This window comes from Sylvia atricapilla, chromosome 10, assembly GCF_009819655.1.
Source record: "Sylvia atricapilla isolate bSylAtr1 chromosome 10, bSylAtr1.pri, whole genome shotgun sequence".
Lineage (NCBI taxonomy): Eukaryota > Metazoa > Chordata > Aves > Passeriformes > Sylviidae > Sylvia > Sylvia atricapilla.
This window is the reverse complement of record NC_089149.1, coordinates 2,535,826-2,680,004: the sequence shown is the minus strand read 5'-3', so window position 1 is coordinate 2,680,004 and position 144,179 is coordinate 2,535,826. Positions and strand designations below refer to the sequence as shown.

At 42.2% G+C, this 144,179-nt stretch overlaps 2 protein-coding genes across 4 annotated transcripts in view; both read left to right on the top strand.

Moving 5' to 3' along the window:
- SLITRK3 (SLIT and NTRK like family member 3) overlaps positions 1-3,725 on the top strand; it is a 5,286-nt gene extending 1,561 nt beyond the window's left edge. Inside the window, exons 1-2 of one of the 3 annotated variants that reach the window (XM_066325693.1) lie at positions 1-174; positions 795-3,725. The exon at positions 1-174 is cut by the window's left edge and continues 1,561 nt beyond it. In XM_066325693.1, coding sequence (XP_066181790.1) covers positions 813-3,635 — 2,823 coding nt within the window. In that variant the 5' untranslated portion in view covers positions 1-174; positions 795-812 and the 3' untranslated portion in view covers positions 3,636-3,725. The other 2 variants (XM_066325692.1, XM_066325694.1) reach the window with 2 other exon arrangements.
- Positions 3,726-42,043: 38,318 nt separating this feature from the next.
- SI (sucrase-isomaltase) lies at positions 42,044-85,396 on the top strand. The gene is made up of 47 exons (XM_066326432.1): positions 42,044-42,164; positions 43,394-43,467; positions 47,801-47,921; positions 48,572-48,681; positions 49,352-49,503; positions 50,783-50,954; positions 52,287-52,386; positions 53,029-53,141; positions 54,131-54,256; positions 54,719-54,850; positions 55,075-55,191; positions 55,780-55,893; positions 56,130-56,214; positions 56,806-56,923; positions 57,300-57,471; positions 58,065-58,181; positions 58,676-58,830; positions 59,121-59,205; positions 59,957-60,013; positions 60,379-60,503; positions 60,869-60,957; positions 62,147-62,196; positions 63,548-63,718; positions 64,189-64,338; positions 65,513-65,719; positions 66,495-66,649; positions 67,660-67,828; positions 68,689-68,785; positions 69,183-69,295; positions 69,384-69,509; positions 70,221-70,349; positions 70,454-70,561; positions 70,659-70,721; positions 70,981-71,115; positions 71,742-71,826; positions 72,724-72,862; positions 76,514-76,647; positions 77,481-77,515; positions 77,607-77,723; positions 78,936-79,084; positions 79,655-79,739; positions 79,835-79,891; positions 80,528-80,652; positions 81,037-81,125; positions 82,363-82,412; positions 83,982-84,152; positions 85,274-85,396. The coding sequence occupies exons 1-47, from the start codon at positions 42,044-42,046 to the stop codon at positions 85,334-85,336; spliced, it is 5,427 nt and encodes a 1,808-aa protein (XP_066182529.1). The 3' UTR covers positions 85,337-85,396.
- The last annotated feature ends 58,783 nt before the right edge of the window (positions 85,397-144,179 follow it).

Below are 144,179 nucleotides of genomic sequence, written 5' to 3'. Positions count from 1 at the left end.
GCATGTGCTTTAGAAAAGATTAATCATCTCTAAATGCTTTAATCAGCTAAAATGACTAATATATGTGGCGTGTATTTATCTGATAATATAATACGTACCAGTTGCATTAATTCACCGGCGCATTTGCGAGGGGAAGATTTCCTTCCCCGTCAGGGTCGTTAACCGTTTGCTCCGGTAAAAGACACTGTGGGGATTTCTGAGGGGAGCCGTTCTGCCAGGGACACCTCGCACATTCCGTGGAACTCGCGTGTGGAATACACGGAGCCGGGAAGGGAGGGAGGGAGAGAGGCTGGAGGGTGGAGGTTCAATAACTTTGGGAGTTTGCATGGATGAAGGATGATGTGGTGCGACACCGGAGGAATCTGCCCACACTTGGTGTGGTTCCCCCTCTCCCGGAGTCGAGGAGGGCTGTGATGGCTCCCGGGCTAAAATTGCACCCGGGGATGAGATCCGGGCAGCTCCAGCCACCTGGGAAACGTGGAGAGACGCAACACGTTCGGTGTGCTCGTGGTGCCGTGTGGGGCTGCATGTGCTGTCCTCTTTATAGGTGGCATTTACCACGGGGAGGGGAGCGAAGGCAGGCTGCTATCGCGTGATGGAGCCGTCTAACATCTCTCAAGTATAAATCAGGGCAAGGCTCACGCAAGCCGACACCCCTGGAGTTGGTTGGGAACGTCTGCCCAACAATTGCTGAACTTTCCAGGAGCCCGCCATGAGTCCAGCAGGTAGGGGCTTAGGAGAAGGAGAGGGGCAGGGCAGAAATACTGAAATCTGTGTTTCTCTTCCCGTTGCAGTTTTGTAAACATCAACACATGATGAAACCTTCCACGGCAGAGACGCTTCATAAAGGAAGGATGTTGTGGATAATTCTTCTAAGCACAATTGCTCTAGCATGGACTACACCTATTCCCTTGATAGAGGACTCGGAGGAACTGGATGAGCCCTGCTTTGATCCATGTTACTGTGAAGTGAAGGAGAGCCTTTTCCATATACATTGTGACAACAAGGGATTTATAAATATTAGTCAGATAACAGAGTCGTGGTCGAGACCTTTTAAACTTTATCTGCAGAGGAATTCCATGAGGAAATTGTACACCAACAGTTTTCTTCACTTGAACAATGCTGTATCTATTAACCTTGGGAACAATGCACTGCAGGACATTCAGACGGGGGCTTTTAATGGGCTCCGAGTTTTGAAGAGGTTGTATTTGCACGAAAATAAATTGGACATTTTCAGGAATGACACTTTCCTGGGTTTGGAAAGTCTGGAATATCTGCAGGCAGATTACAATGTCATTAAACGGATTGAAAGCGGGGCATTTCGAAACCTAAGCAAATTGAGGGTCCTTATCCTAAATGACAATCTTATCCCCATGCTTCCCACCAATTTATTTAAGTCCGTGTCCTTAACCCACTTGGACTTGCGGGGGAACCGCCTCAAAGTCCTTTCGTACCGCGGGATGTTGGACCACATTGGCAGGAGCCTGATGGAGATCCAGCTGGAGGAGAACCCGTGGAACTGTACGTGCGAGATCGTGCAGCTCAAGAGCTGGCTGGAGCGCATCCCCTACACTGCTCTGGTGGGGGACATCACCTGCGAGACACCCTTCCACTTCCACGGGAAGGACCTGAGGGAAATCAAAAGAAGCAAGCTCTGCCCCATGCTGTCCGACTCCGAGGTGGAAGCCAGCCTGGGCATCCCTCAGCTGTCCTCCAGCAAGGAGAACGCGTGGCCTACGAAGCCTTCCTCCATGCTGTCCTCCTTCCATTTCACCGCTTCCTCCGTTGAGTACAAAACGTCCAACAAGCAGCCCAAGCCCACCAAGCAGCCCCGGGCGCCCCGGCCTCCCCCGACCCCCCGTGGCCTGTACCCCGGGCCCAACCAACCGCCCGTGGCTGCCTACCAGACCCGGCCCCCCATCCCCATCATCTGCCCCACCGGCTGCTCTTGCAGTTTGCACATCAACGACCTGGGCCTGACGGTCAACTGCAAGGAGCGGGGGTTCCACAACATCTCCGAGCTCCTGCCCAGGCCCTTGAACGCCAAGAAGCTGTACCTGAGCGGGAATTTGATCCAGAAAATCTACCGCTCCGATTTCTGGAATTTTTCCTCCTTGGATCTCTTACACCTGGGGAACAACCGGATCTCCTACGTGCAGGACGGGGCGTTCATCAACCTGCCGAACCTCAAGAGCCTGTACCTGAACGGGAACGACATCGAGCGGCTCACCCCGGGCATGTTCCGGGGCCTGCAGAGTTTGCATTACCTGTACTTCGAGTACAACCTGATCAGGGAAATCCAGCCGGCGGCCTTCAGCCTCATGCCCAACCTGAAGCTCCTCTTCCTCAACGACAACCTGCTCCGCACGCTGCCCACCGACGCCTTCGCCGGCACCTCCCTGGCGCGCCTCAACCTGCGCAACAACCACTTCCTGGCGCTGCCGGTGGCCGGGGTGCTGGAGCACCTGCACGCCATCGTGCAGATCGACCTGAAGTCCAACCCCTGGGACTGCACCTGCGAGCTGGTGCCGCTCAAGCAGTGGCTGGAGGCGCTCAGCTCCGTCAGCGTGGTGGGCGAGGTGCTGTGCTCCAGCCCCGAGCCGCTGGCCGACCGCGACCTGCGCTCGCTGGAGCTGGCCGCGCTGTGCCCCGCCGCCCTGCGCCCCGCCGCCGCCGCCTCGCCCCCCGCCGCCGCCCCGCCGCCTCCCGCCGCCACCGGCGCGGCCGCCTACGAGCTGCCCCCGGCCGCCGCGGCCGCGGCCGTGCCGCTCTCCGTGCTCATCCTCAGCCTCCTCGTCCTCTTCTTCTCCGCCGTGCTGGTGGCCGCCGGGCTCTTCGCCTTCGTGCTGCGCCGCCGCCGGAGGAAGCTGCCGTTCCGCGGCCCGCGGGCCGAGGCGGCGGACCTGGGCGCGGTGCCGCTGCGCTGCCCGCGGCTCTTCCCCGAGGGCGGCGGCGGCGGCGGCGGCGGGGGCGGCGGGGGTGGCCCCGGGGAGCGGTCCCCGGAGAAGGCGCCCCCGGCGGGCCACGTCTACGACTACATCCCGCACCCGGTGACCCAGATGTGCAACAACCCCATCTACAAGCCGCGGGAGGAGGAGGAGGCGGCTGGCGGCGGCGGCGAGGCGGCCGAGCTGCTGCGGGGCGGCGGCGAGCGAAGCTTCGCCCACCCGGCCGCCCCCTCCGCCGCGCCGGAGCCGGGCAGCAGCTACCGCACCTTGCTGGAGAAGGAGCAGGAGTGGAGCCTGGCCGTGTCCAGCTCGCAGCTCAACACCATCGTGGCCGTGCACCCCCAGCACCCCGCGGGCGGAGGGCTGGCGGCGGGCGCGCTCGGGGCGGCGGCGGCGGCGGGGGGAACCCCGCGGGACCGCGACCGCCCGCCGCCCTGCGCCGTGGGCTTCGTGGACTGCCTGTACGGCACCGTGCCCAAGCTGAAGGAACTGCACGTCCACCCCCCCGGCATGCAATACCCGGACCTGCAGCAGGACGCCAGGCTGAAGGAGACCCTGCTCTTCGCGGCCGGCAAGGGCTTCCCGGACCACCAAACCCCTACAAGCGAATACCTCGAGTTAAGGGCCAAACTCCAAACCAAGCCGGATTACCTCGAAGTCCTGGAGAAGACCACGTACCGGTTCTGACCGCCGCCCCGCCGCCCGCCCGGCCCCGCCGCCCGCGAGCAGAGGATACAGCTGTGCGCTCTGCCCCGCCAGATGTGCGCGCTGCGGGGCAGGGCCCTTCTCAGATCAGTAATCGACGAAGTGCCTTCGCAGACTTTTGCCAGCAGATGTTAATCAGTCATTATTTTTTATACTGAAACTGAGACTTTGACTGTGCCATGTCTAAAGGTATATTATTATTATTATTATATTATTATTATTATCATCGGGGATCTTTGTATTGATCCTGATTAAGTAAATTCTATGTGTGTCTCTCTCTTTTTTCTTTTCCCTTTTATTTTCTTTATTCTTGTTGTTTGTTTTGTTCGTTGGCTCTTTTTTTTTCTTTCTTTTCTTTTTTCTTTTTTTTTTTTTTTTTCCTTTGGCAGTAAACTTCCTCGATATTTTCCCTTGGAGGGGAGGGGGAGGGAAGATGGCATTTTCTGGCCTGCTTTCTTCTTGCCCATCATGGCACAGATTCTGTACATTTATTTAAAAGAGAGAAAAAAAAATTAATAATAATGCAAAGAAAGCAAACGAGCGCAGTTTGCTGCATGCCTGGAAAACTGCAAGAGGGAAGGGAGGGGAGGGTCTTGCTCGAATGTCTCACTCTTGTCTCTCTCCCTCTCTCGCACGCACACTCCTCACCCTCCGCGCACCCCTCGCCAGCCCAGCCCCTCCGGGGGTCCGCGGGGGGAATCCCGGGGGCAATCCCTGGGGCAATCCCGGGGACAATCCCGGGGGCAATCCCGGGGGCTGGGGGAAACCACCCGGAGCCGAGCAGCCCGAAGGATTGTCACCACGTGGCGCACTCACCTAGGGGATGCTCAGTGACACTTCATCATGACGCCATGGTTTTTTGGAGGACATCCGCGCACTTTCCTAATAAAAAGCGACATGCAAATATACAGAGGAAAAAGAAAAAAAAAAGGAAAAAAAAAAAAAAAAGCTAATGGGCACCTCTCACTAACAGCTTTGTAGGAAGCACTTTTAATGTTTTCTCTCATGCACCCATACACGCACACACGCACACACACACAAAGGTACAACAATGTGCATATATTTATTCTGTAATTTCAAGTGAATATAAATTGTAAAGGTAATGTTTAATCATTGTACAGTGATGCGTCTGGTATAGCTTTCCTAATAAAACGTTTTGAAACAAAATGCATATATATATATATATATACACACCCCCAAATATATATATATATATAGGAATACGAAGCTTGAACCTGAAACTTCAGCTTCCCTCACAGAGATTTCCTTCCCCCCCGTAACCTTGAAAGCTATTTTATTAATAACAGTTCGATGCACTGTGATGTTAACAGAGAAAAAAAAAATAAGACAAAAAGAAAAAAACCCTGTACAGCGTCTCTTGCCAAGATACCACCCGAGACTGTCACAAATCCGATTTGCAAACTGTATCCCTGCCGCACTGTCCTGACAGTTAAAAATATCGGGGAAACGGGGAGCGCATCCCTCCGGAGCGCTGCCTCCCGGCCTGCTGGAGGCACCGGGAGGCATCGCAGGGAGGATGCTGCCAGTGCTGGCAGTGGGGAGAGAGCTCCCACCCCTCCGGAGCGGGGATTTAACCCGCATTTTTACTTAGAGAACGGGGGTGATGCGATCTGGAAAAGCAAAGCATCCCACTCTGGCTGCAGCCAGAGCGAGACCAAAGACCGTGGGATTTCCCTGTCCGGGCGGGTCCCGGTTGGTATCTTGTCCGCGTTGGTGTCTTGTGGCGGGCGGTGTCCCGGTGTCCCCGGCGGTGTCCCCGGCGGTGTCCCCGGCGCTGTCCCGGTGTCCTCGGCGCTGTGCGGTGTCCCCGGCGCTGTCCCGTGTCCCCGGCGCTGTCCCCGCGGGTCCCGGGCCGGGCTCGGAGCGCGGCTCGGTGCGGCCGCCAGGTGGCGCCCCAGCCCCAGCGCTGAGTCGGCGGCCGGACCCGATCCCGGACCCGATCCCGGACCCGATCCCGGGATTAATCCTGCGATTGATCCTGAGATTGATCCCGGAACCGATCCCGGCCTGGAGCCGCTCCCCACGCCGCTCCCTGCCCCCGTCCGCCCCGCCGAATGTGCCCGCGGGCGCCTTACACCGGGCCTCCACAGGGCAGCCCTGGGGTGCTGCAGAGAGTGGGGTTTATCCACAAATAGCCGACGTGTCCATCGGTATCGTTCGTCTGAACAGGGTCGGGGTGGTTTATCCAGGTGAATTGAGGTTATTCCCCCAGCGAATGGAGCTTTGGAGCTCTAAAGGTGTTGCTCTGAGCGCTCCATCCGCTGTCCCCAGGGGACCGGGTTCTGTCACCTCCTGGCAAAGGATGACATGGCCAAGGTCACCCTTCCCACCACCCGCCCTTTTCCCTTGGGGAACAGCTCGGTTTCGCCCCTCACAGTGTGTTTTAACAGAGACAAACCCATCAATACTTGTCGTCCCCACAATGTCGCTATTTGCAGCTCCTGCCGGGATGCTCATGGTGAGCTTTGTGCTCTTGGAGGGTCACGTCCCCAAGCTTTGGTAGCAGCCGTGGGTGTCTGGAGGTGGAGGGACATCTCCAAAGGTCTGTAACTCCGGCATCGCCCTCCGTGCCATTAGTAAAAAATATTACACATTGGAATTCCCTCTGTTGAGTTGAGATTGTGTTTTCCTCACTGCTGCCTTCAGCTCTGACCCGTTGGGGTTTGCTCATTTGTTTGTTTTGCTGGGTTTTTAATAGATAGTGGAAGAGCATGCACGTGCTAAGAGTATTAAACATGCAAGTGCAAAGGCTAGATCCTTCTAATCATAATTGTAATAATTACATTGATAAGCCTACATGCAAGTGATGCGTGGAGCTGTATAAATCGGGTTAAAGTACAACCCCCAGTGAGAGTGGTGCTGTATACATTTGGCAATGTCCTCAAAGCCCCAAGTGTTCATACTTGTATCCAAATAGAGTAAAGCCGGTTGCAAATAATGTTTATATTTTAATTAAACTGCAGAAAGGCAAGAGAATTTCATCCTTACTATAGGCAGTAATCTTGCCCGTGGACAGTGAGCAGATCTATTTATTCGGTGGAAATAAATTTGTTCTATGAGAATGGAATTTTGTATTAAAAGAGATAATTTTTGGCTTAAGTTGAGTTCTTTTTCTTTCCTTGCGTAGGAAACTTCCTTTCCCTTGTGTGCTGAGATGATTTGGGGGTGATTTACTCTGGAAGTGTTGACAGTGTCTAAATGTGATGTCTAAAGGGTGTTTTGATGACTTTTATTTTGCTTTTTCACTGTGTTGAGCTGAGGCTGAGTGGGTAGCAGCATTCCTTTCCACTGCAGGAAATGAAAGTGGATCCATCATCTCTGACCTGCAGTGGGTGACCCTTTGCATGCTCCAGCCCAGATTCCTCCTAATTACTAGGGAGTATTAATGATAATTCTGTCTTTATCAGCAGTAGCATTGGTAGCATTAATGCACTGGGAAGGAATCAAAGTCAAACGATCTGCAATTGCATTAGAGCTGTTTGATGGGATGGTGTGTGAAATAAATATTTTTTTAGCTGCTTTCATGGTTGTACAAGTACCTGGTGTCAGCTTGAGCAGCTCAGCCTGTAGTAGTAAAGCCTTCAGCAAGTGTTTGGTTTGCTCCCTCACTGACCACTGAAATTCTCCCTACAGGTGGAAAAGGGCAGCAAGGCCAGGTAAGCCCCAGTCCCAGCCCACAGCTGCACACAGGGAAATGGGAAGGATGATCCTGGTGCTCAATTATTGGTGCTTTTTATATTTTTTTGGATGTTGTCATTGATGTCACCATCACATTGTACCCTAGGTTAAAAAATCTGTTTGGAAAAGGCTTCATGGATCTCTTGAGTGTATCAACAGCGATAGAAAGATGTCAAATGTTATGGTATGAGTAATAATCTGAATTTTAGAAAGCCGGTTGCCTACTGCTCTGGTTAGAGTGTTATTGGAGAGTGAGAATCTCATTTCTTAGGAGGTTCAGTGAACATGAGTTAAGCTGTGGCAGCTCCAGATTTTGTCAGAGACCTTTCCACACAAAACCACCTTTGAGTGTGGCAGCACAGCAGATTCCCTTTGAAACTAGAAACATGTGGGTTTGTCCAACTTGTGTTCTCTCTGAGACAAAGGTCTCTCCAAAATGTGAGGCTGTTCTTCCCCAAGTGCCAGCAGCACTTGATGAGCTCTGCTGCGGCTTCCACTCTCTTCAAGTGCCCACTTGAGAGGATGAAGCTGTGATGGTTGGGGTTTAGGCTTAAGACAAGTGTTCACGTGAAGAGCAGTGTGTAGAATTTGGCCTTAAGTGTGGGAGTTCATTGCTCAGGGCGTTACTCAACCGCGGGTGTGACTCCTGGCAGCGCTCCAGTGACCCCGGGGTGAACTTGTCCCAGGATTGCCCTTCTTCCAAAGGCACTCACTTTTACAACGTGCATTTATGGACTCTCGGGATTCAGGCTGCTGTGTGCTGCTTATTCCTGTTTTCTGAGTTTTGCCAAGGCTTGGCTTGCAATCTGGAGCTGAGTTTCTCAGTGAATTTATGTATGTGTGTATTTATGTGGACACCAGTACGTATTTCTGTTGTACACAGTACAACACAGTTTTTCTCTGTGGAAGAAATGCAGATTGACCCAGGATGTAGCTCACAACAGATCTTTGTACAAAAAATCCTATTTTTAAATTCTGGTGTGAGTGGAAATACATTTTTTTTCCAGTTCTTGAAATATTTCTGGTTTGATTGGGCAGTGGAAGGATTGGAATGTGCTTGGAACAAACCCTTGAGTGGGAATGGAGGCCTAGTTCTGCTCCCATGGAAGCCAATGTTGAAACACCACGTTATGCTCAGTTTTAGTCAACAGACTTGAATGAAGAGCAAAATCTGATCTCAGAAAATTACAGCATGGATTAAGTGGGTTCAAGTATTTTGAGACAAGTGCTCCATGGGACTGTTTCAGAATAAAATTAGTAATGGTGCAGAGAAAATGGGTTTGCCATCAATTCAGTAATTCTTTGATTGACCTCACTCACAAATTAACCAAACTGTCTTTAAGCTTTTGATTCTAAAGACATCATCAAGCTTTTGATTCTAAAGACAAATTAGTTTAGCTCTAATGTCATTGGTGACCAACTAGCCAAGAAGATCATTAATGTAACAATTGCAAATTATTTGGAAATACTTTATTAGTAATGTCTTTTTCTTTGAGAGCAAGAATATGAAGGTCCTGTCCAACCCAGGGCATTCTGTGTTTCTATGATTGACAAGGATTGACAACTGTGTTTCCTACAACTTCTTGAAGATGTCTTTTCCTTGATCCTAATGGTTTCCCAGTTGTAAAATTCTGTCATTATCTCGTTTTTGTTCAGGTTTTTGGGGCAGTTTGGGGATTTCTATGAAAGCATTGACTCTGCTGCACATGGAGTTCCTCAGGAGGTGACACGTAGCTGGGGTGACACTTGTAGGATATTTTGGATCCCTGTAGAAGCATTTGGAAACACTTTACTGTGCTGGCATTTTCTCTGCTAAATTGGTCAATATTTTGGTGTTTTTCAGGATGGTGTCAGATTGATAGTTGTTATGGAAAAATGGGAGGAAAAGGCTCAAAGACCAGAGCTGTAGGAATGCTCTGTCCCACATTCTTTCTGGGTGGTCTCTGTAGGGTGGATGGTGCATCAATCCTGATGTTTTTGAGTGTTAAGGATGTTGATCTTAGGTGTGGGGCTATTTTTAGGCATTATTTAGAGGTGTGGATATGCAACACTCAGCTGTTGGGTGCCTTAAAAAGAGCAGATACTAACAGAGGGCAGAGCAAATATAAAATATTCCTGACCAAGTCCTATGTCCTATCCTGAATCTTTAATGTCCGTTTACTTTTCCTAGCGTCTTTATTTTTCCACTAGAATTTCCTAAATCTCTCAAGAATATCTTATACATTCTCTGAATGCTGAAGAGATATTTCAGCCCTTCTCTCTGCACTTGAGAATTCCAACAAATGCCAGTGCCTGTGGAGGAATATCCTGCCCATGGCATGTGGCACAGCAATTTGGCTTGTCCTTGGAGCACGGTGCCAGGGAGGGAGGTTCTCTGCACTCATCACATTTTGCAGTAGGACTTGAATGATTCCAGGCAGGAATTCTTGAATTGCGATAAATCACTTTTGGGATGGGAAAGATTTCATTTGTGCTGCTGCTTCTGGTGGCACTGCCATCCCTGCTGCTGCTGGTGGTGGTGGCACCTGGCACCGTGCCTGAGGAGGGGCCCCTGTAACTGTTACTCTAAAAACTAATGGAAAAAAAAAAAAAAAAAAAAAAAAAAAAAAAAAGCTGTAGAAAAGTTTGGGACTTTTTATCCTACAGGGACCTTACCTGAAAATAGTGACATTCCCCAAATGTTACAGTGGTATAAATATACTGCTTATGGGCGGTTTATGCATTTTTTCTTGCTTTTCTTTCCGTTTCCAGAGACAGCAGTTGGTTTACACCCTAAAGGAATGTAGGAATATACATTATAGGAATGTATTTGTTGGTTATTTTTTCAGGCTGTACTTGTTTAAAACCAAGTCAGTGTCAACAGCAACTGTCCTAAACTGAGTTTTATGGAAAGCCACATAAACCTTTGGTTTTGTACTTGGTCTCTAAATTATTTTATGTGTTTGAATATATACATAAAATATCCGTTATCTGAATAACCCTTGAACCAAAGTCTGTTTTTGAACTTTGGAGACTCTGGCTTTGCAAATCGAAGTTAAATAATGGTTTGGGATTTTTTTTTGTTGTTCTGTGATTGTTCAGTTTGATTTTATCACTGGTTTACCACAGAGAGGGAAACATTGCAGCGTGAAAATTCTTGTAATAAGACTTTAATTCTTGTGCTTCTTTTCTTTGGAGAGTTAAGGAGCTCTGCTCTAAAGAGAGAGGAATTGCCACTCAGAGATGAAATATCTTCGCTCTGCTGTGTCCTGAGAGTGCCCAGCACAGACTGACTGAAAGGGAGATGTTAGAAATCCCCATTAGTGAGATTTCAGGGCTGGATGGGACCAGCTAAGCTGCTCCCAGAGAAATCCAGTCCTTGGGGTCCTGCACCACTGGAGGTACCAGCTCTGCTGCGTTGGGAGCACTGAAAATCTCATATTGTGGTGCTTTGGTGAAAAATGAGCTGTACAGAAATTGATGATGGATGCTGGTCAGTTAAGTTTGTCTTTTTAGGGAGCATATCCAGGTTTCTCTGGTGCTGTTAAACTGCCATGCAAGGGCAGGACTGATCAGTTGTCCCCAAAGTACTGCTGGAATAAAATCTGTAGCTAATTGCATTCTTCTTAATCAGAGAGACATTTCCTGTGGCATCACTTCTGTTATGTTTTCTTGCAGTGACCCAAAAACCTGGCTGCTTTGGAAAGTGGATAGTATTGGCAAGCAAAGAAATATGGCAAGTAAAAGTCTTTTTTAGATCCAGTTGATGTCAGTGTTCTCTTAAAAAAAAAAAAAAAAAAAAAAAAAAAAAAAAAAAACAAACACCAAAAAAGGCAGGTCACTGAGGGGTCCTGAGGAGGAGTGAAGGCACTGATTAAGGCAGAGAGTAATTGTTCAGTCCTTGCTTAATTCTCCCCTTCATCTTTAAACCAATAAAGGATTGTGGCTGGATCTAATTTATGTGGATAAATACATATCTTTATTCCTCCTGGTGGCAGTGGGGGGCTGTGCCCCTGCAGCCAGGGAGGCTGATGGAAGGAATGGCAATGGCTCAGCTCTGACGAGTGGGAACATTGCCAAGGCTGACAGTGAGAGCGGCACCTGAAAGTCAAGTGCCTCTCTCTGGCTTAGAGACAGCCAATAACTACATGAAATTCTTGCTGCAAACAAGAGTTTTAGAGTGTTGGCTGCTCTTGTTTTAGAGCGGCTAACAAACAGCTCCCAGACCCTATTTTCCCTGCCTTTGGCCCAAGCTGCCACCAGCTTTGGCACTCACCAGCCTGCAGGTCGCTGGCGTTCCCAGAATTGCTTTTACCTGTCTGCATGCACAGATCCTCCTTGGGCTGAGGACACAGCCTGAGCCCTCTGTTTGTGCCTGGAGTGGAGACCAGCTGAAAACACGGTTCTCTCTGTTGGGTTTTTCTGTAGAGTGGTGTATTGCACCTCGAGACTTCCCTCTGCCCCGCCGGGAGTGCCCTCAGCTTGCTGGCAGCCTCGGTGGCCGTGGCACACACAGGTCTTTGCCAGCCCCTCCGAGCCAACCAGAGCCTGGCCAAGCCTCCAGAGCACAAAAGCCCTGATAAGAAGGATCTCTAACAGGTATGCAACAGGGAGAAGGAGGAGATGTTCCTAAAATTAGCTGCTGTCAGCTCCAAACAGGAGCGAGTGCCTCGTGTCATGGAAACGCTGAGATTGTGCTGTGTATGCTGTGTGTATATCAAAGTATGTACCTGTGATTACACTATTGGAGTGTAAAATTCGATCTTTGGAAACTTCTGGGAGATTCAGGAATGTGGCTTGCTTTGGACTGTAATTAAAAGATGGGCATTTTGGTTAAAAATAGCTCCTTTCTGACCTACATTCCTGATGTAGGTCAGTGGAGGCACTTCTCAGACGTATTAGCATTTTGGACACTTAATCTTAGCAGCATATTGCATCTCCTAGAATAGGTTAGGAGAGGCAAGGCAGGAGGAATTGCTGCATCTCGAGTCACCCAGAGAGGTTGCCAAGTTTCTCAGGCACCAGAGAGGCAGAATAATGAGGATTATATTTAATTCGGGCTGGAGAGGCAACCGTGGGGTGTTGAGCAGAGGCAGCTGGGATCATCTTGGCTCTGTGGGGGAGGGAGAATTTATAACTCTAGCTGGCTCCAAAGCAAGCTGTGTGTGCATTTGTGTGTGTATATATATTTATATATATGTAGATACAAATCTGGAGATGTGTATATAACACCTTGTGTATATATGTATGTATGTATATGCCTACAGTGTACAAAATGTGTATCTATAGAAATGTATACATTTATATGAATTTCTATTTCTCTATATAAATAGTCATGCAACTAGGGGAAATCACATTTCCACGGCGTGTCCTTTTCTGTAACACCTCCCCCCAAAAAGAAGCTGCTTCCATTGATGTCACGTTGGCACAAATGTCTTAAATTTTCTTTCCTGTTTAAAAAGGAGTGGTGCTTAGTGGCTGAGCACAAGCCTGGAAGGTTTGTACTCTTCCAGAGGACTTCCAGTAAATCATGAGTTGCTCCAGAGCTGTTCCACATTTGTGAAATAAAGTGGTGGCCAAAATGACTCAGGGCTGGTTTTATAGGCAAAGGAAAGGGGTTGTTGACTGTGCTTTGGAAAATTCTGCTATGCTCTCAGAGTTCTGATGGTGAAATATCTGCACTGATAATTACTCTGGGTGCTGTTAATTTCCCAGCTATTGGCTTGAACAGGGGAAAAATGAATTTCCTGCTCTAAAGAAAGTTATCTGAAGTCTGATTATGTTGCCTCAGTGATGTATGGATTTCCATTTAGGGTCAGGATGTTGGGCTGTAAATCAAGAATCTGAGCTCAGTGAACATCTAGTTTGGGATGTATCTTTTATGTTCTAATTGATCTTAAATAATTTCAATTCATCATCAGAACAAGCTATACCTTAATTCATGATAAGCTCAAAGAATTTCTCATACATATCAGGGTGAATTTTGCACTTGACTTCGGTGGGGTTGAACGGGGTCAGAGCGTTCCATTCAGCACTGGCATAAAAACAATCTTGTAGTTGTGCAACTATTAATTCAAATTGTAATTTTGTAATAAAAGCAGCCTAAAAATGACTTGCTAGTTATGTGTTCTATGGTTGGAGCACCTTTCTGTGGATGTGTTGGAGCTGGTGTTGGTTTTGATTTTGTGCTGCTGATCCTTACTCTGAGTTTGGCCCCGAGCGGAGCCAGAAGTGGCTCAGCCCCTGGAATACCAACCCTAATATTCAAATACTACATTTGAAAGGAAAAGCTGCAAAGTGCTGATCCCTCAGCATTCCTTGAGCTGTGTGCCCGAAGCGCTGGCTGATTGCTGAATTGCCACATGCATTGTGCAAATATTCCAAGAGATGTGGGTCATGGGATTTTTGGCTCTCTGTGGCAGAGCCCTTGTCTGGTCCTGTGAAAAAACTCCTTGTGCCTCCACCCTGAGCATTCTCTGGTCCTTGGAGCAGGATGGGAATGTCTTGCTGCCCTTCTCCCATCGTTTGGAAGCTCAGATGTGATTAGGAGAGAAAAAATGAGAATTGGTTATTCCTTCCTAAGCCCTTCACCTCCTTCAGGGGAGAAGACAGACCAACAAACATGAAATCATCATGGAAATCAAAACACCCAGACCACATGACATTGAGTGAAATGTTTCTCCTGATTCTTCTGGATTGGGCTTTGCCTTATTATTTCATCTGGGGAAATCAGCACTTTATGGGAAAGTGCTTCCCAATCTCTTTTGCATAAACGTTACAGTGAAACTTGTGTGATGTATAGCTGCCTGTTCAAGAAAATGGGTCATTTCCATACAAATCTCATATTTCTATGCAGAAAATCTGCTGAATTCATACCCTATCTCCTAGTTAAAGCAATCCCTTTGCTGGTTTTGTGATTTCAGCATATTTGCCTGACTGGAGAGAACCAGAAGAGGAGAAGAAAAAAATTATTATTTTTGAATTAACTCATGCAGGCCTAATGCCAGACTAAGCACTCGAGAGCAGTGTCTCTGGGGCACGCACAGGAATATCCTCTGATGGCTAATTTTTCTTTAGAGCAGAATGAACCACAAAGCTCATAGAGCTGCTGCTTTGCTCAGAGTCTGGAGACTTGGGGAAAGAAGATTTTTTTCTGATGTCACTGTTAAAGAAGATGCCTGGATGTCCATGTCCTCAGGGGTGCGGATGTTCACACAGGAACCCACAGGTTGGGGACTGATGAGCTTTCAGCAATCTCCTCCTCACAGGATGAATTTCATCTTAAATGAACTTGAGCTGCTGGAAAGAAACAACAAACCCACCTTACCTCTGGAACGTTGAATTTTCTTTTTATTTGAGAAAGGTGGATTTTAGGATGGGAGTTACAAACCGAGTGTGTGCTGGAGATGGACAACCTGCCCCAAAGCCTGTAGGTGCCTGGTGTAAATCCTGGGAGCTGCTCTGCTCCCAGCACAGCTTCCAGCTGGCCCCGTGCTGCTGAGGTGGCACCAGAGGTTTGCTACCTGCTGCTGGAGCTTTCTCAACAGCCATTAGAATTTCTTGAAATCATTCAGATGAATCTGCCCAGCTTCTCAGCTCGTGTGAGTTGCCTTCAGGCAGTGAAGTTCTTGGGCTACTTCACTCTGTCAGAGGCATTTTTCTGCCTTCCACCCACGGGAGTGTAAAGAAGTCATTGCTGTGGGGTGGCCCTTGGTGACAGAAGTGTCCCCAGGCCCTGGACAGGCTGTTAATTCACAAGGGGTTTTCAGGCTCCTGTTCAACCTCTGCACGAGTTTCTGCACCCACCTGAAGCTGCTCCCATCCTCGTGTGCTGGCGAAAAGAATCTCGAAGGAGATCTCCCTTTACCAAATCCTGCTTAAACCAAATTAAGCTATTTCCCAGTAATAATAAGGTTAAAGCTCTATATAACACCTTTAATTAATAAATAAGTAGGTATTGACCACCAAGGTCTTGTCTGGAGTGTAAGACACAATTCCCAATTTTGCCTCTGACAAAATATTTTCCTCCTCTTCCCTCTGTGAATCTTTTTGGTACAGATTCATCCAACTTTGATGAGATTGAATTTGTTCCCAAATGGGAAAGGAAAGGGATTGGAAGATGTTTGTGTCCCCAGGACAGCAAAACATGCCCAGGGAAAGGCCTCTTCCACCCACTAATCCTACCTGGAGCTTTGGGGAATTGTGTTCTATCTAAACACTGAGATATTTGAAATTAATTAGAGTTTGACTGGAATTAAACTTCTGTTCCCAACTTCCTGTCTCCATGGGGAAGACAGTGAAAATTTCTTTTCTCATAAAAATATTGTGAGTATAATGTGTGTTACTAAATATCCAGATCATCTATTTAATGGAACTTTGCATATATACAAAAAAAAGGAGGAAGTTTGTTACTGGTATTTCTTTCTATAGGAAGCGATTTTAGGAAATAAGTTAAAATTAAACAAAGAAGAAATTACATTATTAATATCAAAATAATTATTACTATATCAAAATACTGCTCTATGCTAATAAATCACTGACAGATCAGGATAAAGATGCGTTAGGATGAAGTTCAAAACACTTAAGGCCATGATTGAGTTGCTGAAGATTTTTCATCGTCAAAAATTCTCCATTGAAAAATGTCTGCTTTTAATCAGAAAACAAAATCCTTAAGCTGATTTTTTTTATGATTATTTGGTAGCTGAAAAAATTGTGACTCCTTGACTGTAACTTCAAGCAAAAACCTTTTCAAATGTTGTTTTCGTCTTAAGGAAAACCCACATTTTTAATCTGGAGGAAACTCCCTTGTGAAGCATGGAGAAGCTTCCTGAAAATAATGCTAGTTTAGAAGAAAGTATTTTTTTAACAAAACCTTTCTATTCATAGAAAGAGCTTTTTTTTTTTTTTTTTTTTTAATTACCAAACTTTTATGTGCTTTGGTTTGTGTCAGTTTTGTCTGCAGGGAAACGATGGTACTGTGGAAAAAAACCCTCTCAGGCACACAAAGGTTTTGGTTTTGGGCTCAAAAATGTTTTTCTAAAACATATTACACATCTTAAATTTCAGCAATTGATTGCTTTAAGGGATAAATAAATGTTGTATCCCTGGAAATGTCCAAGGCCAGGCTGGACAGGGCTTAGAGCACCCTGGGATAGTGGAAGATGTCCCTTGCCTATGGCAGGGTGGCACTGGATGAGCTTTAAGTTCCCTTCCAACCCAAACCATCCTGGGATTCTCTGATATTAAGGATAAACAAAGGAATAAAGTATTGAAGGGAAGAATAATTAAAGTATTGGTGGCAAAGGGCTTAAAATTAAAAAAAAACCACCTGGGTTTCCACCGCCAGAAATGTGGGTGTAATCAACAGGGGCTTGGGAATGCCTAATCCTTTGGAATTAATATGCAATAATTTTCTCACTTCTGGTATTACATTAATCCAAACGCAAACTCTGACTGAGTTCATGGCCTTTGTTGCTGCCACCTTGTCGTTACTAGAAGGAATATTTGTAGCAGATGAATAACTGAGACTAGGAGAACCCAGAGGAAAATTGCAATTGCTTATTTTCAGTGGCAGGCAACACCACACCCAAAAGCTGTTCTATGTATAATCAAATTAATGAAGCAACTGTAAAATTGAATTATTAATTATGGAGAGAATGGGAAAGAGATCAAATGTTTGTCTTTAGCTGGCACTGTAGCATTCAGCTGTGTATGGGCAGGTCCTTGACTGGTTAACACCAGAAATAAGATGTTTTTCTGAAGTTTGACCCTTTTAAATGTCCTAATTTTTTTTTCCACGGAAAACTGTCACTGCGATATGAGGAGAATGGTCTCAATGGCCTAATTTATATTTATTTTCGCTTTTGTGCCACAGCTCTTCTCCTGAATAACCCAATGGTCCTTGAAGGAGGGCAAACAAACAGGTTTTCATCTGTTTATTTGTGCGTGAAACAAACAAACAAAAAAAAAATGTGCAGAGAGGCTGAAACTGTGAGTGTGCCTAGGACAAGGCTGGCAGCACGATGTTCATGGATAAAGGAATTCTCCCTGGCAATGTCAGAATGCTCAATTAGCCCCCGGGAAGACAAAGGCTGTGCTGTACACACCTGCAGCTGTGGGTAAACGAGAGAACAATGGCCATTGTTCAGTTGTTAATGCACTGAATTTCTGTCTTACCTTCATTGTTGGCTGACTTTCAGACCCTGTAATTAATGTGCCTGGAGTGGGTGGATGTCTTTACATTCGCCTGTTTCTTTTCACAGCTTAATCAGAGCAGGAGAAAAAAAAAACCTTAAAATTAGGATTCTCTGTGTTTTCCAAGCTTCCAAGCCTTGGTGAGCTGGTTGAGACAGAGCCCAAACAAGGAGATGAACTTCTGGAGGTGAATTGATGTTTGATCCTGAAACTTTCCAGTGGCTTGTGTTTTGGGCTGGTTTCCAATTCCTAACTTTGCAGCCCCTTGTAAGGAGGAAAGAAAACTCCAATATTCAGGAAGTCCCAAACTGTGGAGCCATGCAGCTGAGAGCCAGTACATTTCCTAGGAAACTGCCAGAGCCTCACCACCCTCTGAATAAAGGATTTCTTCCTAATATCAGAAAGTGCAAGATCAGCCCTTGAGTTTCTATAGGTTCAGGTGAGTGTAATTTAAGGCAGAATCTGCCTACAATGGTTTCCTGAAATTTAAAAGCAGCACTTCAGCTCTGCTCTAAGAGTGAAAATTGATCACAGTCAGCAATACAAGAAGGGAAATAAGAAAAGCTGTTCCTACAGTGGTTTCTTCAGTTCAGACACCCACAGTGGCTGGGACCCCACAGAATTCCATCCACAAGAGCACCCTAACAAAAAAAAAAAAAAAAAAAAAAAAAACAACCCCACAAAAACCCAGGCTGTTTTTCAGTGCTGTAAGTGGACAGGGAGGATGCTGAAACCAGTCTCAGAATCTGGTGAAAAATTCCCATGGATGGGGACACTGAGTTGATATTTAGCAGTGCATGAGAAACATCTTCATTCCATTGGATCAATTCCCTTGGATCACCTGGAGCTGCCTTAATGGACTGAAGAGCAGATATCCTTTTATCCAGACAAAGCTCTTAGAATTTGTTCTAACAGAAGTATCAAAGCACATTTCTCTTAGTGTTTTACCCCAGCAACAAGAAGGGAGGAGTCTGCAAAGGACCTGTGGGCCCTGTCCTTGATGCAGCTCCCTCCCTTCCTTTCCAGCGATCTCAGCCTCCTCAGCAGAACCAACCTTAGCCACTGTCATGTTTATTACAGCTCTACATATTTCACATTAAGTGTTATTTACTGTAACTCTGCCCATAAAGGACTAACAGCATTATTGGGAGCTGTCCTGTGCATGCCTGATGTCAGCTGCAGCTGCAGATCACATTTACAACTCCAAACACATGCAAGGGAGAGTCATAAATTATACAGGAAACAACACGGAGTAATGAGAGACGTGTCAGCTCGAGTTCCTCACTGCGGAGGCAGAGCTGTGGCAGGCAAGATTTATTTACTATTCCAGCCACTGGCTTTTTTTTTTTTGCAGTCAATAGCTCGTCACTTTTAGTCTGCAAATAGGAATAAAGATGTTCTGCAAGAAAGGAGACAAAAGACAGCAGAGCTGCTTGGCCTCTGGGGGTGAGTTACTGGACTTTCAGAGCTCCAGGTCTCACTCTGCACTCAGCCAGTTGGGAAAACTCTGTAGTTTTTGCACATCTCTCTCTCCTTATCTATTAGCACAGTTAATGTATGGAAAGCATAAAGTGAAAGCTGGGAATTAGTTCCATTTTCTCTAAAGGGGACACAGTGGTCCCCAAGAGGCAGATCCAGGAATCCCGTGGTCCTGAGTGCTGCCAAAGAGCAGGAACAGCAGTGGGGAACAGAGAGGGAGGAACCTGAGCAGGGACTGGTGACACCAGGGCTGTGGTGGCTCTGCAGAAATGCTGGGAAATGTCCCCAGAAAAGGTGGTGAGAAAGCGGCTGAGGGTTTCTATTCACACCAGCTTGGCTGGGAAATAAACAGGGAACAGTGTTCTGGATCTAATTTTTACCTGTGTTTAGGGGTTGGGTGCAATGGACATGAAAAATCCCTGTTTTCCAGCCTAAAATTAAATCAAGGTGAAAATATTTCCTTCCACCTCAGGTGCAGGTTTTATTCAGGCCAATAAAATATTTCTGCATCAGCTTTCTCACCTTTTCCCATCCTATGGGATTGATCTGTGCAGCAGCTGGCTGGTTTTCAGTTGGTAAAGAGAAGGGCTGGGCCAGCACAGGCACCTGCAGAGCAAAGGCAGAGACAAGGATGGACATTGGGATGTCCCCAAGGTGTGGGGACAAGGGTGGACATAAGGATGTGCCCCACAGCTTGGGGACAAGGATGGACACAGGGATGTGCCCCAGGTTTGGGGACAAGGATGGACACAGGATTGTGTCCTAGGTTTGGGGACAAGGCTGGACAAGGGAATGTGCCCCAGGTTTGGGGACAAGGATGGACATGGGAATGTGCCCCAGGTTTGGGACAAGGATGGACAAGGGAATGTGCCCCAGGTTTGGGACAAGGATGGACAAGGGAATGTGCCCCAGGTTTGGGGACAAGGCTGGACACAGGGATGTGCCCCAGGTTTGGGGACAAGGCTGGACAAGGGAATGTGCCCCAGGGTTTGGGGACAAGGCTGGACACAGGGATGTGCCCCAGGTTTGGGGACAAGGATGGACAAGGGAATGTGCCCCAGGTTTGGGGACAAGGATGGACAAGGGAATGTGCCCCAGGTTTGGGGACAAGGCTGGAGATGGGAATATGCCCCACGGTTTGGGGACAAGGATGGACACAGGGATGTGCCCCATGGCCTGGGGGTGCTGCCACGGAGGATGTGCTTTGCTCCAGCGTGGTGGAAGCTGCTGCTCATCCAGGAGGGAGCAGATTCCACCCCTGTGAGTCAGGGCAGATCCGTGTCTGCAGGGAACACTGCTCAGGCTGAGTGCAACATGCATGTTTGCAGGCTAAACTTAGTCCTCAGTTACTGGCAATGTCAGCTCGCATCATCAGTAAACTCGGAATGGAATTAGGCCAGAAGGGATTATGGATAATGTGTTTTATTTTGAATATTTTATCCAGGCAAATCTGAACTGAAAAATCGCAAGAATAGCCTTTAACAAGAGGAAACAAAACCATAATGCATTGCCTCTTTTTTGTGTTCATTTGGGGAAAAAAAAATAACCACCTAAGATGGGGAAAGAATTCTTCTGATTGCTTTTCCAGGGCCTGGTTCCTCCCAGGACTTTATGTGGGCACATCCCTGTGGACACACAGAGCCCAGCAGAGCAAGCTGGCTGCTGCAGAGAAATTCATGGAAACACAAAGATCCCTTCAATGAAAGAAGTTTCTTTCCAGCCACTAAAGCAGTTTGCAATGCTCAGAAAAAGCACTGAAATGATTTCCTGGAGGACTCCCTCACCATTTTATCATGTTGTGACAAATTGTGCATGTTGCTGATGAAAAGCAAAAAAAAGCTCCCAGAAGTTATGCAGGCAAAAATTCCTCTGAATTCCCCACTGTCTTTTAAAGGCTAGAAGTCAAAAAAAAGTCGGGTGTCAGTTGGGTTTGTCTCTTTTGTAAGAGTATTTAGTATTATTCAATAGACTTTCCCATCTGGTAGACTGGAAAATCTCAGTAGAGGAGATGGATTTGGGTGTGATCAGAAATTCCAATGAGCGTAACAACAATCAGAGGAAGGGCTGATGCTGCATCCATCATGTAGGTTTTATTTTAGCAGCTAGAATAGAAAATATGTTGTGATTCGAGGCATGTATTCGACAGGAAAAAATATATAAACGTGTACAAAATAGGGAAGAAAAATCAAATTTTAATTCATGCAAAATCCCCACCTTTGTTAATATTTTTATCAGAGTTCAAACAATAAAATGAGACAACTTGATTGACTGAGCTTGACTTGAAAATCCAGAATATTAAAGCTTCCAAGAAAGTAGTATCAACTGTAAAATCTGTGGAGTCCTTTGGAGCATTTGGATGCTCTAACTGTGTACAAGTTGTTAGATGTCACGAGTTTGTGCATTATTAATAAAAGTTGGAGCTTTGCATCTTCCCAGTTATAATTACTTCTCTAAATATCTCCAGGAAACAGAAGCATAAACCAGCAAGCATTTAAAAACCCTGGGTAAGCATCTTTTGGAGAAAGTGCCTATAAAATGACTCATGCTTCTGTTTACAGTTGGAAATTGGTTTTCAAATCATAAAGTAAGTGCAAGGTTCCAAAAATGGCCAAATCAAGACTGTGACTGGAAGGTCAAAAGTCTGAGCTGGGAGGATCTTGCTGACCTAAGGATGAGAATCTCCTCCAGGATTGATTGATAACTCGTGGTTATTAGTGAAGCTCAACAAAAAAAAATATGGAAGGATCACCTATTTCAGGAAAAGAAACCACATGAAATCCAGACCATACCAGCAGCAGTTTTTAAACAAATAAAAAGTCACCTCTTCAAAGTCACTGATTTTTACACCTGAACCACGTACAAAACCCCCAGTAATTTCATTTATATACACATGACTAGCATTAGGTGTAAAACACACACATTGCAATCACTTGTGAGATGTCCTCAGGACTTCCAGAGATCTGCGGGTCTCGAACTCCTCTCCAGAATGATCAAAATCTGTTAAAAATATCGTCTGGCTCATGGTAACCACAGAGACACAAATTCTGCTTGTTGGCCTCTGATGAGATTTGTCGTTGTTTCATGAACTCCCTGACTGAGGATTTTGTCTCCCTAAATAAAATCCAGTCTAGGGCTGATCATGTCCTGTTTTATTGCCTTCAGAACCCTGCTGTGCACTCTGTGTTTTCTTTAAAGGAAAATACTTACGGTGGTTTTACTCTTTCTTAAATATCACAATAGGAGAGTTAAACCAACCTAGTTTCTTTTTGAAATAAATTTATTTTTTATTCTTTCAGCAATTCTTTCCATTGGGTTGCATCCTGTACTAGAATGGTGATACAGTCAATATAAAATTGATAAGAGTAATTCCGTTTTAATTTACGGAGACGTGTCAGACTTTGCTGAGCCACCACCCTAACGAGCTGAGTTACTTTGATGTTCATTTTCAGGAGATGTGGCTTTGATGTAGAGCTCTGAACTGTCAGGAGAACATCCCCAATGTGCAGGTCTGGGTTATAAACCAGAAGTTGTTCCATCAGACGCTCACTCCGTTTACAACCTCGTATTGTTGTTTAACATTTTTCCTGGGAAATAAACAGATGTTCAGCTGTGGTTGGCCAGAAATAGAAAGGACTTAGGAGGAAATCTGATCCCCTACTTGAAAATTATACCGAGGAACACCCCCAAAAGCTCCACCTTTTATGGAAGATAAGCATGCCTAGAACATACCAGAAAAACAAAACCACCCAGATTTTTAATTAAAAATTGGTTTTAACAAAGACTTAAAACATGGCAGGGATTTAGCCTTGAATTTGGGCACATGGATTTCGGTGCACTTGGTGCAGATATCTTTGGTTTAATTATATGTTTAAAAAGCATATTCTGTATTTAAGTACCAACAGTCATTTGCTTGAGAACTCTCTGAATTTTGTGTAAGTGCCACACAAGCACAAAAATGAATGTAAATGAGGTTCTAAAACACAAGGATCAGATATTCCATTCAATAAAATGCTTCAGGGGTGCAGAATTGGTGCAAGCAGAGATGGATTGAGATTGGGATCTGTGTGGGGTTTTCCAGCTGCAATGGTGACTTTTGGGGGACCCCAAAACCACCCAAAAGCTAAGCATAAAAGATTTCTGCAGTTTCCAGTTCCAAACTGAAGATGTGGTTGTGGACAGGGAACTGTCAAATGTCAGGACAGACAGGGCAATTCTCCTAAAGTTCAATCTCAGTCAGGGTTGGCTGTGAGTGGGGAGTGCTCCTGACATGGAACAACGACTGACTGATACTTCCACATTGCAAACACTCCTTCTCCTTCCTTTTTCATCAGCAGGTGGAATAAATCAGTTTTTTAAAGAGACATCAAGAACTTAATCCTTTCTGAAATGACAATACTTTCTTTTTACGAACATAAGACCCAACTATTTGCATCTTTCTCAATTATTTTATTGGTTCTGGCAGGGGCAAACATCCCAGGAGTTATGGAATTTACAGAGTAATCCCCAGCAATGTTCCCAGCCAAACTGCAGGTGATTTTCTGAACATTAAACTGTGCCCACATGAAAAGGAGCTGACCAAGCAGCCACTTATTAAATCAACAGAAATCATTCTCCCACCCCGGGCTACAGACTGTGCTCCTCTGTGTCCTGACAAGTGAAAGAATTATAAAGGAAAGGCCTCATAAAATCAGGCCTGCTCTGCTAAATTGCCAAAGTTAGCCTGGCATGTCTAAGTAAGAAGTTCCCATGCAAAAACAGTCTTGGTATGAAATCTCGTTAGCAGAACAACCTGTTCCTGAGTTAAAACCAAATGTACCTGCAATAACAAGGGGTTTGTGCCATGACAATCAGTAAAGAAAATATGTCAACAATCCAAGGATAGATAGATTTAATAGACAAGTAGAATACCTTTTACTAACCAATAGAGTAATTGGCAAGAAAGCAATTAGCCAATTAAAGCTGCACACGAGGTCTGTACAAATTGTATAAAATAAATGATGAAAATACAAAATTGGCTTTTCTCCTATGAAAATAATGGAGTTCGGCTGACTTATTACAACACTCCGTTGGCATCTGCTGTTTTCCCTTTTTTTCCAAATGCCTCAACTGGCAGCTGAGGAGCAGATTTGATCCTGCTCCAAGCCGCCAAGAAAGACTTGGTTCCTCCTTGTGCTCTGAGCAGTGATTCCTGCGGGTGAAGAGCCACAATCCTGTCACAAACCCCACACACCAGGAAAAAACCCACCTTTCCTTCCTTCCTTCTTTCCTTCCTTCCCTCCTTCCTTCCTTCCTTCTCTCCATCCTTCCTTCCATCCTTCCTTCCTTCCTTCCCTTTTTCTGTCCATCCATCCATCCATCCATCCCTCCATCCCTCCATCCTTCCTTCCTCCCTCCCTCCTGTAAGACCTGCTGCCATCAGAGCTGGGTGAGGCAGGACAGGCAGTGCTGGGTGTTTAATTTAACAGTTTAACAATTGAAGAGTATGGGGTTGGCAGATCTCAAAGAGAAATATCCCATCCCACCCTGGGTGGATGACAGTGGCTGCTTAAGTCAGGTGATGGAAACTTCCAGAGCAAGGGGAAGGAAGGATTTCATTCAATTCAACTTTCTATCATGGACAAGGACAATTTCCACTGTCCCAGGCTGCTCCAAGCCCTGTCCAGCCTGGCCTTGGGCACTGCCAGGAATCCAGGGTGCCACAACTTCTCTGAGCACTCTGTGCCAGGGCCTCCCCACCCTCACAGGGAGAAATTCCTTCCCAAAAGGATGAGCTGGCCCAAGGGAAACATCAATCAAAGAAAAGCAGCTAAGATGGAAACATCAATCAAAGAAAAGCAGCTAAGATGGGTGGTGGTGAGGAAAAGTTTCATTGCTGTGTCCTGGATGTCACATGAGAAAAGCAGGAGGTTTTTTTCCCATCTTCCCAATGATTCTCCACCCCAGCTCTTGGCACATGGAGGGAAAATGAAATTAATTAGAATTAATCAGGCACTCTTCCTCTCCTCTCTGACAGTGCATCTAACCAGCTTCGACTTTCACTCTCGGGGTAGAATTTATTTTAGAGAACCAGAAAAAAAAAAGTGTCTGTGTTATACTTCAGACAGGAGAAATTACATGTTGAGAACCAACAGTTCATTGTCTAAAAATAATTTGCAAATTATTTGTTCTTTCAGAGCAAGACTCACCTTAATTAGGCTTGTTAGCAGGTTTTTATTTTTAGTTTAAATTTAGGATTGGTCAGAATTTGTCCTGGTTCTTTGTGTGATTTGAAGAGGTGGCCTGGATCAAATTCCTTTTGTCCCAGTGCATGGAATATTATTATCACTTGGAGGTGACTGAGGCCTCTGGGGAGGGATTGCCCAGGCTGGAGACGGAAACAACACCAGAACTTTCCCTACATTTCCAAACCATCCTCCCCAAGGCAGGGCTCAGGCACGTGGTCCCTCTGCTGTGCTTTCTGACACACATAGATTTATTTGTCTAATTTAAGGTGGTTTGGAACAAATTACTGAATATTCCAATTTGGGACAGATTACTGAATATTCCAATGTTTTAAAATGTTTGTAATTCCCCTTGGAGCTGATGAGGTTGTGCAGCTCCCCCAGCAGCAGAGTTCAGGGAGGATGTCAGAACAGGCTACGAGTCCTTTTAGTCCCGCACACAGTGTGGGGTTTGAGCTGAGCAAACCACCAGGAAATTCCATCTGCTGATTCCCCCTCGCCCTGAGGAAGCCAATTTTTCACTTGCTCCCTTCACAGTGGACGGAAGGAAGGGAAAGCAAAGCAGCAACTCCGGTAAAAGAAGAAATCCATCAATGTCACCGTGGCAGGGCCAGGTCACTGCACTCGGAGTGTGACACCACCAACTGGGGCTGCTCCCTGGGCAGTGAAAAGCAGCTTTTGAGAGCTGTCAGACACCTGGGAGCTCCAACACCCAGAGATAAAGAGGGAGAAATATCTGAATCCTCACCTGCAGCAAATAGGAAATGTGAGGACAAGGCTCAGCCTCCTGTGTGTGAGAGGCAGGGATGGGGACAGGCAGGAGGTTGGTGACATCTCTCATTTAGCCTGGGGCACAGCAGGAGGCTTCTGACACTGGGTTGTGTCTGCAGAGACTCAGCAGCACAAAGGCCACAGAAAGCTGTGACAGAAGCCCTGGAAATGAAGAAATCAAGAATCCACGGAGCAAGTGGCAGCACAGGTGACAGGAACTGCTTTACTTCTCGTCTTCCCAGGAGCAGGGGGGAGACAAGAACAGGAGCCCAAGAAATAATCTCGTTTGTGATGAGATTTCCAGCCCAGGGGGCTGCAGCTCCTGCTTGCTGCCTTCAATGGAGTATTTTAAACTCACAATTGGTTTGTTCCACCATCAGCTCAGTAAGTAGCCAAGTGAAATATTAAATATTAAATATTTCATTTTCCTTCTCCTTTCTCCTGTTTCCTGGATCAGTTTGGGTTGGAAAAGACCTTTAAAACTTATCTTTTTCTGCCCCCCAACACTTTCCCAGGTTTCTCCAAGCCCCATCCAACCTGGCCTTGGACACTTCCAGGAATACAGGGACAGCCACAGCTTCTCTGGGCACAGGTATTCCCACGCTTCCTTAACTAAAAAGATCCAATTTCTCTGTATTTAACTCTGTTTTATGAGGTTAAATGCCCTTAACCACAAGCTAAATGCAGTGGTAGCTGCCAGTGTGTATTGATCTGGCTGCTGAGATTAGTTTTAATTAGTTTTAATTAGTTTTAATCAGTTTGATTGCTGATGCACTGTTCAGTGTTGCTGGGTCTGGCTTGTTTGAGCCAGCACAGCCCCCTTGGCACAGCACTCCTTGCTCCATTCTGCCTCACTTAAAAAAACCCCCAGGAATTTGGGAAAACCATGAGGTTTTACAGCAGTTTAAGGCCGGAATCCATCTAAATGTGCTCCCATATTTCACTTGGGATTTCAGCAGCCACCAGTGGAGCTCGTTCCACTGCTGCTCTCACTGAGCTGCACCTCTGGTGACAGCCCAGGGCATGTGCACAGGGTCTGTTCTGCCACTGGACAAATCAGAAATTTACCCTGTGACCTCTGTCTCACTTTTTTCACGTGTCCTGAGCATGTCAGAGAGCTCCTTAGAGGTTGTGGCAAATTCATTTTTAGCAAATCAACAACCCCAGTTGGACATTACTCCTAAAAGAAGAAAAAAAATTGCAAAAACAAGCCCACAACATTGTTTTGTTTCTTTTTCTTTTCAGGAATTTCAGTAACCTGTAAGAAACTCCCTAGTTCATCTCAGGAGAAAATTGTTCTCTGTGTGTAAAGTGCTTTGCAAGGAATAAAACCCATTTCTCAGTGCTTGCCCACTGGTGTAATAATGCTGTAATCTGTGCTGGGTGAATTGTCCTGAATTGGAGATTTATTTCACTGAGTCCTTAAAAGAGTGTTTGATTTAAACCCTGACATTAGAGGGGACACGATTTAAAACCTGAATTATTTATAAGTGTTGATAATTTAGTAAATTACTGATTTATTAATAAATTAGTCATTTATTGAGCTTTTAAAGTTGTAACTCCTATTTTCATTTGCCAGTGGGGTTTCTCTGGGTCTGGATGGAGGAGGGGGATTTAGAGAGCTGGAGTTCCCCCTGATCCTCCCTTCTGCCTGGTGACAGTCACAGGACGTGTCCTCACTGGATTTTAGCATTGGGACACCCGTGATCAAGGATCAGGAGACGTGGGAGCAGAGAAAACTGTGTGGGAAAACCTCAATTTCCATGAAAGGCTGTATTGGTTCCTCAGAAAGCACTGCCTTCCAGGGATGGGATGCAGAGCACCTGCTTTCCTTCCAGTCCCATTTTCTGTAATTCCATTCACACACAGGGACTGCAGCAAAAAGCTTGGAGGTGAAAATGGCAGAAAAAATAAAAAAAATATTGCTTTACAAAGCAAACACCTCGGTGTTTTAGTAAAACTGCCCATCCAGACTAATATCTGTGTATATTTTTTTTTCCTATTTCTGTCAGGAGCAAGAGTTTCCCTGAGCAAAAAGAACAAGTGCAGATGATGCAAAGAGGCAAATCTGGGGGTGTGTGTCCATCTCAGCCCAGGGCACATCTCTGCACGTCACAGTCCCAGACAAAAACTGTTCCTAAATACATAAAGTAGCTTCCACTGTAAAATATTACATGGATTTATCCATTGAATTATTTTACCACTTTTAGGGTCTAAAAATGAATAAATAAAACTAAACCCACCAACCCACAGCTGTCCAAGGGCCCTGAGAGAGAGGAAGGTGCTCATTAAATCAGCCAGGAATGATTACCTGCCACAGGGCTGGGCCACTTGGATTAGCAAGGCTTCGAGTTTAATTAATTAAGGCTTGCTTTTTTGCTCTTATTAGTATTGTTTTCTTGCTTGGAATCCTGTGTAATGATTGATTTGCAATTATGGAGGGCACAGAAGATGGACTTGGCAGTCAGCAGTGCCTGACTGATTAAACAGGTCCAGGGAGGGGCATGAGACACCTGTGGGGCCACAGTGAAACAATTGTCTGGAATATTGTCTAAATTTCCTTAGGCTTTTGTTTAATTTCATCAAAGTATATTGTGGTCTCCAGAGAAAAAATTACAATGGTGCACCAAACCTCTTCATTATCGAGGTAATTAGAAAATCTTCCATCATTATTTGTCACACATGAGCCCCCAAAAGAGACTCAGGGTAATTCTCTGTGTGTTTATTTATTTAAGGAGCTCTTTAGGCATAAAAATTTTAGTGGTGATGAGATGATGGTATGATTAATATTTCTATAATGAACAAATAATCGCATGTTATATAATTATATATTAATAACTATCTGCAGTTACAGCACCTGAAGTGATAAAGACCCTGAAAATTAATGTCCGTGTAAAGTGGAGAAAAAATTGTGCTGCTCTCCCTGTGTGAGTACCACATCTGTTAAATGCCACAAATATCACACAAAAATATGGGAAAAAAAATTTAAAAAAGAGTTTTTACTTAAAACTCTACTGAGCGAGTGGATGAAATGCTATTCCTTCGAAACTGTGTGTGGTGCTCACCCACACCGAGGTACTTTGGCATCCCCAAGTAAGCAATTTTCCCTGCTCTCAGGGCAAGGCTGCATTCCTGCAGATCCCTGTAAGCTCTGGCTTTAATGAAGCTGAAAATAACCTTCAAATCTGAGGATCAGCCTCATTGCAGTTGCTCCCTGCTTTAAATCTGCTTTAACTCACAATTGCATCCTATTTAGGATTGTTTCATTTTCAAAGGGATGGCTTGATGGAAACTTGAGCCACTTCTGAGGCTGATGCATTTGCTTGCTAAGCAGAAATATTCAAAATCTGAGAGGAAAACGAACATTGTTAACCACAAAAGGAAGGAAATGTAACGTTTTGGTTGGTTCCGTGAGTTGTGGGATACCCTTTCCCAGGATATAATTCCTCTGGAAAATGGATATTCCTGGCTCTGCTGGTGGACTCTCCACAGGATCTGAGCCCTCCTGGCTCTTGTCTGGATCCAGCTGGAGTCAGGAAAATTGTGGTTCTAAATTAGCCCCGTGTGTGTGACTGCACTGAGCACACACATCCCACACACCCCACTGCTGCTCCTCGTGCCTCCTTCTACCTGCTCCGTGTTTTATTTTTTATTTTCTTTGCAAATGTGATGGCTGTGGAGGAATTTAACTGGAGACACTAATTATGCACTGTCAGGATATAATTACTAAAGGAGGCAATGCAGAGCAAGATTTGGCCCAGTGAAACATCATGAAGTTAATTTGGTTTTCAGGACTAAAATCTGAATTAGCTCACATTTTTCCCATGATAAACAAGGTCTGTTATAGAAATAATCACATTTATTTCCTGCCTTTACTCGTTATTCCCCCTATAAACTTCCTCATCTTAACAATTAGTACACTGAGGTTTGGAGACTTTTAAAATTCAAAGTGTGTGCACAGAGCTTTACTTTGAAGCATTTCTTTTCCCAGTTCCAGGGCCAGCATCATTATCTGTTGCAGACAGGTAGAGAAATTACAAAAGAAAGGCCTTACACAATAAGGTTTGAGCCCTGCTACTCCAGCTAACTAAAAGTAAGCCCACACAAAGAAAATTATGAGAATAAACACAACAACCTATTTGTAGAGAGAAAAATAAGTTTGTGCCTGTATAAGGAATGAATCTATCCCATGAGGATCAGTGAAGAAAATATGTGAACATATCTAGAGAGAGAAAACTTGATAAATATATAAACAGGTACAATAACCCTTACCAACCAATGAACTGAGTTTCACAGTATTGCTGACCAGTTAAATTTAACACAGTGCCTTCTGATATTTCCTATAAATATGAACTTTGTGAATAAAGAATTGGGCTTTTCTGCATGAGAAAACTGAGCCCTGTCCGCTTTTTTATCACAACAATTTTCTGTCCCTCTGAATTGTCCCCAGCCTGCTCCAGATAAAGCCTGATCTGATGATAACAGAGCTGGGCTCTGTCATTTACCATTCAGGCGGGGAGCAAGGCACAGATTTTCTGTACACATCTTAACCTTAAAGCCCTTGGTAACTTTGATATGACCATAAAGGGAGAAGATATCAGGGCTGTTTGGATTTGGGAGAGGATGCTCCGTTGGCAGCGTGCCAGTGCAGCCCTGCCAGTCAAGGCAGGGATGGAATTGCTGACAGGACAAGAGGGAATTGTGTATTGTGTCCAGCTCTGGGATCTCAGTTTAAGATGGACACTGAGTGCTGTGTCCAGCTCTGGGATCTCAGTTTAGGAAGGACACTGAGTGCTGTGTCCAGCTCTGGGATCTCAGTTTAGGAAGAACATTAAGTGCTGTGTCCAGCTCTGGGATCTCAGTTTAGGATGGACACTGAGTGCTGTGTCCAGCTCTGGGATCTCAGTTTAGGATGGACACTGAGTGCTGTGTCCAGCTCTGGGATCTCAGTTTAGGATGGACACTGAGTGCTGTGTCCAGCTCTGGGATCTCAGTTTAGGATGGACACTGAGTGCTGTGTCCAGCTCTGGGATCTCAGTTTAGAGGGACACTGAGTGCTGTGTCCAGCTCTGGGATCTCAGTTTGGGATGGACACTGAGTGCTGTGCCCAGCTCTGGGATCTCAGTTTAGGATGGACATTGGGACCCTTGAGCACATCCAGAGGAGGCCACGAGGCTGGTGAGGGGCTTGGAACACAAACCCTGTGAGGAACGGCTGAGGGAGCTGGGGCTGTTTATCCTGGAGAAAAGGAGACTCAGAGGTGACCTTGTCACTCTCCACAAGCCCCTGAGAGGTGGCTGTGCTCAGGTGGGGCTGGGCTCTTTCTCCAGGCAGCACTGACACAACCAGAGGACACAGCCTCAGGCTGCACCAAGGGAAATACAGGTTGGATATTAGGAAGAAGTTTTTCATGGAAAGAGTGATGAGATAAATGGAATGGTCTGCCCGGGGAGGTGGTGGAGTCCCCATCCCTGGGTGTGTTTAAGGAAAGACTGGATGTGGCACTGGGGCCATGGTTTAATTGAGGTGTTGGGGCTGGGCTGGACTCCATGATCTTGAAGGTCTCTTCAACCTGCACATTCTGTGATTCTGTGAAAGTCTGACCCCTGTGCTGTCAGCCCTGTCTGACGGGATTTGGGCATCACAAAATGAGAAATAACAACACTAAGAGCAATATTACCATCTTTGCTTTGTGTGTTATGTGTGAAGTGAAATGCAGTGAAAAACCTCCTCCTGTTTGCAGAGCTACCCTAACAAAAATCACTGTGATAAACTACACAGCTTGTGCAGATATCCTTGCACTTAAATTTTCTAGAAAAATGTGAGGTTTAAAAAAAAAAAAAAAAGTCTATTCATCAGCTCCCAAGTTATTCTTTGCTGCCAACTGAAGAAGCACTTGTGCAAACGGAGACATGTTGTAATAATAATTTATTCTGGTAGTAAACCTTCCAAGCAGGAAGACCTTTGCATGCAAAACACATAAAACCCTGTAACTGAAAAGTGAGCATCAATATTTTATGGCACCTGGTGTCACTTCACTCCTCCATCCATTAGCCACAGAAACTTTTGGGACATTGCCTTGGTGCTGTTCTTTTGTAATGAGGGGTTTGCATAGCCAGAACTCCGAATACAGGAACCATTTGGAGGTAAATTCAAGCTTTTTAATGTGAATAATTTCTTTGAATGGATATTTTGGTTCAGTCCTAGAGCAGAGAGCTGCCACCTCAACAGCAAAACACTTGAGCTGTGCTCATCCCTGAGCAGTTTTCACTTTTGACATTCTGGAAGCTGCCACTTCCAAGCATTATTGACACAGGGAAAGCAAGCAGAGAATTAAAGCATTGGACAATATGTTACAAAGGAATAAAGGATCCAGGAAAAGTTACTGTTTGTCTTGGAGGAAATAATTGTGGCGCATTAGTCTGGTTTAATTGCAATGGTAATTTAAGTGACTCGTGCGTCTTTGCTGTAATTATGGTGCCACCAAAGCTGCAAATCCTATGGAAAAATAAGCAAATAGTGCCTTATTGAAGCAGCAGTTTGGGCAAATATGGAGCTGTTGTTGCAGAGCAGTGGGAGTTAATTAGGGCAAGTTTCTGGCATGTCCTGTGTTTGGTTTTTGCTGTAGAGATTCAGGGTGCAGAGGGATTGTTCCAAGGAAGTGGAGCAGAATTGCATCCACACCAGTCAGAGAAAGGTGTTTGTGTCCCTGGCTGAGCTACTAGGCGGAATAAACTCCCAAGGATTGAGTGATATATTTAATAATCTGAGGAATGGAGTTAATTGTTGAATGTGCATTTTCTACGTGACCATCAGCACACCAAAGGGAGGGAAAGTGTAAGGAATTATTATTCCTTCTAGATGTGAGGGAGTTCAGTCTCTCTGGAATATCTGATAAGCTTATGAGTTATAACCTTCCACGAATTTACCTTGATTCTGTAGATGATTTTATTCCAATCAGGTAATTTTTAAACTTTCAGGCAGGAGTTGATATCTGTGGCTTCTTCAAAGATTTCAAAGATGAGCTGTGTCTTCCCTGGATGTTTTTTACCCATATTCTAAGAATCACAACCGGACAGGAACAAAGGTGAGTCCCAGTTATGGTTTTATGCCCACAGAGGGGCTGCTCTGGGGTTTGGGCCCTTGAAGGAAGCACGTTCCAGCTTTGCTTTCACTGAATCAAACTCTGCATATTTTCCCCTCTGTGCCGTTTGCATTTCAAGGAGCTACAGCAGGGCTAAAATGGAGATTTGGTGGCAAACACACTTCAAGAAACAGAACTGACCCCGGTGCTCTCAGCCCTAATTGCCCATAATTATACAACAAATGAGAAAATGGGGCAGTGTAATAAGAGGCTGGAGTGAGACTCAGGAATTCCTGTGCTTTGCACGTTTGTCACCATCAGATATTGTATTTCTGCTAAAAGGAAAGGGAAATAATTGCCTAAATGGAGGCTAAGGACTGGAGTGGAGAAAGCTGTAAAACAAGATAACTGGCATAATAAAAAAAAGAGGGAAACAGCACTTCTGTTGCAGGGAAAGCTTCAGGTCTAGCAGAGTGGAGCTATTTAGATGGCAAATATCTAATGGATTAAAGTCTCCTTTTCAAAGGCAGCTGCTTTATCTCGCAGCACACACCTTCCACAGGCCTGTGAAAGCCTCCAAAATGCAGCTTCAGGGTTATCGTGGTGCTGGCAGTCTTGCCCAGTTTGCCAAGGTATTGTTCCATCCATTTAATAAAGACCTGAGGCTCTCCTGCCAGCAGCCCTTGGTGCCTCGGAGTGGCTGCGAGTGTGGGAGCAGAGGGCTGAGGGCTGATGTACCCTGGGACTGTCACACCTTGGGGACACTTTGCATTCAACGTTTTTGCTGTGTTCATCTGTGTTTTTATCAGCTTTTTCCCTTTTTAGTTCCCTTCTTATTGTTTTTAATGTTGCTCGCTCCATGATGGAAGAATAAATAACTAGAGGCATTCAAATAATTCGTTGAAGCGACATTTTGGTTTGTCTCAGTTCTAAATCTCTGCATGGATTTCCATCTTCTGTGGTTCAAGCCTAACCAGGACATCTCCGTGATCAAGAACTCCTAAAAGCAGTGGAAATAAATGTATATAAGTGTGTTTATACAGGAAAACCTGTGTAAATATTGAGGAGGTGTTGCTCCAATGGAGAATCTTCCAGTTAGGAATTGCTGAGGTGTGATGGGCACCCACAGCCTTGCTGGCCCAAAGGCTTTGTTCAAAGCCTGGCACTGTTTGATGCCTTCATTCCCTCTCCCACCCTAACTACAAGAGACTGTAAAAATATAATTTAAAACCCTCAAACAAATACATCTTCCAGCTGTTGTGTTGGGAGAGAAAAGCGTGGAACCAGTGTGCTCAGAGCCTGTGAGGATTTGTGTACAACAGAGGCATCTCATGGCAGGTTTAACAATTTTTTCCATGCAGGATTGGAATCCTTCGCCCCAGTGATACAAAAATGACCCCTGGGTGCAAGTTCACAGGTCACTAAAAGTTGAAATTCCATGGGGGTGACAATGGGAATGGAGGTCAGAGCTGTGAACTTTGAGTTTTCCCATATCTTGGACGGTGCCAGGATGAGCTGCTGGATTTTGCCTCAGGAGTGTCCCTTGCCCAGACCAGCCCCCCTGGGCTGTGCTCCCTGAATCACCACACAAAAACAGGTGTAAGGAGATCACTTTCTTGGCACTGGTGTTGTTTGCATCTCTCAGTTGTTATTACAAATATCTGAATATTAAACATGCACCCGAAGCTCCTAAGCCTTTAATCCTTTTGTTTTCCTACAATAGCCATCTATAATTTTGTTGGGTTGTTTGTTATTTTTTTACTGGTAAGAAATGCAAAGCTGAATAATATCCAGCAGTATCATGTCTAAATAAGCAAAGAGCTGGCGAGGAATCAAGAGATAATAACAGTGGCTTTGCTTTGTTTCCTGCTCAGGAGCAGCAAGGACCACAGGAATTGGCTGTTGGACCATCTGCAGCAAGGACAGGGAAAGTCACGGGAGCAGCAGAAAAGCTCTGACAAAAAACTCAGCAGAGAGTCAAAGCCCTGATTTCATTAAGCAGCTCCTTTCAGAATTATCTTTTCCTGCCTTCAAAAGCTGGGGCATGATCTGTCATTTCAGCTTTTGTTCAGAAAAAAATGTGAAAAAACTCATTGGAATAGGGTAGGAATGGTGGATAATGAACTTAGGGCTTAATAAGGTGCATTTTGAGTGTTATTTACTAACTGGAGGGTTTTATTCCTTTTAGGTTTTTGTCATTATTGCAGATCCATCATTTCACCTTAAAATGCTTTCTTTTAATTATTATTATTACTATTATTATTGTAATTATAAACCTAGCTATTAACCCTCATGTAAAAATAATAACTAAAGTTCCTAGTTGTAAAAAATATGCATATTTGCAAGCCAAGAAAGTAAAGAGTCCCCAGTTTATTGGGGTGTATTTTCTTTCCTTAACTAGCATTAATTACCAAATCCATCCAAGGCTGTTTTGGACTTGCCCTGATGTATGACTCAAGGATCTTTGGAGCTGGCAGAGTCCTGGGTGTCCTGGTGCTCTGTGCATATGTGTCTCCAAACTGGCATGAAGAGGTGTTTTGCATAAAATAATATTTATTTTATCTTAATAAAATATTTCTTCTATCAGCCTAAATACAGAGGGGTGATTTGGGCTCTTAAATCCAACACTCTCATTTGTCCATATTTGAATTATTGAAGGAGTATCTGCTTTTACTTAAGCACCTCACAGTTGAATTTATCCTTTTTTAGAAAATTAATGACGTGCCTTGGGAGGTTTAAGAATTTTCCCTGGTTTTAAGGAGTCAAAAGAGAAGGAAGGACAGTTTTTAAAGGGATTTAAAACATGAAAAATCTTTTTTTGTAACTTCTTCAACTTTTCAGTGACTAGGTTTCATGGGAAGCAATGCCTATTTTTTTTTAATTCAAAACTTTATTCAAATTTAACTTGAATATTAACCTTGATATGTCCCCATTCAGAAAACCTCTCTGATGTCTCTAGGTCTGCCAGCAGGAGTGAAAATGCTTTTCTGCTGGTACATTCCAGGTAGGAAGGAGCATGGGGAAAAATATCACATAAAGCTGAAGAAGTTGAGAAATGGAAAATTTGAGAGTAAAACCTGACAGTTGTTCCCAGCAAAAGGACCCCAAAACCAGCACCCACAGCAGGTTTGGTCTGAAAAATCCACAAATTTTGAATTCAGATACTTGAGGAGGAAGGATAATTACTGAAGAATTAAACTTCTCTCAGCTTGATTGGGATTTTTTCAGCTTTTCTGTGGTTGGTGTTTTCATCCAGCTGCAAATGAAGAATTCCTTTCTCTCCATTTTGCCCAGAGCTGAGCTGAGGGGGATGCAGCTGAGAGTCACTGTCAACTTGGTGCATTGTCTAGACCAGCAATTAGCTGGAAGCAAATATTAATTGTCCTTTGCCCCTTCAATTACAGGCAGGGAACTCTATCCTGGAGTGAACATTGTCAGCTACAAAAGCCAGGTTCAAATCTCTTGCTTGTAGGATAGTTCCATTTTGGAATATCCCTGATGTTCTCTTATTACAGCTTAAAAAAATCCTAAAAAAAAATCAAAGAGCAGATGATAGATTTGGATCAAGTAATAATGCCAGGCACATTTTGATATTTCCACATATTTATGCATGAATGGCCAAAGGAAAAATATTCTCTTTTCTCGTGCAATCTTGTAATTTCTTTGTCAGTTGAGAAGGCAGATAATAAATATTGGCAATACATAAGACTTGGCTCTACTAAGAGCTCCCCTTTGCTATCTTGAGCAGCAGCAGTTATTAATTTTCAGACATAATCAAGTGATTTATATTCATGATTATGGTTCAAACCATCCTGACACTTGTTCCTTCCACATCAGACGCCTTCTCGCTTGGTGCTCTTTGTGTTCAGCAGTGATTAAAATAAGAATGAGAGGGTTTGGGGTTTTTTAGGAGTATTGTTATAACATTTCTCCTCTGATTTCAGGTCTCACCCACTGAGTCATCACCTGAGCAGTGTGTTCTGCGCTGACTTCCAGTAATTATTTTTTGTATGTGTTTTAGAGACTCCCGGCAAGTCATTTCCTCATTTGCAGAATGAGAACTGCAGAATTTATTCCTCTTTCTCTACACCACAGATCCACTGGAATTCTTACCTTTGTCATCATTATCATGATCACTGACCTCTAATTATCACTGGTCTCTAATTTGACCTAATAAAAATTCATAATAAAACCCACTGGCATTAAATTTTAATGTTCATCACCTCTGCCAGACTTTGTTTGATCAAAAGTGGTATTAGAATGAGGATAAAGATTTATTGTTTAGGTGTAAAGAAATACATTTATCCAGAAAAATAGTTTCTATACAATGTCTATTTGCACTTCTTTGAGAAGAACTTCGAAAATGAACTTCAAATATCTTCTGCTTTTCCACTGCAACAAAATGACTCAGTTGATATCATTCCTCTGTCTGTTTGGTAAACAAAATCAAAATATTTTGGTTGTCAATTACTATAAAATGAAAACTGCTTTTGTCTCAGGCAGAGCTCGCAGCATCTGATCTTGAATTGTGATGTGCTTTGGGAAAATGACACAACATGGGAAGAATCCAAATTCATTCTCTCTAGAGTCTCTTTGGGGGGAAAAAAAATCTCTTTTCAATGCGTTGGTGAGGCTTCACAACTCCTTGCCTTGCTCAGTCTGGAGGAGACTCCAGGTCTCCAAAACCAGCTCAGCCTCTTTCCTTGCTGGGATGTGGCCAGAGCGACCCTGGAGAGCTCCCAGTCTGGGGATCCGGGGTGGGTCCAGCCATGCAGAGGAGGAATGTGGGGATCACAGGAGGGTATTCCTGTGGGCCTGGTATTTCTGGGTCTGAGAGATTTCAGCCTGCTGGCAGCTGCTGACTTTTTCCCAAGGAAAAATTTCTCAAGAAAACTTCCTCTCAAAACAATCTTGGCCAACAACTCTCCTTCCTCCAAACAATCTTTGTCCAGGTGGTGTTTTGCTGTTTCTCTGGTTTAAACCAGTGGATTAGAGAGGTGTCATTCCTATTCACCAACCAGGTTAAGTCTGTACAGAAACACCTTATGAAAGGTAGCAAAAACTAAATAATAAAGGGTTTTTTCTATGCTTTTTTGCCTTCTGAAAGTCTCTCCTCTTTCTTTCATGTCCTACAATGACAGTGTGTTCCTGCTGGATCTGTGCCAACCCTCCTTCCATAATAGCAATTACATTCCTGGCTGGACTGGAAACGTGCCAACAGATTCTTACAGAAATTAAGGGCTGTAACTCTTGACTTCTATTAAATATTTGACACCGAAACAGTGAAATAACAAATCTGATAAACTGTAGACAAAGCATAAGCCATTTCTGTTTGCTAGCATGGTCCTGTGTCTGAAACCCCAATTTTTAGCCCAACTGACTGAAGGAATGCCAGGGAGCTCACTCTGCCCAGCTAATGAGCTTTGCAGGTTGTGTGTGATTTAATTAAAAATGGACCTGTTCAAAGCAAAGCGATCAATGTCTCTTTTTAAATTACTGCAGTTTTAACAGTATCTCATTTCCTAGATTGCTTTCCTGTGCCATTCTCCTGGCCTGTACCCCTGGGTTTCTAACAATCCTTCTTCCCAGCTTTTTTGTCAGGAAGGAATCAGCTCTGAATTCCTAGAAACCAAAGCTTGAGCCAGCTGAGACCGCGCTGCTCCAGCTCCTCACTTAATGGACTTCTTAATGTTTTTATGGTCTCTCAGTGTCCCTGGCTGAGGAGCCTTCCCTGTTCCTCCTCCCTGGAGTTTGATCCCACACCTTGCCCTGGAAGTCCTGGTCTCCTCTGTGGAGTGATGAGAGCACACTCAGCTGGGAAACCTGCTGGGAAAGCCTCCCTGGAGAGCTTTGTGTTCCCAGGTTTGTGCTCTGGAGCAGCAGGGAAAGCGTTCCCTGGGTGATGGATAACAGGGGATTGTGGCACTGCCAGCTCAGGGAAGCACTTAAGCAAATGGTTTTATTGATGGCAGGGAGGTTGTTAAATGGAACCCATCGGCCACGCTGCGCTGGGCCCAGTCCTTTCCTGGAACAGGCAAATGAAATAAACAAACTTTGGAAAACAAATATCCATCTGACAAACCCCTCAGGCTCCCCCAACCATTATCATCTTCATAACCCACACTAAATCATTTGGGTTTTTTAATAGACACTCATAAAGCAGAGTATTTAGCAATTTTTATCAATGGTTTCAGAGTTTTCTTGGGCACAAGGGTGTGTCCATGGAAAAGAGGAGTGAGGTTTGTTTGGAAATTCTGCCTGAGTCAAATGAAATAAACTTTGGAAAACAAATATCCATCCAACAAATCCCTCAGGCTTCCCCCAACTATTATCATCCTCATGACCCACACTAAACCATTTGGGTTTTTTAATAGACACGCATAAAGCAGAGTATTCAGCAATTTTTAGCAACGGTTTTGGGTGTTAATCCCATGGGAAGGAGGGGTGAAGTGTTTGGAAATTCTGCCTGTTGTTCACCTGAGCCCCTGGGAGTGGTGGCATTGATCTGAGGGGAGATGGAGGGATGGAGGGATGGAGGGATGGAGGGATGGAGGGATGGATGGAGGGATGGAGGGATGGAGGGATGGATGGAAAAAGGGAAGGAAGGAAGGAAAGAAGGAATGAAGGCCCAGTGCTCTGTGTGTGCCATTGATTTTCTTTCCTTTAAGTGCTGACTGAGGAAAAGGGGCCCATCCCTTCTGTGACTCATCAAGAAATATTCCAGATTTCTCATTTCTGGGGCTCCCAGGCAGAGCTGAGGGATGGAGGAATTTGAGGAAATTCGTCAGTGGTACAAAAATCACAAGTGGTACTCACAGCCATTTCTTTATTTTTGGAAAATAATAAAATTTAATTATTTTTTCCTTTTTATTGAAAAATCACTTGTAAATGCTTTAATAATATGAATTGAAAACTTTCCTTTGGAAAATACAGATTTAATGTTAGAATCTCACCTATCGTTTGTGAGAAAAAGACAAAAACCAGTTAGGTGTGAAGGATCCAAATTAAGATTATGATTGAAGCCTCTTTGCTATAAAATTTTGACATTTCTATGTTAACCTTTCATCTGTTTCATCTGCTTTTGACATTTATTAGTAGCATCCCCTGAAATCTGTTTTTATTGATTTAAGATTCATATTTTATAGTTAATTCCAATAAAAAATTTTAATGGTCATAAATTTGATTCTCCCCTGCAATGTGTTCAACAGCTCGTTTGGGAATGTTTAACGACTTCTTGTGTTGATTAAGCAGAAATAATACACGAGGAGCATGAGGGGTTCCATAAAGGTTAAAGTAACAAAGATATGCAAGAAGAACAGATTAAAAAAATCACAGTCATGCAACTGGATGAGCTGATTGGCATTACCTAGCTGCTTTCCTCTCCTTTGCAGAACCCAGTGCTTCTCAATGAAGCAAAATATTATTAATTAACAAGCAATCCCTGGACTGCAATAATCCCAGTGTTTGGTCCAAAGAGTGTCTGTAATCTGCCTGTAATTCTGGCTGTGCCTGCCATTGGCCCAGGGCTCTGCAAACACAGCTGAGCACTGATAACAGCAGCTCATAAAGCTCCAGGTTTGATGCTGAACTTCACGGCCAGGAGCAGCAGATGCTCCTGAGGAACCACTGAAACTTTAAGGTAAGGCTTTCATTTTATTCCTCCCAAGGTTCCGGAGAGATTTGCCACGCTGGTGAGTGCTCATCACACAACAGAACTTAGGTTTATAAATTATAAGGTTTTATTCCCAATGTTTTAGGGTTTGCAGGGAGATGAGGAGAAGAAAGAACTGCCATTTGATGAGATAGGAGGCTTCGGTGACAAGAACTTGAATAAAATCTTACTTTGCAGGAAAATGAACATTAGGTTTTTGAAGTTTTAGGATGAAATCATCTGGGGCCACAGAGCAAAAGGGGGTTTTAGGTTGTGATGGGTTAAAAATGGCAGCAGGAGTACAATTTAGACTGTTATTTCACACACAAAATAGTTCATTCTAAAGTATTTTTCACTTCTGTGGGTCATCACTAAAACATGTAAAATTGTTCTGATGTGCCAGTGCAATGCACTTCTGCTCCCACACTTCCTTAACTTAAAAGAACCAATTTCTCTGTATTTAACTGTTTTTTGAGGTTAAATGCTCTTAACCACAAGCTAAATGCAGTGGTAGCTGCCAGTGTGTATTGATCTGGCTGCTGAGGTTAATTTTAATTAGTTTTAATTAGTTTTAATCTGTTTGATTGCTGCTGCACAGTTCAGTGTTGTTCTTTGAGCCAGCACAGCCCCCTTGGCTCAGAATGCCTTTCTCACCAAAAATATTAAAAAAAGGAACTTGGGAAAACTTCATGTTTTTCACAGCTTTTTAAGGCACTGACTCCACTGAGTTATTTCCCATATTCCAGTTGTGATTCCAGCAGCAGCTCCTGTGCCAGGAGCTTGTACACAATCTGTTCTGCCACTGAACAAATAAGCAATTTACCCCTGTCTTGCCTTCCCCACGTGTCCTGGACACGTCCTCAGAGTTTATCGCAGCTTTTCTCAGGTGTATTTTTAACAAATCAAGCTCCTCGTTTTAAAATTAATAGCCTTGTGCTTGCTCTGAAAGAGAAAAGAAAGTTTAGAAAAGGAAAAATAAAAGGGAAGATGATTTTATTTGTTTTCTGCTTCAGCAATTTTAGTAACCTGTGGGAAACTCCATGGTCCGTCTCAGGAGTAAATTTTTCTGTGTTAAATGATTTGCAGGAAGAAAAATACATTCCCTCAGTGTACTAATTTTATAAACTGCATGGGGTGAATGATCCTGAGATGGAGACTGATTGCACATATTCTTTAAGGAGAGTTTTATTTAAGCCACAGGATTAAAACTGAAATAACTTACAAAATGTCGCTAATTAAATAAATTGGAGATGTACTTTATAGCCGTTCCTTGTGTTTCCCTTTGACTGATGGAGTTTCTCTGGGTTTTCAGATGGGCAGGAAGTTCAGTGGGTTGGAGATTTCCCTGATTGTGCTGTTTACTGTGGTGACCATCATTGCCTGTGTCCTCGTTGGGCTGCTGGCCACGGGAGAACCCGGAGTGAAATATCCAGGTGAGTGCTGCAGGAGCAAAACCCTGAGTGGGATCTGCTCAGCTCTGCCTCAGAACTCCTGCTCTTATCATTATCTCAAGGTGAATCATGGCCAGTCCTTCCTGTGGATGGCACAACCAAAGTTACCAGTTATCAATGCAATAAATGCTGTGAGTTGGGGTTTATTGTCGTGGAAAATCTTTTATCTCCCCCTCCGCTGATTGGACTTGCTTTAGGAACACAGAGATCAGATAAGCTCAAATTTTCGAGTATAAAAAAAGATAAGGCTGAAAAAAAATCTCCCTGATCACCTGTGTGGGAGGGGCCAACATTGTGTGGAACGTTATTATAATCCTAAAATCCCACAGTGTTTCTTGATAATGCACTGATAAATCAGGGAACTCTTGTGTTCCAGAGCACCTGCTTTATTTCCAGTCCCATTCTCTGTAATTCCATTCACACACAGGGACTGAAGCAAAAAGCTTGGAGGTGAAAAGGGCAGAAAAATATAAATTATTGCTTATACAAGGCAAACACCTCGGTGTTTTAGTGAAACTACCCATCCAGACTAATATCTGTGTATTTTTTTCCTGTTTCTGTCATGAGTAGGAGTTTTCTTGAGCAAAAAGCACAAGTGCAGATGATGCAAAGAGACAAATCTGGGGGTGTGTGTCCATCTCAGCCTGGGGCACATCACAGTCCTTGTTCCAGGCATAAACAATGTTCCCAAATACGTAAAATAACCTTCAGTGTTCCCTTTAATCAGCTAAAGCTGCCTACCTTCAATTCAGTCCCACAAACCTGAAATCTAAAGGAGAATTTTAATGAAGCTTTAAGGTGCTTTTCCCTGATGCTCCAACTGCAGCTCCTGTAGGAAAACTCTGGTTCAGGGGAAGGATCACCCTGACAGCCCAGTTTGAGAAGAGAAAAGTTCTTCCAATTTTTAATTTTGCAAGTATTTTCAATGAAGTGGAACACACTGACCTGCAGGAGTCACTGAAAAGCAGACTAATGAAATAAAATTATCAAAATGTTCCCAATGTTCCCCTGTATGTTCCCAAACTTACAGTGACGTTTTCATATCTGAAATAATTGTGTGCCATTTTCCAAAGGCAAAAATAAATCCCAGAAGGAATGGTTGCTGGTGATTTGAATCTCTGCTGTTGTTAGAGAAGCTGACTTCAGAGGGAATAACTATTCCTGCAGTTTAGAGATCCTGGTACTAACCCATTCCTTTATTTCCCTGACAGACTTTTACCCGCAATGTCTGGACACACCAGTAGCACAGAGGATTGACTGCATCCCTGATCAATTAGCAACAAAGGTCTGGTAACTTTCTGGGAAAAAAAAAAAAAATTAGACAAATAGATGTCATCCCATAAAACCTCCTGCTTGTTTGGAAAAATGCAATTTGTCTCTACTAGGTCAGGTATTTCCTTAACCTGTTGAATTCTGTGATGGCCCAAATCCTGCACAGGCATTTCAGGCCGCTGACAGAAGTTCTGATTTCTCTGGTTTGGGGAGAGGTGGCAAAAATATTGGGCAGACATGAAGCAGTTCAAAGAGTCACTCTTGGTTTTTAACGACCTTTTCTGCAGGGTTTCATTGGGGGTGATGGTCAGAAACTGGTGTTTGTAATGATTCAGAAATGATGGGCTTTACTGGGATCTGCCATTTCACAATGTCCAAGGTCAGAGTCTCCTTTCAGACCCAGTTTGGATCTCAGCGTCTTCCCCTCCTGGGCTGTCTGAGGTAGCAGAGTGTGGAAAAATCCTTTTGGCTTAAGAATGTCTAAATTAAAATTGCCATTGAAAAGCAGCATCTGAGGCTGGGATGGTGGCAGGTTCCCTGCCCATGGAGGGAACTGGAATGAGAAGAGCTTTGAGATCCCTTCCAACACAAACCCTTCCATGATTTTGTGATGCCCTTTATTTTTCAGTGCTTTCACCTCGAGAGCCTTCCTGGAATAGTTACTCTTGAAAGAATATCATCATTATAATTATTATTTTTCATCTTTATTATGGATTTTCTTATTATCTGGTGGATGCCTGGTATCTATCTTTGATCTGGGGAGGGGCAGCTTAGGAGAAAAAGAAACCCAGTGTGATGTGGGTTACTTCTGTCATTCACAGAGGTAAAAAAACTGTTAAGCAGCTGTCTGAACCTCGGAGGAGATTCCCACCTAATTCCAGAGCTGGCTGTTGTTAAAGCCTCTCATGCCATGGGTTTTGTTCTGATTTGTAGTTCAGTCAAGTCCTGCAGGGGACGGGTTAGGAAAGGTTCAAATCACAGCCTGCTCCTCCACTCTTCAGGTTCCTTCCCTGCCGCAGGAACAGGCAGAGCGCTGCAGGAGAAGCCATGCAGATCATTTAAATCTGTAATTACTGCCTTTGAACCAGCCACCCCACGAGAAGGGCTGCACTCCTCAGGCAGGGAGGGATGCGGTGCTGCTCTGGTTTGCAGCTGCAAGGCTGCTGCTGGTGGGAGAGGATTGCAAACCAGCAAATCGCAGCTCCCAGCAGAAAAGTAGATGCAGATTGCAACGCTGAGGGTGCCTGCTCTGGAATTAGAGATAAAAAAAATGATTCCTGAATATCAGTGGAGAGCAGGCAGCAGGTTTGACAGGGTTAGAGATAAACATCACCTTTGGCCCATGAGGAAAGGCAGAGTCCCTTCCCAGTGATTCCAATCACTCCTGCGCACGTTTTTTCCCTGGAAGTGGTTTGGTTGTGTCAGGCTACAGGAATGCAGCAACCTGGAAAACTGCAGGTACCTGCATCACTCCTCTGCAGTGCTTTGTGTTAATGGTGCTCAGAATAAAGAGCAGCTGGGAAAAAGTGATTTGGCCAAGCTGATCTGGAAGGTTTAGTGTCTGCTTTGATTTCCTCAGTCGCTGAAGGTGTCCAGGATGGAGAGAGAAAATGAGTAGGATTGCAGAAATAAAAAAAGTAAATAGAAGGAAGATGATGAAAGATGGAAAAATAAAGGAAGAAAGAAAGAGAAGAGAAAGGAAGAAATGTAAAAGAGGAAGGAAGAAATAAGGAAAGGAGAAGGGGAAGGAATGAAGAAAAGAGAAAAAAAGGAAGAAATTAAGAAAACAGAAGAGGAAGGAAGATGAAGGGAAGAAGAGGGAGGAAGAAATTAAGAAAAGAGGGAGGCAGAAATGAAGAAAAAGGAAGAAGGAAAAAGAAAGAAATGAGAAAAAAAGAAAAAAATATGAAAGAAATAGACATTTTTAATCCGATCTTGTGTTTGGTGAAGATAGAGAGGCTGGAAGAAGGAAGATATTTAGGAACTATTCACTGCTGTGGAAAATGGCCAGGAGGTCTGATCAGACACGCAGAACACACCAGTAAAACATGAATTTCACTGTGCAGAGCTCGTGTAGGCCAGGCTGCAAGCTCAGGGAAGGGGGAGTTGTTGGTTTGGGCTTGGTTTCTGTGCTGTTCCACCCAAAACACCCTGGGAGAGGCCCATGTGGATGCACAGAGCAGCACATTTTAGCTCAGCACGTGGCCACGCTTTTCTTCGAGTCCTTGGTGCTGAGTTCCTGCTGTACCCCAGCGTAAGCAGTTTCCTGGTATCCAGGGTTATTCCTGGTTGAGCTTTGGCTTTCCTGGGTGCTGGTATCTATTGTGCTGCTTTTACAGCTCGCAGGCTGGCATCACAGCTTTATTTATAGCAGATGATTGCTTTTACAGCGGGCTCCCCGGTGTCCCTGGTGAACTCTGCTCCTGTGCCTGTGCCAGGCATCACCCATCCCCAACCCCCTGTTTCCTTCCTCGTGCAGAAAGCTCAATGTGCCACGACAATACAGGTCTGCCAGGATAAGGTCCAGCTGGGAAAAAATATCACTGGGCTGTGAAGGAACTGCTGAGAATAGTCGAGGAGTAGTCAGGAGAAATAGAAAGTGGGGAAAAGAAAGTGATGCTGAGGAAGCTGGGAATGTGGATGCCTGAGCTGCCAGGTTTTTAGGAAAGCCAGTTCAGTTTGTTCCGCTTTTATTTATTCAGGAGGAATAGCTGGGGAAAACAAAAGGATGTGTAGGAAGCTGGGGATGGGCATTCCTGAACTGCCAGGCTTTAGGAAAATCAGTTTGTTCTGCTTTTTATGGGATGGTCGCTGATCTGGGAAGGGATAAGGAGATGAAAGTAGTAAAACTGTTCTATTTAGGGTATTCCCCTATATATGAAGGAAATGAAGTAAGGGAATAAAGTGTGATCTCTGCAGTCTTGGAGGGCTTGGTGCTTCCTCTCCTTTACTCTGCAAAAGTTTATAGGTGGGAGATGGGGACTTCTCCTGGTGGGATCTGGGGAAGTGGGAAGTGAGCCTGGGTTTTTCACACCCTTAAAAGGGCGTACATCACTCTGAATATCAAAGAGGGGAAAGAGTCCCTACATCTCTCCTCCAACCCTTAAATTTGACTTGTTACCTGATGGAAATGGACAGTAAATGTTTTCTGATGGGATGAATCCATGGTGGAGAGAAAAACATTTCTCTGTGTCTTGAACCTGGGTTTTATTTTGGGTGTTTTTGGTGGTCTGTAAAACCACTATCAAAAAAATGCCCTGAGACTTCCCAAACCAGTGGCTCTGTGAGCTCCCTCACTGATTGCTGGGCTGGAGCTGCCTTATCTTTAATCTGTCCAGAGCCTCTGAAAATAATTTGATCTGCACTGACCATTTTGGGCTCTCCAACCCCAAAACAAGGACAAAAGCAGTGAAGGGTTTGGGACATTTCAAGCTGCAGAATATTTTAAATCTTTATTACAAACACCAAAAGCGTTTGAGCGCAATCAGATGAAGGCAGGAAGAGCTGCTGTTGGTGGAGAGGTGAAGGTGAGGTTTTGAAGGTGTCACCTTTGGAATTGGATACCTGAGATCATTGATGGGTGCCCTTCACCCTCAGTGAGAGTTGTTTTGCCACTGTCCCTTGCCCTAAGTCATGAATGGGGATTTAAGGAACAAAAAGGGGTGGAAACTTAGTGATTAATTGCCCCAATCTTATCTGCAAACATAAACCTCACACACACAGAGCACGTGAACGAGTTAATTTCTAACAGCAAAGGAATTTCAGCTTTTTAGTGAATGAGAGTGTAAAGGTTGGTGCCGCTGTGCTGAGACAGAGGCTTGAAACAATAGGTTTGTTTTTTAAAAATAAAAATTATTTATCTTAATTTGGGGTTATGCAGAAGCAGTCTGAATGTTTCTCATACTGGAAAATTACATGAAAATGTAGCTATTGTGCACAATGTTCAATTATGCATATATAGATGTTTATTAGATGTTAATCCCATGATAAATTTCATGCCCTCTCCAGTGTGTGACTTTTGGTCAGACTCTGCTGTGTCTGTCACAGTTCAAATGTTTCAATAATTCTCCTAAAATGTTTATTTTACCTGTGGATCTTGTGGTCTTAAGAAAGAATGCGTGCCCAATAAACAAGTTTACTCTGAATGCAGAAAAAAAAAAAATCCTCTTTAGTGCTTTCTGTGCCACTGAGTTCACTCAACAAGAGTTTTCTGAATGAGGACTTGACCCGAGTGCAGAAATAATGAAGGTTTCTGATGTTTGGGGTGAAATGTTCTCTTGAACTGCTTTAGCACGGATTTATTCGGGTAACCCCAGCTGATTTGTGTTCCTCCTGTCCTTGCTCAGAGTGTCTGCTCCCTCCGTGGCTGCTGCTGGAGCCCCCAGAGTGACACCAGCGTGCCCTGGTGCTACTTCTCCCCCAACCACGGCTACCAGGTGGATGGATCCCAGAGATCCACCCAGAAAGGTGAGCTCTGGCCTGGGCCCCCCCAGTTCCCACCCCTGTGGGTTTCTTATCTTCTTTTTGTCTGTTGGAGCCGGGATTAAATGCTTGGGAGAGGCAGTTTTGTGTTTGGGCTCAGATGTTTATTAATTCTTATCTATAGTACAGTCCCATGACTTGTGAGTTCCAGCTAACAAAGTGAAAAATGGCTCTGTCTCTAACTCTTTCCAAGGTCTTTTAAGCACAGATTGTCCAATATGAAATGACACCTCAATTATTTTTTACTTTTAACCCAATAACCAACCACCTATGGCCCGTAATGTGGATTTTTCTATCCAATTTCAAAATCCCACCCAGAGCCATGGAGAAGAAGGTCAAAAAGAAGGACTCAGCCTCTGCCCTAAAATCTCCATCTTGTTTTATATATATTACTATATCCTAAAACCTTAAACTCCAAGTTTCCCACCCTGTGGTATCCCACACTTCTATCCAAACTCCACAATCCCAGGGCTGTCACTCAATTTTGGATCCTTTTCCACGGCCTCAGGTCAGTGCAATGTTTGCTCAGGGGTCAGTGCCTGTGAGCACAGAAAGGATGGAATTCTCAGTGCCCAGGGGTCCAACACACCCCCTGATGTCCCATCCCACACAACACCTGGTGTTTGTCTCCCAAGGGTTTGAGGCCACGTTGAAGAGGCTGCCATCCCCTTCCCTCTTTGGGAATGACATCCAGACCGTGCTGCTCACAGGAGAGTATCAGACACAGAACCGCTTCCGCTTCAAGGTCAGTCTCTGTCCTCTGTGCCTCAAGGTCCCTCTTCTCTGTGAGACGTGGGGTTTTTTGTGCAGGGAGTGTAGGGTTGATGCCTCTGGAGCCTTCTCATGATTCCCACTGAAGTTCTGCTGTTGCAATGCCTCAGGTTAACAGGCACTTGGCACGGTGGGAATCCTGCATGAAAAATCACCGAGGCCTTTGAAAAGCTCAGCTTTTCTGTTATCTACCATCTGTCCTCATCACGGGAAGATTTGGGGGATAAATGTATTTACTTACTTTTTGTTGATGGCCCAGTCACGTCACTCAATCATTTTGACAGACGGTATTAGATTTTCCAATGGGTGTGCTCTCCATGGAGAGCTCCAGTCTGTGCCTTGGGTGTGGGCTGTCTGTGGCTTGTGGGATTGAGAAACTTCTGTGGGAGATTGTCCTGTGGTGGGTTCCTGGTGAGCCAGGCTGTCCTGGTTTGGAATAAATTAGGGGAGAAATAACAGAGTCAAACACTGAAGAAAATGGCTGAAGACGAGTAATTAAACTTGGAAGGGAACAGCAACAAAAGCAGAAGAAGAGGCTGGGGAAAGGGTGGGAATCCAGTCAGAACTACGAGTGGTGCTGGGAAATGTCTGTATCAGGGGTGAATCACTAAAGGCCCAACACCTGTGTTTGTGAATGTGTGCAGATCACTGACCCCAGCTCGCAGCGGTTCGAGGTCCCTCACCAGCACGTGCAAGCCTTCACAGGACCCGCTGCCACCGGCCTCAACTACAGGGTGGAGCTGAGGCAGAACCCCTTCGGCCTCGTGGTGTCCAGAGCCAGCAATGGAAAAGTGCTGTAAGTCCTGCTGGGGATCCCAGAAAGATGGTGATGCCACCTGTGAGGTGTCCTCTTGGGCATAGCCACTACTTCCCTTCTCCTGCCTGGTGGATGTCCCTCAAGGACTCCTGGGATGACTTTGGGAACAAAAAGTCTGAAAATGGGAAGCTGTGCCTCAAAGGTTTCAGTTGTGGCTCTCTGATCCCGTTCCCCTGATGGTGGGGAAATCTCAATATGGGGAATTTTTATTTTCTGATGGTCTCTTTGCCAGTGCTTCAAGCAATGAGGGAAAACTCCTGATTGCACCTTTTATCTTCTTTACCACACTCGTGCTGAGGCCCTTTAGAACCACCAAAATCAGGCTGCCCTTTAGACCTGTGATATCCAAGGACAGCTGTGTGTAAGATATTCAATGAACTTGAATGCTGAATTCTCTCATCCCATTTATGTCCTAAAAATGAACAAATGAAACCAAACCCACCAACCCACAGCTGTCCAAGGGCCCTGAGAGAGAGGAAGGTGCTCATTAAATCAGCCAGGAATGATTACCTGCCACAGGGCTGGGCCACTTGGATTAGCAGGTCTTCGAGTTTAATTAATTAAGGCTTGCTTTTCTGCTCTTATTAGTATTGTTTTCTTGCTTGGAATCCTGTGTAATGATTGATTTGCAATTATGGAGGGCACAGAAGATGGACTTGGCAGTCAGCAGTGCCTGACTGATTAAACAGGTCCAGGGAGGGGCATGAGACACCTGTGGGGCCACAGTGAAACAATTATCTGGAATATTGTCTCTGGAAAAATTTCCTTAGGCCTTTTATTAATTTCATAAGCTTTTGCATTTGGGTTTCTGAAGTAAAAATGACAGTGATGTTGAACTCTGAGGATTTCAGAGGAAGCTGTTCCTATTATGACATAAGAGCAGCCCCTCATAGGTAAATCCTTGATAAATTTCTTTGCACAAGATCACAAATTTTCCCCAACTCTTAAACAGTCCAACAAAACAGAGACCTCCTTATAAAAGTACAATGTGTTAGGAGAGTTCATTCCCAAAATTCTTATTATTCTGATAAAGTCTGCCACCTTCTACCTTAATTTGTCCCACTTGAGGCCTCAAAGCAGAGTTCTGATTCCAACAACAGCTGGAAGGAAACCTGAAAAATCTGGGCAGAGAGCTGACTGTGCCACCCATCTCCAGCCCAAAGGAGCAGGAAGAGTCCTTGCAACAACTCTTGCTAAAAATCTTCATTTTTTTCTCAAATTTGTGGTTTGTTTTTTTTTTTTTTTTTTTTCTCCCCAGGTTTGACACGACCATAGGGCCCCTGCAGTATGCTGACCAATTCCTGCAGCTCTCCATCAAACTGCCCAGCAGCAACATCTACGGCGTGGGCGAGCATGTGCACAAGCAGTACAGGCACGATGTCAACTGGAAAACCTGGCCTATTTTCGCCAGGGATGTTGGCACCTCTGGAGTGAGTTTGGGGTTATTTCCCCTTCTCCTTTGCATTTCTGAGACCCAAAGCTCTCGGGCAGTGAGCACGTTTGAGTATCCACTGAGTTTTCCCTAAAGGTTTTCCAGGCACTGTGTGGTGTTGGTGGTGAAGAGCTCCTTGGTACTGATGGGTGTTCCCTGATTTTTGTGTTGGTGTGCAGTGGAAAACCAGTGGATAAACCTTAATAGATGAGTCTTCAGCTTCTGCTGATAATCAGAATAAATAACACACTCATAAATCACAGTATGCCCTAATGCTTTGCTGTGTGCAGGGCTCAGTTGGGATGCCCCAGGCTCCTTCAGCAACATCCTTGGAGTTCAAATTATGGAAAAATTCTCCTTAACAGCTGTCTCTTTCCAAGATAAAAGATGTCTGTCAGCTCTCATTTGCTTCTAGAGTTTTATGGCTGTCCCTGTATGAAACAACTTCCGTGGCACCCATTTTTTGATAGTTATAAGATTATTTTCTCCATTACCTCAGCTTCATAAAGCAACTCCCTTCTTTGAGAGAGAACTTTTGTTTCACTGTAATAGGAGATATACAGACTGAAACCTGAGGGTGAGATAGCTGTATGTAGTTAATTAATAATCTGGAATTTGTACCCATTGCCTTAAGATTCTTCACTCTTTTCTCTGGTTTGAAGATAGTTCTTATCTGTATGGCTCAACTGAATGTAGACTCATTCAGATTAAAAAAAAAACAGTGAACAGCACCAAGTTAGGCTGACTTCAAATTGCTCAGGTTCTGTTTCTTGTTCATTTGAACTGAATTTGCTTTTTCAGGAGAAAAAGCACAACTATTGCAACAACAGTTAGCATTTCTGAGGGGTTATGTTCCTAATAATAACAACAGGAATAAAAAAAATAATTAGAAGGGAAATGAAAAAGCAGCAAGGCACTTTCCTGTTTTCATAGATTAGACATCAAATTTATTGCCTTGTAGGATGAATAGAAATATAGATTAGATGTAAAACCTCATCTGTGGTGAAAGGGGTGGAAGCACTTCTTGGATTTTCCTTGATAAGAACATTTATTTCCCAGAAATAGAGCTGCAATATCTGCCAGCTTTCCTGGAGTTCCATCAGATCTGTTATCTATTTATTGCATAAATTCTTGTTTTAATGGAAAATAAAGGAGGAAAACTCCAGGAAAAACAGAACATATAAAACAAGGGAGTGTCAGGATTTAAATTTTGTCTGTTTGCTCCATTTTGAGATGTTTCAACTTCTACCGGTGATATATTTTGAAATATTCCAGAACAGATCCTGTTATTAGATGTTGATCAGCTTGCCTGTTCCCTTTATTATTTTAGGCAATGGATAATTTATATGGAGCCCACACTTTCTTCCTGTGTTTGGAAGACAACACTGGAGCCTCCTTTGGTGTTTTCCTGATGAACAGCAATGCCATGGGTAAGAAACCTTTCTCTGAGCAGTGCAGCTGAATTTTTTTTTGAAATGTCCTTTGGGATTGCAATAAAAACTGAGCTGATCGAAGTGTCCCTTCTGAAAACCACACCAGTATCTGAGGGCAGTCATTACCCTGTGTCTAATAATATTTCAAATACAAGCAATGAATTAACTGGATTATTTTCATGGAAATCTGAGGGTCAGGAACTTATCCAAAGGCTGTATAGGTCTGCACTGGAACAAGAGACTAAATTTGCAGTGAACAACACTTGGAAGTAAATGTCCTTTAGTCTCTTCAGATAAGTATATTTATATTTCTGTTCACTGAGCTCTGGATATCTTTGGGCTGGAAAGTTGTACTAAAAATTCAGAGATAAAAGTTTGAACCACTGGATTTCTTCTGATTCTCTTCTCTGTAGGATGTAAAAGAATGGAAACAGACACATAAAGAGTTGTCTGTTTTCCCCTTCTTTGCAAGTTCAATTCATGATTTAGTGCTCTTTAGGCATTTTTTGGTTTTTACTTCAGTAAATAATTTTGTATTTTTTACTTCAATAAATTCTCTAATCGTCAATCAGAAAATGGCAAAGTTATTTTAGAGTTTCCTGTCCTTCAGCACTGTTTTTGTGTGCTCCTGTCTGGCAGAGTTTGTGGTGCAGCCTGCTCCAGCAGTAACCTACAGAACCATTGGAGGCATCCTGGATTTCTACATCTTCCTGGGGAACACTCCAGAGCAAGTTGTCCAGGAGTACCTGCAGGTACCTTTACCTACAGGCCTCATGCACTTAACAGGTTTTTCCAAGTGCTTGGGATTTATTTTATAATATTTTTGTTCTCTGGGTGCTGGAGAGGAGACCATGCTCAAGGCCCAAGAGCTCCAAAATTCATTAATCTGTAATTGAAACTGTGGTCATTAGGGCTGGAGATGGTCTCTAGAATAACTTGTTTCCTTGCTCATGAGGACAAATTCCTGTTCATATGGCAATATTATGGGATAGAGAACGTGTGTACAGGATGTCTGGATTTTATGATCACAAGATATCACTGAGTATCTTTTGCTGTTCTTGAGATCTGCATTGGTTCCAGTAACACCTTAAAGGATGGGCATGGTCCCAAAATAGGAGCATTTATTAAAATAAATGAATAACAGGGAAAAAAAAATATTGTATTTAGGAGTGGGCTGCTCATTTAGTGTGTGCTATTGGTGTAGATGTAAGAAATGGGGTGATGCCTTATTGGGGCTGCCTAAAAACAGAGGCCAGACAAAATCAGGAGAATAAAAAGCAGTTCTGTTTATTGAGGGGCCTCCAGGTACATTTAGGGCAGACAAAGCCCCCAGGGAATACACCCAAAATGGACCCCGGGTCACGGGTTTGCACACTTGGATCAGTTGGGGCCATTGGCACATTGGGGGTTCATCTCCCAATTACAGCTCCAGCTAATGAAGTCATTGAGCCCAAGTTTTCCCCCTCAAAACTCCCTTTTGTTCCCATCCCTGGGCCCTGAGGCAGTGAGGGGTCCGTGATTGCCAGGCCTGGAGAGGAATTGTTGTGTCTGCCCAAAGTGGGGGAGCAGCAGCTGACACTGTGTGTGGGGTGTGGGGGCACACACTAAAGGGCTGCAGGAGCACAAATGGGTGGGAAATGGAAAAGCTCAAATCCAAAAGCATCAGTGGATGCAGAGAAAAGGGGATGAGGTGACACAGAGTGTCCAACACCAACGTGGGGGTTTTGTTTTCCCCTCACAGCTGGTGGGACTGCCAACACTGCCCTCCTACTGGAACCTGGGATTCCAGCTCAGCCGCTATGGTTACGCCTCCCTGGCTGAGGTGAAGGAAATCGTGGAGAGGAACAGGGCCACTGGAATGCCCTATGTGAGTATGGGGTTTGGGGAGGACACTGAGATCCTACAACCGCCTCGTTTTCCATGAGTTTGGATTAGGAAACCTGTGCTGCCAAAGATCTTTGTCCATTTTGATGTTAGACCCTTTATCAGAAGGTCAGATGGGGGGTGGGTTAACTGCAGTTAGATTTTATTTTATTTATACTTTGTTGTAATAATTTTTCTTTTTTTCTTTCCCACTCTGTCCATTTTTCCTCTCTTGAAACATTAAAAACAATGTCCTGTGGACAGTTGTGGAACCATATATTACTATTAATTGGCAGTCAAAGGCAAAATACAACTAACTTTTAAAAGATTTTAATGGGCATGAACCTGATGTCTTCAGTAGAATAAAAATGCCCTAATATTAAGCCAATATTGGGGAGGAAAATGGACTAATAAAAATCTGTACCTATCAGTTTTCATGGAAAAGCTGAATTTCCTTCTCTTTCAGGATGCTCAAGTCATTGATATTGAATATATGGAGAATAGGAAAGATTTCACTTATGACAAGGTGAAATTTCAAGACCTCCCTCAATTTGCATCTTATTTGCATGAACGTGGACAAAAATACATCATCATCTTGGTAAGCATTTAATTACTCCTTTTTTTCCTTATGAAGACTTCCATTACAGTTATTTATTATTTTTCTTCACTAATTTTATGCCATTATTGCATTTACACCGTTTCCATTACAGTAATTTATTATTATTCTTTACTTCCTCTATGTAATTATTGCATTTACAGCCTGTAATGATGGATGGAGCATCCTGATTTCTTCTTTTCTCTGTTGTTTTCTGACTTCTTTAGGATCCTGCTATTAGCACCGGTAATCTGGCTGATGGAAGTCCCTATGGCAGCTTCGTCAGGGGAACAGAGAGACAAGTCTGGGTGAATGGGTCAGATGGAACAACACTGATTGGGGAGGTAATTGTGGTTTTACACATTCGAATTGGATCTGTTATCACTGTCGTGGTTTCATTTAGCTCAGGGGATTTATCTACCTGTGAGAGCAAAGTTTGTAAGGTCTCTTGAAAATAATTCTCCACCTCTCAATTTTTTTTCAGTTGTTTACATTAAAAAGGTATTTTTCATGAATTTTGCATCGAAATTAATATCTTTTTAGATTTTAATTTTTAAAAGAAAAATAGAACCAAAATAGCAATTAAAATCACACACGTTCACATTAACCCTAATTGTTTTTTACGTCAAAGGATAGTTTGAAGGCTCAAGAGGTATTTCATCAGCCAGCTCCTATTTATTTCCAGTGGCAACTGAGGAGCCAGATCCCACATTAACTTTTTAATTCATAATCTTAACTTCTATTGTGAATTTCTTTAGCTGTGAATTGTTCCTTGCAGGACTCACAAAAAAAATTTGAAAAATTAAAAGTTAAGAAATTCATACTCTCTGTGCTCTTCAACTCCCATCCAACCTGAGCAGGTCTGTGATCCTTATGAACCCTTTTTAATCCCATCCAAAGTCTCATTCATTATTTTCCTTTGACTGCTGCAGGTGTGGCCAGGGGAAACTGTGTTCCCAGACTTCACCAGACCTGAGTGCACGAACTGGTGGGTGGATGAGTGCAAATTGTTCTATGACATGGTGCCCTACGATGGACTGTGGATTGTGAGTAATACAGGATTATTTTTTTTTTAATTTATTTTTAAGTTTTTTAAATATAGGCGGTAGCAGATGTTTGTTACATTGAATTTTTATTGGATTCAAAGGCATTTTTTGCCATCAGAAAGGAGATATTGGAGTATATCTAATGATGTTTTAAAGGGTGATGGAATAGAGGGGAAGACTTTTTAGGGAAATGTATTTAAGGCAACTTTATTACATCCTTCATCTTTCTTTTCCAGGACATGAATGAAGTGTCCAACTTTGTTCAAGGCTCAAAACAAGGTTGTGCACCAAATGAATTAAACTACCCTCCTTACACTCCCAGTAAGTCCAGCTACTTTAATCAGAATAATAAAATATCAAATAAAATGTTAATTGCTTTCAAGGGTACAATGTGATTTTTAGTGCAGTTTTTATGGGTGGGGTTTGGAAAATCTTATTGACAGTAAATAATATTTATGTGCTTGCATTTGTATACTTCAGGTGTGGTTTATAGAACTGCCTCTTGTAGCTTGTCAAATAATTACTGGGTATTGTCAATGCCTTAATTATGTCTGATAATGTAACTATCCTCTTGCAGTGTCAGTAGTTTTTCAGATATTTGCAGAACTAAAATGGAGTTCATCATTTGTGTTAATAGTAGAGTTAAGTGACCTTTGCCAGCCTGTTGTCAGATGGTGATTCAGGAGTTTAGAGCACAGTTCCCAGTTCCTTGGATGGGTGCAAAGCTCAGGAGTGGAAATATCACAGAGCAAAGAGGAACCAAACAGCATTTTGATTTTGGATTAATTAAACTGCCTGAGTAAAAGAATGAATAGAAAAAGGGATTTGGGTATCATAAATGTGCATTAAAGATCGGAAATATTAAGAATAAAAATGTTTCTTACCAGTGCTATTTGTATTCCTTTCTTCCAGGGATTCTGGACAAACTCATGTTTTCCAAGACACTCTGCCTGGATGCAGTGCAGAACTGGGGGAAGCAATATGATGTCCACAACCTTTATGGATATTCTATGGCCATATCCAGTAGGAAGTAAGGAATGCATCCTAAAATCCTGCAGAAAGGGTTCAGAACAGTGCATGGCCTGCATTTTCCAAAGCACCACGAGATTTGGCTGCTAAAGGAACGAGATTCCTGGAAAATGCTGTGTTACTTTTGAGCCAGTTTAGCCAAGGCAAAATCCACAGCCTGGGGCTGGATGGAAAACCCACAGACTGAATGTCAGGGCTGTGTAAAGAGATTATTCCAAATTAATATCTTGAATTCTGCTAAACCTCACCTCCAAAGGGACAACCCTATCCTTGAGATGAATAATCAGCACAAATCAATATAAATCGGCTTTTTTTCAAAATTATCCATGTCTCAATTGTCTTTTCCTCTGTGTAACTCCAATCTCATTCCTTTCCAGAGCCATCGAGACGGTGTTTCCAGGAAAGAGAAGCTTCCTCATCTCGAGGTCCACTTTTGCAGGCTCAGGAAAATACACAGGACACTGGCTGGGGGACAATTTTGCCACGTGGGACCAAATGAAGTGGGCCATCCCTGGAATGCTGGAGTTTAACCTCTTTGGAATACCTTATGTAGGACTTCAGTTCGTGCCATCCTTTCCAAACAGGGGACAGATTATCTAACCAAGCAATCTTTAAATAATCACTGACACCTCAAAATTAATCCTTTTTAGGAATCTCCTTTGAACATTTCTTTTCAATTATCGATTTTTTTTTTATTATTATTATTTAGGCCGTTTATTTTGATTTTTGTGGCTATGGTGACATAAAAGTGGGTAGCAAACTTATTATCTCGTATATCCCAATCTACCCCTCATTTCAGTAATTTTTGAACAGTACTGAGGGATGTGAAACAATTCCTGGCTTTCTTATCATTTCAAATCAGACGTGTCCACTTAGAAGGGAAATATCCAAAATCCTTTTTATGATTTTAAATTTTAATGGTTTTGAAGCTTTTTTCCCATTCTGTGCATATGATCACCAAACATGAAGGTAAAATTTGGAAGAAGCAGGATGATGGGCAATGTCAGTGAGGGGTCAGTTGAATTTTTTGGACAGCATAGCTGGATTTGGGAGTGGAAAGTCACAACTGTGTTGTACCTTTCAAGATGCAGAACACTGTACATCCAACACGGTCTGATTTTTTAATTATCTTTTTTAAAAAGGTTGGAGCAGATATTTGTGGCTTCAGTGACAACACCACAGAAGAGCTTTGCAGACGATGGATGCAAGTGGGAGCATTTTACCCATTTTCCAGGAACCACAACTGTGAAGGTTATGCTGTAAGTTGTGCTTTGTGTTCAGAACTGCTTTGTGTTACACGACCACATTTCCTTTAATATCACTTCTAACCCTCACCACCACTGACCAGTTTGAAAACAGACATTTAAGCTGTCTTTATAAAATTATAGATGAGAGAGGTTGTGTTTCATGAGGGGTAATTGAGAACACAGTTTTTTGGTAGTAGTTTTATGAATATTGGGTCCTCCTACCACCAAAGCACACTGAGGTCTCTGTGAGACACCAGACTGACCCCTGGGGGTTCCTTGGCATGAACCTGGCTGCCAGGAGGGATCCTGGAATAACCCTGATGGACAAGGAGAGGTGGGCAGTGCAAACAGCCCAGAGGGACAGACAGCAGCTCACAGCAGCAGAAAGGAGAACCCAGTGCAGAGCTGCCTCACGGAGCCCCAGCCCCTCTGAAACAGCTTTCCACATGTTTGCCAAAGCATTTTTGAGAAAGCTGGAACTAATAACAGTGGATGTTTGTTTCCAGCATCAAGACCCAGCAGTGTTTGGACAGAACTCTGCGCTGGTGAACAGCTCCAAGCATTACCTGACCATTCGTTACACTCTGCTGCCCTACCTGTACACACTGCTCTACAAAGCCCACACCCAGGGGAGCACCGTGGTCAGGCCACTGCTGCACGAGTGAGTTTGGGAGTTTTATAGCCAGTAACAAAAGTCTGACACCTTCCATGTGGTTAGAGGGCTTTCTAAACCTCTCTCCTGTGAAAATGCCAATTGGGATATCTGTCGGTGACTTCCCAATCTGTGAAATCCCATTTTGGTGTCATCAGGAGGTGATTTTTATGTGACATCCTTTAGTCGTAATTGTGGGCAATCAGTACCCTGAAACTTTGGGATTGCTGATGATATAAATGACAAAGAAAAAAAAAAATACCCAAACAATTTCTGCTCTATCCTTCACATTTATTTAGGTTCTACGCTGATGAAACAACATGGAGCATCGACAGGCAGTTCCTGTGGGGCCCTGGGCTACTGATTTCCCCTGTCCTCGAGCCGGTAGGTTTGGCTGGTTTGGGATCTATCTGGTAACCTTGGGCCATGTTGAGTCACCAGTTCCCTCTCCTTCATCTATTGCTTCCAGTGAGAGAGCCCACAGCACATTTTTACCCCTGCTGAACTGGAAAATCTTGCCGTTATATCCCGCTCCTGTTTTCCAGTCTTCTATGGAGTCAAGGCTGTCTGGTCTGATATTCTGCTTTACCTCATCCTCACATCATCTCTGAATTTCCTTTGGGATCAGCTTCTCTTGCTGCATTTCAGCTTCTCTGTGCTATAACGAGCAAACAAAAAGATTGGGGCTTATTCTGTGGCAGAATCCTGTAAATAATGATTTCCCCTGCCAGCAACGCATTTGCCACAGAGAAAAGTAAAATATTTTTTAAATACAGAGAGGTAAAGAGAGAATCTGAAAGGTGCCAGCCCCAAAATACATGGAAATAAAGAAGATAGAGAGATGCTTGTGTATAGGATCTGGTTCACTGGGTTTGAAGCATCGTGGCTTTGATTGAGCTGCCACTTTGCAGAGCAGCAATTCAGTTCCACCCCAGCAGCTTTGCAGAAAACCTGTTTGGATTGCCCCTTCCCTCTGTCTGGGCACCATCCTAAACACCAGGAAACAGCAAAGCGTGGAAATATCAATGAACTTCTCACAGTGGGCTTCAGCTTTATTGGAAAATCGAGTTTATCTGATTAAGTTGTTAAATATGAAATGAAATATGAAAGTTGTTTCTTTGTTCTCTTCTTTTAGGGTGTGGAGTCCACTCGTGTGTACCTCCCTGATGCAGAGTGGTACGAGTATGACACGGTAAGGAAATGCACAGGGTATTATGGGATATCACATCATTTTCTAAATGGGAATGGGATGAAATTTGTTTGTCAGCCTTGCTTTGGGGACAGAGATGTGAAGGAAATACTTTGAGGTTACTTGAGAGAGAAGGGATGAAGGGTGGTGGGAGAAGCTTAAGAACTGGTGCCTCAAGAAAGGGCTCAGATTATGACACTAAATCATAGTGATATTCAATTATTTTATGTGCTCATTAACCCATAGATATTTACATAACTTAAGCTTTTTGTATAAGGAACAATTCGATGAAGCTCAGGACTTAAGAAAACACTCCCAGCAGCGGCTAATACGAAATTCCTGTTCTCTTTTCCTTCCCTGTCCATAAGGGTGAACCAGTCAATATTAAGAAAACATGGCACGATTTATATACCCCAGCAGAGAAAATGGGGGTGCACCTGAGAGGAGGATACATTTACCCTACTCAGAATCCAAGCAACACCACAGCGGAAAGGTAGGATCCCAAATGGAACACTTTTAACATTTATTTCTTTTCCCCCCATAATGGGGCTGAGGACTTCTAGGATACATATAACAGCAGCCCATTGTATTTCGGGCTTTCACCTTGAAATGTGGGAATAGCTGTGAGCCGAACCTCACTTCCACACCTTTAGTGATGGATAATTTGCATAGAAATTCATAAGCTCACTGGGTGTTTCAATCCATTTGCATGAAAATGAAAGGAAACGGAGGATTAAACTTAATTAAGGCAATGCTCCGAGGATTGTGACCCTGTTGGGTGTTTCACTCTTACATGAACGTGGAGGATGCATCAAGACTGTTTAGATGTTTGTTATAAACATTAATCTCTTTCCACAGCCGCAAGAATCCAATGGGACTGATAATTGCCCTGGATCTCAACAATGAAGCTTCTGGGGATTTGTTCTGGGATGATGGAGAATCCACAGGTGAGCAGCCATCAACAGTGAAATAAATATGGTTAACAAAGATTTCACATGCTCAAATTTCAGTGTTCCAGCTGAAAACAAGACAAAGTAACACACTGCTGCTACTTGCTCGTAAATCAAATGGTTTTCATCATTTCTAAGTAGAAAACTGTGGCTGTTGTTAATGTAAGATGGAAGTCACAACTTAATTTGACACAAGTAAAGCAAAAAGACACAAGGCTCTAGTTTAAGGTCAAGCCTCTGCTGTAAGGTTTAACCTCTGGTTTTCAGGAGAAATCTTGAGATTGTCAGGAAGTGACAGGGTTTTCCCCTGGGATTTAGGCAAACCTCTGCTCATCCAGGGAGGTATCTGAGCATCAATATTGGAAAACTTTATAGATTCCACCTGTACAGCTCCTTGTTTTTGTGGACTATACCAATCATTTCTCCCAGGAAAACTCCCAGGCCACTGCTTTTTGGAATTTAGTGAAAATCGGGGATGGTTTTAAGAAATAGAGCAGTGATTCAGCTGATTATTGCTGCCATAAATCCAGCAGGCCTTGGGTGGCTGCTGTGCATGGGGGGTGAGAGCTCCATGTGCTCCTCTGGCCTAAAATAACAGAGCCATTACTGCCCTCACTGCTGCTGCCAAACAAAGCAATAAAACATTCCATCATTTTATGGCCTGCCCAAAACTTACAGGTTGCAGTTTTACAAGGGAACGATTTGCAATTTGCCTCTGGTGACAGGATTTGTCTTTTTGTGTGTGGGGGGGAAAAAAAAAAAGCCAGATTGAGCACACTTTGTATTTCTTTCCCCTGGTTGTGTTATTTCTTCTCTTATGGTTCCATGGTATTTATTATTATCATCATCACCATTATTTTTTTATTTAGGCTATGTTGAAGGATTAGCTTTGGTCAAAACTTTTATATTTAAGACAAACTGAGAAGAAATAACAGTAGAATAAAAAAAAAAATCACTACGTTTTAGAAGAGCTGAGTTCAATGAATTTTTGTGGAAAATCTCTCTCCAGGGAGACTGGCCAAAGGATAAATAAAAAGGAACATTTCAGTTCCTCAGAGACACATTAGTAAATATTTGAATGCAGTCCTGATAATTAACAGCTTATTGGTCTCTAGCAGTGGCACAGCCCTACTTTAATTTTATTCTTTTCTGCACTCCAAGTGTAACTTCTTTCTTTACCTTTTAGGTACAATTGAGAATAACAACTACATTTTCTATGAGTTTAGTGTTTCCAACGTAAGTATTTGATTTTTAAATAATCTAATTTTAATTTCTGATTTTTATCCAGTATCTTTCAAGAATATTCTTTTCTCTCTTTATTCTCCTGTAAGATTTTCTGGAAAACAAAATATTTACCAAAAGCAAGAGGAATCATGTTCAAAATACTCTCATTTAACTGGGATGAAATCTGTTAGGTGTTTTTCTCCTAGTTAATGTAAATATCTAAATAACTCCTATTTCCTTCCACAAAATAAACTCAGCAGCAGTATTTACTGAACAAGAGAACTCTAAAGCATAAGAGGCATTTAAAACACAGTCAAAAAGGAGAAGCATGGATTTTGTGATTTGTATTTTGTTTTGTGATTTTGTGATTATCAAAATAATGGCACTGTAAATATATATAAATATATATATTTATACTGTGAAAATACAGCTGAATGTCTCCAAAGAGTGAAGGAGACCCACACCTTGCCTGAGCCCTCAGAAACTACATCAGGGTTAAGTTTTATTGTGCTATTTTAAGCTGAAAATGCTTTTGCAAGGGTAATTGACATCAGGGTGGAGTCCTGATAGTGTTTCCATCCAATATTGACAGTAACTATTACATAACAAGGGTTGTAAATAGCATGATAACATATTGCTTCTACAAAAATAATAATTGTGATAATAATGATATAAATATTGGATGAAGGTATTCATTTCTTTTGCCATTATGCAGGAGCATAAACCAAGTGAGAGAATGCAGAGGAACACCAGTGAAGCACATGAATTAGTGATTTTTTTGAAATCCTAATTAATCATAGAATCATTTGTAGATAAAAAAACTCCAGTTGTTGTTGGAGTTTGAAACCCCAGCAGAGCCAAATCACGACTTGACTGTGATGACATTTGAGTTAACAATTAACCGCAGTGTTCCCATGGAGGGCAATGAGGAAGTTCCACACACGTGTGACAGCCACGGTGCAGTTCCTCTGCTTGGACTCTTAATCTAAAAATAATTCATGATATGGAGTAGGAAATGGTGCTTTTATATCCTGAGAAGTGAGAACCTTTGGTTGTTGGAACCCAGTGAGATCCCAGACAGGTGGAGTTTATCTGCCCTGTCAAAGACCCCCTCCAGCCTTTCTTTATTTCCCAAACAAGGGAAAAAAAACCCAGAAATGCAACTCTGAAGATTATTTTATACATGGTAATAAAGCTTTATTGTGATAACGATGAGCAGAGCAATAATTAATATTTGTGGAAAAATATATTGGTTTATTTATGCTACAATGTGAAAGTATTCATTAAAAAAAAAAAAAGTTGAATCAGGAGGATTTTTGGCAGGTTTTTAAAATAAGATTTTGACCACTATATTCTTTTTCAGAATGTTCTACAAATGACTGCTACACACAGCCAATACACTGATCCAAACAACCTGAAATTTGAGGAAATCAAGATATTGGGATTGTCCCAGGAAATAGCATCAGTTTCTGTGACTCAGAACAATGTTGCGCAGGATTACGTCCCCAATCTTACCTATGATGCTGCCACAAAGGTAAAGCAGTAACAGGAAAATGGAAAGTAAACATATTTAAAATTGCATCAACTTTATTTTATGTATTGCAAAGGACAATACCCAGTGCCAATGTTGTTTCCGTGAAATATAATGTGATTTTTATTACAGAATAAAAGTACAATTGCATTCAACTCTGCTGCATAAAAGTGCATCTAAGTTATGCTCGCAGTGCAGCAGACAGCTTATTTCATGTATTTATTCCTGTTTGCTTCCAAGGAAGCTGTGGGATTAACTCCATATTTTTAGAGTCTTAATTCTTCAGATTTTATCTCTAAAAATATCAGCTCTGTGTGTTTTTTAAAAGTGAGACTGTATCAAATCTTAAAAGATGGGATTTTGTGAATTTTTCAGTTTTTGAGTGCATTATTCTTAAGGACCAGCACCTCTTCTGACTGAAGGAAGGCTGGATGGGGTGTGACATTTAATAACTATTGTTTCATATTTACAAGGTTGCTGTTATAAAAGGACTTCAGCTTGATCTGGGGAAGTCTTACAGAATCACATGGACTCTAAGAGTGAATGTCAATGAAAGATTTGATTGTTACCCCAGCCCTAATGCAACAAGGGAAAAATGTGAACAACTTGGCTGTTCCTGGGAAGTAAGTCATTATTTCTTTAAACTGACTTGACAAAAAAAAACCCCCAAAACAACAGAATAAAAGATTTTCCTTTGTGGTTACAGAATAAAAGTGGTTTGGGGCAATTAAAATTCTACCAAATTATATCAGGAGTTGAGGGAAAATGAGGAAATTTTTGAAAGATGAACAGATATTATATTAGAGTAATGAAAAAGTAGAATAACATCTTCAGCTGTCCCTTCTGCCTCAGTGGCACCGTGGCCTGCAAGGCTCAGCCCCTTTGTGTCACCTTCCTGGTCACTCAGGGATGTTTTCACTCAAATTAACTCCTCTGGATCTCAGTTTGAGATGAAATCCTTGAATCCCACAAAAATCTTGAGTCATTTGTGGTCTTGTTTATATCTACATCAAGAAGCTATTTCCAAACCTTGATCTCTGACATGAAGTTCTTTAACACATGGTTTTATGTGTTAATATTATTATTTATTAATAAACACGTGAGAGCAACATGGCCTGGCAGGGTTGAAATTCAGAGGGTGCCTCTAGCTAAATTATTCCCTGTGCTTCTAAATCTAAAATGCCCATTTTGGGCCTTTCCTATAGGAATGAAATCCAAAATTCTGTGGTGGCTGTTCCTGCACCAGCACCTCCTGAAGCAGTTGATGAACTGCTCTGGTTTTGCTGCACTGCTAAAAGAACTTTTTGTAATTTTGTACATTTGGAAATGGCAGGTTGTTATTTTCACTGGATATATTAAGGATAATTTGTGGGAATAAAGCCAGTGGAAAGATCTGCTCTGATGTTGCCTGAGTATGAAATGGGTTTTGGGTACATCTCCTTGAAGGCGGCCAGAGAGCAATGGGATTAAAAGGGGAATTTCCACAGGCCAGGATTAAACCACCATGAGGGATTGATCTGAAGATCACAGAGATGGGGAAATTAAAGCCATCTTCATTGCACAACGATTCAGTTTACTGCCTGAACTATTTGTCCAGCCTTCACTGGTTGCCTTTATTACACCTGAGACAGGGTAGAGATTATTCTGCATTATTTCTTTACTCAGGATTCCATTAATTTTTTTCCCCCTAAATCCTACATTTGGTACAGATCTGATAAAAAACAGGATTTTATGAGAATATCTAACAAAAAAAAATCCATCTGACTCACTAACCTCACTCCTTTCTGTTTGCACCAGGCGGCAGAAAATCCAGATGCTCCTTCCTGCTATTACAGCTCCGGCAATCCTTACTCAGTAGAGAGTGTCAGTTATTCCTCCACTGGGATCGTGGCTGACCTCAGTCTGGACAGCTCCATGGTCAGAGCTAACGAGGCTGCCACTGCCCCAATCAGCACCCTGCGCCTGGAGGTGAAATATCATCTCAACAACATGCTGCAGTTTAAGGTAACGCCATCCCGGAATTCCCCAGATGTTTTAATTATGGGCATTCAAAGGGCTTTTTATAGCCAAATTTATGTTTTGCAGACAGAGGCAGCCTTGTGTAAATGTTTCTCCTTCTAGCCAATTATTATCGCTCTTAGCTCACATCTCTTTTTTGTCCTAGAATCATAGCACTCAATATTACACAGAAGTTAAATGAATCAAAGATAGAATGTCAGTGTATATGTGTAATGTCTACCAGGAACTTTGAAACTGAAAGTATTTTGTTAATATGTATGTAAATTTATCTGTAAGTGCTCTCATGACTCTACATTTTTTTACATCATTGCACTTCTATTCTAAAAGTTTCTGTGCACTGTTGTTTAACTGTAATTTATTGCCATGTTTTTAATAATATCGAGATAAGTGGTCAGACATCAAAAATTAACTTCTATCAGCTTTCAAAATACAGAAAACCTGAAAAAGAATCCTAAAAGTTGAGTAAAAGATGAAGTAGAAAATTATTTATCACACTTGTAGAGTATACACATGTATATTTTAAATAGAAGTATATACTTTAAATTCATGTAGATAATTAGACAAGTGATTTATGATCCAAAATAAATCTTTAAGGTCTTTTGGTTGAGGTTCTTTTCCCCCCCAAAAAAAAATCCTGTGAAAGAACTGGTTCGAGAATACGCCTTTGAAAGAAAATACCACCGCAAGCATTTTGAAATTTATATCAGATTCAGGTTTCCAACGACTGACTTGTTCAAATAAATTAACTTCTGCCTCACAGATCTATGATTATCAGAACCCACGATACGAGGTCCCAGTGCCCCTGAACCTCCCCAGCTCCCCCAGCAGCACGAGCGCGGACCGGCTCTACGAGGTCTCTCTCCAGATCAAACCCTTTGGGATCCAAGTCCGCCGCAAGAGCACGGGCACAGTCATGTGAGCCACTGCCACTTATTTTTACTTTATTTCACACGGGGTTTTGTAGCTTTTTTTCCCCTCCAAATCTTCTCTCTGGGCACGTGTCGGAGCGAAGAACACTTGGTGGCTCTGAAGGCTGTGCCTTGTGTGATCCCCAAGCTTCTGGGAGGCAAAATGAGTTCCTACAGCTCCTAAAATACTTTCCTTAGGAAGATATTACACAGCGCTGCTCATTAAGGATTGGCCATTTGGGTCGGTTTTGGGGAATGGTTAGGGGGAAAAAAAATAGAAGGAAGTAGTGTCCCAACTAATTTGAGGTGGGTTTTGGTAACATGACAGATGAGTCTGGTAGGAGTTTTCATTTTTCCTTGATTAAGTCAGAGTTAGAAAACAGAGAACAGTTGAGTGTGCTATTGGTTTTGTTCAAAAAACCAATTTTATTTAATTCTTTTAAGTGCTCAAAACTAAATTGCGAGTTGAGTTCCTTTCTGCCAACCAGAGTAATAATTCAACCTGCAACTGAAGCTCCTGGAGTAATGAAATTCTCTGGCAGAGCCCACCAGGCTGCAGTTGGATTTCTAACTGGAAAGATGCTGATTTATAATAAATGTGACCTGTGAACACAATTTCAGTGTAACCTGCACAGAAAATTTAGTGAACTGTAAAAAGCACTTTATTTACTGTATTCCATGTGTCCCCAGTGTTCAGACCAGAAGGAAAATAGGATTGCAGTGTCCTGAAATGCATTTTCTCACTAAACTGCCAAAATAACTTGCAGTGCACAGTGCCTGTGTAGGATTCCTCTCTGAGAGACACAGAGGACTTTGTGTCCCTAAACTCTTCTGCAATTCTTAGACACCCTCATTTCAAGTGTCTTAAGTTTCCTTGATAACCACAACAGTTTAATTCCATGCTTACTGAAGAGTGAGATTTCCAGAGAATAAGAGTTACCCAAAAGGAAGTGTCTGCCAGAAACACAGCCCTGAGAATGCTTTATTCTTATTTTCCCTTTCCTCTTCCCACTTCAGCTGGAATTCAGCCCTGCCCACCTTCACCTTCAGTGACATGTTCATTCAGATTTCCACCCGCCTGGCATCCCAGTACATCTATGGGTTTGGGGAACATGAGCACCCCACGTTCCGACACAACATGTCCTGGCACACCTGGGGAATGTTCACCAGAGACCAGCCTCCAACTGTAAGTAGGCAAAGAAGGAGAAAATGAGGTGGTTTTCTGTTTGTTTTTTTTTTTTAACAAACGAGTGCAGAAATGTTCAGCACGACCTTAAAATTCAGTGGATGTCTGCTAGTGCTGGGCATTGGCTCTGACCATATTTATCACAGTTTACAATTTAGATGGTGTCTCCATGGCAAAGGTCTTCTGTAAAGCCATTATTTGTGACCTGCAATATGAGGGGCTCAGGCCCTCTGTCAGATGTTGGAAGGTGACAGGTAGCTTAGGAGTAACAGCACGTTCCTCCTTTTTTTTATTCTTCTCATTTCATTGTTCTGAAAATTAGACATGAGTCAGAACAATTCCTGTTGCTTGGGGATTAATTTAGTACTTAAACAAGTAAAGCAGAAATCTTATCTCTGTTTATTTGTCTTATTTCCTACAAGATAGCACATTTCCAATTATCAGGGAATGGCCAATGAAATAGCAGCAGCTAATCATAGCTCTAACTTCCAGTTCAGGCTGGAACAGATTTCGAGAAAATTAAATATAATGTCACCAGCACCTGCTGAACACGTAGACATGTGGTTCTGTTTGCAAAGAAGGGAAAATCTTGTCCTGTGGAAGCACCTTCTCATTAGTGACATTTAAGTGGAGCAATACCTTTGCTTTCCTTCCTGAGCAGTCTAGACAAGCCTGACAAATTGTGAAGTTCCAAGTGACCTTCTGCAGGTCTGTTTTGTGGTTAGGTGGGGTTTAGGTTTATAAATTTAAAGCTTATTTGCTATGTTTGGCACTTGTCTTATGTTAAATTTATTACTAAATATTAGTAAGTAAATTTTTGCAATATTTCACCAGTAAAATTTATTTTATTTTATTTGCAGTACAAGCTGAATTCCTATGGTTTTCAGCCATTTTATATGGCTCTTGAAGAAGATGGCAATGCCCACGGAGTCCTCTTGCTTAACAGCAATGCCATGGGTAAGAAAACCTTCAGTTTATTTCAGAAATGCATTAAATGGTCTGGGTTAGGAGGGACCTTAAAGTTCATCCTGTTCCACCCCCCTGCAAGGACACCTCTCACTATCCCAGGCTGCTCCAATATGGCCTTGGACACTTCCAGGGATCCAGGGGCAGCCACAGCTTCTCTGGGCCAACTTCAGGGCCTCGCCCTCCTCCCAAGGCACAATTTCTTCCCAAAATCCCCTCTAAGCCCCTTCTCTGTCAGTTTGAAGCCATTCCCTCTTGGCTGATCCCTCTAGACCTTTGTAAATTGTCTCTCCGCATCCTGCTCTGTGTGCTGCATTTTCACAGCCAGTGTTTTTCACTGGTGGCAAACCCAGGCACCCTTTTCTCACTCCCTTCCCTCCCCTTCCAGATGTGACGTTCCAGCCCACCCCTGCCCTGACCTACCGCACCATCGGAGGGATCCTCGACTTCTACATGGTCTTGGGCCCGACTCCCGAGCTCGTGGTCCAGGAATACACTGAAGTAGGAGCCTGACCAACACTGGGCTTTGGTGGGTTGGTTTGGCTTCTCTTTCCCCTCCTCACCACGAGCATCCTTCCCTGTTTTCCAGCTGATTGGGCGCCCAGTCATGCCGGCCTACTGGTCCCTGGGATTCCAGCTGTGCCGCTACGGATACGCCAACGACTCGGAGGTGGCCCAGCTCGTGGAGGAGATGAAGGCAGCTCAGATTCCCTATGTACGTTGGGAGAAAATAACTTTTGAGCTTTTGGCTAAGTGGCATTGACTAAATCCACTTAAACACTAAAGCGGTGACCAACCACAAAAATCCCACTGTGGTAGAGAATAGCAGGTTTTAGGCTTTGGGCTGTTTTAAAACCTGCTTGATTTTCTTCATTATGGACACTGAAGAATGACAGGAAGGAGCAGGGATTAAGGAAAACCAGCAGGGGAAAAAAATGAAGCAGCATAATTTCATTGCCATTATGCTCTGTGTCAAGTCAGCTGTGATTTGGCCCAGCTTGTTGTTGGAAGAGTTGGAATAACACCTAGGTCTAAAAAAACTATGCTACAAATTGAATATTTTATTTTAAATCCAATAATATCAGTGTTTCAATAGAGAACAACTATTTCCTTAAAGTTATGGAAATACAGGTGCAGTTTCTGTTTACATATGTATGGATAAATCCATATTTTTCTCTATTTTGTATCAAACTCTCCCCTCAGAGGCAGCAGTGAAAGGCTTATTTTGGTTTGGACCTGCTAATAGTTTGTGTATGGTTAATTTAACAACTTCAGCCTGAAGTAACCACTGCCTCTAATTTTACACTTAAAAATTTCCATATTTTACTTATTTTGGTGGATTTTCAGTATCTGGCAAAAAAGGGGGAGAAAATAATTTATCATTAATTTGTTTTGATTGTTTGTTTTTGTTTTTTTTGAACTGCAGGATGTCCAATACACAGATATTGACTACATGAACAGGAACCTGGACTTCACCCTTTCCCCACGTTTTGCTGGGTTACCAGCTCTGGTCAACAAAATCAAAGCAGAAGGAATGAGATTTATCATCATCCTGGTCAGTTTGTGATATTGCTTTTAAATTCCATTGTAGCATCATGAAATGGAGGATATATTCCATGTGAGTTTTGAGCATCAGGTTAAAAGTGCTTCTAATTGTAGGATCCAGGCATTTCTGGGAATGAAACTGGTTATCCTGCCTTTGACAGAGGTGTGGAGCAAAATGTCTTCGTACAATGGCCTGATAGCCAAGAAATTTTATATTCCAAGGTACTGTCCAGGGAAGGGTATTTAAACCTGTGTGTTGTTGATGTTCAGTTTGTCTTTAGTGTGGTTTGATTATTTTAATAATTCTTTGTCCTATTAGGTCTGGTCATTCCTTCCCGGCGTCCAAATCAACGAGTCACTGCCTCATGAAGATCAAGTAGAGGTAAATACTGACATGGTTTGGTTCTGGACTCAAATATAGATATTAATCACTTAAAATAGCAGCAAACTCATTGATAAATCTGATGGCAGGAGTAAGTTGCAGAAATTGTCTAAGCCTTCCTAAGAGCCAAAAAAATTAGTGAACAAGCAATTAGGGGTTTTTTTCTTGTTGTGTTTATTTTTTTTTTTTTAATTCCAGAATATATGTATGGAATACCTTCAGCCCCCTTACCTGTCTTGTTTTCCTTCTCTTTTTACAGAACTATGTATCACATTGTGCTTTCCCAGATTTCTTCCGCAATTCCACCATGGAATGGTGGAAGAGGGAAATCGTGGAGGTCCATGACCATCCCACCGACCCCTCACAAAGCCTCAAGTTTGATGGCCTGTGGACTGTAAGTGTGGAAATGCATCTGATTTCTGGATTGTTTTGCTCTGCCTGACACTGGTGGAGAGGGCCCCAATTCCTATTTCCCAGTATCTGCACTACTCTGGCAAAAGTATCCCGTGTTAAATTCTCATTAAGAAAATGTCAGCCTTGACCATCTTGGAGGCTGCTGCCTTGAAACAAAGAACTCCTGAGTCACAGAATAATCTGGGGTGGGAAGAGATTGTAAAAATCTATTCCTACCCCTTGCAGGGACACCTTCCACTGTCCCAAGCTGCTCCAAGCCCCATCCAGCCTGGCTTTGGACACTTCCAGGGATCCAGGGGCAGCCACAGCTTCTCTGGACACCCTGTGCCAGGGCTTCCCCACCCTCACAGGGAGAAATTCCTTCCCAGTATCCCATCTAATCTTGCCCTCCTTCAGCTTGAGCCCATTCCCCCTTTTACTGTCACTCCATGTCCTCATGGAAAGTCCTTTTCCAGCCTTTTTGTCTGCCCCTTTATGGAACACAGGATGTCCAACTGAGACTGCAGCTGCTGGGGGCTCCTGAGGAGCCCTGCAATGCTGCTTGTGTGTAATTCAGAATTTATGGTGGTCTGTAGCAAACTAAGGGGTTCTGCTCTGTGTTTTTAGGACATGAATGAACCAGCAGCTTTTATGAATGGCGCCATGGGTGGCTGTAGGAACGAGCTCCTAAATTATCCTCCCTACATGCCTCGTAAGTCTGATCCCTCCTTAAAACAGTTTTAGGTTTTTCTGGTCCCTGCATAAATTCTTATCTGCTACATGGGGTATAAAATCTGAAATAAAGATGGGTTTATAAACCCCCAGCTCCTCACTGAACGGTGGCCCTTTATTCCTGAGATTGTGGGCACACTGCAAGCCCAGATATTTCAGCAGGAGCTGTGCAGCACTTTGCAAAAATCAAGTTCTTTCCAGCTCCTTGCCGCATATGGATCCCTATTTTGTGTCTAAGTGCTTTGCTTGAGGCATGGCACAGAACTGAGCTCTCTGTTTTGCAGTTTTCTCAGATGAATAATGCAATTAATTAAATATTTAGAAAATATCCATGTGTCTCCTCTCATTACCATTTATGTGAGCAGTCAAATGCTTGAAATGCTTCGCTTTCTTCACTCGGCTTTCCTGAAGTACTGCTGTAAAGTAGTACTAATTAGGAATTATTTATTAATGGTTTATTAGCATACTCTCACTGCTTACTGTTGTATTCAGGTTTCACGAGTGGTTTCTCAGGAATTTCCAGTAAATTAATAGTCATACACAGATCATATCCCCTCCACAACCATTGTTCTGTTTGTGTGGTCAGTGTGACAGTGTTTAAAAAGATTTGAGATATTTTCTGATATACTCAGTTTATTCTTTGAGCCTCTGCAGTAAGAGCAACTATTAAACTATTAAAACATTCCCAGGCCCAGATACCTGCATAGGAATATTGGAAACATTCCATTTTGGAAACACTATGTTTATATAATTATAAATAAATAAGCGACAGCAGGAAGAGCCTGAATGCCTAACAGATTATGAAAACTAAGAGAAAGCAACTCAAGTGACTAATACTTATTATTAATAATAAATATATTTCTACCCTTCCCACAAGGTTTGGGATATATGCCGATAGGATTGATCTACAAAACTCCGTGTATGGAAGGTCAGCACTACCTGCCAGATGGAACCCCAGCCAGGCACTACGACGTGCACAGCCTTTATGGATGGTCCCAAACCAGAGCCACCCTGCCGTAAGTGCTTCTTTGCATATCCCATGCTGCCTCCAAAACATGGTCCAAATGGGCTCTCCATGCCTGCATTCCTACAGCCAAAACTTCCATTGGTTCATTTAAGATGCCTGAGGGAATCTTTCTCTTCACTCTGACCCATCTGGTTTTTTCAATCCAGCTCTAAGAGGAGCTGGATGCTCCAAGGGCTGGAGTTATTCCAGGCAGGGATCTCCCCTGTGCTGCAGAGCTGCAGGAGAAGGTGAAGAAGGTCTGTGCAGGGCTGAGCTGAGGCTGTGCTTCCAGGGCTCCACTGCAATAATTCCCTTCTGCACATAAAACTACTGTAATTAAAACATCACCTACTCATTCTTTCTGGGTGTTGCCTAGTTTGCTCTGGTTTCTCTCTCACTTCACACCCAGTGAGGGAAAACGAAGGCAGGTTTTCAATTTTATGAATTTCAGAAGGGCTCGATTATGTTCTCTGTTTAAAATGAAGTGAAAAGGAGGGATGGTGACTTTTAAAATGCAAAGTGTGAGCGCAAAGCTTTGCTTTGAAGCATTTCTTTTCCCAATTCCAAGGCCATTATCTGTCCCTCTGAATTGTCCCCAGCCTGCTCCAGATAAAGCCTGATCTGATGATAACAGAGCTGGGCTCTTTCATTTAACATTCAGGCGGCGAGCAAGGCACAGATTTTCTGTACACATCTTAACCTTAAAGCCCTTGGTAACTTTGATATGACCATAAAGGGAGAAGATATCAGGGCTGTTTGGATTTGGGAGAGGATGCTCCGTTGGCAGCGTGCCAGTGCAGCTCTGCCAGTCAAGGCAGGGATGGAATTGCTGACAGGACAGCAGGGAATGTCTGATCCCTGTGCTGTCAGCCCATTCTGATGGGATTTGGATATCATAAAATGTAGCTCCAGGTGCCCATAAAAGCCCCTTCAACTCCCCCCTCCTCAGCTGGGAAGAGGAGAGAAGATATAAAGAGACTCATGGATTGAGATAAAGACAGGCAGAGACCACTCACCAGTGACTGTCAGGGGCAAAAGGGCTCAGCTGTGGAAATCAGTTCAACTTACAGTCAAATCAGAGAGGATAATGATGATTAAAACCAAATCTTAATTCCCCTCAGTCTTCTCTTTCTTATCTAATTCATTCCCTGTTTTCTACCTGCTCCCCAGCAGAGGCAGGGAGGATGTAGAGCAGGGATTGCAGTCAGACCATCACACACTGTCTCTGCTGCTCTTCCCTCTCCCCTCTCTCTTCCCCTCCTCCTCTCTCCGGGGCTCCACAACTTCCTGCCAGGATCCAGCTCCAGCACAGGCATCCCAAGGGATCACAGCTTCCTTTGGGCATCCTCCTGCTCAGGTGTGGGCTCCTCCAGGGGCTGCAGGTGGATTTCTGTCCCTGTGCTGCAGGGAAACACCAGCTCTGGAGCCTGGAGCACCTCCTGACCCTTCTGCACTGACCCAGGGTCTGCTGCTCCCACATATCCTCACCCCTCTCTCCATCTCCAGCTGCTGTTGAGAGCTCCATTTTTCCTTTCTTATTCCTGTTATCCCAAAGTCACTCAGTGCTGCTGGTGGGCCCAGCCAGGGGCAGGTCCCTCTATCAGAAAGGAGGAAGCTTCAGAAGTTTCTCCCTGGAGCCAAAACCTTGCTGTGCAAACCCAGTGGAGTAGGCAAGAATTTGATAGGGAAAGGAATCTCGCCATCGTTTCTGGGTTTTAAGTATGAGCTGAAATATTCTCCTCTCTTTTGTGAGGCACTGCAACAGAAATCACTACAATAAATCTCACAGCTCGCACAGATATTCTCACGCTGGAAATTTATAGCAAATGTTATCTACAAAATATAGATATACATATATTTTGCTCCCAAATTTATTTTTTTGGCAGTAAATTAAGGGGTACTTGTGAAACTGAAGAAATGCAATAATTTAGTTTGATACTAAACCATCCAAACAGAAAGATTATTTGCACACAAAACTCACAAAAGACTGTAACTGAAAAGTGAACGTCAGTATTTTATGTAACCTGGTGTCATTTCAGTTCTCCATCCATTAGACACAAACTTTGGGATCTTGCCTTGATGCTGTGCTTTTGTAATGAGGGTTTTTGCATAGCCAGAGCCCTTATTAGTGAATACAGGAACTGTTTGGAGGTAAATTCAGCCTTTGTGACCTGAATAATTGTTTTTCATGGACAGAAGAGCTCCAGAGCTATGGAGCTGCAGGCCTGAGGCTCCAGGCACAGAACACTCAGGTCCTTCTCATCCCTGAGCAGTTTGACACGTGACGTTCACTGCCTTCACTTTTAAAATTTTAGCTGCCACTTCCCAAGCATTATTGACACAGGGAAAACAGGCAGAGGCTGCAAATGTTGGATGGCATCTTACAAAGGAATAAAGGATCCAGGAAAAGTTACTGTTTGTCTTGGAGGAAATAATTGTGGCGCATTAGTCTGGTTTAATTGCAATGGTAATTTAAGTGACTCGTGCGTCTTTGCTGTAATTATGGTGTCACTAAAGCTGCAAATCCTATGGAAAAATAAGCAAATAGTGCCTTATTGAAGCAGCAGTTTAGGTAATTATGGTGGTGCTCACATTGGAGAGCAGTGGGATTTAATCAGGGTGATTTTCTGACTAATATTCATATTGATACCCTGTCACCTTGGTCATTTGGAAGGGACTACAAATCCCTGACTCTTTTTTTTTTTTTTTTTAATTTCAGCACCTTTTAGTCAAGTAAACTTCTCCTGAGAGGTCTAATATTCCTGCTACCTCTGTTTTCACTCTTCTGAGCCTTTTGGTTTGATTGCTGCTAAATTATTTCCAGCTGTTGCTTCAAGTTTTCAGGTACTTTAAGGAAGGAGTGATGTGCCCTCACACACATTGTGGAGCTCTTGGGCTAAGAAAAGTGTTGTTACATTCCTATTTTACCTCAGAGAAGTTAGCCTGAGCTGGAAAACTCCTTTTTAATCCTTCCTTGTTTGCCAGTTCTCTTTGCAGCTGCAAAGAGGCAGCTTGGATTATGTCTGGCTCATATTGAATTGCCATAAAAAGCACGAATGGATTGGATGTATGTGATGCAGCCCTTCACTATGATAATACAAACCCATATATTTCTTTTCAGTGATGCCTTAAGTTTTAGGTTTCATGTTTTTCAGGTTCTGTGCTGCCTGGGTGTGTAGAGCCTCACATTAAGCGTTAGTAAGCTCTCTTCACAGGGCAGGTAGACAAAACAAATCCTTCTCCTGCTGGAGACCAAGGACAAAGGTTACAAGTTTTCAGGCCCAAAAGCACAAACAAGGGCAGCTGAAGAGAGAAAAGGACGCGACTTCATAATCTGAAGCTGGAATTGGACAATTAAACCCCAAAATGCAAATGAAGCAAAAACTTATAAAAGTATGAGACCTCATGACCGATCTGCCATTTTGAGACCATTTTGGATCCACTTTGGGACCGTTTTGGATCCACTTTGGGTCCACCTGGCCAGGCTCTTGTTCTGCCCAAGGTGGATCCTAAAAGCCTTTTGATAAGTACCTACTTTATTCTCTTAGCTCTGTCCAGTCTCTGTCCCAGGTCAGCCAAGGCATCACAGAGGTTTTTCTGCAATAAATTCTGATGCAGAGTTTCCCCTGTAACTGTTTTTTTGTGTCTGTCTCCAACGCAGAGCCCTGCACGCAGCCACCAAGGAGCGCGGGATCATCATCACCCGCTCCACGTATCCCAGCAGCGGGAAATGGGCCGGGCACTGGCTGGGGGACAACACGGCAGCCTGGGACCAGCTCCACAAATCTATCATCGGTACGTGGCTGGAAAAGGGTCTGCATGGCTGGGATCACCCAATCATGGAATGGTTTGGGTTGGGAGGGATCTTAAAGCACAGTTAGTTCCACCCCTGCTGCGGCAGGGACACTTTCCACAGACTGGGTTCCTCCAGGCATTACCCAACCTGGCGTTGCTTCTCCTTCCTCTCCTTGCTTTTAGTGTCGCCTCGAGTTTGCCTGCTTTTCATTGTTTGCATTTTGTTCTCATGCAGCTTCAAGAAAACTATGTATATTTTTTAGAATTTATCTACTTTGTTTGCATATTTCTCCTCTGGGAGGAGAAAAATGATTGATGGTGATGTTCACCAATGAGGTTGAAAAGATAAGTTGAAAAGTTTTCCTCTTGTAAAAGTGTATATAATATGGAATCAGAAAAATAAAGTAAGGAGCTTTCCTGCTGACCTTTCTGCTGCCTGCTCATTCTTCCGTGTCCCTAACAGCAACACTTTTTTGTATTCCTGTGATTTTTAGCTGAAAAAAAACTGGTTCAGCAACCAGAATTTGTGGTCAGTTCCTTTTTTACTTCTTACTTCCTTCTGTACCATGTGCTGGGAACTCCTTTAATTCCCTTGGGACCAGACCCCTCCATGCCCTGTGTCCCGCCACTCATCTTTTTTCTTTGCTCCTGTCCACCTACATCCCATCTCCTTCTGTGGCAGGAAAACACAACACATTACAGAAATTGTGGGGTTTGTATCTGGGTTTTTTGGTTTTTTTCTCTTCTGATTCAGTAATGTAATAAACACTGTCTATATAACCATAATGTAAAAAAAAACACAGCCAGTAACTCCAATTTATTTCTCTTTTCAGGCATGATGGAGTTCAGTCTCTTTGGAATATCTTATGTAAGCTAATGAGTTATTAACTTATATTTAATTACCGTGATGCTGTGCATGATAATACAGTTTTCCATTTGGTTTATTCTGAAAATTTCAGACAGGAGCTGATATCTGTGGCTTCTTCAAAGACTCCGAGTATGAGCTGTGTGTCCGCTGGATGCAGCTGGGTGCCTTCTACCCATACTCCAGGAACCACAACGAGAAAGGAACACGGGTGAGTTGCAGTTTTTTAATGGTTTTTAGCAGCTGGACCTTTGCAACACACGGGCAGAACTAGCCAGAACAATCACAATTCCCTGGCTCAAAAAAAGAAATACGTTCCAAGTAAAATGGAGAAGAAAAGAACAGTTTTGGCTCTTTGTCAAATGAAGGGTGTCATTATTTCTATGCTGGCTCTGCTGTGAGCCTCCCTATCACCTGGGAGGTTTTATGCCCACAGAGGGGCTGCTCTGGGGTTTGGGCCCTTGAAGGAAGCACGTTCCAGCTTTGCTTTCGCTGAATCAAACTCTGCATATTTTCCCCTCTGTGCCGTTTGCATTTCAAGGAGCTACAGCAGGGCTAAAATGGAGATTTGGTGGCAAACACACTTCAAGAAACAGAACTGACCCCAGTGCTCTCAGCCCTAATTGCCCATAATTATACAACAAATGAGAAAATGGGGCAGTGTAATAAGAGGCTGGAGTGAGACTCAGGAATTCCTGTGCTTTGCACGTTTGTCACCATCAGATATTGTATTTCTGCTAAAAGGAAAGGGAAATAATTGCCTAAATGGAGGCTAAGGACTGGAGTGGAGAAAGCTGTAAAACAAGATAACTGGCAAAATAAAAAAAAAGAGGGAAACAGCACTTCTGTTGCAGGGAAAGCTTCAGGTCTAGCAGAGTGGAGCTATTTAGATGGCAAATATCTAATGGATTAAAGTCTCCTTTTCAAAGGCAGCTGCTTTATCTCGCAGCACACACCTTCCAGAGGCCTGTGAAAGCCTCCAAAATGCAGCTTCAGGGTTATCGTGGTGCTGGCAGTCTTGCCCAGTTTGCCAAGGTATTGTTCCATCCATTTAATAAAGACCTGAGGCTCTCCTGCCAGCAGCCCTTGGTGCCTCGGAGTGGCTGCGAGTGTGGGAGCAGAGGGCTGAGGGCTGATGTACCCTGGGACTGTCACACCCTGGGGACACTTTGCATTCAACATTTTTGCTGTGTTCACCTGGATTTTTATCAGCTCTCCTCTTTCTAGTCCCCCTCCTGGGGCTGACAGTGGCAGCCACCCTTTTCTCTTGCTCCTGAGTTGACGAATAATTAAATAAAAGAAGATGCTCTGCTTCAGAGGAGGAATTTCCTTGGTTCATTTTCGCTACGTTGATTTGAGGTTTTTTAGATTTCTCAGGCAGTCCAACCCAGCTTCTCTAACAACACTCTCTCTTCTTTCTCAGAGGCAAGATCCTGCTAGCTGGGATGAGAAATTCATTCAGATGTCCAGGGATGTGCTGAACATCAGATACACTCTGTTACCTTATCTCTACACCTTAATGTACGATGCCCACGCCTACGGCAGCACTGTGATCCGCCCCGTTCTCCATGAGTAAGTGCAATTCCCCTGCTCTCCTCACCAAGAATTCCCATTAAAACTCTTCTCGTCGTGGCCACCTAACAACAGAGTTCCCCTTTTGTTACAGCATTTCCCCCTTCAATAAAAAACCATAAAATTTTGGCTGGGAAAAATATTGAGTTTTTTGTATGTGGTGACTTGCCTTTTTGAAAGGAACTCAGAAAACAGTGGCTTGGATTAAAGAGTCCATCCCAGGACAGATCCCAGACTGTCCAAGATTTTATTATTGTCCATTTATTTTATTTTATTATATTTTATATTTTATTATTGTCAATAATAACCATAAGACCTTCAGAGTTTTGTTGTCCCAATGTACTGAAAAGCAAAGCAATGGACAAACCCTCCTAAAGCTAAGCACTAACTTGAATTTTTCTAATGATTGTCACATCGGGACTTTTATGCAGCCATTAATTGATCTCTGAGTCATTAACAGCAATAATGAGGAAATTAGATACTAGAATGAGTAGGCTGAATTACTGACAGAAGGGTCTTCAAGGAGGAGCTCTTTGGGAAAGCTGAGCTTTGGCTGTCTCACCCTGACAGGTTTGTGCAGGACAGGAACACGTGGGACATCGACGAGCAGTTCCTCTGGGGTCCTGCCCTGCTCATCAGCCCTGTGATGAGACTGGTGAGCTTTTTTTAAGCATTTACTCCTAAGGCTAGCTTAATTTAGGCCTCACTTTTTGATTTGAGGTGCCTAAAAATCCGTGTGTTTAATTGCAGAACGATCGGAGTGTTGTCGCTTATTTCCCTGACGCCCGCTGGTATGATTACCACACGGTAAGTCACCCTAAAAAAATTGTATTTTAAAACTCCTATTTTCTGTCTTTTCACAGTGCTGGGCATGACAGGGAGGTGGGAACACTCATCAGCCTAATTTGCATTTAATATAAGTTCTTAGAAGTATAAAATCTACTCAGCTAAATAAAGAAATAATAGAAATCCTCAATTCCTTTATATTAATGTGTAATAACATGGTCAGAGTTATGATAAATGAAAAGTTGAAGTGATACCTTTAATTTAGAGTTCTTTTCACTTTTTGTAACCCTCAAATGATGCACAGAAGGTTTTTGTAGTGGAATGTTCTAATAAAGAAAGGAAAAACCAGGTTTAGTTGCATAATTTTTTTTCCTGGAAAATAATAAAAGATTCAGGAATAGGAAGATCAGGATCAAAACTCCCTTCATTAATCACAGGTTTGTGTTTCACCCTCTTGGCCCCTTGGGTTCAGCTGCCATCACCCGTGGTCAGGCCAGACTTTTATAGAGCCAAAATTTCCGGGTTTCTCTTATTAATAGTTACTCCTGCAGTAACAACTCCTAATTAACCTGTTCAGAGAAATATAATTTCATTCTGAAAAAAAGCCCTGTAAAATTTAGTTTGGTGTTTGTTTTTTGGTTTTTTTTTTGTACATAGGACACAAATACTGGTTTTAGGGGAGAATTCCAAAACTTATCTGCTCCTTTGGAGCACATCAACCTGCACATCCGAGGTGGATACATCCTGCCTTGGCAAAGACCTGCTAATACAACAGCTTACAGGTAGGAAGACGTGAAAATTTTAAATTCAATTTGCCTTTTGGGGGATTCTTTTTTTGTTTTTTGGGGAGGGGGAATCTTTTTTTGGTGTTTTTTTGGGGGGAATGTTGTGATTTGGGGAGGTTTTTTGGTGTTTTGGGGGTTTTTTTTTGTTTTTGTTGTTGTTGCTTTTTTGGGTGTTTTGTTTTGTGGGTTTTATTGTTGCTGTTTGGGATTTTTTTTTGGTTTGGTTTCTTTGTTTTCCTAATGATCTTTAGTAGTACTGGATGGGAAGATGGCTATGGGAGGTCGGTTGGGTGGTACACAACTTTTCTGTACAGAAATGACCATTTGGGGAATACGGAATGTGATTAGCTGAGGGAATTGAGAGAAAACTGTTTTCCACAGCCGGAAGAACCCGATGGGACTCACGGTGGCCCTGGATGATAATCAGCTTGCTGAGGGACACCTTTATTGGGATGATGGTGTCCGCATTGGTATGTCCATGGCTTTTTCCCTTCATAAAACCTTTTTTTTTTTTTTTTTTTTTTTTTTAATTTCCTGTGAGAGTGTTTGGACACTGCCCAGTGAGGCTCCACCCCTCCAAGCCCAAATTCAGGCAGATGAAACCAACCCCAAGGATGTTGTGATGGTTTCAGTGTTTACTCTGCTGTGAGATAGGACCAGGAGGAATGAAAGGGCAAAACAGGCCTGAACCTAAAGTTACAAAGATCATTTATTCACACACACAAAAAGAATGAAAAAAAAAAAAAATGGGAAGAGATGGAACAAGGGATGGAACACCTTGAGGTGTCCGAGGAGGAGCAGAAGGAAGGGATGGACTTGTGCCAAAGCCACCCCATTTCTGGGGGACAGATCTGAACTCACCTTCAGAGGCAGAGCTGAAATTAAACCTGCAGACCAACATTACAGAGACATGATTCCTCCTGACTGAAGCCACACGACACTGTGATTTATAGAATTAATATGTTGTACAAATGAAATCGTGCCCTGGGCCTGAGGCAAGGCAGATAACAAAGATTCCTCCTCAGACCTGTGGGAACTATAACCATAGATCTTGTGAGAGCTCTCACTAATTTCCTCAACATGGCTAAATTTAAATTGTCTGCAGATAAGAGACACTGAGCTGTCATTTCCCCTCCCCACACAGAGTGCACTACCCTTGTAATAATGATGAGATTCCCATCAGGACTGCAGGAAATGTGCTCTGCATGGTGACCTGGGGAGTTTGCAGAGGGCTGGAGGTGGATCTGGAGGTGCTTCACACCCACTGTCGGTGCTGGAATCCAGAAATGATGGCCACATTTAGGGGGATCTGATGATAAATGGAATTTGCATGAGTCACAGGAATGTGGAAAGGCAGGAGCCCCAATGGCCAGAGATCAGCACTGCTCTGAGTTCACTAAATTCACTACAGCTGAATTCCAGGGCTGGGGAAAGACCAGCAATGGTTTCAGAGCCTTTATATACAAAATTTTTCTATGTATATACATATATAAAAAAACTTTATATGGACCAGAAGTGTTTTATGTCTAACAGCATTCATCTTCTGGAAATGCACAACTTTCCTTTATATACATATAAATACATCCCTTATATTTTTTGTAAGTTGTCTGTGGACACAATCCTTGTGCAGAAATTTTGATAATGTGTTAAATAAGGTGGATAGCAAAGACATTTTATTCCATTTCTTTCATCCTTTCTTTACAACAGATGCATATGAAGATGGTATTTACCTGCTGACATCATTCACCGCTAAGCAGGTAATCACATTAGCTCATATTTATTTAATAGTCACTTCAGGTGATTTTTTTTTTTTAACTGTGGTTATTTTAGTTTGGGTCTTCTTAATGCCTACGTATCCCAACCTTGCATTAAATTGTACTCACAGATGATTAGGCTACAAGAAATGTGATTAAACTGTGTTAAGAATGAATTTAGGAGTGAACCTGAAGAGCGTTGTTAAGTACAATTGTCAGATTTCGCTTCTTGCCAGAACCAGTGGAATATCTGGAAATAAATTAGGCTCTAATTATAGGGACTCTTGGCTTAAAAGAAAAGCTCTTTCTGTTGTAGGAGAAAACACTTTCTTATTTCATTACTTTCCAGTGTGGCACAATGTCTTCTAATTTTATCCACACTGTTCTTTCTTCTCATTTAATTCTGTCTTTGTCAAATAAAAGAGTGTTAATTGCTAAGGAAGGGAATTTGTTTTGCTAACACTCATTATTTGTAGTTGAAAGGAGATTATAAAATAAAAGCACCTTTCCCTGCTCTTACAAAAACTTGGTGAGGAAAAGCCTCATTAAAGAGGTCTTGAATCAACCAACAATGAGAAAATCTCCCCCTCTGAGCACTAAATACGTGGCATTATCACAGCACACTTCTGGGGGACCTGGGTGCATCCTAAAAAAATCCAAAACCTACTTAAAATCCCAGTATCTGAATGAGAAGGGCCCTGTGAGTGCTGAGGGAGGGGATGGGGAGGCAGGAGCTGTTCTGGGAGGGCAAAAAGCAGGAGGAGAAGAGGCTGGAGCAGCTCTGGCAGCACCTGGAAGGTGAGGCTGGGGCAGGGAATGAGGGGTTGGTCCTGCAGCTCCTGCTGCCCATCCAGAGCTTGGGAATTTCTTGTTGCTTCACTCCTCACATCAGTCAGCTGAGTGGCAATGAAAGCACAGCAGAGCTCAGGATTTGGCCAGGTTAACCAATTCGAGAAAAGATTTCAGTATTGGAAAGAACAAACAACAGTACACAGAGATTTGGAAAAAACAACCAAAACAACAAAAAAACCTGGAGGAGTGAGGACAGCAAATGAAAAGCTCAGGTGGATTTCACCGAATTACAGAATGGTTTGGGTTGGGAAGGTGAAGCTGTTTCACACCACAAGGACACAGACTCCGAGATTCAGAAGGCCGAAAATGACTCCTTGATTTTTGGGATGTCTCTCATTTATACCATTTCACACAGACCAATTTAATTGGTGACACAAAGACAAACCTCTTCACTCCCATTGGTCAGAGCAGAGGGACATCAAGAAGAAATCCCTCCTAGGGAAAAGAATGAAAACAAAGTTACAGTTACAGAAACATTTCTCCTGTTTACAGAAAATTCCCCGGGAAAAGAATTTAAGAAAACAAAAACACCTCAGGCACAGAACCAGAGTTACAGGAGGAACATTAAAAAATCATCTCATTCCATGGGCAGGGAACACCTTCCACTGTCCCAGGCTGCTCCAAGCCCTGTCCAACGTTGGACAGTTCAGCCGCAGCTGCTCTGGATTTGTGCCAGTCTAATCCCAACCTCTGATTTTTGTCTTTCCCTCTTCCTTTCAGAACTCACTGGAGATCACAGTTACACACCAGAATTACGTTGACCCCAACAACCTGATGTTCACTGACATCAAAGTGCTGGGGGTGCCCACCACTGTCACCCAGGTGTCGGTGTCACAGAACGGGGGGACAATCCCATCAAACCACATCTTCGCCTATAACGCCACCCTGCAGGTGAGAAGCTGCTTGAAGGGTTAAAAAAAAAAAAGGTTTTTCCCACCTGTATTTGTGCTCTTAAACCTGTGGAGATTCAGCTGCGATACTGTATTTAACATAATTATATATATTTACCATATTTAAAATATTTTTATTTAACATTTTTTAGGTATTACTATGTTTACTGTATTTAAAATAATTATATATTTACTATATTTAAAATATTTTTATTTAACTTTTTTTAGATATTATGTTTACCATATTTAAAATAATTATATATTTACCATATTTAAAAGAATTATATATTTAGCTTATATAAAATATTTATATACTTACTGTATTTAAAATATTTTTACTGAACATACTTGAAATATTTGTATCTTTACCATACTTGAAATATATAAATATTTAGCATATTTTAAATATTTATATATTTACCACCTTTAAAATTTTACTTACCATATTTGAAATATTCCATATTTACCATATCTATAATATCTATATTTTGCATCTTTAAAGTTTTTATATCAGCATATTTGAAATATTTGTATATTGACCATCTTTAAAATATTGACCATCTTTAAATATTTATATATTTGCCATATTTAAAATACACGTGAATTTTAAATACACCATATTTCAGAAAGATGCACAAGCTCCCATCAGGTTATGACTCTTTAATGCCATTTAATGGCAATTCTGGCAGTGGAATTTGCTCCTTAACAGCTTCTTTGCAACCTGGGAGATGTGACAGGAGGAAAAACATCTCTGAGCATTCTTTGAGATTCTTTCCGGATGGAAAAAAAAAATCATATGAACTGTTGAATTGCAGTGTATTCCACTTTTACAAGTTTTCTTTATTTTTAAAATGGAAGGAATCTCAGCTCTGGAAGAGCCTGTGGATGAAGGAAGGGATCAGAGAGTCAGGGTCAGACTCCCAAATCTGTGCTGCTTAAACTGTGTTTGTAGTGATAGAAACACAAATGTAAAAAAAAAAAATGTATATATATAATAATAAAAATAGAGGAACAAATTCTTGCAGTTTAAAAAGAAGCCAATATTCCCCTGGAACACAGAAAACACTTTTAGGATCTTTAGTGTTTGGTACCTAATGTGCATTTTGTGTGTTTTATTCACAGCTCCTGACAATCACCAACCTCCAGCTGCAACTGGGCCAGAACTACGTCCTGCAATGGAACTAAAAAGGAAAATAACATTGGCCATGCCACTGCCTTTTCTCCTAGTTTTAAAACTATTTTTCAATTTTCAAAGTGCCTTTTTTTTTTTTTTTGGTCATCTTGGAACACTCTTTTTGCCTCACAAACACACGGGTAGAGTCAGTTCCCTACCGGGTATTTTGTGTGCAAAGCAGTCACGTGCCAGCAGTGGCACTTTGGGATAAGTTCATCTTTCAAAGTGAGAACTGAAGGGAAAAACTCTGGTTTTTTTCAGAGTGGAATTCCAACTGTCTGACTTTGTATCAGATAAATTTTGTAAAAAAGATGCAGTCGAAGTGGAATCGAAGCTGTAATTTTGCCTATATTTAAATTCCATCCTAGTTTTAATTGCACCCACGCAAAGTGATTATTAGGAAGAATTTAAGGCCAGATAAAGTAGAAGCAAATGTTTTCAGATGACTGATTTATCCTCAAATAACGTCTCAAGTTGTTTGTCTATAAAATATTCAGGTACTTGAAAAAATAATTTTAAGTTGGGGAGGTGGTGTTAAGCCATACTTGTGTTTCCTGTATTTTAACCTGAAGTTGTAAAATTAAACATGAAATTTTAAGATTAATTAATGAATGCTGGTCTCTATTTATTTCATGGAAGGAAATGCTGTTGTTGTGTATTTACCATAATAATAATAATTCATGTTAAAGCCTTTTTTTACCCCAAGAGAGCAGCATAGGAACTAAAGAGACTGGGAAAATATATTTACAAATAATTTCGATGGGAATAAACTGCTGCAGGAGGTAGTGGCAATTTCCAGTAACTGTTTTTTATATTCATTTAAAGGATTATTCTTTGCTTTAAAATGTTGGGGTACAAAGCTCGGTAGCCAACACCTCATAGGTGAGTGAATGCAGTTATGAATTCATTGAAATTTCACTGTGACACGATAATAAAGTTGGCAAAGAAAATGAGCGTTTAAGAGTAATTTTATACTTTATATTTTGACAAATAAAACTCCCCTGTTTTGTCCAGAGCTGGCAATGCCCAGCTGCTGAAGATGTGTCCCTTTGCTGCAGAGAGGGCTGAGTTTCACCCCACTCCCTCTCACTTTGTCCCACCATTTTTCATACTCTGATCTTACATGGGAAACATTTAGGAACAGACAAAGGCTTCCAAAAACACCAATTTTTCCTTATTTATTTGGAGAACCTTGTTATTGGCCTCTTTCAGCTTTGAGACCCATCCAAAAAAAAAAAAAAATTCCCTTATTTATCTGGGGAACCTCATTCTTGTCTTGAGAGTCCCAGAACCCCATATTCCAGCCCCAGGGGAGGGGTTTGCTGAGTCCCCAGGATAAAAATTCCTGAGGAACTCACCCAGGCTGAGAAATCCCTGCTTCAAACTCACTTGGCCACCCCTTGGGGTCTGTCCCACCCACCCCATGGAATGTGGGGATCCAGCAGGAACTTCTCCCCCTTTTTTCTTCTCCCCCTCCCCTCAGACACCCTGGCTCCAGCCCCAACATGTCCCTTTGCAGAAAATCCCATGAAAATCCACTATCCTGAGCACTGAGGAAGTTTCCAACAGAATTAAACATCCTGCTTGTGCTGGGATGGGATTTTTTTAACTCTCAGCCTCCTCACAGTTGGACTTTCCAGCACTTGTAAAATAACAACAGCCAGAGGTTTGGCACAATCCTGATCTACATCCCACCAGAAAATCCTCACAAAAAAAGCCTCCCCTGAGAGCCAGAAAGTTCCACACTCCAAACGTTTTTTTGCTGAGCTCTGTTTTTTGGAACTCTCGGAATTTTGCTGGAACTCTGGCAGCTGAAGGGAAATGCCCACTTATGGCAGCTGAGAGGGAAACCACCACTAATTGCTGTGGGGAGGAAATGAAGGAAAATCAGCTCTCCTTCCATCGGTGTCATTCCAGAGGGTCCCCAAATGAGCCCTGTCCTGGAAAGGCTCCTCCTGGACTCAAATTTTGGGAGTGACTGGGTGGGGTGGAACAGGAGCTGCACTAAAGGGACAAGGATGGCCCTGGAATTACAATTCCACTCATGGAAAAGATAAAACCACGTCACACTTGGCTGTGCTCCTTCTAATGAAGCTGCCATGCACACACAGATAATTGGATTTTTCCTTGGAGCTGGAAGGAACAGCTGGATGGCAACATCTGGCAGCACAGCTGGAGTGTGGTGGGCTGGGAAGAGAGAGGGTTTGGGGCCTTTGGGGATTTTCCTTTCCTTTTTCCTTTCCCTTTCCTTTCTCTTTTTTTTTCCTTTTTCTCCTTTCCTCCCCTTTTCCCTTCCTCTCTTCCCTTTGCTCTTCCCTTTCCACAAAAAAACCCCATTTGTGATTTTTGTCCTCTCAGCTGAGAAAGCTCTGCGGGGTTTTTTTTGTCAGCTAAACCAGGAAATCTTTGATAAACGATGCAGAGTTGGATATTCCTCTTTTACATTTCCTGGAAATGCCACTCTCCTGTGATTCCAAGGATTCAGTCAAGCTTGGTGGTGTTTTCAATTACCAATACAAATGTATTGCAACGTGGATTTTTGAATTATGATCATTTGCAAGTAAAATGTTAAAAATTAATCCAAAGCAATGCACTTCAAATTAGCCCATGTGGAACGCTGAAGTGTTTAAATACACACTTGGTGTGTGCTGTATTTACATATATAATTCACAACTGCATGGTTGAGTGTACACACTTAAACATACACTATGCATATTACTTACATTATTAATATTTTAAATTCTATTATGTAAAATAAGGATTTTTTTTTCCTTTGTTATATGGTTACTCTCACACTCAGAGTCGTTTCAGTTGAATGTTTAATGCCTATGAGGCATTATGCACATTATAATAATTATACAATAAGAGATTCAGAAATGCCCCGTGACCAGTGGATCCCTTTAAATAATCTCAGGAGACCTTTCAGGTGGATGTTGAGCCTCATTTCCCCCCACTGACACAAACCCCACACTCAGGGTCAGCCCAAAGAGCAGCTGATACTGAAATATTCCACCCCTTTTTAAAAATGGGTAAAATTTGCATTGAATACCCAGTGCAGGAAAGGCAAATAAAAAATGGCATTTAAGCAGAATGTCCAAAAAGTATCTGTTAAAAACATTATTTTCCATTAACTGAGTCTTGAAAGTTCCACAGGGTTGGAGAAGAGCAAAGAATCTGATCAAGAGGATCCCTCCAGATCCGTGGTTTTCTTTGCCAGCATGGGAAAAACTGAAAGAATCTTCTGTGTTAAAGAGAAATATTCAAAACACCAGGGCACCTCATCAGGACACAGCCACAGGAGCTGGAATTCCATCAGGTGTGCCCAGGAGTTGATGTAACAGCTCCCAGTGCCCTTTATCTGTGAAAAAAAATATCCTCAGAGCTGCTTTGCATACAGTGATGGAATGCTTTGGATTGGGAGGGAATTTAAAGCTCATCTTGTTTCATTTCCACTATCCCAGGGTGTTCCAAGCCCTGTCCAGCCTGGCCTTGGGATCTTGGTTTTGATAATTAGATAAAAGTCCAGAGTCACATTTTATCCTTTTTTTTTTTTTTTTCCAGAGTTGGGATTAAATACTCAAGACAGTATTTTGTGTTTGGAATCAGATGTTTATTAATTCTTATCTCTGTTACAGTCTCACAAACCCTGAGTTCTGCAGCACTTCTGGCTAACAAACTAAAAATGGAGCTGCATCTCTCTCTACAAGGCCTTTTAAGGATAAACTGTCCAATTAACTAATGACACCTAAATTATTTTGACTTTTAACCCAATAACCAACCACCTGTGGCCAACAAAGTGGATCTTTCTACCCAATTACAGAACACCAGTCCCATGGAGAAGAGGGTCAAAAAGAAGGACTCAGCCTCTGTCCTAAATCCATCATCTTGCTTTATATCTATATTACTGTATTCTAAACCCTTAAACTCTGAGTTTCCCACCCCGTGATATCCCACACTTCTATCCAAACTCCACACCCACAATCCCAGGGCTGTCACTCAATTTTGGGAGCCTTTTCCACGGCCTCAGGTCACTGCAGTGTTTGCTCAGGGGTCAGAGCCTGTGAGCACAGAAAGGCTGGAATTCTCAGTGCCCAGGGATCCAACAGTCCAGGACTCAGGAATTTTGGATTTGGGTGGAATCCAAAAGAGCTGCTGCCTAAAAATGACAGAATTCTGTAGGTTTGTGCTGTTTTCTTCTGAATTTGAATGTCCTGGCGAGCAACAAACTGGGATGTGTTTGAACAAAGTCAGCAAAGGGAAACCTGCAAAGAATGGAGCTCTGCTTCAAGCCTAAATTCCTGTTATTGCTTTCACTAAGAGATTTAATTCTATTGGTTATTATTTTAAACAGAATAATGAGAAATTAAAAGCAGCTTTTATCAGTGTTTACACTGTCAGATAAATAGTTAATAAATGTTCTCTGTAGTGACACTTTTTTCTCCTCAGCACAACTCTGGCCATCCATTGAAGAACAACAGCCACAAAATTTCCTCTCCCTTCTTTTTTTTATCCACACAATTCTTCCCACATTTGTCTCATATTCGATAATGAAAGGAAACAGATTTTCCTGCTCTGCATATACAACCTCCCCAATCCCTCTGTGCTAGCCAATATTCCCATTTTCCAGTGCAGGGATGCTGGGAAGGACATTTTGTTGTTTTCACCAGGCAGCAGCTCCTGCCTCCTTCCCAAAATTCCAACTCCTTTCCTGGAATCCCTCTCCCAGTGCACTCCTGCCCCTCTCAGCTCTCCTTTTCCCATTTTCCTGACACCTTTGGCTCTGTTCAATGCTCCCCAGGCTGGAGAAGATGCTTTTCCAGGCTCTGCTATTCCACCTCTACATGAGAACAGGAAATATTTCCACGCCACCTGTAGTCCTAAATGGATCTCACTGGTTCTGCCCTCTGCCCTTTCTAAGCAGAAACATTTTGGAGTGCAAATGGAGATATCCCATCCTTTGGAGAGCCTAATCCCTTCCCACTGATCTCTCCAAGCCATGAAAACAAAGTTTGCCTGACTTTGAGAACTTCCCCTCAGCACAAAAGCTTCTTCCAAGAGTTTTAATTGAAGCCAAGCACCTATTTGGGTTACAAAGTCCTATATTTAACTTGAATGGAATAATTTCTTTTCTTGTATTTAACCTTTGATCAGCTGCCTACCTTTGAACTCTGGATATCGATCCCCTCCTTGTTATCCTTGTCCCACTTCTCCTGGAGCTCTTGCATAACCTCAGAAATCAAAATAAAATTCTCTCTTTGCTGAAATAACTTCTTTTTTCTTTTCTTTTCTTTTCTTTTTTTTTTTTTTTTTTATTTTTTTGTTGTTGTTCACAGGGATGGCTTCACTTTGTTCCTTTGTTTTTTTATGTAAGCACCACAGAGATCCAGAACACGACAGTGAAGACGTTTGTACGGTTTAAAATCAAATTCAGCACTGGGGGAATGTGTGGTTGCACAAACAATCAGAATTTAAGAGAAAGTCAAAACTCAGCATAAATTAAAAAAAAAAAAGTTTAAAAAATTCTGTTATGGTCTGAATTTTCCTTTTTTTTTTTTTTTTTTAATAAGACTTAGAAAGTTTTAAATTATGTAATTACCTCATTTCAAGTGCTTGCATCAAATGATTTGTTGCTTCAGAGCGATGTGGGTAAAAATCTTCCTTATTGATATTTGTTTCTAAATGAATTCCAGAGAGAGGAGCGAATTCTGCACTCACAGTGCACAGATAAACAAACTCTCATCAATCCCCTTGTCCCCAAATCATTTCAAACTACTCAAATCTAAGTGATATAATTTATAAGTGATATAAATTATAAATCCTGTGCCACTCGCAGGTTTGAGGCACATCCAAAGGTGTTTTATTTTTTTCTCTTTCTTTCCTTTTTCTTTGGAAATATCCTTTCATCCCACATCCCACCCCACTCCTTTCACTGTCACACCCCAGATGGAAAGCAAATGTTTTCTTTCTTAGGGGCACAGAGAAACAAAACTGGTTTTAGTAAGACCAGCAAAAAGCAAATCCTGCACTGAGCCGTGGCAGCACCTCTGCATTTCCTCAGCACTCCTTGGAGCTGGATTTTCCCAGAATTTATGCCAGGCAGGGCACCACTGAAAATCTCTGGAATCAAATGGATAAACCCACCAGAAGAGAATTTCCATTTCTTTTCCAGCCAGAGATTATCCTGGCTGTTTCTCAGAGTTTGTTTTCTCTCCCCTGCACCCCAAATCCTTCGTCCAGCCCAACATTCCCATTCCTGGATGTCATTTCAGCCCTTTTTTGTGCTGACTCTCCACAAACTGAAATTTTGGCTGTTTCCTCACCCATTTTTGTGCTTTTCTGCCATTCAAGGAGTGAGTGTTGCCATCGGGCTGTCACTGGCAGCGTCCCACTCACCAGAGCCTTTCCCAGGCCCTTCAAGTTTAGGATATTCCATGATTTAAATGCTCTAGAAAATAGAACCACTCATTAATATCTTATGAGAATAATTTTGGGTCAGGCTTTCTGCCTCTCAAAATGCATTTTAATGCACCTCTTCTTGAGTCTTCCATTAGAGCTCTGCAGAGCTAATTCAGATTTTCCTTTGATTCAGTATTTTCTCGCCAGGGAATGACAAAAGGTGGAATTCTCCCCATCCTGGGAGATAATTCCTGAAAGATTTTTTTGTATTTATTGCTTCTAGATGTCACACAGGGAATTCACTTCCCACCACGCCATAAAGCAGATTTATGAGAATACAAATGCATCTATGTGTAAAAATGATTTTTTTTTCCCAAAATAAAGGAGGAGCAGAACTAAAAGAGGTTTTTAAAATAACGGCAACACAGTGAAAAAGTCCAATTTCAGGTTATTTATTTTCAGCATGCAAAGTTCCATATTGGGGAATGAATCAGAATTTTTTCTTTTTTGGTTAGTCTGGTATAAAAAGAGCACCTGAGAGAGGAAATTTTTTCAGCTGCTGGAAATGTGGCTTTCACACTCATCTATAGCAGCAACCTATGGAGGATGTGTTTGTTATGATAAATATTTACATGTGCAGACATAAATTTCCATATCCTGCAGAACTGGTTATGTCGAAGGAAAATATGGGGATACTTGACCAAAAAAATCCCACTTTTCATTTTTCTATCCTCTTGCTTTTCTCTCATTTCTTTTCTTTATAAATGAAAAAATAAATATATGACTATTATAAAATATATTTTTATATTAATTCCTGCATCTTTGAAGGATATAATCTTCATACTATGGAGACTCTGTAAAAAGTCACCACGTTCAGAGATTGTTTTTATTCAGACTTGTTTTTATTTATATTTATTTTATTTCTATTGATGCTTCATCTACATGCTCTGTCTTCATGTATGTTCACCTGAGTAAGATGGATAGAAGCAGTCTGCTTCCTCAATTTTGTTTGACATAACTTTAAATAATAATAATAATGGAAATCCCTAAATAAAGTAGAATATAAGTCCACATCTAAAAAGGAAAAAATAAAAATTAAAAATAAAATAAAATAAAATAAATATAAGTAGGGCACGTGCAGTAGCAAGGTTTAAAATCCTACATTCTGAATATCTGGGTAATTACCTTCAAAAATGAGGACAAACTAAATTCTTATTTCCTGCAATGTGATTTTTTATTTTTTTAACACATTCTTGATTTCTTTTTAATATTAAAAAAAAAAAAAAAAAAAAAAAAAAAAACAAAACCTGAAAGCTCTCAGTTGTTTTCAGTATGCTGGAAAAGTAAAATAGCAGCTGTGCACTTATTACAAAATAAGCATGAGAGCATCTTACAGATGTTTTTATCACAAAACGAGTATGAGAGCATCTTACAGATGTTCTTAGTACAAAACTAGTATGAAAGCATCTTCAGGTGCTCACCAGAGGTATCTGAGTATCTGCTGCAACTGCAGACGTGATTGTGCTGCAGCAAATCCCCAGGATTTGCCAAGTAACAGCAGCAAGAGATGTTTTACACGGAGAGGAAAAGCCACGGGAGTCCCTCGGTGCCTCCTCTGCAAGGATCACGTTTCTGTTCTTATTTACTTTAGAGGTACCTGATAAATATTTAATTTGGGCAGGGCCCGTGGAGCACAAGGTGACCCAGGGGTTTCACTGCAGGGACAATTAAAGGTTTATTGGTATTCCACTGGGAGAGCAGAGACAGGGAAATGTGGAATTCTAGACTTGGAAAAGACATTTAAAATCATCAGGTCAAACCTTGACCCAACACCACCATCACACTCCCACTGAGCCACGGCCTTGAGGGCCACACACACAGATCTTCTCAACAATTCCAGGGATGGGGAATGAGCAACTCCAGGGATGGGGAATGAACAACTCCAGGGATGGCGAATGAATAGTTCCAGGGATGGAGTACTGAACAATTCCAGGGATGGGGAATGAACAACTCCAGGGATGGGGAATGAACAGTTCCAGGGATGGAGAAATGAACAGCTCCAGGGATGGCGAATGAACAGTTTAAGGGATGGGGACTGAACAATTCCAAGATGAGGACTGAATAATTCCAGGGATAGGGACTGAAAAATTCCAGGATAGGAACTCCAACATTGCCCTGAACAGCTCCTCCCAAAGCTTTACAACCCTTCCCATGAAGGGATTTTCCCAAATATCCAATTTAAACCTCCCCTGGCCCAGCCTGAGGCCATTCCCTCTCCTCCTGTCCCTGTTCCCAGGGATAAGATCCCAAATCCCCCCATGGCTGTCCCCTCCTGTCAGGGAGTTGTGCAGAGCCACAGGGTCTCCCCTGATCCCCCTTTTCTCCAGGCTGAGCCCCTTTCCCAGCTCCCTCAGCCCTTCCTGGAGCTCCAGACCCTTTCCCAGCTCCCTCAGCTGCTCCAGCCCCTTTCCCAACCCCATTCCCTTCCCTGGATGTGCTCCAACATGAGAAGAAAGATAAGGGGGAACAGCCCAGGTGGAGCCCCCCAAAATCCCAAACTCCACATCCCTGAATCCCAAGAGCACCCTACACCCCTAAATCCCTGCAGCTCCTCAGCAGGATGGGAGGGATGATGCTGGGAGTGCATCCCTAAGGCCTCGAGCAGGGGAACAGCACCAAGAGCTGCAAATCAGGGGGAAAAAAGTTTGCTTGTAGTACATGAGAAGTAGAAAAACTGGGAAAACTTCTCCTGTCTTTTTATTTTTCTTCTTTTTTAAATGCTAAGTCACAGATTTAAACAACAAGGGAGGAGAAAGAAAAAAAAAAAAAAAAAAAAGGATCATTGTTGTTGAAACCAAAGAATTTCAACTTCCCAGCGTTCTTTATTGTTGTCAACTTCAGAAATTTCCGAAGCCTAACAACATCACTTCAAAAGCACTTGGTCTAAACGAACACCAGATAATGAAAGAACATCTTTTAAGAATATTTCCAGAGACATAAAAAACCCCCAGCAAGCTTCCACGAGAGACACTTTTGACAAACGACGCTCCTGAAAAAAAAAAAAAGAAGGAAAAAAAAACCCAAAACCCAAAAGAACCCGGGCACAGAACTAAAGCTGCTGGTGGGAGTGACACTTTCCCTCCTGCTAATTGACAACTTGGGGAAACAAAGCCACGAGAAGAGACAAGTTGCGCTGTTGCTCTGGTGCCTGGAGCCTGTCAGGAGCTGGAATCTGCTCCGGTTTGATCTCCAGCAACGCGTGGAGAAGACAGCAGAAGCAGGAGGGATCTGTCTGCCAGGGCTGCAGGCACAAAGGCAGCCAAGGTGTGTGTTTGAAGGCCCACGAGGAGCAGCCAGGGAGGCTGAAAAGGCAGAATTTTCAGTGTTTTTAGGGCTCTGTGGTTTCTTGTTCAGCAGCTTGGTGGGGTGGTATCCGTTACAGGTAAGTGAGGAGTGACTCCAAGGTGGGAATTGGGAGGGTGGGATGTTGGAGGTGTCACTAAATCCACTCTGGGTTCAGGACAGTGAACCACATCCAGGGGTTCTGTTTGGAGAAAAATCCAGAGGTTTTGGAAAAAAAAAAAAAAAAAAAAAAAAGGGTTCGAGGCTGTAGCCCTGGTTCTGTGCCTGAGGTGTTTTGGTTTTCTGAAATTCCTTTCCCAGGGAATTTTCTGGAAACAAGAGAAATGTTTTTGTAGCTGTGACTTTGTTATTCATTCCTTTTCCTAGGAGGGACTTCTTGATGTCCCTCTGCTCTGACCAATGGGAGTGAAGAGGTTTGTCTTTGTGTCACCAATCAGATTGGTCTGTGTAAAATAGTATAAAAGGGAGACACATCCCAAAAATCAAGGAGTCATTTTCGGCCTTCTGGATCTCGGAGTCTGTGTCATTGCGGTGTGAAACAGCATCACAAGGCCAGGTTGGATGGAGCTCTGAGCAAACCTGGGCTGTGGAAAATGTCCCTGTCCATGGAGGGGTAGAGCGAGAGGAGCTCCAAGGTTCCTGCCAGCCCAAACCATTCCATGATCCTGGGATTCTGCTGACTCACTGGTTTTAAAGAAATCCTAAATTGTTTTCAGTAATAAATACTAATTTTTCTCCTAAAAGTGCAGATTTTCTGTTTTCTCAGTATTCTGAGATCAGTAATTATTTGATCTGCTTGCTACAGAGCTCTCTATACATTATATGGATTTATATATATTAATCCCCTATTAGAGCTGCCAATAGCTTTTGTCTTGTGCAAAAGATCTGGAAAACATTGAGCATTTTATTAATACTTTTAAAACTCATTCTCTGTGCAGTCATGAACCAACCTTAGGTTTTATACTGGAAATTTCAGCTGAAATGATTACAAATCACACGAAAAAAGATTTAACAGTCTCTTACCAGATATTTTTATTATATTCAGAGATCCTACAGCATCCACATTAGATGCTCTGCTGCTTTTTTTTTCCTTTTAACTTAGCAATAATCCTGTACCAAGAGGGCTCTTAAAATTCCACCTTTACATGCAAGAACATTGCTCGGGTGGCTTTTCCCCCACACATTTTTATTTCTCTCTCACATAAAAACCAATCCTCCATGAACTTACCACCAGTGAGGCCAATAATAGAAAACAAAATGCACTGATGGAAATTTTACTGCTGAGTTTCCATGCTACAACCCACCCTCATGGCTTGGCTAGTGGGGCAATAAAATCTGCCTTGTTTAGGGGAAAACTGACACTTTCTTTTTATCTCTGAATATCCCAAGGCTGGGCTGAGGAGCTTGGATGTTTTTGCCATGAGAATGATGAGAAATTTTAAGGGAAAAGACCAGCAGATGTGATATTTTGCATCAAAAAAATAATGTATGGAGTGTTCAGGTTTGTTGTTTGGAATAGTGATCATGCAATTTAGCAAATTATTAAAAATAATGACAATTGCATGCCAAATTCTGGGCATTTCCTCTGCAGGCTCAGCTGTGCTGTATTTTATTCCACTTGCAGAGAATTGTGTTTGGTCTCCTGCAGAAAGATTAGCATCAAATATTAATAGTTTTTTTCCCTATGCAGAGTGGGAAGATGAGAAGTGTTTGACTGTTTTCCATCATTCTAATAAACTGTTCTGAAGAGAAAGAATTATGGAGTGTCTGAGGTGGTGAAAACATTGCACTGGCAGTCAAAAAAAAATGAGTCTCAATTCTGAAAATCACAGCAGAGAAAAAGTCCAGAGAGCTGATGGAGGGATGTTGGGGCTCTCCATGTACAAATGCACCTTGGAAATCTCTGTATTTCCATAAATACCAGAGCATTTCAGATTTTTTTAACCCTTTCACCCATTTCAGAACTTCTGTGGGAAGCCATGAACAGGAATGAAAGTTACCTCGAGGTTTGAGCACATTGTTTTGAAACGCCGCCCACAGAAGTTCACATAGATCTTGAACAAATGTGGCGAATAAAATCCTGTCTTTCAAAAAAAATCCTGTCTTTCAAAAAAGGAGATGAGAAGAGCCTGTCATTCAGCAGGAACTTGTTTGCCTGCGTTGCAAATTCAAAATTTTGCTCTTTTAGCAGGAATTATTGACTTTGAGAAGGTGAACATGTCAGGTGCAGACTCATTCCTAATGCATAATATGGGAAGGAAGGAACTCAGCCTCCAGATCCACCTGGAATTCTGGGGATAACTCTGTGTCACCTCTAGATCTCATCACCTCTTTCCTCTTTTTGTATGCATCTGAAGGCAACAAGAACAAAGTTCAAACAGCTCAAATTCCTCAGGAATGTGCATTTCCCTCCTGAAAGGCAAAAAAAAGAGAACGGCTCCGTTAAAGACAAAGCTGCTCCTTCCATAACATTTTAGATCAAATTAATGATTTAGTGAGTACAAGTATTGCTGCTATCAGACTTCCACAGCACTTCCAAAAAAGAAAGTAGACGGCTGGAGGAAAAAAAAAATATAAATCCTGTGGGGAATTATTGTTCACACAGACGTGGAGGAACGGAGCTCCAGCTCTCGCCAGCGACGAGAGCAATAAAGTCTGACGAAGATAATGCAACAAAACATAATGGTTTGCTTTGCATCTTAAATAGATAATGAAGCAACCAGAGGCAATAGATCCAGCAGTTGCTGTGCTCAGGGCTCCATAAATAACAGCCCAGAGCAGTAGGATTTACTGTGCTAATAAAGTTAACAGATGACCGAATTCCGGCGCTTTTGGTGATGTTCTCCCAGTGAAGTTGGGAAGAGTCACTGCCAGGAGTAAGGCAGCAGCAAAGTTTGGAATAGAGGAGGTAAATGTGAGTTCAAATTGTGTTTTGTGGATAGAAAGAGGTCATCCTTCGGAATTGTGAGTCCAGTGTTCCCAGGGCAGGTCCCTCAGGAGTGTTCCTTCTCCCTCCACAGCCCCAACCCCCAGAAGAAGGGTCCAGACACTTCTCCTTGCCCCTACATCATCCTCAGTGATCCAATGGCTCTGTTTATTCCGTAGTTCTGTTGAGGTAACCTCTTCTGGGGTTCCCATTCTGGGGTTCCCATTCCGGGATTCCCACTCTGGAGCTCCCGTCACCTCCTTTCAGCTGCTCACACAGCCTCAAGCTGGGCAAAGCCCCTCCAGCTGCTCCAGCTGCAAGAGACCAGCTGGAATTAGAGCATTTTAGAGCATTAGAGCAAAAAATCATTTCTCCCACTGCAGGAATGTGTCTCAGAAGGAGAAGGGAAGCAGAAGTCACCCAGAAGTTGCAGATTCATTATTCCAAGGGTCCCAGACCAGGCTGGATGAGGCTTGGAGCAACCTGGGTCCATGGGACTGGAGGATGCTTGAGATCCCTCCCAACCCGAACCATTTTGGGATTCAGTCTGGAGAGGGATGAGCCCTCACAACAACGAGGTGGAGATAAAAAATCACCCAACAGCAGCTGAGGCCCAGGCTGAAATTAAACAATCTTGTACCTTAAACATTCCCTTTCTATTCCCACCAAGAAAATCCTCTTGACATAATTCAATTACACCGAAGAGGACATTACACCTCAGCAGAGGCAGGGAATTCTGAGGAGGCTGTGTCAGAGCTGATGACATTATCTGAGCCACTTTTGATGGGATTAATGTTGTTTAAGGGGAGCTGAGGAGAATTTTTGCTGCACGAGATAGAGCAGCAACAGAACAACAGGTCCAGAGGGTGAACACGGCTCTCGCAGGCAGCGGCGGATAATTATGGAATGTAATTATCCTTGGAGTTTCTCAGGGAAAAGAGCAAGGCTTGATAAACATTTTAGCACATTCTTGCTGTTAGGAGGGAGAGAAAAGAAAAGAAAAAAAAAAAAAAAAAAAAGGACATTTCAAGGAAATTAAAAACCTAAGGTTTGAAATCCTGAACGCCGGGATTTGACAGGCCATTTAAATACGGGAAAATGTTATTTAATTCATGTAACCTAAAACTGTACAAATAAAAGTAAATAAGAGGGAAGAGGATCATCTTAGAGATGTGTGGGTGTGCATGTACGATGGGAATTTTAAAATCTGGAATTAATCAGTGGCTAAACCCAACACAAAGCCCCCCTCTCCTTGCTGGTGGCTTCTCATTTCCCCATCCCTCAGATCCATCCCAGCAGCTCTAGTATGGAGTGGATCCAACCCAGGTGCAATTTTGTAAACTTTTCCTAATATCCTGAGCAAAATTATATTTAAAAAAAACCCACATGTGAAAAGAATGAGACAAAGAATCTTGTTTTTTTTTCTCCTTTACTTTTGCAGTAAATTGTGAGCAGCTCACAGTGACATTGCCCAAATGGATTTAAAAATCCTTCCCTTTTATTAATTGTGAAAAAGAATAAAATAATAGAAGACTGCAGCTATGATTGCCAAAATCACCAAACAAAATGGAGAAAGCAGCAAAATGTTTGTCCACTCCTTATGATTCACCTCGAAATAAATTTTTTGCACATAGCAAAGAATAGATAATATGAACAATGTGCTCCCTTTCCACTTCTACACACAGAAAAAATGGGATAGGCTTTGCTGAGGACCCTGAAAGCACAAAGAAAGCTGTAAAGGAAAATATTTTAAAGGAAATCTATTTTTAAGTAATTCTTTTTTAAAACAATTTGAAGTACTATTTTTAAATGACTACCATTGGGATAGAGTTCAATTCCAGAAAAGATGACTCCTCAAAATTGTTGCCAGACGTGGTCTGAAATTCTAAAATTCTGCTCCTTGGCGTCATCCCAGAGCTGTGACTCCACCTTATTTTTGTCCAATTTCGGACAGGTGTTGTGGGGCCAGAAATGTGTGATGCTGCAGAAAGAGATGTGCCACAAAACGTGCAAATCTGGAGCTGCCTGAGCTTCCTTCTGTCACCTCAGATCAGCATTTCCACGTCTGGTTGGTTCTGCACGGCTGGGGCCGTCCTGAGGAATCTGTTCCTGACAGAATGTCTGCAAAAATGGCAAAGAATATATGGAATTTTTGATCCCAGCAGATCAAAACCTTGCAATGCAATCAAGGACAGATTAAAAATGTTCCTTGTGAGGCTCATCAGGAGCGACTGGGGGATACATCTAAGTGTGCATTTCTTGTCGTTTGGTGTCCCCCCAAACAATAAAACCCTACCAGTTGTCAAGGTGTCAAGGTGTGTTGGCTTCACAAGGAGCAAGGGAAGGCAAAACCTTCTGGAAGGGCACAAGAATAGAAATGCTGCAAGAGAAAAGAAAACTTTGGCTTCAAGACTTTTATTTTATTTTTTTTTCCCCCAACATTTACTCAGATCAAGTCTCTAAAAATAAAGATGTCTGCCTTTCCCACTAAATTAGCCTCAGCCAGGGATTCTTGTCAGATACATACATTACATAAAGCCAAAAAGAGCCTTAAAAATAGAAGAAAAAATAAATAAACCAAAATAAAAAAGAGAAAGCCAGCACATCTCTTGCTTTGAAAGGAGAGATTTGCTTTCATATACATAAATACAAATGAGTCTTTTATCCTGGCATGTGTAACCTTAATTAGAGCTGGGTGTACAGGAATTTCTAGACACTACAGAGGAGGTGTCAATACAGATCAGAAAATACAGATTCACATCTGAATGGGTGCACAAAACCCCTGGGTGCAGCAGTTCCTGCTGCAGAACAAATATTTGTTCCTTATTTACACTTGTTCTTCAAAACAAATCGAAATAAATCAAAAATCAACCAATCCTGCACTGAGTATTTAACTGAGAGATCATTTAAATTAAGTTTCTTCTCTATAAGGTGATTTCTTTTTTCATATAAATTTATTTATGCTGCTGAAAAAAAAAAAAATGAAGCCTGTTTGACTCAGTGCAGCGTCAAAGTGGAATAATTTTTTATCATTTTTTTTGTCCTGGGAAAACTCAGGCACAAATTGAACATCCTGGACTGATCTCCATGGGAATGGCAGAAGGGAAAGGAAGAAAAAGGAAGGAAGGACAGACAGAGAAATTGCTACAAGAATTTGATTTCAGAACTCCAAACTCTCAGGAAGGAAATGCCCAGCAAAGGAAAAATTTGGGCTCAAGATATCCTGGAAAATTATTAGAAAATTTTTGGAAATCCAGCAGGTTTTTTGTCATTATTAAAAAGTATTGTGAAAACTCCTCCCACGCTGATGACGGGAATGAAGAGTATTTTTTTTGAACCTTCAAAGATTTTCAGAGACCTCCTCCCATAAAACTTCAAACTTAAAGCTTGAACAAATTCAACCCCAGCAGGAAACCAAATTCATGAGCACTAAACACAAAGACTCAGAGGTTTAGATGTATTTAGATAATACAAACAGATATTTAAAGACCTGCTTCATTAACAGCAACGTTTGTAATCTCATGAACTTCTGCTCATCCCTCTGGGTGAGAAGGGATTTTTAACCCTGCTCAAAAGGGACAAAACACACGTGTAAGAACATTATTTGTGGGGAAAAAATTCAGATTCAGGTCACCAGAACTATTTATATCTAATTCACGAGATTGTCTCATTTGAGGGGGAATAAAAAAGTTTTGAGCAGACATCAAAGAGCCTTGAGGATTTTTTTGTTTTGTTTTGTTTCAACATTTCAAAGCAAAATTGTTGCTATTTTTTACTTCCCGTGTTTTCATTTCAAAGTACTCCTTTCTTAAAGAGCAAAACACGAAGACATTTTGAAGATTTTTGTTTTGTTACAGGAGCTAATGAAAATAGTTTAGACTGACAGAAAACAAGCCAGGAGCTGTCTCAGGCATTTTGGGCTCCCCTGGCAAAGTTAGCAATATTTAATGATTTATTTCAGAGCTTCCCCCAGTCAACTGAAATTATAAAATAGGAGAAAATACAACATGTCACTTGATTGTAAAGTAAAATACATAAAATACACTCAAATGCTCATAAATTACTACAATGTGCGTGACCCCTGTCCTCAAATTATATTTTAACAAAATTTTGGTTTAATTTTCTTAGTTTTTATGGAGTTAGTATCAAATAAGAGGAATCCATGTTCATCTATGCTGACATTTAAGGTTGTGGTATTAGACATAAGTATTAAAATTAAATATTGAATTAATTTAAATACATTTATATTTACAGTCATATTTAAATGTGTCTGTTTATATTATTATATTCATATAGTCATATTATTATATTTATATAAAATATATATTTATATAAAATGTAGATCCATTATATATTTAGATATATTTCTATATTTGCATATATATTTTTATATATTTATTTATATATTATATTTAAATGTATTATGTAGATATTAATATATAAATATATATTTTATACGTATATTTAAATATATGACATTTCAATATTTGTTATGCAGCTTTTATTTTCTGTACTCACATTAAACCTTGTAATGCATATTTGTTTGTATATAACTACACAACAACTGTGAAGTGCGGAGAGCAAATCTGCATTTTTGAAATTCCTACTCACTTCTGTGCCTTGGCCATAGAGATGGATGTGGCACAGTTTGGGTGTTGAAATGGTTTTTTTTTTTTTTTTTTCTTTCTTTTCCCTTTCCATTTGAGATCTTTTTTTTTCCTTTTAAAATTCCATGGCCTGTTTGCTCAGGAATTTGCTGTTTGTTGGGAAGGAGCTGCCTGCCTGGCTGGAACAAAGGCAGCTTGATCACAGCTGCTGTTCTCAGCCAGAAAACTCACAAAAAAACCTCACAGAAAACATCATTCCTCAACACCTCCCTTGGAGGTACAAAGCCCAGCAAATCCCTGCTTTTAACCACACACCACAAAGCCAAGAAATATTTGGGAATTCTGCTCCTGGGGCCCAGCATGACAAAGACCTGGAGCAAATCCAGAGGAGGCACCAAGATGATCAGAGGGATGGAGCCAATCCCAGGGTGGTGGGATTGCTTTGAAAACCTGAAATGAAATAAAAATCATACAGACTGCACTCCAGAAGAAAACTGGAGCAACAGAGTCAAAGTCTGTGAGACCCTAAATAAGGAACGGGGTTTTTACAGCAGGACAAAGACTCAACATCAGCCAGGGAGAGTTCCTTAAAGCTCCCTGGGAGAAGCAGCACTCCCAGCCTAACAGAAAGGAAATAAAACTGAATTTCTCAGTTGTAATCCCACTGAGAAGGAAAAAGAGGCCAGCAGGAGACTTCTCCATCAGGATGAGTTTCCAGAGAGCCACCAATGTGCCCAGGAAACACCACAAATCCTGCAGGAGCTCCCAGTCCCCATTCCTTACCAGAACCTTCGCATTTTGTTGCTGTTCTAATTCAATTTTTCAACTCACTGGGACAGATTTCTTGGAGGATCTCACAAAGATCACTTTGTAAATGGGTGTGGGACCATTTTATGCAGATGACAGAGCTGACAAAGCCAGAAAATAAGGAATTAAAGAGGCTGGATTGTACAGAGTGCAGCATGCAGGCACACACATATGTGTACATAGAAATATCACACTTCAGCTCTCTCCCAAATGCTGTGAGAACCAAAATAATTAAAGTTCACAACTTTAATTAAAAGACTCTGGGTTTGTTACTTTTCAACCCTTTTCTTTTTTAAATGCCGAGGGAAAAGTGGAGCATCTGATGGAGTGAACTCTGCCGACTTCGGCAGTTCTGGAAATCTCAAGAATTCATTTGAATTTGTGCTTTTTATGTTTTCTGTAGTTTTCTTCAGGGCTGCTAATGAAAACCTGGAGCACGGATTGCACAGAAAACATTACCGGAAGGCTCCTGCTCTGCTGGCCTGGCAGTAAATCTCACTCCTGCAGAAATACAAGGAATTTTTCCTTTTTCAATACCCACCAGGAAAGCCAGCTGAATTTTTTTTTTTTTTACTTCAAAAAACTCAGCCCCTCAAATTTGAAACTTCTCTCAGAGATGCAGGGTGATACCACAACTCTTCCAGAAGCCTATTTGGATTTAGGAAATGAATTTTCTTGGGCTGTTCTCAAATCCAGGCCATCCTCATGAGGCTTACAGGGGTATCTGCTCAGGGGAGGGCACAGAGTTGTATTTACCACACTGGTTATTCCTTTTGCAAAGTAAAAGGAGAAAGAAACAGACAGAAATCATCTGAAGGAAGTGTCTTTATAGCCACAGACATCCACAACATATTCCTGCAATTAAAAACAGAAAAAAAAAGGAATTGGGGAATTTCTTATCAGGATTCCTCCCATGCCAGGGACTGTCACCAGTGTCCCATGGAATGATGCAAAGAAATGTAGGGAAAGGGCATTTGGGAGACACAACCAGTCTTGTTAAATACACTAAGAGCTGAATGCCAAAGGTCTGGAGGTCCCTGAGGAGATTTTTAAAGAACTGGAATTTCTGGGATTCCACCAGTGTCCCCACTTTGTCCACCCATTACCCAGGCTGAGGTACACCCCACACCTCCAGGATTCCTGCCACATCATTCCTTTCTTGTCCAACTGGAAATGGCCTCCAGCTGTGCTAGGAGACGTTCAGGCTGGTTTTAGGGAAGATTTATTCCATAAAAGAGTGACCAAGCACTGGGAAAGGCTGCCCAGGGCAGGGGTGCCCAAAAAAACGCTCAAGGTGGAACTTGGGGATATGGTTTAGTGGGCAGGGTTTGAACTTCTTCAGTTCAAAGCTGGATTGGATAATCTTGGAGGACTTTTCCTGTTGGAGCCCTGGGCACTGAGAATTTCAGCCTTTCTGTGCTCACAGGCACTGACCCCTGAGCAAACACCGCACTGACCTGAGGCCATGGAAAAGGCTCCCAAAATTGAGTGACAGCCCTGGGATTGTGGGTGTGGGGTTTGGATAGAAGTGTGTGATATCACAGGGCAGGAAACTTGGAGTTTAAGGGTTTAGAATACAGTAATATAGATAAAGAGCAAGATGGAGGCTTTAGGGCAGAGGCTGAGTCCTTCTTTTTCACTTTCTTCTCCATGGGTCTGGTGTTTCGTAATTGGGTAGAAAAATCCTCATTTCGGGCCACAGGTGGTTGGTTATTGGGTTAAAAGTAAAAATAATTGAGGTGTCATTTCTTAATTGGACAGTTTATCCTTTAAAGGCCTTGTAGAGAGATGCAGCTCCATTTTTAGTTTGTTATCCAGAAAAGCTGTAGAACTCAGGGTTTGTGAGACTGTAACAGATAAAAATTAATAAGCATCTGAGTCTGGAGAAGAAATACTGTCTGGAGCATTTAATCCTGACTCTGACACAAAAAAAGAAGATAAAAATCAACCTTAACAACTCCATGATTCTTCCCCATTTGAAGGAAGAGCAGTGAAATCACCTCAGTGACACATTTAGGCTCATGACACACCCAATCCCCACATTCCACACAGACTGAGCATCCTCGTGGGGTGTCAGCACAGCCTTGGAGCACAAAGCCAGCCAGTAAAATAACAGATAAGGAACAAAAAATCCTGGGGTTTATTTACTTTGGAGCAAACCAAGCCTTGCAGCATCACAAATGTCATCAGAGAATGTGGGGACTGGGGCTTGGGACCAAACCAGAGTGTGAAGCTTTTGACAGCACAGATTTATTTGCAAATTCAAACGGCTCTATTGTGGGTTTTTTGCCTTTTAAATTTGTTGTTTCCCTCTTGGTTCCAATCAAAGATATCTTCTCTTAAACAAAAAGGGAAAATATGCATAATTATCACATTTGAAAAATGTAATCGAAGTCCATTTTGCCACTTTTTCCCCCCCAAAGCAGCAAACCATTTCCACAGCAATGCCCAGACTGTGCTTCTCCTCCCCACAGGCTCTGCTGCGACAGAAACACAAAGAACAGAATAAAAATCAGCCCCTACTTCAGTGACATCCCCTGATTTCAGCTGGGAGCCATTTCCCTGAGATGGATTTCTCCAGCTGGGAATACACAGCACCAGTTCTCCTCCTTGTCCTGGACATTTCACCCACTAAACCATTGCTCTCCTCTGAGGACAGCAGGAAATAACACAATTTGTTCTCACAGGAGACTAAAATGTGAAGAAGCTCGTGGCAAATAGGCAGAACATTAGGAATAAATAAGAAAAATGGGGCAGCAGAAATAAATCTCCCACGATGATTTTTGTCATTCATTTAAATTGGAAAGTCCTTTGCTGGGCTCACAGGAATCCAGACACAGCAAATTTGCAAGTTGCAGGGGGGAAAAAAAAATGGGTTATCTGCTGCTTGAAATATCAACTGGCAAGAAAATGTTAAGACAGAGGTTCCCATTAAACAGCCAGCAATTTGAGGAAATTATATCAGCCAGGGGACAGGAGATGTTTGCTACAGCCATTTAAACAATAAATCGCTTTAAATTTGTATGTGAACCAATGAAACACTAAATTTCACCCTATTTTTCAGGGAGCTGCTGCTGCACCCCAGCAGGGATTAAATAACACACACTGTGCTTGATTTTGCCAACGAGTTTAATCTCAGTGACACTCTGTGAGTGTCTGAAACTCCATCTGCCCAGAGATTCACCTCGCCCAGGTGTTATTTCATGCTCTCCCCTTGCCTGCAGCAGAGTTTTCCCCTCTGCAGGTTAATTCTGAGCCTGCTCAGGGGAGCTAAATGTGAGAATTCATGACTTGGAGCCCAATCTCTCTTGCTGCTCCTCGAGGAAGATTCAGAGCAAACACAGGTGACAGATTTCAGTGGGAATCTCCTGAGCAAATCCAGGAGGGAACTCATTCATCTGAATTCTTTGGGAATTTTCAGGCCACAGAGTGATCCAGGAAAATTCCATCCTTGCTGGGACAACACCAAGAGGAGTTTCCATCACCACTGCAACAGCCAGAGAGAGGAAGAGGAATTAAACAAACAGAATTTGGATTGGAACCACTTCCTGAGGTATTTCCGGATTTTCACCTTTAGGAGGTGGCTCAGATGGCAACACAAATCTCTGACCTGAGTGAACGTCTGACCCAAAAGAGCCTTTAATTCTTTTTCCTCAGGCCAGAGAGGAATTCCAAGAAACTTTCACAACCAAATATGTCCAAAGAAGATCCCTCAGAACTGTTTAATTTCAGTAACAAAAGTCCATGAGTTTGTTGAATAATTTATTTGTTCTCCTCAACATTTCACTCCCTAATCAGCATTTTCATTCCCAGCCTGACAAGCTGATTGATTATTTTTGTTATCTGTCGCAGAGCTTCATCACTGAATTTTGAAGAGAAGTTATAGGGCAAATGAATGCAAAAGACGAAGTGGTTTAAATTAGAAATGTTCAGATTTAAGACCAAATTACAAAACTTCAGCTGTTTCTGTAACTTTAAACCATTATATAGGAGCTGAAGTGCCAGGACTTGTGTTTTGTAGAGTACAGCAAGGCCCAGATGACATTAAAAAGAACCTATTTGAATTCCCAAAACATTTCACACCCACGTTAAATGCCTGAGCAGCTCTGCTCCTTCCTTTTTTCTTCAAGAAGAGTTAAATTGAGGGTTTTTCTTTGTCCTCAGAGGGCAGACAGGTGACTGGTAATGTGATTCTGTGTTGGTGAGGGTGGGTACCCACCTCTCTGGAGAGGGGAGGTGACATGGCAGGAGCTGGGACCTGCTTCTGTCTGGATCCCCCTGAGCACAGACACATTTAGGAATTCACTCCAGAAACTTTACCCATTATCCAATTAATTTTTCTGGTCAAGTGCGTGCCTGGCACGAGCTCCAATAAATCTTTGTTATGGGAAAAGAAATGTCCCATCAACACTGGAGCATTTATTTTATTTCATTTTCCTTTTCTTCTCATTAAATTGTATTTCTGACTTTGAGCCTCTCACTTGGTTTGTTTTCAAACCACAACATATAGACAACAAAATGTTGGGACCAGCAGTGGTCCCCATGCACAGGTGATTCTGCATCAGGTGATGCACAGAGCAATGAACAGGTTGTTAACTCACAGTCAGAGAAACCTGGACAGCAGCACCTCGAGGAATCCCTCAGAGAAATCTGGGAAAAGATGGAGCAGGAATGATGCAGAACATTGGCTCTCTAAACGTGAATAAATTCAGTTTTCAACTCCTGCAGGCAGAGCAAGACAGGATCCAACCAGCCTCAAAAAACACCTTCATTTACCTCTCTGCCAAGGCTTAAAACTGGTCAGAGGAGCAAAAGCAGCTCTGTGATGGGATCCTGGCAGGTGTGGGCTGTGAGAGGCTGGAAGAGGTTAAAGCTCAAATGAGACATTTCCACCAAAAACCCCAGTGAAGCAGTTTGGTGGTGCTTCAGCTCCAGATCTACATTCAGTGGCTTCAAACCTTTAATTTTACCAGCCCAATACCCCCAAATTTCCCACAAAACCACCAGGAAAGGTCAGCCTCACACTCAGCTTTGGGGCTCTCCCCCTTCAAAGGCAGAGGTGCTGCTGCTCTCATCAAAGTAATTTCTATTATTCTCAAACCGATGCCTTAGCACCAAACCGTTACCAGAATCATTATTTTCTAAAGAAACAGCTGAAATGCCCTTGGCCAGAGAAAGAGGAAATCAGGTTGTTCAAACAAGGCAAAACCCCTTCTACATCAGAGTGTTTTCCTACCCAACAAAAAGCACTGAGCAGAGGATGCATCAGACAAATGCAAGATGAACCAAACTTCACAACAGATTTTTTTTTTTCCCTGCATGAATAAAAATCTCTGTCCACGCAGAATGTTTGCAGTGTTTCACATTAACTCAGAGCACTCAGATCTAACAAACATGGCAAGCTCAAAAATAGGTGCCTGTAAATTTTAATCTCCTTCCTGGAGTTATTTTGGTGGTTTTTTGGGTTTTTTTATTTATTAGCATGCTGAGGGTTCCAAAGCTGTGTAGCCAGACAGAAACGGATTTTATGCAGGACTTTTCCTCAGGAATTTGCGCTGCAAATGGCTTAATTTAAATGTCAGGGAGGGAGAGGATTTCACCTGAGCAATATTCAAAGGTTAGGACAATATGTCAGTGGAGATATTTCCTTAATGCCACTACAATGCCTGTGGAACCACCCACAGCTGAGAATCACCGAAAGCAGCTTTAATCAATTGAAAACTCTGTTAGAAGGTGTTCATAAAATGCACTAAATTTTCTCTGTGAGTTACTCAGCAGAGTGAGGGGATCTGCTGCTGGAGCGGAGTTGCTGGAAAGAGCTATTTTGAAATCCCAGCCAGCACTCAGGCTCCATGCAAAGCCTCTGCTACAGAAAATTTCTGTCTGGAGCATTAATTTTCATGCCTGAATAGCAGTCTTGCATATTTTTCTCCTCATTTAGCACACCTGAGAACAATGAGCACCAAGAAAAGGACCGGGATGTTTTGTGAGTTCAGCCGAGGTGATGAATACCTCAACTTCAGCACAACAATGGGACACGTCTGACCCACACCACTGAAAGGAATGATGAGCAGACATGCAAATCTCCCTTAATTACCTCTCTTTGTGGGGAAAAAAAAAATAAAAAAAAAAAATGGGTGGAAACCTGAGGTAGCAGTAATCAGTCAATCAAACCGCAGAGCAATGGAAAGGTCAGAGTCTTCCAGCCCAAACAGTGTGAATTACAAGGAATATAAAGCATTGAAATTCCAAATGGCTGCTTTTTTGACAGAGGCTTTAATGAGAATGCGAGAAGACACGGCAATCTTCGTCCCCACGACAAAAATTGTAATGAGAATGTTTCTCCTCCAAGCCTCTCCAGCAAAGGAAAAGATGTTCCTGTGCCAGGACCATGAAGGACTCAGCTCCTGTTTGCACATTATACAGTTCACGAAACTCACGTGATCCACGGATTTGTCCTTTCCCCATCCCAAAAAAAAAAAAAAAAAAAAAAAAAAAAAAAAAAAAAAAAAAAAGTGCTGAGAGATCTGCCCTGGCTTCCAAACATCCCTCAGCCACGAGTCCTGACTCCCATTGGGTTTGTAGAACATCCCAGTTCTCCAGTGGGCAAGGAGCCATCAGGAAAGATGCAGGAAAAATCATAAATAAGAGCTCAGCAATGTTGGTTCAATGACAAGACTTTAACCCTGTTAAATCACCCCCACTAGCCAGACCAGGAGATGGACACGGTGTTGTTTTTCCTTTTGGGACACTCCAAAACCCCTTGGAAGGAGCTCCCAGAGCTCATCCCCATTCCTTCTGTGAAAAAAAAAACCAAGGTTCATTTTCTTCAAAGTATTTACAAGTTTAATAAAAAATTTAAAAAAATAGACAATTAGGAGACAGAAATGAAGCAAAAGATTGTACCACCAGGTGACTGTGTTCAGCCAAGGGCACACCTGCTACAGAAAAGGCTCACTCCTTAAAAATATCAGCCTGTTGCATATTCATAAAATCACGTGCATGATTCAGACGTTCCTTTTGAGTGTGCATTTCTTTGTTCAGTTTCAACTCTCCCCCAAGCATTTTATCTTGCAGACCCGTCTGTGAGTGGCTCCATTCTGTCTTGCAGCATTGGGTCAATAAATTCCTCTCTTCTGAGTATTTGGATTCATCTGGATAAGATACTAATAACAGAAATCCTCTGAAGCTTTGGTCAGTAGTCTTCATCTGCATAAGATAAGTCAGGAATGCCAGAGAGTTTCTCCATCCTCCTGGTTTTGCCAGTTTAGATGCCAGAAAACAGCCCCTTACCTCATTTTAATATCATGTTACAGCCTAAAAAATATGTACATTCATCATACGACTTATTTCTAAGTTTCATTAATAGCAGAAGTAAAACAAAAAATGCGGCAAAATCTACCCAATATTACACCTATAACATTTAATATTTTTAAAAAGCCAGCTTCATATTATGCATTTATAACTCCTTCCAGGGCAGCACAGATGGGCTGGTGGCTCTGGTGGCTTTGTCCTGCTCCACCAAAATCACCCCAGTGATTCCTGCAGCTCCCTGCTCCCCTCTCCTGAGCTCCAACAAGGACTTCTACAGTCCCAGCTGCACTTCAGGGCTCAATGACCCTTGTTAGGAACCTGGTGATTTTCATTCCATTTCAACCTTCCCAGCACTGACATCCCTCAAACGTGCTCAGGAGAGCAGCCGCTCCTGAGTGTGGAAGTGTCTGACTCTGCTCCTGCCTCCTCTGCTGGGCCTTTCATCAACGATTTCAAAGTATGGCTTTCTCCAAGAACAAGAAAATATCTATTTTTTGAGGCGTGGGGGGGAGTTGGTTTGGAATTTTTTTTTTTTTTTTTGGTGGTGGTTTTCTTCGGAGTTTTGTTTTGTTATTTTTGAGCATTTATCTCAAGATCTATCACAAACCATTACCAGTTTTTGGCAAGAGACAAATAAATAGCACACCTTGCTCCAAGGTGATGACACCTTTAACGACCCCATCATCACAACCACAAGCAGATATAACAACTCCTTCTTTCCATCCTTAAAAAATAATCAGGATATCGTGGTGGCTTACCATGGCATTCCCTGCTTTTTTCCCCCTCTCTCACCGCCTCCAACCCCAGAGGAAGCAATCATTTCTATGCAAATGTTGGGCAATAGAAATATAACTTCTCCCTACCCTGCCTTTCCTTGGGGGAACCAATCTGCTGGCTCTGTTTGGAAAGGCACAACGAGCACCAAGCTGCAGAATTTATCTGATATTAACATCATTTACATATTCATGGCTGGCTTCTTGTGCACTCTTTATTCCAGAGGAGCAGGAACCACCTCATTTCCAAATGAGGTGCAAACCCAGCTCAGCTCAGGAACCACTGAGAAAACCTCCTGAAGCTCGTGGTAACCAGGAGAGAGGAGCATTTCATGGCAAATTGTTCTAAATTCCCTGTTTTCCATGGGCTGAAGCCCTCAGTGACCATTTTGGGCTAAACCACGAGGAATTGGCCTCCTCACAAGGGTGGGTTTCTTATCTTCTTTTCTTCCGTTAGAGCTGGGATTAAATGCTCAGGAGACACAGTTTTATGTTCAGACCGAGTTGTTTATTAATTCTTATCAATGTTACAGTCTCACAAGTTGTGAGTTCCAGCTAACAAAGTGAAAAGTGGCTCTGTCTCTAACTCCTTCCAAGGTCTTTTAAGCACAGATTGTCCAATATGAAATGACACTTCAATTATTTTTACTTTTAACCCAATAACCAAACGCCCATGGCCCACAATGAGGATATTTTTACCCAATTACAACATCACCCAAACTCATGAAAAAGATGAAAAAGAAGACTCAGCCTCAACTCTAAAACCTCCATCTTGCTTTATATCTATATTACTATATTCTAAACCCTTAAACTCTGAGTTTCCCACCCTGTGACATCACACACTTCTATCCAAACCCCACACCCACAATCCCAGGGCTGTCACTCAATTTTGGGAGCCTTTTCCACGGCCTCAGGTCACTGCAGTGTTTGCTCAGGGGTCAGTGCCTGTGAGCACAGAAAGGCTGGAATCCTCAGTCTTCAGGCATGCAAGAGGTCACTTGGTTTGTCCTCTCCTGCTCAGGAGTGGAAACGTGGCAGATCTGGATCATTATGGACTGGAATTATTAGCAGAGAGGGTTTCTGTCATCTGCATCACTCAGCAAAGCACCTGTTGGTCCCTTGAGTAGGGAAAATCCTGCTGCTGTAGCAAATATCCCACATCCTCTGGACAGGCTGCCAGATTTAGGCTCCAAAATCCTATTTTTTTACTATTTTGTCCCCCTTTTTTTTTTGTGATACAAAACGTCCCCCTTGGGTTCTTGCTGTGGGAGGGAAGAAGAGGCTCTGCCCAGCCTCCCACAAAACCTTCAATGCTCCTCCTTTATGCACAAGCCAGGCTGGATTCATTCCAGCCCACCTGCTAAAAGTGTGTCTTTCTAAAAGAATTCAACTTCCTGGGAAAATGATAAACAGGGAGGAAATTTATTCATTTCCTCGTTGATTCATTAATTAATTAATAATACACCGGTGCTGATCTCAGCACACACTCCAGAGTGTCAGACACTAAAACTGAGCTGTTCTTTTCTTTTCTTTCAAATAGCAAAAGCAAATAAGCAAATAAATGACCTGAACCCTTTGTGTAAGGATGAATGTCTCAATCACTATTTCCAGGGAGTCTGAACTGTGATTTTGCACATCCTACACCCACACAGGTGCTTCATCTCCTCTCATTTTCAAAGCTCAGCAAGAAGCAGCTCCAAGAGTTTCAAGAGCTCCAAGAGAAGAAGCTCCAGGAGTTTTGTCTCTCTAAACACCATTGCAAATCCTCTCATTGAAAAATTCTCTCCTGGGAGTGTGGTGAGGGCTGGGATGGAATTCCCAGAGAAGCTGTGGCTGCTCCTGGATCCCTGGCAGTGTCCAAGGCCAGGATGGACAGGGACTGGAGCAGCCTGGGACAGTGGAAGGTGTCCCTGCCCATGGCAGGGAAATTGTTTAGTCAGAAATTAAAGAATAAAATCCTTCAACTTTTAAGATAATGAATACAGGTAGAAAAACAAATCTCTGTCTGAAAAACAAAATTTTCTTCAAGCAAGCCCTTCCCACAGCTATTTACATAGGAATTCCTACTTCCTGCAGTTTCTACATGAAAACTGATTACAAGTTAATAAGTTAAAACAAGTCTCCTAAAATAACTCCTAAAGTTCTAAAAAAACCCCCTTCATATTAAATTTAGCAGATTTTTTTTTTTCTTTCATTCTTTTCATCAAAGCCCTTTGTTGTACTTCACCTGAACTTGCTCATCTCTCTCATCTTCTCCGTGGGGAGTGAAATGAAACTCAGCTCATTGTTTGGGCTTGATGAAGCACCTCAGCCTCCCTCACCAGGCTCACATTTCCATTAACTCAGCCCTACCTCCAACAAAAGATCACATTTTCAAAAGAGAAAACAAAGAAAAGAAAAAAAAATCAATGCAGAGGTGTCATTATCTGAGGGAATAAATAGGAATAAAAAACCAACAAAAACACACCTTTTTTGCAAATCAAGAAGAAATAAAGTGAAGCAATGCCTGAGTCAGCACTTTGGAGCCAAGCTCTCTCCTCCCTTTTTGGCTTCTCCCTCCACAGGTGTCCCTTGGTTTTTATTCCTCCTGTCTTTACTGCTTTGGTTTGGGTTCATTTTGCTGTCAGACGTGGCAAGTCAGCAAATTCTCCCATCAACCTGGAAATTCCACTTTTCCTGCAGCTGGAGAACCGCAGCCCCTGTTTTTTTGGGGGAATTTTTTTGGGAAGAGCTGAGCCCTTCCTGCTCCAGCTGTTTGGAACGGCTGCCAGCGTTCTCTGCTAACCTTGTGGGAATTCAGGAACACCAGCCTAATTAAAATTGTTGTTGTGTTTGTTTTGCCAGGCTCTCCCTTTCATCTGTACCCATAATGATTTTGCCTCATCGCTCCAAAAAGCTTCTGTGGGTGGGAACAGTGAGGGATAGAGTCAAATAATGAGGCTCTAAATGACTACAAAAGACTTTACAAGGCTCTGAATCATCCATCTCCAGCGCTGCATTATTCAGAAATTAATGCAACCCTATAAATGAATAATGATTTAAATGTACTTTTAAAAATTGTTAATGCTCCAGCACTTTTTTCCCTTCTCTACATAATCAGAAAATTGATTATGACTATGACTAGACCTGTGTTCTTAATTTAACTTATGTCGTGGGGATGTAGAAAAAAAGCTTTGCAACAACGGTGGAAATGGAAAGATTTCCAGGAGACTGGAAATGGGTTTCTAACCTTCAGAATTCCCGAGCCAAACTCAGAGGGAATTAACACCAAAAAAAAAAGCCTCCTGGAAGGCTGGAGGGTCTAGGGAAAACTGAATTATTGCCAAAGCTGAGCAGAAAGATCCAAAATAGAATATGTTCTATTCTATCCAGAATATGTGTCAAATAGTAAAGGATAAAGGATCATAAACATAATTAGAGAACAGAAAATGTTTTGCTCATTATTTGTTTACCCACATTACTCTTTTTTTTTTTTTTTTTTTTTTTTTTTTTTTTTTTTTTAAACCAGGTTGTTAGGAGACTCCTAAAGCCAGGAGATGTATGAACAGCAGAAATAACACAGAAATATATATTGACAGAAATAAATATTAACAGAAATAAATATTGATCTCCAAGCATTTGTCTGAGGATGATTCCCATTGGATTATCTGCTGAACAACCGAGGGTGATGAACAATGAACACAACACAGAGAGGTTTATAAAAGGATCTGTTTCCCTGAGCAGCTGTGGCTGCCCCTGGATCCCTGGCAGTGCCCAAGGCCAGGCTGGATGGGTTTGGAGCAGCCTGGGACAGTGGAAGGTGTCCCTGCCCATGGAAGAGGGTGGCACTTGAGGATTTTAAGGCCCTTTCCAGCCTTCTGGAATTTTAAGATTTCACTCCTCTCCCTGGGTTTTCATTTTTAGCAATAATGATCCCTCCATCTCTCTTTGATAAAGAGATTCCAGACTGGTGAAGGCAGGAGCTCACACAGGGACAGAGACAAAAGCCGCAGGGAATAGTTATTGATCCTTCAGAAATCAAGGCTGATGTGACAGCTTTGGTCCTGCCCAGTTAATCTTATTAAAATCAGGATTATTCTGGTTTTAGGAGGGTGGGGGGTCTGAGTGAATTTGGAATTGGGTCTGTGCATTTTTACTGAACACTACGGGAGCAACGCATCAGCTCCTCTTTAGACACACTTTTTAAAATAGATATTATATAAATTATTAAATGCTTTTCTGTTCAAGTCACACCAGGAATTTTTTCAGGAGCAGACCAGAGATGAGAGAGATTTTGTGTGAAGAGATTTTCTCAATACAACTCCCTCCACTAAAAGACTGTTGAACAAGGTTTTCTTTTGTGCAATAATAAAAGTAAAATGGATACATTATGCAATTGGATACGTTATTACAAATGCAATTTTCTAATTGATTCAGTTTCAAACTTTTTGTGCTTTTTTTTTCTCTCCATAATGTTTCTTTGTCTATTTATTTTTTAAATTATCTGCAGTAATTTGTACTCTCTTGAACAAGCTCATTCATTAGGAAACAGCAAATACCTACCAATGTATGGGAATTGTTTGGACTTTACTCCAAAATCAAAATGAGAACTGATTCTCATGGCATTCAGCGTGAAGGAATTCAGGAAAAAAAATCTTGAAGAACTTCTTATCTCCCAAATCCATGTGCATTCTGCATCCTAAATAAAGTCAGTCCTTGAATTAAACCAAGGGATGCACAATTTTACACAATTAACTTTAAAGATTCATATCTAAAGCATATAAAATCTTCCTCTCCTGTACTTTCAGGATAAATGAGGATGTGGTTATTATTTTATTGACTCACACAGAAAGAGTTGAGCAACAGAACCCAACTCCTTGAGTGACTCCTGGACAGTGACACCAGTGGGATGGAACTGTCCTGGATCCTCCTCATTGAAAGCTGTCAGCCTTAAAATAACTTTGTGTTCCTGGTTTTTTAACAAATTCCAGGTCTCCGTTCTGAAGAGCCAGTCTCAAAATGTGCAGGGAATGCTTTTAGCCTTGTACCATTGAACAGGGATTTCCATGAGTCATAAATTATTCCCTTTTCAACGCTCAAGACTGACAAAGGTGCCAACTTCTCGATTTAATTAGGGAAATTCTCTGTGAGGGGTGTGTTTTAGTCAAGTTCACCTTAGGTTTCATCAGCCCAACAAATGCTCTCAGGTTGTTCTCTCAGAAATCATCTCGTGTAGATAAAACAAATTATTCCAATTTGCATGCTTCCATTTATCTTGAAAGAAGCCTTCAAAGCCTTCTCTGGCTGGCTGGGACACCCATCGTTTTCCTGAGTTTCCTAAAGGAAAAGCTTCCCAAAGCAGAGGAACTAAAGGACATCAACCACTTCATCTTCCACCCCAATCCCCCAAATTCTGCCACTACAGAAGGAAATCACCAGTGGAAAAGCTGCTCAAAATTCCATCAGGGAGAAACACATAAATTCATGACACTGAGGGTTTAAAGTAAAAAAAAAATTCTATGGATAATTTCTGCATTAATCACAACTTTTAAGAAGAAACAGAAAATATCTTCTCATGGAAAGGATTCAGACACTAAACTTTGATTATTCCTTCTCTGCATTTTTCTCCAGCCACTGGAGAAGTCACTGAAACCTTGTGCAAGTTACACTCTTAACTATGGATTTGCTCCCATCGATTTGTAAGAGTGGAACTGAGGAGAAATACATCAACTTGATTAAAATGACCCATTTTTATTGACTTTGTCTGTAATGAATTTTCCTGCAGCTGAACAAAAAAGCACATTGTTACGACCTGAACTCCTCCTGTAGTGCAGAATCAGAAGCAGCAAAACGCACAAATAACTTTGAATTTAACAAGCTCTGTTCTAGTCGCAGCCACACCTGCAAAAATGATGGTTTTTTCCTACATTATTTTTCCCTGGTTTGAAGGTAAGTATTGCTGTTACAGCAAAATCTACACCATGCACAACAATGTCAATTAGAATATTATTTAAAATTATGGACCTTGCAGTTATGGTTACACCTGGAGAGTGATTTTAGGGAGTTATGAAATAGGCAGGGCCTGGGAATCTTGAATTTGAAAAGAGGTGCTTAAATTAGTTCAAGAACAGAAAAAAACTCAGAGCCCCCACAAGTTATTAACACAGGAAAACACCATAATATAGAATTCATAATAGAGACTTCTTAATATAGAATTCATAATAGAGAATTCTTAATATAGAATTCATAATATAGAATTCATAATATAGAATTCTTAATATAGGGTTCACAATATAGAATTCTATCCAAGGCTGTAAAGATCCTGAGAACAAACACAGTCAAATTCTATTGCTTTTCCTGCCTGTGTGAAATGAGACATATTAATTTCATTCCCAGGAACTGGACTATCCCTTAATCCCCCGTTTCTTGGTTTTCATAATTTTTTTTTTTAGAACTGTTGGAGTAGTTTGAGTTTTGTAAAGCTTAATGAGTGGACATGACAGTTAAACTATGATTTATTGTATTCCTGAGTGACACTTACATTACTTTCACAAAGGCTGAATGAAGTTTTTGCCCTCCTGGGTTAGAGTTTAGCAAGGTTTTCAGTGCCTTTTCTGGGACCTATAAATTTTGGTGAAATTCTTTTGTGACATGCACAGAATTCTGCCCACTTCAAACACAATTAGCTGACTGATTATGCACAGATGAGAAATCAATCAAAATTGGAGCTTATTAAAATCCCTCTGTTGAAGAAATGAATGTAATTACTCAAAATAAAGCATCTCCAGCACTGAGGCAGTGACCTGGAGGCACAAAGTCATGGGATGGTTTGGGTTGGAAGAGCTCCATAAAATCCAGGAACTCTTTCCCTGGGAATGTTGGGGAGCTCAGAGAAAAGAGAAGGGACCTAAATTCATCCCCTCTTCATGAGCCAGGTGACCTCCAAATCCTTTTCTGCCACTTCAGCACAACCATTCCCCAGAGGTCTATAAAATAACAGGTTGTGTAAAAATAAAAGCGTGGTTCTCTCGCCCAAATCCTTCATTTGACTCCCACCACTTTTATCCCAGCCATAAACATTTTCCTCCTAATGCTGTTATCCTTCCAGCAGTTTGCAAGATTGCTCTGTGATTGTTTCCTTTTATTCTCACAGGCCTGTGAATTATGCTGAAGAGCCTCTTCTTTATTTCACTTGGGTTTTGATCCTCTTTATTTTACGGTGTCGTGGTTTATCAAGCTCATAACCACATCCTCGTGCTTTTTCCCCCATCGAAAGGCAGCTGTAAAAGATGCAAAGGGAAACCTAAATTGTTTCAATTTTCTAAAGCCAGGGGGTGAGGTAAAAGAGAAAGCAGGTTTTGAACAATTCTGTCCTAATAACTATTGATCCTACTGGGGAATTTCTGCAGCAAGCAGAATGGAACTGCCAAAATAGGCAGCAGGAAGGGATTATAGGTATATGAAGAGATAACATAATCTCCTCATAAATCAGTTTAATAGTCAATCAAGCACAAGACACAAATCCAGAGGAATCCTGGCTTCAGCTGCTCACAGAACTCCCTGGATTTTTTCATTTTTTTTAATGGTGCTTTAATCCCGTTAAAATTTCAGAGGCAAAAACAGTTACGAGACTTGAACTTGAATCTCTTCCTGCTTCTGCATCATTAAGCAAGTCCAGAGTGAATTAATTACATCTGATCACCCCACTGGAGGCCATGAGGCCACACAAGGTGGGAGCCAGGGGCTGCAGGACATCTATTACTGATGGCAGGGCACCAGAACCAGAATTCCCTGACTTTCACATCCAGGTGTGAGCTAGAGATCTGAGCCTGACCTAGCAGAGTTGAGTTTGCTGAAAAAACTCCTTTAATCCACACAGCTGATGCAGGTGAAGTGGAAAACCAGAATTCTGAGTTCTGTGATGTTATTTCCATTTTTCCAGAGCCATTCTTTCTTCCTGAGCCATTTAATTCCAGGCCTCACCTCAATTCCTGTCCTCAGGGTGGCAAAAGGGAATCCTGAGGAGGATCCCAGGAGCCCAAATCCAGCTGGAGGATGATCCAAAAAGTTCTTTCTGTATGGGAGAGGCCTCAGTGACATTTGCTGTCACCACTCCCACTCTCAGAACCCAAAGCTCAGGGATAACTCTGCTCTCCCATCTCTGCACACATCCCTGTTGGAATTCACTTTTTTTTCAGCATAATTGGATGGTATTTAAATGAAATTCAACCACTGTCCTGGACTATAATTTGCATTAATACTGTCACTGCACAGAGACTACAGGAGGTGGTCCTCACGCAGTGACATCTCTATTTTATAACCCCTCAGATGCAGCCACCAAATTCCCTTTTCTGTCAGGATTGGAAAGTGGGCAAGAGAAAATATGATAAAGCAATTTTGTCAGGGTGTCCTGACCTCTGTTACAGGGTGAGATTTCGGGGTGGTTGGTGCTGGCAGAGCTCACAGAGCAATTTCTCCACCCAGCTGTGCCCACCTGGATCCAGCCCCTGCTGCCACAGGCATCTCCACAATTTGGGGGTTCTTCAGTTCTCAGGGATTGCCAAACCTCAGCAGAAGAAGATGCTGTGAAAAACAAAATATTCTGCCTTTAGCGAGTCCCTGTGTTAATATTTGTCACCCAGGAAAAGGTGGGACACTCATCAATCCTTCCACCCAAACCATCTCGATTTATACAGAAAATCTGCTTCATTTGCAATGATTCTCGTGTGTTCTGCCAAACCTTTTTAAAAACACTCATATTGACAACACTTTTCTCAGCAATTAAGAAAATCTCTACCAAAAAAAGCTCATTTTTAGCAGCGTTACAGAATTAACAGATCTTTTTCCTTTCTTCCACCCCATCTCTGTCATAGATGAATTTTAACAAGCACAGCTTGTTAAACATATTTAGCACAAGTACCTGAAGTAGATTTTAATAGTTTCAGTAGTCCTGAAATATCTCTTGTGAAAAGCAGGCAGCCAGAAGAACACACTGACGTGTGCTGCAGGGATTTTTTTTTTGGGGTTGATTTTTCCAGGAGGCATTGCTCCAAATCATCTTTGTTAGGAGGGATGGTGAAAAAAATCTGGAATTCTGCTCCGGAGGACACCTCACACCACATTCCCTGGCCTCCCAAACCTCACACTGAACTGATGGTTTGTTGTTTTTATCCACTTCAGGGGTTATTTGGGGGAAGAATTTCAATTATTCTTCTGTTCAGTGCCCTAATTTAGCTGGAATCAGCCAGGTTTGGGTTTGTCAGGATCCTGTGCATCCCCTCATGGCCATCCTGGTTTTACTGCTCTGAGCTGCGGAGGGAAATTTGAAAATTTCAACTGGTGTGAAAAATCCCCAAATCCAACTTCCAAGATTCCCACCTCACCTTGGATTTTAAACATTCCTCATCTTTAAAAACATCCTCCAAACTTTCTGTAAATGAAGCTCTTTCCTTTTTTCCCCCAGGCACGTTTTCCTAAGGTTTCACAGCTCTAATTATCATGAGCAATATCTTCACAGTCTCCTGCTACATTGCTCAAAAATACAAACTACCCCACAAAAAAAAAAAAAACAAACAAAAAAAAACCCCACTATTTTGGAAGTTTCTTTGAACTCCCTAAGTCGATGATTTCTTACATAACTGCAATAAAAACTTCTGGGAAAGAACCTCTTATGAGCACTGTGTCAGCAATTTTAACTTTTTACAGATGGTTTTCTCTCCCCTTTCCACAGATCTGTTTAATGAATTAAAACTCGGGGTTGGATCATTCCAGAGCTGAGAGCAGCCAGAGAATTTTTTTTTTTTTTTAATTTTTTTTTTTTCTGGGAGGTTTTTTAATCAGAGATTAAGGGCTAATTTAGGAAAGGGAATTAATGAAGGAGGGGATTCTTCAGTGGAGCTGAGTTGAGTTCCTTTCAGGGGGGTCTGAGCCCCACCAAACATTCCCCATCAGCAGAGGATCACAGGAGGCAAAGAGTTAAATATTCCACATTTCCACATTCCCACATTTCCACATTTCCAGATTTCCAGGAGTCTGGGAGGAGTTTTGGTTGGTTCTGACCAGGAAAACCTCCAGGAGCAGCTGTTAAAAGGCAGCAGATTGCCTCATTCAGGATCTCCACAACTGGATGGATCCTCATCTGTTGGGTTTAATTTCCGCTCCCTTTTCCAGCCGATTTTCCCTACAGTTAAAGCAGGGAGGGTTCTCTGTCCTCTCCTTCACTTTTAGTGTTCTCTGTTGGAACAACATTTCCCAAAAAAACCCCTATTTATATCCTTATGGAGTCTCCATTTGCTGCTAAAAGGTTGATTGCACTAGGAGCTGAAAATAACATAAAATAAAATAAAATAAAATAAAATTAAATTAAATTAAAATTTAGAATTGAAAAGTATTGAAAAGAATTGAAAAGTAAAAGATAAACCCATTGAAATAGAAATTTAAAATTAATTTTAAAAATTAGAAATAAAACAATTTAAAATAAAACAAAATAAAGCTTTTATGTTTTAAATTAAAAAATGAAAAATAAAATAAAAAATAAAGCCATTAAAATGAGCTTTTTAAATAAAATAAAATAGAACAACTAGAAATAAAACAGCAAAAGATAAAATAAAATAAAATTTTAAAATTTTTTAGAATTAAAAAATTGAAAAATAAAATTAAAAAATAAAACCTTTGCAATAAAATTTAAAACTAAAATAAAACAACTAAAAATAAAACAACTAAGAATAAAACAACTAAAATTAAAATAAAATATAAATTAATAAAATAAAACAACTTTCCATTTCCTTCTATCCATCCCTGCAAAAGCACCTTGAACTGCTCCCCCACAGAAAACTCCTTTCCAGGGGAATTAAAAGAAAAGCTGATGAAAGGAACAGGAAGAGAGGACAGAAAAAGAGGGTAAAAAATTATATTGGCACTTTACAATGGGAATTGCAACGCTGCATTTTACACCAAATCTGATGACAACCAAAAAAGGCAAAGTTTGGACAGTTTTGTATCAAGTTTTGGATTCTCTTTTCTCAGCCTGACTTCTGCAGGTTCTGCCCAAGGTTTTGGATGAATTGGTGAAGATTTTATCTTTATCTCTGGGGGTTTTAACAGATATTTTGTCATAAAACATCAATTTACTGCTGCCTCAAGATGCAGGAAATAATGGCAGGTTGATATTTTCAAGATTTTCGTTTTTGTTTCTTTGCAGCTGTGACATCTGTGCACCTGAAGGAGCAAACCAGAAGTTCCAGGCAGGAAGATTTGGGTTCCTACCTCACCCTGACCTCAGCCACACTCAAACAATGATCCCTGTGCTTCTGCAGAGTCATTAAAACCAAATTCATCCCCAGAAACTCCCAAATTCATTCCCCAAAAACTCCTTTTCTCCCCACAACAGCCACTCATGCAGCACCACATGATCCACAGAACATGCAGCATCACTCAAATTAAAAAAAAAAAAAGGCAGATTAAAGTTGTGTTCCCTGGTTTAAGGGAATGGGAGGTGATGGGTTTAATTGAGGGTGCTGGTTTTTATTTGCAGGAAACAACCCTGAGTGCTGCAGACTGGGCAAACCTTGGTGTCCTCTGGAAATTCTTCCTGATCACGGAGAGGTTTCAGGGGAAATCCAGGGATCAGTCAGGCCACACTCATGGATTTAAGTCAAATAAAAGAGAAAAACAAGAGAACTCACTACACTCCACTTACTCTGGAGCCTGCAGACCTGCTCTGACCAATGCAGCTCCTTCTCACAGGAATTCTCCAGCTCCTTTCTCCAAGAATTCTCCAGTTCCATTTCCCAGGAATTCTCCAGCTCCTTTCCCCAGGAATTTTCAGCTCTTTCCCCAGGAATTTTTCAGCTATTTCCCCAGGAATTCTCCAGTTCCATTCCCCAGGAATTTTCAGCTCTCTCCCCAGGAATTCTCCAGCTCCTTTCTCCAGGAATTCTCCAGCTCCATTCCCCAGGAATTTTCAGCTCTCTCCCCAGGAATGTCCCATCTGTTGCACTCACAGCACCGGGAGCACAGAATTACTCACAGGTAGCCCGGTGCCATCTGTTCCCGGGCTGGGAGTGAGCAGCCAGCACAGAAATCCCATCCCTGGGTGCAGTTTGCCTTCTGGAGGAGGGAAACACAAGGGAAAGCTGAGCTGCAGGAATTGGTGAAGGTTCTGCCACCCTCAAGGGGAAACTCTGTTTATTCTGCATTTTCCAGAAGCTCTCATTCATGGTTTTTTTTGGTCTTTTTGTTTGTTTTTTTGTTTGTTTTTTTGTTTTGTTTTTTTTTTTTTTTTTTTTTTTCGTTGCTTGAGTCTGTTTTGTTTTGCCTGAACAAATGGAATCTCAAAGTTAAAAAGGAAGAATTGTTTGATGTCTCTTTTCCTTTTGAGGCTGGTCCCACCAGCTCAGGTTAATTTCAGATCTGACAAATTTGGCTTCTACCCAAAAAAATCCCATCCTGATTATGGTGAATATAAATATGGCAAAATATAAACTCACTTTTTACCATCTGATGTCTTCCAGCTGCTCCCAAACACCACTAATTGTCCACCAGGAACCTTGGGAACACACATTTGACACCTTAATTCTACTCCTTGCTTCCACTATTGTCCTTTTTTGCAATTTAAGTGGTAGAACCTCACCTTCAGGTAAAGTTATTAATACATAAATCAAGAAATAATCCTACAACGCCCATAAAAGCATTTTATTATTATTATTATTATTTCTAGGTAAAGTTATGCAACAGCAGCAGAACAATGTGGCCAAATATTCTAATATTACTGCAAGCAGATAACTGAAAGTAAACAAATAAATTCATAAACATTAACATTTTCATTGCTTACATCCTAAACACCGTGATAACAACCAGATAAAGAGCACAGCAGAGATTTCCCCAGCCCTGGCATTATGAGCTGCAAAAAAATTGCCACAGTAAGTCAACGGGCAAAGTTTTTATGGCTAAATATGTAATTAAAAAAGGAAACATCTCGTTCCCCCAGGAAAACCTGAGCTGATTTGAAACTGAACATCTTTGGTTTGAGTTGGTACTCTGGAATCCACATGACTAAAAACTCAAAAATTAGATTTTTCTGGTTTTTGTTATTCCATAGTCCTTCCACGGTGGAAAATTAGATTAATTTGAGCTAAAGGAGAGTAAAATTTTTTGTGTAGCCCTGAAAAAAAAAAAAAAAAATCCCAAGCACCTCAAGACTATCAGGTGTGGGATGAAACCGAAACTTGCAGAAACACAAATTTTTTGGCACTTTTTCAACGTTTCGTGACTAAAACACTGCCCTACTTTCCAGCATTTCTGCAAAGCTGGTGTAACTGCATCTGGTAATCCCTGCACTAGAATTTCCAAAAACCCCACGGCTTAAATGAACAATTCTTTTTAGAAGATTCTCAAATACCAAGGAAGCTTTGGTGACACTTGATATTTTACCTAAGTGGGACATCACTGGGACTTAATCCAGTGCTATAATCACAGCGAGGGGCAGACTCATTGCTAAGAAGATACACTTAGGTCTGGCTTTTTCCCTCATTTCGTGGCATCTTTTACACCCTTTGTTAGCAGACACCTCAGAATTAGAACCAATAAATCTCCTTTCAGTTACTGAAGGGAGGGTTTTACTTGGTGAAAAACAAGGTAAGATAAGAAAATCAGAGAGCAAAAATGAAGTTTTGTGAAGTTTCCCTAATTAGCTGATCTTTATAAATGGTTTCTACCATTCCAGCTGGTTTTATCCTGCCCTGAAAATACCTATTTAGACATAATTGTATTAGGCTACGATGACAGACTCGCATTGATTACACACCAGAGGTGGAATTCAGGCCCACATCAGGGGGTGGGATGAGGAGATAAATTGCTTTACTTATTGGATATTCAGTGCAATAATTAGTATGGAAAAGATGCTGTGGAAAGCTGTGTCAGCAAGCATCCATCACCTCTCCAGAAACAGGCCTGAAAACGGGTCTGATCTGGTGCTTAACCTGTCCCTGCATCACTGCAAACGTTCATCTTCTCCATGGAAAGTGGCAGCTGAGCACTCAGTTTTAACATCTTGCCTTCCTAATATTAAAAATACCACCAAAATCATTATTTTTGTACCAGTTCCTTGCCAGCCTGGGCAGAGATCCTTCCCCACGATCCCTGCTGGGATGCTTTTGTTGCTGGATCTCTCCCTGCTGTGGAATTTTGTGGTTATTTCTCACTTTGTATCAGATTCTGCTCTTTCCCCTTCCTGTTTGGAGCAGTTTCTGGGTCTGTCTGCTCCCCCTTTGCTCTGCCCTGCTGAGGAACACCTGGAATATCACTTCTCCTTCCAGGCTCCAGAGCTCAGGAAGGACAAGGAGCTGCTGGAGAGGCTCCAGTGGAGGCCACAGAGAGGATTTGGGGTCTGGAGCATCTCTGGTGAGCAGAGACTGCAGGAGCTGGGCCTGATTATCCTGGAGAAGGGAAGGCTGAGAGGGAATCCCACCAACCCATGTAAATGTCTCTAAGGAATGCCCAGAGGATGGGGCCAGGCTCTTTTCAGTGGTGGCCACCAACAGGATGAGCAACAACAGCCATAAATTAAAAGACAACAAGCTCCGCCTCAACAAGGGGAAGAACCTTCCATGGGATGTGGCAGAGCTGCCCAGGGAGAGCTTGGAGTCTCCCTTCCTGGAGAAACTCCAATTCCTGGACTAATTTCTGTGTCATCTGCTCCAGGCAATGCCTTTTGGGGCTACCTAAAAACAGAGGCCAGACAGAGTTAAGGGAATAAAAAGCAGTTCTATTTATTTGGGGGCCTCCAGGTACATTTAGGGCAGACAAAGCCCCCAGGGAATACACCCAAAATGGACCCCGGGTCACGGGTTTGCACACTTGGATCAGTTGGGGCCATTGGCACATTGGGGGTTCATCTCCCAATTACAGCTCCAGCTAATGAAGTCATTGAGCCCAAGTTTTCCCCCTCAAAACTCCCTTTTGTTCCCATCCCTGGGCCCTGAGGCAGTGAGGGGTCCGTGATTGCCAGGCCTGGAGAGGAATTGTTGTGTCTGCCCAAAGTGGGGGAGCAGCAGCTGACACTGTGTGTGGGGTTTGGGGGCACACACTAAAGGGCTGCGGGAGCACAAATGGGTGGGAAATAGAAAAGCTCAAATCCTGAGGCATCACAGGTGACCCTGCCTTGGCTGTGGGTGATTTCCAGAGGGCCCTCCCAACTCCAGTTATTCCAAGGCTGTGCCCAGAGCCCATCCATGAGGATGCTGCATGTCCAGCCCCTCTCTCAGGGCTCCTCCCTGCCCCTGGAGAGCCCAGAGCCAGGCTCAGGAAAGGGCTGCTGCAAAGGAGTGGGCTGCAAGGGAAAGAACCCTGCAGGAAAAGGATCTAAGAATAACACCCGTGCACAAAGACTCATGAAAATACATGAAGGATTTCCCCTGGTATCCATTCAGCCCAGGACTGTGTTTACCTCGCTGAGATATGGAGCTGATTATTCATCAGCAGGATCTCATCAGGAGCACAAGTCTCGGTTTCCTCCCGTGAAAATGATCCTAAGATCCCATCAGCATATTTAATTATTGTTGTGACACCAACCCACCCTCCCCAGGTACATGTAAACACCTTTTTTGTTGTTCCACTGGCACAGCTCGCTGGGTGGCCTTCTCACAAAATAATGAGGAATGAAGGTGTTCAGAGAGATCCATGTGAAAAAAAACTACTCATCCATCCGAGGAACAGAACAGAGCAGCCTCTCTGCACACCTGTAATAAAAGCTGCATGGCTGTTTTGATAGCACTGAGTCCCTAATCAAATAAAAAAAAGGAGCTTGCATCATTAAACAGAAGCATCCTGAGAGGCGCTGATAGAACATCTTCACCTCCCGTTCAACCCTGGCGGAGACAAACACGACTCCACACGATATCAAACAGGAGCTCAGCCTGTCCAACACGGAGCCTGAAAGGATCCACGAGCCCGAGGAGCACCTTCAAAGCGACGACGAAAATCAATAATTTGTGCAGTTTAACACAGTGGAGGGATCCTTCCCATACTAATGACAAAACCAACACTTGCGGCTTCGTAAAGTCACCGAGGTCCAGCCTAAACCATTCCTCTACAACGACCCAAGACCCAGGTGGAGGAGCAGAGCTGTGACAGTGCAGGTCTGTAAACAAAGGAGGGGTTCAGGAGACTCTGAGGCTTGAAAAGGAGTCGGAGCAGCTCATTAAGGGACTGAAATTCATCCATCTGGAGTGCCCTGGCAGCAGGAATTCCGACAGGAACCGCTGCCCCAGAGAGCACACCTGCCTGCTCTCATAACCCTCAAAGCCGACGTTCCAACCGCTCCCTATCCTGAGCTGTCTCCCCAATTAACATAATTGAGATTAAATTCCGAGGCACTGCCCTGGATGAAACCAGCTCTGCTGTTGCTCCTGCCTGGGGGATGTTTGCCTGGTTCTGACAATCTCCAGCAGTTCCTTTACCCTCTGTCAGTGAAACCGTTCCCCACCGCTCGCGCTCCGCTTCGGACGCTTTTCTTCCTCAACATCCACCAAAAAATGCTTTTTTCTGGAAAACTCCCGGCCTTCATTGCACTGTTGCCTGGTTTTGTCCATCTGGCAGCTGCCCTGCCACTTCCCCAAGATGTGGCAGCCCTGGGAATGTGCATCCAAGGCAGGGAACACCTTCTGGCCAGAGCCCTCCCTATGCTCCCCTCTCCGTGTGCGCTCACGCCTGGATTCACAGCCTGCAGGTGGAAAAGCCAGCAAATCCTGGGATGTGCAGCATCTCCTTGTGTTCAGAGCCAAGGAAAGATTTCATTCTTGCCCTTCCAGATCGTTTGAAGAGCTCCAATACGACCGAGCTCCCAATGTCGCCCACGTTCGGGAGAACAAAGCTCATTAAATGCTCTATGCTGTCACAAAATGCACAAAGCAGAGAATTTTCTGTTTGGACAAGAACATCAACTCCATGATCTGCCATAAATATTTTTTTCCCCTCCATAAAATCTGTGATTTTTTTAATTACAGGTTTGTATCCAAATGTAAATTCGTTATTACACCAGCTGTCATCCTAATGCTAAAATCAAATAAATAAAGGTGGATTTTTTACTCTGGAGCACTGTAAACTGCAGACTTGAAAATATTCTCCATCAATCAGGTCATAAAAACTTTCCCCTTCTACAGCAATTTAGATTTTTCTGGGAATGACAGTTATTGGTAATTGAGTAAAGCTGCTAAAAAACAAAATGAGGAGTCGCTTTTGATTGATAGCAAGGACCTTTCACTGCCCAGTTATCTGAATCCTGAGTGCAAAAATAACAATATATCACCCAAGCCATAAACTTCCATCCAACATAAAACCAGAATTAAGTCTTCAGCCCAATTTCCAACTTGCTAATCCCATTCTTTGTTTCCTTCCTTAAGCAGCTTCCAGGCCATGAAAGTTCATTATGAGCTGCCCTGTGATTACTCCAAGTTTTCTTAACAAGCACTTGAGCTTTTTAAAACCCCAAATAAATTATGTGTATCGCTTCTCAGTTATCTGTTCTTTTGCTGACACCCCAGAGGAAAGAAAATTCTCCTTTTGGGACTGCTGCAATCTATCCTTAGAATATCATGCTCGTTATTACTCTATAGGTCTTTTTCAGTTAATTTACTAAAATCTGAGTTAAGAGCCATTGGCTCAGAATTCCTGAGCTCCACCACAGTGTTTTAAAGATATAGAAAACATAATTTCCCCTCTAGCTGTCCAGATTTTAACAATAAGATTTTAACCAAACATTTTAACTCCATGAAAGTTATTTTAGAAATATAAATGTCAGTTTTAAAAATATTTTAAACAAAATATTTTAACTTCAGAGAATTCCTTTCTGATGCTTTGTGAGGAATTTCAGAGAATCCACTTCAGTAATTCCCCAGTTGTCTTCTGTGACTGTCATCTACAGAATCCTTGGTGTGCCACCAGCCCAGAGCACATGCAGCAGACCCAGATTCCTGGGATTCTGACAAAATGATGGAAAACAGATTATCTGCATCTTTAATCAATAGTTTAAATGCATATGGAGTGTTGAAACATGGTGTTTACTTCCCTATCCCTTGTGGAGCATAATTATGTTTTCCATACATGAAAGCAATTTAATTTGTTTGCATCCAGAGAGACACTGGTGTAATATTCATAATAATAATAATCTGCACAATGATCCAAACCGGATTTAATTTTTTTGAACAATTCCATACTAAACAACACATCCCTTTATTACTTTGGCAGACTATCTGCAGTCAGCATTAACAAAAAGATTCAGAAGTGAGCTCAGGCAGAAATGAGAGATGGTTTGATTAAACCCTGTGTTGTTCCACTCTTCCTCCAGACTCAATCTGCTCCTTTCAGTGGGACAGAATAAATCTAATCAGTGACAAATTAACTTTGTGTCTCTCCCATGCTCTAAGCAACAGCATTTGAGCTCCTCCTGACCTAAAAGTGCATCTTTAAAGAGGGAACTGATTGTGTCTGAGCCAAAACCTGACACGTTCTGCTCCCTCTGTGGTTGTTTTATAGCAGTGGTACCTTTGGTTTGGGTACAAGGGACAAGGAAATCAAACAGCAGAGGAACAAGGTGTTCCTTGAATCCATGGTGGTTCTGAGCCTCAGACCTGACAGAACCAAAAGAATTCTGGAATATCCTGAGTTGGAAGGGTCACCCAGCCCAACTGCTGGCCCTGCACAGACACCCCAACAATCCCACCCTGTCCAAATATTCCTGGAGCTCTGGCAGCCTCAGGGCTGTGCCCATTCCCTGGGGAGCCTGGGCAGTGCCCAGCACCCTCTGGGGAAAAACCTTTTCTGATATCCACCCCAAAATTTCTTTGTTATAGTTAAAACTATGGTTGGGGCTGTTTTTTAATCATCTTCCTGTCAATCTTGTTATCCAAGTGCAAATAGAGAATTAAAATATCATCTAATTGCCAAGAAAAGCAGAATCCAGTGCTGAATTCTCCTCCTTTGTCCTTCTCCACTCCTCAGTGTCCCTGCTGCAGGACAGACAGTGTTTCCATCCCCTCTTCATCTCTGGAGCCAGGGATGGAAAGCCAAGGACTGAAATCCTTGGTGGAATTTTGGTACCAGAGCTCTTAACGTGACTTCAGTGATCGCTTTTGACGTGCGATGCAAATCTGAGGTTAAAAATATCGTTTTCCCCTCAAAGTTAATTATGAATCATTAGGGAGACTGAAATAAAGCCTTCTACCACCTTCCTGGCAGCTCTTCTGAGCAAATATGGAGCACACAGATCACTGCAGAGGGCTGCTCCAAGGCAGCAGACACTTGGAAACTTCGGGGTTTATTTATGGCAGCCTCACGTCTAAACCCTGTGGCTTTGTTGTCGTAATTAACAACAGTGGAATTGCAATTAACAGATGAAAATCACCTCAGAGATAAAACCGGAGTGCATTGAAGTGAACAGGTACACGGACAGACATTCCTGAGTGGAATTTTTACTCCTTTGTGGGCTTGTCTCCCTGTTTTGTTTTTGCCCCGTGCAATTCCTTTGATTTCATGCCATAAAGTTTTGTTGTTCCAGTTTATTTAAGCAATTTTTACCTCTTCGTGGGCCTTGTCTCCCTATTTTATTTTCGCCTGGAGCAATTCCTTTGACTTTAGCAGGATTCTTGCAACACAATGCCAAAATCAGGAGAAATTCGTGTTTTATTTACCTTGGAATAAAGAGATTATTCCTTTTTTGAGGAATATATACTTCCTATACTGCATAATTGATATAATTATATATAAACTATGCTTTCAACCAGAAAAAAATAATATATTTGTGCTTCTAAGTGCAGGCCTGCAGATTGCACCAAGCAAACATTCCAAGGGAATGCAACGGAGGTGCAGTTTGGGGAGTTAAAGAGAGCTGGGAGCTCACAAGTGCTGAAGACACACTTAAAAAGTTGATTTTTTTCACAGAATAATGAAATTCTGGAGTGGTTTGGGTCGAAGGAGCCTCAGAGTTCATCAATCATCACCATGGGACACCTTCCACCATCTCCAAAATCCATCCAACCTGGGCTTGGACATTTCCAGGGATGAGGCAGCTGGGCCATTCCAAATAAACCAAATTCTTGTTTTTTCCAGCATTTTCATTCTTTCCTTGCAGCATCATAATTGCAATTGTCTTTTTTTTTTCTTTTTTTTGGTGCTTTTTCTTCCCGCTGTCATTTCACATTCAGTATTTTATAAGGAACAGTTTGTCTTTATTTAAATGGAAATTACCTGCCTCAAAAGGCAGCTTCGGGGTGAGTTAAAATCTGCTGTACCTCCAGGAAAATTAAGATAATTTCACCTGCATTGTTGCTCCTATCTATTTTTCCTTGACATTGTGGTCAAGTGCACTTTTATTTAAAATGAGAAATCCCAAACCTTGGCTGCCCTGGGAATACAAGAGTGGCCTGAAAGAGGAAGCTGGATTTTACAGAATTTTCGTGTTCTAACACCACCTTTTTCTCTGGAGTAAATTATCTGCAAAGATTCTATTAAAGAATTTCAGGGCCCTGTACTGAAGAATAATAATGGCAATTTCATAGTGATTTCACAGGATTAACCATGCACCACACAAGAAAACTACCCCAGCAAAATCCAATTTGTTACTTTCCCAACACCGAATTTTCCTTCTCTTTGGGCTGGCAATTAGTTGCTACAAAAGTTTAATCAAAGACTTCATTTCTTTAAATGTAGCACAGTCAGAATAAGATTTAACCAATAATTAAGTAAATTGGACTTGGCTTAGTACACAGGAAATCGAGGATAATTAATAAACATTATCCATTAGCAACTTGTATGTTCACACAGTGCTTGAGATTTTTTTAATTTTTTTTTTAGAACTGATAATATTTAAAAATGCCACCAGAAAATAAAAGTATTTTGCAAGTCTATTAGAATGATAAATTGTTGGAGAGAGGGAAGCTGCTGTTCAAACAAGGTGAGATTGACCTGAAAGAGAGAAATGTCAAAAAGGAAAACATTCCAAAATCCCAGCAGGACAGGATGACGCAGAACCTTTCCAAAAGAAGAAAACACATCGTGGATAACAGTGAGAAGGGAAAGAGAAATCCCTAAAATAACAGGGAAATTAAAGACAGATTTGGGCCTTGCAAATAGGAGAGAGAATAACAAGACTGAAAGGAATATTTTAAAGAAAGATGATGAGAATATTTTAAATAAAGAATGCTCAGCAGTGTCTGGCTGGTTGCAGTTCCACCCTTTGTGACGAGGGTCACAAAATTATGCTCTTGAGAGCTGTTCAGTCAATCCTCAGCCTGCTCTGCACACAGAGGAGTCAAAAATGGAGGTGGAACTTTGAAATCCCTGAGGCTTTTACCTAAAGGAAGGAGAGGTGGGAGCACAGAGGGGCTGTTCAGCCAGGAAAGGTGACAGAACTGCTGCCCTGCCCTCAGCTGAAAGAACTTGGGGTTCAGAAGGGAAATGTGGGATCTGGGGAGTTCTCCTGGACCCTGGAACAGCTCCTGCAAACTCAGCAGGTCCAACTCAGCTGTGACCATGTTTTGATGGAAAGCAGAGAAGCAGAGGTGGAAGATTGCCCAGAGAAGCCCCTGGAAGTGTCCAAGGCCAGGCTGGACAGGGCTTGGAGCAGCCTGGGATGCTGGAAAGTGTCTCTGCCCATGGCAGGGGGATGAAAGGAAATCAGCTTTCAGACCTCCTGCAACCCAAACCATTGTGTGATTCCCAGAGTTGCAGCTTCTCCCACTTCTCACCTTTTATACTCCAAACCAGGACTGAGGAAACTTAGGGCTCAGTCCCAAGACTTCCTCAGCCACAGGAGGTTTGAAAGATTATTCCATAAAACCCCAAAGCCTCCACAAACCACAGAATCCCATCCACAGGTGCCAAACCACGAGGTGTTTGGACCATAAACTGGGACTCGTGCATTTTGGGGCAAATTTGAACACTTGAACACTTCAACTCCACCTCAGCTCTGCTTTAGGTGTCAGGTTTTTCTGCTGACTGGAAATACATCGAATTGTGCTTCAGAAAATGTTCACTCCATCACTGAGGAGTGGCCCTCTGTGGATAAACCCCAGAAATATTTCATTACCATCTCCAGGAAGGGTGTGCTCTGGTTTTTGCTGCTCCTGCATTTAGAGCTGCTGAAGCTGGATGTCTGTTTGCTCAATAAATATGAAACCAGGCTGATCTTTATGGAGTTCTGCTATTTCAGTGCAATCCATCCCCATTTTCTCTTTGATTTCTCCACTCTCTTCAATAGATTGGTTTTTAGCTGAATGAGTCTGAGTTGTCACTTGGAGTTTCGCTGCCACACCTTTGATTCCTGTGATAAAACAGCGAATGCAGCCAGCAGCATCAAGAGCTGTCTGTGGAAACGCTGATTTACTATTGCATTGCTTTGTTCTGAAAAAAAAAAACCTGCTGAAATAATGAATCTGTGGCACAGAAAAAATATCCTCAGACTGGATTTTCAAAATATCAAAGCTTGGTTTACAAGCCAGTTAATGAATTTTCATCTTGAAGTACATGGACACACAGGATGTCTTTAAAAAGAGTTCAATTCCAAGCTACTGCTGGCCAAAGTCTAATAAATTATGGGATGTTGTGGCTGTACTTCCCTGGATAAATAAGTATTATTCAAAGAACTGAGCACTGCAAACTAAATTCCTGTATCTGCCACTGAAATTATAAACTGAATTTTGGGCACTCTGTAAAGTTATTTTTATAACAAAACCATCAGTACGCCTATTATGTGTAATCATCATCTGTTTCAACATTAAAAAAATAGAATTTACTATTCATCCTCGCTGCTTCAGAGTTCCTGGACTATATTTAAGCCTCCACACATCAAACTTTAACAGCAGTGAGACAAAAATGAATTGTGCTGTGGCACAAAGTCACACCTCATGGTCCCTTCACTGCATTCCCCATTCAGTCTAAGGGTGAAATTAATTAAGATGGTATTAGATACACAGCAAATACATGAAAAAATAAGTGGCCTGAGCAGATTTCATTAAGTTCTAATGTGGTTTTAAATTGCTTTAATAGGTAAGTTCATGACACGGCACTTTTACTGCTGCTGAAAGGTCAAGGAAAGAAACAGAGTCAGGAGTCCACAGCTGGAGTTTTGTGGCTTTGGATGCTGATTTTCTTCAGGTTTTTATGACACTGGTTATTCCTTTATTTCCCGTGGAAAACACAGGCAGGATTTAATCAGGATTAGCCCAGAAAGGGAATATTTATTTAAATAAGGAAATTATTCTGGTTTTGTCAGCTGAGCTCCTGGTGTGGGGGTCAGAGCAACAGCAAACACAGAAAAGAGAGGGAGAGTCTCCACTGTGAGTCCCTGTCCTGCACACCCAGAAAAGGGACATTAAAATGTGACATTGCATCACCTCAAAGGTGCTCAACACATCCACACCCAGAGGTTTGTTTTTTTCCCAGGAATATCCTCCTTGCCTTGGAATCACAAATAGGCATTTGGACTTTTCCAGGCTAAAAATAACTTTGTGAAATATCAGAGCTATTGAAATTCCACTCTGATGGTTTGAGGGCTATTTTCCACAAAGATTTAACTGCTGGGTGGAAGAACCCAGACTGGTGGTGACAGGGACACCAGTCCATGCACATCTCACCTCTGGCCACTGGAATCCATTAAAAAAAAGGAGATAACTGCTTTATTAGCTAACAGAGACTCGCTGTGTTTAAAGTCTTCTTACATTGCCATAAAAAAAATCCACAAATATTTGCTAACAACAGTCTGCACCTCTGGGATCTGTGTTTACACAATGTAATGGGTGATCACTGGGGCACATGTTGTGGGGTTTTTTTTTTCAGTTTATATTCTACGGCAATAAAACCCAGAGTGTCCCTCATCATGTGAATTCTCTAAGGAAATCTTTCCTGTTCCATACCATCACCAAACAGCTCTCTCCATTTTCCAGGGTACTGCTGCTGTCTCCTCCAATGTGGGGCACAAGCAATAGGGGAAAAAAAAAAAGAGCAAATTGTCCCCATAAAATAAGATTGCCAAGGGACGCCAAAAAGCCATTTTCTCCTAAACGTGGATCGTCACTCAAGTGACTCTGGGACTCCAGGATTTACGTAGCCCAAATCTGGCTCTACACAAGCATAAAAAAACCAAGTTACAGCCACTTGGAAAAGCTGTAAAGTTTTGGGTTTGTTTTTTTTTTAAGTTTCAAAGGCAGCAGCAGTGAGTCAGAGCATCTCTGCAGAGAGGGACGGGGACACAGAGAGTGGCAGCAGCAGCACGAGGGGGAGGCAGACACAAAGTGCCCTGGCACACGTGGGAGCTCAGCCTTTGATGTCAAACAAACTCGTGTTTGAGGCTTCTCTTCTCCCTGCCAGTCCCTTGGACTGCCTGGATTTTGGGGGGTGGTTCAAAGCCTGCCTGAAGCCGAGCTGACAGAGATGTTTTGGGAGGAGACCAGGATTGTTCCCACCACCCCCAGGAACAGCAGCGTTCCCACTGCTGAGCCTTTGATCAACTTGTTGCCTGAACCTGGAGTGATTTGTCATTGGTTTGTCATTCCTTCCCTGCCTGGAGATGCAGGAATCTCGGAGAGAGTGAGTTAGCAGCTTGTCAAAACTGTGACTGATGAACAAAAGAGGCTGGAGAAGCGTCTGGAAGAGGCTCTTTTTCCTTGGCAGCTCTGCTGCACTTGGGTGACTCTGGAGGTGTCCTGATCCCTTCCCTTCCTTCCTTTCCTGAGCAAAAGGGACAGGGACAGACCTGGATGGAGCCAGGCAGCCCAGGGACATCCTCAGAATTCTCCCACTGCGTCATGGGTGAAACCTTAACCTAAGCTGTGATTCCCTTTCTGAAGTTACAAATGTCCCCAGCAATAAAGAGAATCGAGCAGAAAAATACAACAGAGCCTACAAAAATGACAGGGAAAGAATCTTGGGAGGCAAAACCAGCTGGACAGCATCCATGGCTGTGAGAAGGAACAATGTCATGAGGTAACCAATGTCTGTGATCAACTGTAATCAATGTCTGTGATCAACTGTAATCAATGTCATGAGGTAACCAATGTCTATAATCAGTTGTAACAATGTTATGAGATAACCAATGTCTGTGATCAATTGTAATCAATGTCATGAGGTAACCAATGCTGATCAATTGTAACCAATGTCACGAAGCTGAAGCAGAAGCTGGAAACAGTGGGAAGCTGATAGGGAAGGGTCAGAGAATGAAGTTTTCACCGTCAATTTAAAAAAAAAAAAAAAACCTCTGAGGTAGAACTACATCATCTTTCCTGAAGTTCAGAAAGCTCAGGAATGCATAGCAGTTAATTCTGGAATCTTAAAAATGTGGAATAGAGCTGCCAGAATCTTTCTTTAGCCAAACTTTGCAGTAGTTGAACTGTTTCTCTGCTGTCTCTGCTTTGTATTTCATGTCACAGGACGGATCCTAACAACGGGGAAAAATTAACCCAAATAAATTCACTGTGCAGTCACTTACCTGTTATTTTGCCAAAAAACCCCGAGTGGTTTAGTCTGTTCATGAGATGATGAGTCAACTTTCTTTTCAAAAAGGAACTGAAGATGATGAGCACAGCTATTTAAACAGTTTTTTATCAACACTGACTTTTTATGCCTCCTCAAGAGCCAGGAATTTTCTGGATTAGTAAAGAAATGGAATGTTTTGTCAACACAGAAAAAGAGATAAACGGCATGACAAAGTAATTATATAATTATCAGCCTGACAATGATCCCAGGCCAAGGAAGGGAACGACTGAGGCAGAGCTCGTTAAGCACAGAACTAAAAAAAGTGTAATTAACGCCAATCAAACTCAGGTTTCTAAAGATTAGATCATTGCCCAACTAATGAGGTTTCTCTTTGTGAGATTAGGGGTTGATTAATGAAAGGTGAATACATAAGAAACATTTAGTTTGGGTCCTGGGTGGCTTATTTTAAAAAGTTTGGGATGAACATGGAAAAGGATGGGATAAGCTCAATTATGTCCCAAAACTAAAAACTCTGGACAATGTGTTGGGGTGGGATTGTTCAGGGCTGGTGTCTGAGAGGGATTTTGTGGGTCATCACCTCACACAAGGCACTTTGACCCAACACTGTGCAGCCAAGCACAGCAAGAAGGAAATCCATGGGCGTGTTCACTAACCTGGTGAAAGTCAATTTATTAAACCCCAATAAACTGATCCATTCCCCATCTCCCCCAGTTTATCTCCAGCCCTGTCCCAGTTTGAGGGCTGCACCCACAAGTTTATCCTCCATGTTCACCTGATAAAATCTCCCCATTTGTTTAATTTTAAATTGTTCACACCTCAGTGCAGTCGCTGCACTTCATGCCCTCAGGTGTTAAACACTTTGGGCGCTTTTTATTCATCAAATGTCACTCCAGAGCTTCCCTGTGCTGTTCCCACCCTTCTCTTTCCCCACAGATCCCATTTTACCAACCAGTTCAATCAACATCCTCTCATTTCTCTCCAGAGGGCCAGAGAAAACATCAAATAAGAGCAGTTCTGAGATTGCTTCTTCAGAAATTCCGCATTTGAGTCGCAGAGTTCCTTGCAGAGCAAATCAAAACAAACTTAAAAGCCTCGCAGAAACTACAGGGTGAACAAGACCGAAAATGCATTATTCAGGCCAGCTGAAAGGGATAAGATCCAATTTTTGGACACTGGCATAGAAAAATATACTTAAAACTTAAGATTTTTTTTTTTAAACAGTGACTAGAATCGATCCCAATGTTTCAGTGATTATTTAGAGCTGAAAATATTCTAGCCCAGAGAGTGTTTTCTAAATGAGTAAATTAATTTTAAGCATAAAAGTAAAGCTATGGCTGCTGGCTTACTTGATAACAATAACAATTACCTGATAAAACAGGGTTTTTTTTCGTGTCCTTTGGCAGGTATTTGTGGCTGAAAATACCACCTGTAGCTTTTGTCCTGATTTCACAACTGCTCAGAGAATTCAGCTGGAAATATTTTTGGTGTAAAACTATTTTTGGAGGAAAAAGCATCCATTTAAGCCTTTCATTTTATTTTTTTTTTCTCTTATTCATCACAATAAGTTTATCCTGTAAAACCCATTTTTTTTACCCATGTCAGAACGTTTGTTTAGAATCATAAACTCACAGAATCATAAAACTATGGAATCATAGAACTACAGAATCCTAAAATTATGGAACCATTAAGCCCCTATTTAAGACACATTTGTATATATTCATATTCATTTGAATATAAGCACAAGGCTTCAGCAGGGTACACACAAATATTTACCATAAACTCTAAAAACTGCTGTAAAATCCTATGAAAATAATCATAAGAACTTTAGAAATGCTCGATCTGGGATCATTTTTTTTGAAACGAAAATTCTTGAGCTAAATTTTTCTTTTTATTGGAAATACATTAGGTGAGGAGAAGAACACACTTCCTGTTTTGAAGTACTTACATCAAATAATGCATTGAATGTTCAAGGAAAAACAGCGCTTTCCCCTCAGTATTTAAAAATATTGAGGGAAAAGATTTAAAAATGCTGAGGGAAAAATCCCTCAATAGTTAAAGACACGAGTTTTCCCCCAGGTTTTTACCCATCAAGGTTTAACTCTCTGAATTTGGGTGGAATTTGCCATCTGTTTCCTCTTGCGTCACACCCTGAGTCAAACTTCTGGGGCTTTCTTTTGGGCAGATGATGCACCAAAAAAAAAAGGGGATAAAAATAAAAATTTAAAAAAAATTAAAAAAAAAAAATCTGAATCGAGACTGCCAACAATGCCTTTGACTTGTGCTCTTTCCCAGGGATAAATCATATTTATAAAACGTGTTATGCGAGGTGCCATCAGTTTTTTACTCACATTTTGCTGACTCAGAGAGCTCCTGACAGAACCTTCCAGCTGGAGAGAACGTGGCACCACAGCCGTGGCAACTGGAGGGCAGCAATGATTTGGAGAAAAAAAATGAACTTTTTGGGTTTTTTAATCTCCATCAGAGGAGTTTCTGGTGGAGAAACTGGGTGTGAGCCCTGCTCTGGAGCAGCTCATCAGGGCAGGGAGCAGGACAGAGCTGCCACCACGTCCCAGGAGGTGCCACCAGGATGGTCTTGAGCTGCCTGAGCATCCCTTTTCTCCCAGAAAAAAAATCTCCAAACTCCAATTCCTGCATGGATGAGGCTCCCTGGGCCACCTCCACGGGGCTCTGGGCTGATTTCAGCTCAGAAACAGCCACCACAGCTTCTTTTTTTTAATTATTTTTAAGCACACACATCACTGCCATCCTGAGGACCGCATGGAGCACCAACCCCACAATCCAGCCAAAGCCTAAATTTGGGAACATAATTAAATCACTCCGTTAATTACAAACGCTCCACAATTATTTTTGTATCCCTAAAATGGCCTTTTGCAGACACCTCAACACCTACCCACACACACTGCCAAAGGTTTTCCCTCTCCTTTTAGAAAGACACTCATTAGTATTTAGAAACAGATCCTTTCCACCTTCACTGTTGGCCTTAAAATTGATCAAGGGAGGACACAAAAAAATCTGAATTTTATTTTGAAGTAAAAAGGCCTTAGAAGCTCGTATACAAAAGCGATAAAAATCCCTAATTAAAACCCCAGAGAGCCCAGAGATCTCCAAAAAGCACTTACTTATCCTCTCCGAAGGCAGAGCTTTGTTCCCAGTCTATCTGTGCTCATAAACTGAAAATAGGTGAGCACACTTCTGGCTGGATAAATTATTGTCTAATATCTCATGCAACATTCACAGATTCATCTCATTACAAAGGGGTTTTGGGTTTGTGGTTGTTTTTTTTTTTTGTTTTTTTTTTTTTTTTTTTAATTTTTAAGAATTGTTTCCCATCTCTCCATAGAGGAATTCTCAATGTTGCCTTTTTTGAAAACATAAATATTTCCTGGATGCAAGAGATGCTTCACGGTGGCAAAAGCTATTGATATTTTTTCCCACCTGTTTACCACACTTGCTTTGAAACCAAATTAGCTGAAGATTCAATAAATAAAATTGCAGGTGAGAAAATCAAAGCAAGAAGAGAGCTGCATGAAACAAAGGGAGAAGCCACAGCCTCCTGTTTTCTTTGGAGGTGCAAATCTCTTCCTACACCAAAAGGACTTTTTGAACTCCATTTCTCTGGATGGTGGTAAGGAGTCAGCTCATTTCTCCCATTATAAAGAGAATAATTTATTTCTCAGAAGAAAAAAAAACAAAAAACCAAAAAGTGAGTGCATACGCAAATATAATTTCTAAATAAACCCATTCTATTCAAATTCCCGTTTGTGAATGAGGGGAATGTTGTGCAGCACCCATTCAACAGCTCCTGAATGAGCAAAATGCAGAATAACAGGTTCCAGATGATCATTGCCTCATTCCACTCTGCCTTTTCTGGGATGGCAGCACAATAAAATCAGGTGTTTTTTCTCAAATATGTGTATTTTGCCATTATTTCATTCCCTGGCATGTCAGGCTAAACCAGTTTCCTCATCTCTTTGCTCCTTCAGAATGTTAGAACCAGGTTAATGAACTTATTTCTGCCAAACCCTGCCAGCTTCCTTTTCACTCCCTTCCTCCCAAAGGGCACAGCCATGAACTGAAACAGAAAGTGAAAATATGATTTAGCTGAGACCTTTGTGTGGTGCTTTTTGTTGGGATTTTTTTAATTTTTGGGAGTTAAAGTAGAAATGCTGCTTGGCAACTCATCCTCATTCCAAGATTCAACCAGACAAGATTTGAGCTTGGGATGGTCCAGGAAATGTTCAGGGAGCAGGACTGGGGTCATGGACTCAGAATTTCCATAATCAGCATTCCCATAATCTGTTTTAGTTTAGACAACTGGAACAAGATTACTACTAAAAACTAAAAAACCTGAATTTTCTAGACATTTATACTGTAAAGGTGAGAATGGTGGGGTTGAGCTGAACAATCCAAATGAAGATTCAGCCCTTGCTGACTGAATTCTGAGAGATTTTGCAGTTAAATTTCATCACCAGGTCTTTATTTCCACATCCCACAGCAGCTCTTGGTTCACTGCTGATTTTCTCAGTGCCTCAGGCACAGGTTGTCCCATTCCCAACCCCATTCCCAAAGTGGGAAATTGCTCCCTGCACATGGCAATGGGAGCCCTGGATCACAGGAAATTACTTAGACTAAAAAAATATTATTTAAAAAAAATAAATAAACGAAACAAAAACAAAAACAACACACACACACACAAAAAAAAAAAAAAAAAAAAAAAAAAAAAAAAAGGCACCAACCCACGTTTTCAATGCTTTGCCTCATTTCATTTACTTTCCAAACTGCAGCCTGGCTACATTTATATTTCAGAGCTTGGGGAAGGAAAAAAAAAAAAAAAAAAAGAAAAAAAAGGTCAAGTTAAGATCTGTGTTGACTGCAGCATTATTTCAGCATTCCCCTTGATAGTATCTGCAGGAACTGTTTGTTCAGAGAGGAGCCAGAATGAATATCCTGCACGAATATCCAGAAGGAATATCCTGCATGAATATCCAGTATGAATACCCAGAAGGAATATCCTGCATGACTATCCACTATGAATATCCAGAAGGAATATCCAGTACAAATATCCAGCAGGAATATCCAGAATGAATGGCCAACGTGAATATCCAGCAGGAATATCCTGCATGAATATCCAACAGGAATGTCCAGAAGAAATACCCAGCAGGAATATTCAGTGTGAATATCCAGCAGGAATATCCAAGAGGAATACCCAATATGAATATCCAGAAGAAATATCCAGAAGAAATATTCAGCAGGAATATCCATCACAAATTATCCAGCAGGAATAATCCAGAAAAAATAACCAGCAAGAATATCCAGTAGGAATATCCAGCACAAATTATCCAGCAGGAATATCCAGCAGCGGATCTGAGGTGAATTTCCTGCCACTGCCACTCATGAGGCAGAATTTTAAGTGCTGCTCCAGGTTTGTTCCCCCTGCACGAGCTTCAGCGCCATCCAGGAATTTTCCAAAAGTACCCGATGGTGGCAATGGCTGGAAGGACCCAAAACGCTGATATCTGGGGGTTTGTGCCATGGAATTCAGCCCTGACTGAGCAGCAGCCCTTTAGGGGAGTTCTGAAGGCTGCAAACAGCTGAAGCTCTCAATGAAGGAGTGAAAGCGAAATTAGAAGTCCACAGACATAAAAAAACGTTGAACCCAAAAGGCAAAGTTCATTAACTGCTGCAAATCCACCCAGCCCTTCAGAAAAGCAATGATGAAACCAAAACCAAACTCGATTAACTGCTGCAAACCCACCCAGCCTACCTGTGCAGCCCTACAGGTAAGAAACAGTCAGATTTACATACCCTAATTAACTAATTATATACACTAACTCACTAATTAACTACTGAACTCTAAATTCTACAGGGACCAGACCCTCCTCTGTGAATTTCTCACGTAACACAGGCATTTTAAACGATTTATCTTCTCACACGACACTGAAAGGGAAGTTTTACACAATAAATGTTATGAAAGTTCGTTTTTAGCTCCTGTTGCCAGCTGGGTAAAAAGTTCTCTTTGCCACCACAGGAGGCTGCACCATTTGCATCCCTCAAGAAGTGAGACAAGCCACCAGGATTATTAATGGCTTTCCCCCTCAGCCAAATTTACAAATTGTCACAGAACTTGCACTTATTTTTGCATGAAATTCCAAGCGAGTGAGCCGTGCGCTTTTTAAAGATGCTCAAAATCCAATTTTACACTTGTCTTAATCACTGCAGATCAGTTCATCTCACGTTGGAGCTGCCATCTGCTCAGCCATTTATCAAATTCCCACCCAGGAACTCCTCCTGCTGCTGCTGCACAGGCACAGGGGGGCTGTGTGGGCAGGGAATTCACACCTGACCCCATCAGGATGGAACATTTGTCCCCAAAATCCAAATTTTGCAATGGCACCAGGAGCTCTCAGCCATCCCAGACAGTGCCCAGGGGGTGGCTTCAGTGACACTGATGTTGTGTCATCCCCTTCGAGGGCAAAACAATCCCTTAAAAACACTCAAATTCCCATTAATCTGATTTTTTCCTAATCAATCCTTTGTAAAGTTCATATTAATAATGGTTTTTTTCTACCTCTCACCCACATCCACATCCCACAACCCAAGGCCGGGGATTGACATGACTGGCATGAAAATCCAGATCAAATTTCCTCCTCTCCAAGTGGTGGAAATTCACCCTGGGATTAAAGAAGGAACATCTGGCCAGATGTTCAGGGACAGAAGAAATCACACCAGGCAAGAATTTCTGCCAAATCATCCAAAATGTGGGCATTTGTAAATGTCTGATTGGTAAGAATGGGAAAAGTTCTTACCAGAGTTGTAACGGTGGGTGTTCACAATTCTATTATTCAGGTAAAAATTATCTTAAAATCATTCTTTAGAAATCATAAGTGATGCATTTCACTGTTAAAATGAACTTCTTTACACACTTAAAAGTATTTAAGTAGTAGAGAGAAAAAAACAAACCAAAAAAAAAGAAGCAGAGAGCCTGTTTTATCTTCTGGATCTGCTTTGCTACCAGATACTGAGACAGAAGATTAATTTATCATTTCAGAAAGTCAAGCACCACCTTTGAGGATAAATGCACTCCCTTTTCTTGCCTGGTTTGGGATTAGGAAATGGCATTTCCATTGCACGAGTTTGGAACAATGAAACAGAAAAAATGAACGTTCATTTTAAACATATTTGG

Coding starts and splice junctions, on each gene's coding strand:
- SI (XM_066326432.1), top strand. CDS start 42,044: ATGGGCAGGAAGTTCAGTGGGTTGGAGATTTCCCTGATTGTGCTGTTT. Junction 68,786..69,182: donor GCTTAACAGCAATGCCATGG/GTAAGAAAACCT, acceptor CTCCCCTTCCAG/ATGTGACGTTCCAGCCCACC. Junction 76,648..77,480: donor GCTCCACAAATCTATCATCG/GTACGTGGCTGG, acceptor TTCTCTTTTCAG/GCATGATGGAGTTCAGTCTC.